The sequence below is a fragment of the Homo sapiens genome, chromosome 18 (assembly GCF_000001405.40).
Source record: "Homo sapiens chromosome 18, GRCh38.p14 Primary Assembly".
Taxonomy (NCBI): Eukaryota; Metazoa; Chordata; class Mammalia; order Primates; family Hominidae; genus Homo; species Homo sapiens.
The window spans coordinates 25,976,298-26,120,476 of NC_000018.10; the positions used below are offsets into that span (position 1 = coordinate 25,976,298).

The following is a 144,179-nucleotide window of genomic DNA, read 5'->3' on the forward strand; positions in this document are numbered from 1 at the left end:
ACAGATGCCACGGCAACATTAGGAAGTTACCCTATATGGTCTAAAAAGGGCAGGCATGAATAATCTACCAGTTGTTTAGCATATCATCAAGAAATAACCATACAAATGGGCAACCAGCAGCCCTCGGGGCTGCTCTATGGAGTAGTCATTCTTTTATCCCTTTACTTTCTTAATAAACTTGCTTTCACTTTGCACTGCAGACTTGCCCTGAATTCTTTCTTGTGCGAGATTCAAGAACCCTCTCTTGGGGTCTGGACTGGGACCCCTTTCTTGTAACATTATGACTGCCATTGTCACACTGTCTACAGTTCTTATGGCACTATGTTTAATAATATCTGCTGGATAATTGCTCTAATCTCCTATTCCATGGAAAAACAGATGCACACTTCAACTTTCTCCTTTAACATTTTCCAACTGTTTATGTGTCTTGCCACAGTGGATGGAATTACTGTGGTTGTACTGAAGCCAGCTCCTTCCTTTTGTATATTCAGTTCGTGGTTGGTCATGGCTGGCTGCCCTGGCTTTCTCCAAGACTGGCCTTACTGGGATGGGATACAGGGTCCCCTAGTGGCTGAACCTGAAGAGGACTGGCTATGGTAACAAGAGGTTTTGTTGTTGTTGTTGTTGTTGATACAGAGTCTCACTCTGTCGCCCAGGCTGGAGTGCAGTGGTGCAATCTCGGCACACTGCAACCTCTGTCTTCCAGGTTCAAGCGCTTCTCGTGCCTCAGCCTCCTGAGTAGCTGAAATTGTAGGCACCTGCCACCACACCCAGCTGATTTTTGTATTTTTTAGTAGAGATGGGGTTTCGCCATGTTGGCCAGGCTGGTCTCGGACTCCTGACCTCAAGTGATGAGCCCACCTCAGCCTCTCAAAGTGCTGGGATTACAGGCATGAACCATCACACCTGGCCAGTTTGTGCATTTCTAACGAGCTCTCAGGTGTTGTGATGCTGCTGGGCTGAGGACCACACTTCCAGTGGTCTATCTGAAATTAGCAAGCAAGTCTCCAGAAAAGACCTAGAGGGAATAGAACACAGGGGATAAATCTGGTGACAATGATGCATGAGCTCTGGTCTCAGGAAGGCCAGCACTTGGGAGATTTCTATGGTGGGAGGCTCTGCAAATCCTCCAGGAAAGGCTTGAATATGGTTGCAAGCCACAGAAAAGGCAGGAAACCAAAACTTCCGTTTTGCTGGAAGCTGCCTGGGTTTACAAAAAATACACAACTGGGCTCAGAAAAGCAAACGGGTGAGTCTTCTAATGAACCATCTACATGCCTAGCACCCACACGGGGATCAACGAGAGCCTAGAGTCCTGGATTGTTTAATAAGACCCACTTACTAGTCTCCCTTGACTTTCAAGTTAACACCTCACCGAGGTGACTTCGCATGCACTGGAGTGGCACCTAGCTCCATGGTGGCAGGAACATTATCTGATTGGAGATGATCATCATAAAGGCTTTGGGACAGGAGCATTTGCTAAGTTGGTTTCAGTGAGACTTTCACAAAGCTCCTTAAGCAGTTTGCCTCATAGCAGGCAATATTCAGTCTTCCTCCCTCTGTGGCGTTATGCGGGGGCTTGGAGCTTCATTAGCCTCAGTTTAATTTTTACCAGATCCCTGCTGAGCATACACAAAAGCAATTTTTTTAATTGCCTATTTTTTTATATTTTGTGCTTTTCTTTCTTCTTCTTTTCTTTCATTCAAAAAAATTTATACAAATATTTTTGCATAAAAGAGATGAGTCATTGGTGAAGTTTGAAGTTTTGTTTGTAGGGTGTTTTTAAGGCATTAGGGTAAAGAATATTCTTCTCTTTTTAACACTATACAATTGACCAGCACTTTGGGAGGCCAAGGTGGGTGGATCACTTGAGGTCGGGAGTTTGAGATCAGCCTGGCCAACATGGTGAAACCCCATCTTCTCTACTGAAAATACAAAACTTAACCGGGCATGGTGGCGTGTGCCTGTAATCCCAGCTACTCGGGAGGCTGAGGCAGGAGAATTGCTTGATCCGGGGACATGGAGGTTGCAGTGAGCCGAGATTGCACCACTGTACTCCAGCCTGGGCAACAGAGGGAGACTCTGTCTCAAAACAAAACAAAACACTATACAATTCAGAAATATATACATATTTTTGTCAATAATGGGGCATATCTTTTGGTAACAAAATATAGAAAAAACAGCCCCAAAAATATTTTTTTCAAACACTGTCTTCTTGCATGTAAAATTATATTATTCATTACTTTGCTACATAAAGTATAAATTTAATTTCTGGAAATGATAGTTATATTTAATGCTCATCTTGCAAATATCTTTTATTAAAGATAAACATTAGGCCAGGCTCAGTGGCTCATGCCTGTAATCCCAGCACTTTGGGAGGCTGAGGTGGGTGGATCACGAGGTCAGGAGTTTGAGACCAGCCTGGCCAACATGGTGAAACCCTGTCTCTACAAAAACACAAAAATTAGTTCAGCGTGATGGTGCAGGCCTGTAATCCCAGCTACTGGGGAGGCTGAGGAAGGAGAATCTCTGGAACCCGGGAGGTGGAGTTTGCAGTGAGCCGAGATCGCGCCACTGCACTCCACCCTGGGTAACAGAGCAAGACTCTGTCTCAAAAATAAACAAAAAACCAAAAAACCACATACTATTTTCATTTCTATTTGTCAGTTACAAGCTTGAGACAAACCACAGATAACTTCATTTTTAATTTTCTGAGTTTGTTGACAGCACTTTTCCTTTCTAATCCTTTCTTGAAGATCCAGGATTGGGTAAAAGAGGGGTTTCAATTAGTCAGGAGTTGGCCTTCCTCTTCACAGAAAAAAAACAAATGTTTTGCTGGCATTTGGTACATTGCAGAGGGTTTTCTCTGGCTCTGATCTACAGTTGCTATGTTGAGGAGTCTTCCTGTTTCTATTATATCACTGAGAAGTTCATGTTATTTTAAAATGTCCCCTGCCACAGCCTCGATTCTCCCGAGGAGCATATTCCTTTCCATAGAATGGGCATTTTTCGAACTTAATATCTTACATTTGATTACCATTGGTGCATATTTAAATGTTGTCTTGCTCATCTTGTTTATTACATATATGTATTAAAAACTAATAAAAGCAAAATAATACAAAAAATGAGCATTTCATTTTGGCATCCTCCCTATTACAAAACCCTGCAGATGTTTGGCTGCCTGTGATATATTTTGGGGGGTGGAATTTGCAACTGCTATAATTAAGCAATACCATTAAGTCACCCGAGAGTAAATTAGAAGCTAAACTGGTGCTGTGTGCTCAGGAACCCAAGATTATGGGCTGAGATCTCTATTCAGTGTATGAAGTCAGCTCCCTTCAAATTGATTCTGAAATAAAAGGTGTTATTTCTATTCCCCACCCCCAAAATACATAAGTGTATTAAACATGTCCCTAATATTGATTTGGCATGCCAGTTGTAATCTTAAATTGTAGGGGGAAAATGTTTTTGTAAATAGAGCTATTTCTGTTTTGCTACTACTGTTTCAGCCGTAATGGGCAAGAGAAGTGTGTAGGTCTGGATTATTTCCAAGGATTTGGCTGGGTTTCACTGATTCAGTAGTGGTTAAAAAAAAAAAAAGAAAGAAAGAAAGAAAAGAAAAAGAAATCAGGAGAAAGAAATAGGGAAAAAATAGTCCCAGTATATATTGTTGCAATTAGAATTGGATAGTTAATGTTACTTTTCAGAGTCTTCCTTACATAATACTATCTGAAGCAAGACCATCAAATCCCAACAACCCAAAATACAAATTGTCAGCCATCTGAGTAGAACATTGCTACAATGATTGTCACCAATGGCAGTTTAAGCAACCTATAATCAAATATACCCAGAATATTAACAATTAAAAACATGTTGAATTGTCTAATATAATTAAAAGATATAACCTTGAACACACCATCATGCTAAGCTCCTCTCTTCAAAGACAATTTAAGTTGACCAGACTAAGACAAAATGATTATCTAGCCCCTTGATACTCAAAGTGTGGTCTTTGGAACAGTATCAGGAGTACAGTGTGAGAATTTGTTGGAAATCCAGAATCTTAGGCCCCACCCATGGCCTACCAAATCAGAATCTACATTTTAACAAGATCGCGCAGTGATTCGTGAGCATATTTACATTTGAAAAGTACATAGACCCTATACTGCCTATCTGCTTTTGGATACCTCATTTGGCCTAAATTCACAAAGCCTTTTGGTCACCAACTGCAGTGTCTCCATTGAATCTTTTCCCCACCTTTCCACTTGTCAATCCTTCTTTGACTTTGATGACATGGCTGATCTTCTAAAAGCCACACTTTATTCTGGCAGCTTTCCAGAATTCCTTACAAATACCCACCGTACAGAGGATTGAACATCCTCTCTCGTCTTTCCAGAACAGCTTTCACTGAGGTTCTTAGAGAAATGTTGACAAGATATTAATGCTGTAAACATTTTCAATTTAGTCCTTAGACTGATCTTTTATGCACTTGAATTGTTATGACAAATTGCTTTTATCTTCATAGCTGTCATATGTCTCTCCAATCTCACAATCTGTGGCAAATTGGCAACCCAAGTTTAGGAAGTTTTTTGTTTGTTTGTTTGTTTTGAGACAGACTCTCGCTCTGTCACTCAGGCTGGAGTGCAGTGGCATGATCTTGGCTCACTGCAATCTCTCCTTCCTGGGTTCAAGAGATTCTCCTGCCTCAGCCTCCTGAGTAGCTGGGACTACAGGTGCCTGCTACCACACCCAGCTAATTTTTGTATTTTTAGTAGAGACAGGGTTTCGCCATGTTGGCCAGGCTGGTCTCGAACTCCCTACCTCAAGTGATCCACCCTCCTTGGTCCACCCTTCTTTGGGAGCAAAGAGCATGTTGACCAGGCTGGTGTCGAACGCCCTATCTCAAGTGATCCACCCTCCTTTAGGAGCAAAGTGCTGAGATTACAGACATGAGCCACCGTGCCTGGCAGTTTATGAAGTTTTCCATTCTTGTTTCAGTTTTTCTTCTACAGATACTACTCTGCTTTGCTTCTTCATTAGTCTGGACTTAATCCATTTTTATCTGGCAGTCTTTATGCAGAGGGAACTTCTTTTTAAAGTAACATTTGTGACCATTCAGGAGTGTGTCTTCCCCAGAACAACTCCGAAGGCTTTCTTCCACGCCCTTCTCAAGCTTCCACTTTTTCGCTCTTCCTTATCAACAGAGATGGATTAATGTTTCCCATTCTCCATGATTTTGTTGGAAGGTTGCAAAGGGTATCAACATATGAGGGCATATACCCTCTAATGTTTTGCTTTAAGAAAAAGGGAGACAAGGCCGGGCACGGTGGCTCACACCTGTAATCCCATCACTTTGGGAGGCCAAGGTGAGTGGATCACGAGGTCAAGAGATTGAGACCATTCTGGCCAACATGGTGAAACCCCGTCTCTACTAAACATACAAAAAAAAATTAGCTGGGCATGGTGGCGTGAGGCTGAGGCAGGAGAATCACGTGAACCTGGGAGGTGGAAGTTGCAGTGAGCCGAGATCACGTCAGTGCACTCCAGCCTGGTGACAGAGCGGGACTCCGTCTCAAAAAAAAAAAAAAGGAAAAAGAAAAAGAAAAAGGGAGGCAAATACACACCTATCTGCATGAAGTTCATTGCCTTATGTTCCTAAAGGTAAAAAAAGATTTAATTATGGCAAAGTCCAATCAACCACTAATGGTAACTAGTATATCAACCAAAAGGTCAAAGTCAGCTTTGTAGCTGAGCCAGCCTCTATAGATTCTTCTCCTTCTCTCCCAAAATATGCTTGCTTTTCAGTTGCCATCATGATTATATTCAATATAATATTTTGCTACATAGTGTTTGCTTTTATTTCTAGCTGGCATTTCAGTATAGCCATGACTTTCACAGTCTCAAGATCATGTATCACCTGAGAAAATAATGAGCCAAAATGCTTGAGTCCAGGAGAAATTTCTACAGAGCTGTCTTTTGACTGTGTTCACACAGAGTGTGGTGTTTCTTGTCATGGGATAATAATCTGAGAAACAACATCTGGCCAGATCCACTACTTGGTTTCAAACTGCACACTACTTTAATATGTTAGAATAAACATTCCTTGAGTGCCTATTACACACAAGGAACAAAAGAACAGAGGAACAACTCTTACAGCTAAGTTATTTTGTCTTATTTCTTCAAGACTTTTCTTCTCAAATCCATCACGAGGGCCTCCCATCCAATTTGAAAGGTCTCTGTGGCTGTCCCCACTCCTGGAAGTGTTCACATCAGCCCTGGGAACACTATCAATTCAGGAGAGGCCTTGAATATGGCTTTTCAACTCCCCATGGAAGCACTCTCCCAACCATCTCAAAGAGCAGAGCTCTTGATAGCAAATCAAACATAATTTTAGTTAATATGTTTCTTAGTCATCTCAGTTTAATTTTTTGCCCTCCTCCCTCCATGGGCCGTTTTTCATACGACTTCCAATGGTATGAACAATTTCCCAGCCTCTTGAAACTCTATGTGCTTAGCACTGTGGGACCTAATCAGGTTTTCTGAGCAGCTCCATGCTGTGTTCTTAGCACTCTGGGGCAGTGGAAGACAGCTCTAAACTAAACTGGGGGAAAATATGTTTTCCCTCCCCTATTCCCAAGTCTGTAGTTGGCTCTCAACAAGTTTGCTTCTGATATAGTAGCCAGTTATAAAACCTTATCCTCATATTGAGAATCACTGCCCTCAAGACACATCCAAAGATGCTGAGAGACTTCTGATATCCGACAGTGATTTGTGAGAGACAAAGGAGGGAGCACTCAAGACAGCAAGTCTCTGTGCTGGATGCTGGATTTGTGTATCATTGGCTGGGCAGAGACATGCGCATGGGCAAGTAAAATCTCATTTTGGCAAAAGCCCTATCAGTTTAAGCTATCTGCTGCAATGTGGACTATTTGTCCAACTGAGACGTTCTTTAACTTGGAGGGACTCTTCATTCTATTCTCCTCAATGCTCCCTGGTAAATTTTTTCTTTTCCACATGGTAAGTTTTTGGTTTCTAAGCCTTTTTTTCTAAGCTTGCCTGGAGCTTCATACAACCACTTTTATAAAGGAGGATTACCAAGAGAGAATATGCAAACAGAATTATAAAGTTTCGACAAACGCTGACTGATTTGAAAACTAGAAACAAGTTCGAGTCAGCCATTACGATTTAGAAAAACAAACCTCACTTAGAATAATAGGATGCTCTGATTCATTCCCTACTTTATACTTTGTAAATTAGGCTGCCGTGCTCATTATTCACCCCTCAGGGTTGGCAAGAAGAGCACTGGCACCCTAGGTAATATTTTTTGGCAACCCCTCCCCAAAACAACAAAGCCAGTCCCCCACCGCTCTCTCCTCTCCATTCCTCAGGTCGCCCCATCTCTCTAATTGGTATTCATCCAACGCTGAACAGTAGCTATCAGTACTTGATGATTAACAGCCTTGTGAGACCTTATGATAGCAGCAAGAGTTGGCTCTTGTATCCACCATTTAAAAGGGATGCATGAATGTGAGATTCTTGTTTCAAAGAGGTACAGATGGATGGCATTGTGTTGCCACCATCTGAATGGGTAGCAGGAACAAGGGATGTGTAGTTCAACAAAGTGAAGAGGAACACCACAATCCCTCTGCAGTGTTCCCCGCAGCATCGCCATATCCTGGGTAACTTTTAAAGCTTGATCTGAGTCTGCATCACTCAAACATGAATCAACCACTTGATTGTTTAGTGTTGAAATGCCCCTTTGCATTTCAAAGGGCCTTACAATCCTCACTTTTCCCACATTCTGACTTCTGTGCCATCACACCCCTTTTACTCCCACCAACCCCAAATTCAGAATTCCCAACTCCCTATCTTATAACACCTTCACTGAGTCATAGGACATTGGATGTTCATCTCTACTGATAGACTAACTAGAGAGCAGCCCAGAGGTACATGCAGAAATCTACTTCTCTTCTGAATGGCCCTGAAAGTCTAGTTATGAAGAATTTTGCATGTAAGGATTATGCTTCCACCATATGGGGCTCTTTGCTTTGCAGTGAGTTGGGCACAGGATTTCAGAAACATGTTTTGGGTCTCATGGAACTACCAAGTATTGTTTGGATTGCACCAGATTTTACAAGCCATCGAGTAAATTGTAAATACTTCTGGATACTGGTGCACATTTTATAAATAATTCTGGCAGGGTTTTAATTCTCTAGGACTTGAGGGGTTTGTTATATTCAATTTTGTATTATTTGTTCATTTCCATGTGGCCTTATTTCTGCAAACACAATTTCTTGAAAAATGGAATTAAGTCCAGATTTGGCAAATACAAAGGGATGATATGTAACATTTCTCTCATAAAGTGGTTCTGAGCAAAGGCAAAATGAACTCATTTATACTTAGTAAAACATCATTGTAAATTTATATATAAACATCAAAAGACAAACTGATATTTTAAATTTCATCAGTCTTTACAGTTGCTATTCTAGCATGTCTTTAGAGTGACAAGAACTCTCTCTTTTGGTCAGTTTTAGACCCAGAACCTCACAGGGCCAATACATTTGACTAGAGGAGGCAATGATTAAGGGGCACCAGTGACAAATTCCCTTCAGAAGAACTATTTCTTTTCAGAATACTTCACACTTAACTATCTGCACTGATTCTGCAGAGTGACCCAAGGAGAGAGAAAATGGCTCTACTGCCTTTTTTTTCTTTAAGAGATGGAGTCTCACTCTGGAGTGCAGTGACAGGATCATAGCTCACTGCAGCCTCGACCTCCTTGGCTCAAGTGATCCTCCCACCTCAGGATCCCAAAGTGTTGGGATTATAGCCGTGAGCCACTGTGCCTGGCCACTACTACCTAATGTTTAAAAAAATTCTGAGCTGGCTGGGCTCGTTGGCTCACGCCCGTAATCCCAGCACTTTGGGAGGCCGAGGCAGGTGGATCACAAGGTCAAGAGATCGAGACCATCCTGGCCAGCATGATGAAACCCTGTCTCTACTAAAAATACAAAAATTAGCCGGGTGTGGTTGTGGGCACCTGTAATCCCAGATACTCAGGAGGCTGAGGCAGGAGAATCGCTTGAACCCGGGAGGCGGAGGTTGCCGTGAGCCAAGATCGTGCCGCTGCACTCCTGCTTCACGACAGAGCAAGACTCTGTCTCAAAAAAAAAAAAAATTCTGAGCTGTTCATATGATTATGTTCTCTCTGCCTAAAATACTCTTGAAGCAGATGTCGTGATGGGAGCCCTTCCTGGCCTCCTACTTAAAATTGTAACCCCTCTAGCCTGAATCCCAATCCTCCTTTTCTGCTTTATTCTTCCCCAGGCCACTGCACACACACACATCCACACACGTGCGCGCACACACACACAAACACGCACTCCTTACTAGAAATCTCCTTGAGGAAACAGATTTTTGTCTTTTTTAAAGTTCACTCTACAAAAATAAAAAGTAAAATAAAGTTCAGTCTAAAGTTTTAAAGTTCACTCTGAAGTTTTAAAGATCACTCTGACGTTCCCCAGTTCCTGGAATAGTGCCTAGCACAGGAGACACACTCAATAAGTATTTGTTGAATAATCAAATGAATGCAAACCCATAAACAACATATGTACAAAAACACACTCTTAAAACCACACCTTTAGTGTAGAGCCTACACTTCAATATTCACTTTTCCCCAGACTTTGTTTCATTAGGACTAAGCCTGTATTTGATATTTCTTTTAGCCTGCTTTCATCTCTATAGAAAAGTCTGAGGTGGGAAAAAATGGATTTCCTGAATTCTGCACTTGACTGGAAGTAATTAGCCAAGCTTTTTATATGACTACTGAATGGCTTTATTTCCTCAACAGCCTCCCTCTTCAAGTCCTTCAGTATGCACTGACTGTCTCCACCAGGCCACACAACACCACTGCAATTCTTGCTCAATCACTAAATCCACATGGACAATTCTCTTTCTCTCTTTTTTCTTAATTTTTCTTTCTTTCCTTCCTTCCTTCCTTCCTTCCTTCCTCCCTCCCTCCCTCCCTTCCTTCCTTTTCCTTTTTTGTAGCCAACATACCACATTTGCTGGGTTGGCAGCTCACTTCATTGCATACATCTTGCCCTCCTGGCTTCTAAATGCTGTCTCCCTGATTTCTGGCTAATCTTCAGCCGGCTGTGCACATCCATTAAATGCTAGATTATTCAGGGCTCGACCTATCACCTATAATCAATGACTCCCAAATGTCTGCCTCCAGCTCAGCTCTTGCCTCTCAGTTTCACGCTTGTATTTCTACCTGCTCATGTGTCACCTCCCCTTGCTGTCCCACAGCCACCACCCCCGGGGCCCACATACCCAGAACCGTCCTGCTCGTCTCCAGGTGCTCTCACGGGAGGGCATCACCATCTGCCCGCTTGACCAGTTAAAAACCTTGGACCTTCCTCTCACCCTCAAACTACCTCCATGTGAGAGTAGTCAGCAAACCAAGGGCAAAAGCAGAGGCTTTACGGGGGCAGAGCAAAGCCAGGCTTGAACCTAAACTCTGTGAGATCTTGGGCAAATCACTTACACTCTCTGAGCCTTAACCTTCTCACATGTAAAGTGGAGATATTTATTATCTAATACAATATCTGGCTTTAAATTTGTCATAAGGCCTCATTTAATCATTTTACAAAAAGGTACGCATCAGGTGCTATGCTAGGCAGTAGGGTTTAACAGTGAATAAAGTAAGCTGCTGCTCTCTGGAACAAGTGAGATAATGAGGTACAGCTTTTTATCCTTAATCTAACAGAGCTCAGAACACAGAGAATAGTTTCCATTCTCAGCAAATGGAAGCTATTTTTATTATTATCCCAGTCACTATGATCTATTAAATCTACCCTATCAATACATATTAAATCCATACCAACCCCCTTCTTCCTGCCCCACCCCCCACCTCAGTTCAGGCTCTTAATATTTTTTGCCTGAATTATTTGCTGGAATTTCTCACCTTCTAAAATGTTTTCCAGGCCAGGCACAGAGGCTCAGGCCTGTAATCGTAACACTTTGGGAGGCCAAGACGGGCAGATCACCTGAGGTCAGGAGTTCAAGACCAGTCTGGCCAACATGGTGAAACCCTGTCTCTACTAAAAATACAAAAATTAGCCAGGTGTAGTGGCATGTGCTTGTAGTTCCAGCTACTCAGGAGGCTGAGGCAGGAGAATCGCTTGAACCCAGGACAGGGAGGTCGCAGTGAGCCGAGATCACGCCATTGCACTCCAGCCTGCGTGACAGAGTGAGACTCCTTCTCAAAAAAAAGCTTTTCCTACTACCATTTGTACCACGGTGTTCATGCAAATATTTAAGCACCTACCTTGTGTTAAGCACTATTTAAAAATCTGAGGCCATGACAGTGAACAAAACAGACCCCAAAAATTCTTGCTGTCATGGAAGTGACATCCAAGTGGGTCATACTTACCTCACTTTAATTCATTCTCCACAATGAGGTCAGAATGAATGATGTTCCAAACTTTACGCTCAACCTTCAGGCCTCAGCTGAAAAGCCATGTGTTTTTCCTCATCCCTTAAACAGGGTTGGGTGCCCAGGACAGCTGTCCTCCTAGTGTCCTGTCTTTCTTCATTATGGTCTTCATCACTCTTGAAACTTTTTAAGGACAAAGTTCAAACTGTTTACCAAGGTATAATCTGTAGTCTTTGCGACTGCTCATGGGCCCAGCTCATGTCCTGCCACTTCCTCGTGAGCACAATCTGTCCCCACCACAGCAACTTACCAGCAATTCCCCAAATGCATGGCATGCTCTCAGCTCTCTAGGCCTTTGCTCATGCAGGAGCTAGCATTTCTTGAGATCTCTTATACGTCAAATGTGGTACCAGGAACGTTTAATATATTATCTCATTTAGTCCTCAAAACAACCTATCTCAGTCAGAAGTTTTGTTTTTATGTCAAGGGACAGAAACCGGTTTATGCATAAAGGAGACCTACTGATTAATAGCAGCAGAGTCCAGGGGTAAAATCCGTGTCAGGCTTGGCCTCACTGCGGAAAGAGCAAGAATCTTGGGGCCTGGTTTTCCTTTTCCCGCTTCTGAGCTCTGGTTTCTTTATATTGGCTCCAAACTTCCTATGCCCAGTGTAATTTTAGGTTCAAGATTATCCAGAAGAGAGAGCTCAAAAAATGAGAATTCAAACAAAAATCTAAAAATTGAGTCTGGCTGGCCCTCCTCATGTGTCCATTCCTGAACCAATAGATGCAAGGCGCCAATTGCCCTGTGTCCAAGACACACACCTCCCCTCAAAGCTGAGAGTGAACTCCGAGGTTCACCCACAGATAAGACATGGTTTCCCCAAAGCAAAATTAGCCTACAGTATAACCAAAAAGGGAGGGGAAATAATAACAAAATTAACAAACACCTATTAACTAAAACCATGATCACAAATAATGCCCTCCCTTCCCCAACACTGCCCTCCCCTTTTTTTTTTTTTTTTTTTTTACAGTTTTGGCAACTAAAGTGCATAAAGATTAAGCCACTTGCCTAGAATGACAGAGGCCAGTTCTCTTTTGTGTGGCCACTGCTTTTTAATGCCTCTCTGTTCCCTTTACTTAGAATGGTCTTATCCTGTCTCCTCACCTGTCAAACTCCTAAAGGTGCTTTGAAACTCAGCTCAAGTGTGATTTTTGAAAGCCTTCATATACACATCTTCTCTACTATCCCAGCTGATAAACTCACACTTCACTGAGCACCCCCTTACTCCCATAACTTCCCGTATATTCCTCCATAAGCCTTGACTTTTGTTTGTCTCTGCAGAAAACTATGACTTAGGCTAGGCGTGGTGGTTCACTCCTATAATCCTAGAACTTTGGGAAGCCAATGTGGGCAGATCACTTGAGGTCAGGAGTTTGAGACCAGCCTGGCCAACATAGTGAAACCCTGCCTCTACTAACATACAAAGAAATTAGCTGGGTGTGGTGGCACATGCCTGTAATCCCAGCTACTTGGGAGGCTGAGGCAGGAGAATTGCTTGAACCCGGGGGGGCAGAGGTTGCAGTGAGCAGAGATGGCGCCAGTGCACTCCAGGCTGGGCAACAGAGTGAGACTCTGTCAAGAAAGCAAGAAAGAAAGAAAGAAAGGAAGAAAAGGAAGGAAGGAAGGAAGGAAGGAAGGAAGGAAGGAAGGAAGGAAGGGAAACTGTGATTTATTCATCTGTAGACCCCCTGTGAGACTCGAAAGGAAGGAAGGAAGGAAGGAAGGAAGGAAGGAAGGAAGAAAGAAAGAAAGAAAGAAAGAAAGAAAGAAAGAAAGAAAGCTGTGACTTATTCATCTGTAGACCCCCAGTGAGACTCTGTCAGAAATAAGAAAGAAAGAAAGAAAGAGAAAGAAAGAGAGAGAGGGAGAGAGAGAGAGAGAAAGAAAGAAAGAAAGAAAGAAAGAAAGAAAGAAAGAGAGGGGAAAAAAAAGAAAGCAAGGAAGAAAGAGAAAGAAAGAAAGAAAGAAAACTGTGACTTATTCATCTGTAGACCCCTGGTGCCCAGTACAGTGGTTAATAAGTTTATGAATAAAATTGAACTAACGTGGTGCTTTAATTTCACAAAATAAAAGGTAGCTCATTGGCTACATTATCCGCATGAGGAAAACTGAGGCTCTGAGAAGTTATGTGTAACTCTCATGTTACAGGCTCTTGGGTGCTGGGTCACCAGGGGTTGGTGCTGGGCTGGATAACTGAGCTAAAAGAGGGTCAGAGGGAAGTAAGTCTGAATTGCAGTGAAGTGAGTGTGAATCTATATTCTAAACAATGTTGGGAGTTAAGAGAGGGACAAGACAGAAAAATACAATGCTTGGCAGCAAGTGGGCGTTCACTAAGCAAGGAAGGTTCTGGATAATAGCCATGAAACAATAGAACTGTTCACGCGTCCAAGATTTATATTTACTGGCAACTGGGTGGGATTATTCAGGAAATGTTGAAGCCGGGGCTCAAGCGGAGGTTCTCTCCTTCAAAGTCAAATGCTGTTTACATCGTTTTTTAAGGTATAAAGCTCTTGGCTTACCTTAATCCACTTTTATGGGTTATAGGTGTCATTCTCATCTAAAAATTTAATCGATAACTTTCCTATGTGACTCAAGGTTCAGAATCAATGTAGAAATAGAATATTTAATAAAATATTCATTTCCATCTTTATGTTAGCAGCAAAATGGCAAGCGAGGCAGAAAGAGAATTAGGGGGCACGTCGCTTCAAATACCATGGCAAACAGGGTGCACCCTGCCTTCTCCGGACTCCAACAGGGCTAGCCCCTGCTGCCCAGTCTTGCCGGGTACAGAGGATCCCAGTACCAGGAAGAGCAGCCTAATACCCGGCTGCTCAGATTAGACTTACTGTTCTGACCAAAGGCACTGATAACAGTGGGCAAGAAAACTGCCTTCCAGGAAGGGCGAGGTATTCAGAGAAAACGATCCTTTGTTTCCCGGAAGAAGGTAAAAATGATTCACAAGAGGGGGAAACATGAATAGACATGACACAATGACAATATTTTGGCCTACTAATAATGTGATTTGGAGGACTTTTTTATGATTCCTGTTTTGAGAGAACTATTTTAAAGTCTTTCACCCATCAGGCAGACCTAGTACTGTTAGCTAGACCGATTAATTTTACATCTGTTCTAACATAAATAGCCAACAGGCATATTATTTTCAGATTCCTAAAGGTTAGTGAATAACAGTGGAATTAATTCTTGGTACATATGATAACAAACATGCTCTCCCCCTATTTATGTCCCATTTTTTTTTTAATAGATGACACTTAGCAGAGCTTCCATTTACAGTCGTCCCTGGTTTCCTACCAAGGTAACATGATCCTTTGGAAATTTGGAACTACAAGGTTTTGGAATCTGTATTACAAGGATGCTACAAAATTATGAAATTCACCAAAACTGTCATCCTGGATTTGGTTTGGATATGCTCCTAGTAACAGTTAACATTCGGTCTTCCTCATGGATTTACCCTGAGACTAGATTCTCTATCCAAGTCTAACCCAACTGGGGAAAGAGGACATATATATTTTAAAATATCACATTTCATTACTTTAGCACTGAATTGAACACTATTCAAATAGAAAGAATAGAAGAATACCTCTGGAAGCCTAGGCCTTCAGAGAATATCAAGATGAATTAATTATTGTCGTTGCCCCCAAGAAGTATATAATCTAGCAGGAGGCTAAGACAGTAGGCTGTGATCACTTATATTAGAGAGCTTCATTCAAAATACAATGTGGATTCAAAAGAAAAAGATGGGTTGAGAGATAGAGGTTGTTGCAATTGAGAAGAGCCTTGAAGGATTTTAATAGTAATCTATGGGGGTCGGGAGGAGAAGAATAGAAAGTTGAGGATGTCCCAGAGGGCAGGAATGCATGGGACACTCTTACTGTTGATTTAGAAGAACTTCATGACTCAGCTGGATGCAGTGGCTCACACCTGCAATCCCAACACTCTGGGAGGCCGAGGCGGGAGGCCAGGAGTTTGAGACCAGCTTTGCCAACATGGTGAAACCCCGTCTCTACTAAAAATACAAAACTTAAGCGGGCGTGATGGTGTGTGCCTGTAATCCCAGCTACTCAGGAGGCTGAGGCAAGAGAATTGCCTGAACCTGAGAGGCAGAGGTTGCAGTGACTTGAGATGGCGCCACTGCACTCCAGCCTAGGCAACAGGACAAGACTCTATATCAAAAAAAAAAAAAAAAAAAAAAAAGAACTGCATGACTTATCTTTCTCTGCAGAAACAAATTGAGTATTAAAACTGCTCCATAGATTTGTTTACATTTTGTTTTAATCATCACTGCTGTTGATCACAAATCAGTAAGCAAATCCTTAAATCTGTGAACATATCAATAGAATCTGAATAAATCGAGCTAGTTTAATGGCTAATATGAATACACTGGATTTTCTTTTAATGATTCAATTTGTTATCTGCCAATTGACCCCAAAGTTCTGGTCCAGGTATAGACAACATGTAGACAAGGAGAGCTCAAAGTTGGAACTCACCCCTTGGTTCATGCACACATGGTATTACGTAGAGCCACTGCCTCCACTTTCGCAACAGGTTTTTCAGAAACCACTACCCTGAGAAATAGTAGTAGTAACTATTTATTAGTGAAGTTTCATCATACATTGTGCATCTTTCCTTTCCCTTTTCTTCAGCAATATTGCAGAGGAAGAGTAAGCTTAACATAATATACATGATCATAACCCAGCAGAATGAACTGTAACCAAGGAGAACGGCTTCATCTAGTACAAGAGATGCAAGGGCTCTTTACTTGGACTCAGATGTCCTCAAATGACCACCTTCTCTATCTCTTTAGGTTGCCCTACCTGGAAAATAGGGCTAATTCAACTAACCTAGATAACTCAGACATGATGGGAAAATTAGCTATTTAGGGTTCATTGAGTGCATTCAATATGAAAAGCACGACGTATGTCACAAACACAGGGCTGTGACTTCAGGGGAGACAAGAAACAGCAGGCACAAATGAACTTTTAAAAAACAAAGGCCCTATTCTCATGTAAATACTCCACAATAAAGGCTATGGAAAGAAAGCAGCAGGAAATATAAAATATAAACAGAATATTTTCCATGAGGAGTCAGCAGATTTTATCAAGTTAATAAATTATTACAATACAGCATATAAAATCAAACTCATGCAGAATCAGACCAGAGAATATAATGTGTGGCTGCTGGGATTATCTGGTGGGAAGGATCTCATTGATTTTTATAGAGCACTGGATCTGGGAGATTTTAAAATTAGGCAAGGATGATGACCCAGTTTGGGTGGGAAAAGCTTAGAGAATCCATTCAAGGAAGAATATAGCCCAAGAAGTCTCTGGAGGTAGAGTTATTTTTAACCTTTCAGACCTACATGACATAAGGAGAATTCTGAAAACTGAATGCAAAGAGGAAACATTTTATGAACTTCAGTATCCATTTCTCATCGTCATCACCCTGGCACAGAATTTTAAAAGAGTGGCAAAGTTTATTTACACTTAAATAGAGATTTGAGGAAAATAAAATCAAACTTGCTTTCTTGTTTTTACCAGCATATGTGAGAACAAAGTTGGATGAATTTTCTTTTGGGCTCTGATGAGACCAAGAAATCCTTATACAAAATAAAAACCATAGCATTAAATACAAAACATATTAGAAGTGGGTATGTCAAATTTAAAAATCAGTGGTGGCCAGGTACAGTGGCTCATGCCTGTAATCCCAATGCTTTGGGAGGCTGAGGAGGGCAGATCACTTAAGGTCAGGAGTTCAAGGCTAGCCTGGCCAACATTGCGAAACCCTGTCGCAACTTAAAATACAAAAATTAGCCCGGCCACCACACATGCCTGTAATCCCAGCTACTCAAGGGGCTGAGGCAGGAGAATTGCTTGAACCTGGGAGGCGGAGGTCGCAGTGAGCCGAGATTGCACCACTGCACTCCAGCCTGGGTGACACAGTGAGACTGTCTCAAAAAAATAAAATAAGAAAAATCAGTGGAAAATTTGTAGGAACACTGAGAACTACAAAAAAAATTGTGTATTAGTTAGCTATTGCCAAAAACAATGCTGCATAACAAGCAAAACACTGGTTTTGTGCCACCAAAACCAGTGGCACACAAGAAGCACTTGTTTTCATGGTTCTATGAATCAGACAGGTGATTTTGCTTCACAAAGACTGTGTCTGCTCTATGTGTCTTTCATCCTCCTTGGACTAGTGGGCTAGCCAGGCATGCTCACATCATGGGTCTAGGCTCAAAACTAGAATTTTCACCCAATTCTGTTAGCCAAAGAAAGGACTATGGACAAGCCCAAAGTCATGAGCATGGAAGTATACTCCATCCATGTCGTGAGGATCCAACAAGGGTAAAGAACTGAGAATTCAATCAACCACATTTTGTTTCAAAGTTACATATCAGTACAGCTCTGAAAAAATGGTCCAGTCAGAGATCGAAATGGACCTGAATACAGAGACACACACTTTTAACAAACTATTCGTTGTAATGATGATGTTTCCAATTTCCTTTTCATCTAAGTGTGTATTTTCCCTTGTGCATATAATAATTCTAATGGCTGACACTAACTTATTTTGTTATAACTGCTTAAAAAATCTACAGCAGCCAGGCACAGTGGCTCATGCCTGTAATTCCAGCACTTTGGGTGGCCAAGGTGGACAGATCAACTTGAGGTAGGGAGTTCGAGACCAGTCTGGTCAACACGATGAAACCCCATCTCTACTAAAACTACAAAATGTTAGCCGGGCATGGTGGCATGCATCTGTAGTTCCAGCTACTAGAGAGGCTGAGGCAGGAGAATCGTTTGAACCCAGGAGGCAAAGGTTGCAGTGAGCCAAGATCACACCACTGCACTTCTGCCTGGGTAACAGAGCAAGGTTCCATCAAAAAAACCAAACCAAACCAAAACAAAAAAACAACTAAGGCATTTTTCTTTTTAAACTTAAAGAACTTTATAATGGTTCTATAATAGGGAGAGATTAGATCCCGTGAGATGCATTCCCCATACACTGAAAGGTTTTGAAAGTGTTATTTCTGCAAATTACAAGTACATTCTTAAGAAGGGTTCTACCATGTTACTGCTTCCATCCTTAGAGACTAATTCCACTACATGAATTTTGGGAGCATTTCAAACTAAATGAAGAGTGGAGGCAGCAGCCCCTAGATTTATATTCCATCTTCATTAACCCAATGAAACTCACAACAGGCTCTCAGAAGAGTTAAAGGCTCTCAGAAGAGGTAACTCTCAAAAGAGTTAAAGACACACTTTTAAGCTCAATTACCCAGAGAATCTTTTCCATCTGCAATATCAACTGTCCCCATGCAAGTATTCCTCTTTATCACCAGAAATATTAAAAATGGCTTCTTAAGATATAACTTTAACCAATCAGATAAAAATATCAGTACTGTTCCATTTTGGTAAAGAAACATACTTTAACACTGTTGGCTAAGAAGTAAGTTTATACAAGTTTTTTGAAAGCAATCTGGTGATGTATATAAAAGTTAGCTAGCTGATATGTGAAAATATCACATCCTGTGATACAGTAATTCTACTTCTGAGAGTTTATCTGAAATAATTAGCTAAGTGTAAAAAGAAGTATATATGCAATGTTCATTGTTGCATTATTCACAATAATAAAAAAGCAGAATCTACCTAAATCCTCATCAATGGGAAATTTGGTAAATAAGTAATGGTACTTCCTTCCATACCATGGAATATTCGGCAGCTATGAAAAAAGGCAAAACTATTTATCTAATCATGTTAAAAACCCAAGATGTATTATTGACTGAAGAGTAGCAGATTAAAAACTGTAATAGTATATATAATTTGTTTGTTTGAGACAAGATCTCACCCTGTCACCCAGGCTGGAATACAGTGGGCATGATCCCAGCTCACTGCTGCCTCGAACTCCAGAGTTCAAGTGATCCTCCCTCCTCAGCCTCCTGGGTAACTGGGACTAGAGGCATGCACCACCACACCCAGCTAATTTGTGTATTTTTTGTAGAGATCGTTTTTGCCATGTTGCCCAGATTGGTCTCAAACTCCTGGGCCCAAGAGATCCTCCTGCTTTAGCTTCCCAAAGTGCTGGGATTACAGGCATGAGCTACTCCATCCTGCCATACATACATAAATTTGTGTGTATATTTTCATATATTATATGTACGTTCTATATGTGCATATGTATGTATGAAAAGCTATATACCAACCTATTCACAATAATAATCTCTTGGGGGAAAGGGTTGCTTTAGTAGTGTGGAGGTAATCGTTACTTCTGTTTTTTTTTTTTATGCACTTCTGTATTATTTGGATTATTTGTAAAGCATGTGTATTACTTTTATAATACTTTTTCAACTAAAAAAATCCTTTCAACTGTTTTCACTTCCTCTGTCCTTCATACCATCTAAACACAATAAAACCGTGCCAAAATGGGTGCCTGTAGTCCCAGCTACTCCAGAGGCTGAGGCGGGAAAATGGTGTGAACCCAGCAGGCAGAGCTTGCAGTGAGCCAAGATCACGCCACTGCATTCCAGCCTGGGAGACAGAGCGAGACTCCATCTCAAAAAAAAAAAAAAAAAAAAAAAAGTTCTGCCAAAATCCCACATATGCAGAAACCAAAATATTTGGGTAAAATGTGTCATTGTAAAGTAAACAAAATGTTGGGGAGCCTACAACAGCTATCCACTGGTAGTTCTGGGTCAGGTGCCAGATCAAATGTAGTTTAGCTGTGGTTTGGTTTGTCTACTAGTGGTTGTGTCTATTCTGGTTTAAATATCAATAGAGACAATTCTGGGCTCTGTGCCTGGCTGGGACGTCAAAGAAAGTACCAACAATTCCAGTTATATCCTTATATCCTGGTTAATCAGTATCCATTTCATAGCATGAAACAGATGCTAAGTCTAGAAGACTTAGTATCTAGAAAACCAGTATCTAGAAGTCTTCTAAGTCTAGAAGGCTACTGGGATGTGGCAACACACCCTTTGCCTTCCCACTTCCAAAGAGGGGGGTTACCTGCCCCTTCCCAGGCCAGGCTCCACCCCAAACCATTCTCACCCCTCTACCCCCAGTATAAGAAACTCAGCCTGCCCCTGTTTAAGAATGGAGGCTGAATGAGGACAACAGCCAATACCAATCCCTCTATCTAACTTCACTTATTGTGGGTGTCTTGTTACAGGGTTTACCATATTTCTAAACCACAGATCCCTAACCAGACTGCTTTCATGCACTTTTTTCATTCCCTTCCATATTCCCCCAGTGAGAATTTTTTTTCCACTGTCCCTTCAAGAGCCAATTCAAATGTTGCCTCCTTTATGTGAAGCCATAGAAATTCTCCTCCTTGACTCTGATAAAATGCTTCACTGTCCTCTGATCTTCCCCACTACTTTGTGCTTCTGTCAACATTTTCTTGATCATTTTCTGAAGTCTAGACAATCAACAGAAATAATAAATGAAGCTCCAATTTGTAGCATTTCCCAATTTCCATGGTGTAAATATTCCCACTGTGGCAGTTTTCAAGTGACCAACGTAACATCACTAAATGCAAAGCTGGAAATGATGTGTGGTAGTATACCATTAAATATTCTTTCTATCATACAGATGCAATAGACATACATAATCTCAACAGCATTGATAATACAGAAATGTAGCAAACTAGAAAATAATGAGTTTTAAGTATTTATTACTTTTGTCTTTAATATACTTTATTTCATTGTAAATTTACACAATTTTAATAATGTCTGGGTTTAGCAACTGGCTTATAAAATTCTTGAAATTTTAACGATTGGCTCTCATGAGATGGTGCAACACACACTATTGGTTTAAGGTGAAGTGGAGAGGTGTAGGCTGGGACATTAAGCGTACAGGTAGCAGTCTAACCAGGGATATAGATGAAATTCCTCCTGGGAGAATATATTTAGTAAGAAGGTAAGAGAAAGCAGCTAAGGATGAAACCTGGAGAATACCTATATATATATATATTTTTTTTTTTTTTTGGAGACAGAGTTTCGCTCTGTCGTCCAGGCTGGAATGCAGTGGCGTGATCTCGGCTAACTGCAATCTCCGCCTTCCAGTTTCAAGTGATTCTCCTGCCTCAGCCTCCCGAGTAGCTGGGATTACAGGCGCCCGCCACCACGCCCGGCTAAGTTTTTATTTTTAGTAGAGACGGGGTTTCACCATGTTGCCCAGGCTGGTCTCGAACTCCGGATCTCGTGATCCACCCGCCTCGGCCTCCCAAAGTGCTGGGATTACAGGCGCGAGGGATACCAACATTTAAAGGGCAGGCAGTAGGAAGTGAGCAAGAGATGAGAAATAGCAGATGGAGAGGTAGAAGTGCAGCCAGGAGACAAGGTGGTCCAGAAGCCAGTGGAGAAGAGTGATTGAGAAAGAGGGAGTGGTCAGAGGGTAAAAGAAAACCAAGAGATGATGACCAGGAATGGAAATTATGCAGTCATTTATGGGATCACTTGTTATTCATTCAACGTTTTCTGAGAATTCACTTTTAATGAGTGTTCTGGAATGCTTGGAAATCAAAAAGTGGGACCTTTCAATCTTACTGTAGGCTGAGACCCAAAACACACTCCACATGAGGTGCCAGCCCACCTAGACAGGGTTTGCCAAGACTTTCCTCCTAACCCCCATCTGAAGGGCATAAAAAGAGTAAAATTAAAGTCATATCAAAATGGGAATTTCTCTGAAGAGTTTTCAGGGGCTGTGTATGATAACTCCATGTGCATTTCACTTACTTCAAGTCCAGGATGCCATTCAGAACCACCTTGGAATCATCTGAAGTTTCTGGGGCTTGGGAGACACAGTAGACTGATGTCTGACTCATGCCAGAAAAAAAAAAAAAGTGTACAGATGAGAGACAGGCTGAAGTGGCACAGAGTACACTCCATAGACACAGAGTCCAGGGCTACATTTGAGGACTTACTGTACTACCTCTAATAGGAACCTCAGCCTGGAAATTTTGTAAGGTATCATGCTTAAGAGAGTTTTGCCAGAGGGCTAGGTGACCTCTGCATAAATGTTGGGGGTATCATCATATGTCTGGATGTGGAGATCAAGGGCAGAAAATAGCCAGCAGTAAAATTCTCAGGACCAGAATTGGACACAGCCGCACATTTACCACATTGAATTTTCTTTCCTTAGTTTCTGTGACACAATTTCTCCTGGTTTTCTATCTCTTGATTTCTCACATTGTCTGACTAGTTCTTCTTTATCTACCCACTCCCTCCAAGTGTTTACATCTTCAAGGTTTCAGTCCTCCTTATATTTCAGGAACTCCCCTGGTGATATCATCCTCTCCCATGGCGTCAAATGTTACCCCTGTGTTTTATGAGATCCTATAGCTCCAGCCCATCCTATCTCTTTGATTCTGTACTTAGATTCCCAATTGACTATAAGCAATTCTAAATTAGCTGTCTCATGGGGTCATCAAACTTGAACCCTACACCTTCCCTCTAAAATATTTGCAAATGGCCGGAAGTTTATTAAAAACTTTTACCAAAAAATCCAAAATTCTACTCCTAGATATTTACTCCTATTCACTCCTAGAAATGAAAACGTATGGACACACAAAAGAATTTGTAAACAAATGTTCATAGCAGCATTATTCATAATAGCCTAAAACTGGAAACAATACAAATGTTTATCAGCTGATAAATGGAGAAGAAAAATGGGGTATGTCCATACAATGAAATATTACTCAGCACTAAAAAGGGGAAAACCATTACACACGACATAGATCAATCTCAAAATCATCATGCCAAGTGAAAAATTCAGAAACAAATGTTTACATACTGTATGACTTCAGTTAAATGAAATTTCTAGAAAAGGCAAAACTATATAGCAACAAAAAACAGATTTGTGGTTGCTGGAGCCAGGGATGGGGACAGGTTTTGCATACAAATGGGCATGAGGAAATGTCTTGGACTGGTGGAAGTGTTCTAAGATTGGATTGGTGATGACAGCTACCCAATTCTATGAATTTAGTAAAATTCATTGAGCAGTACACTTAAAATGTGTGAATTTTATGATATGTAAAGTATACACCAATAAAGTTGTTTAAAAGGAAGTTTTAGAGTAGTATGTAACGCACATAGCAGCACTAAATCATTTAAAAAATAAACACAATGTAATATTTACATCTGTGTGAGCCCAGAAACAACTCTGGAAGGATACACACCATTCCATTACTGCTGATTAGCTCAGGGGTAAAAGGTGAAATGAATTATATTCTTTACACATATTTAAATATATTTAACAGTATAAATAACAGATATACTCTGCTTTGAAATTTATTTTTTAAAATAACAGAGGAAACTAAAGATTTAAACAAAACAGAAGGGCAGCAAGAGACTCAGGTCTAGCAAGTAGCAGTGGACACTTATATATAGTAGAAAGAGTAATATGGGCCAGGCATTGTGGCTCACAACTGTAATCCCAGCACTTAGGGAGGCTGAGGCAGGAGGATTGCTTGAGGCCGGAAGTTCAAGACCAGCCTGGGCAACATAGCAAGATCCTATCTCGACTTTTTAAAAGAGTAATAGAATCAATTGAAAAGGTGGACTGAATTGAAAATAACTCACTTGACCACTCCCTTGAAAGTCAGAGAGAAATCCAAATGAACATGAGTAGAAGTAAAAAAGAAAAGAAGAAAAGTGCTATTCTCACTACTGCAAGAAAAGCAGAAGAAAGGAATATTTCTGTGTTAAGTAGCAAAGCTTTCTCGAGTACTTGAAAAACCAAAAGCTGATAGAATTATGTGGCCAACCAAAAATAAATATATACAGTCAAAATAAGAATAATAGGAAGGGGGATTTGCCCTGCTAGATATGCATTCATTCATGTTTTCAGTAAACATTTATTGAATACTCATATATACCAGGCTCTGTTCTGGGCACAGACACTGTAACTGAATACAAAGGAAAACAAAATCTCAGTTCTTGTGAAGCATATACTCTAGTAGAGAGGAATAAGCAATAAATGAAACTCAAGATGTGTGTGTGTGTGTGTGTGTATTACAAGTTTATAATATAGTATGTGAGTTGATGATAATAAATTGGAAAAAAATTAAAGAGGAATATGGAGTACCCAGGGGGAAGAGGTTTCTATTTTAAATGGGTGGTCAGGGAAAACCATACAATTGAGGTGACACTGTGCGAGACTGGAAGAGAGGAGAGTGGAGTGAGCCATGTGGATACCTATGGAAAAAGCAAAGGCCCTGAGACAGAAGTGTGATTGGCAAGTTCAAGAACAAACAAGGAGACATGTGTGACCTCCTTACATTAAAACATACTTTAAACCTAAAACATTTAAAGGGGTGGGCTTTAGGGCAAGGATAAAACAACAAAACAAGATAAATAGCCCAGAGAAAGACTTTAATATATGATAAAAGAAGCAACAATAAAACCAGAATGATGTCACGTAAAGGGGGCAAAGGGGAAGAAAAGGGAGAAAACAACTTTAAAATGTTAATGATGTTTATCAATAGATAGTGGAATTATAGACAACTTTAGTTTTCTTCTTCATGTTTTCTGTATTTTTGAATTTTTCTAAAATTAGCATGTATTACTTTAAAAATGTTTTTAAGAGCAATGAATTAGTCTAAATGTATTGGTTAATATATTTAAGGAAAAATTTTATTTAAAAATTACAGATTAAAGTTATATGTTTTAAAAATCTAAACATTATAAAACAAAGAAAACATAGGTAAAAGTTAAAGGGCTTTTCAAGCTTTCAAGCAATAAAATAGACATATTTGCCTGTATTAGATAATCAATGTTATATACATATAAAATACCAAAATGAAAAAACTACTTTTTAAGTATAAATTACTGCTTAATTAACTTATCCAAATAACTATATTACAAAAGCATGACTTATTATCTATTGAGCGTATCCAAATACATAAGGAACCATTTAAAACCAGTAAGCAACAGATAAATAGGCAGACATGAACAAATAAGGAAATACAAATGGCTAACACATAGAAAATATTCAATTCAACTCATACTAATAACCAAAGAAATAAATATTAGAATAAACTACCATTTTTATCTGTGAGATTAACGAAGACTTACTTTTAAAAAATGCTAAGCCAGGCCCAATGGCTCACACCTGGAATCCCAATATTTTGGGGGGCAAAGTCCAGAGGATCACTTACGGCCAGGATCTCAAGATCAGCCTAGGCAACATAGGGAGACCCCCAACTCTACACACATTTTTAAAAATTAGCCAGGTGTGGTGGTGCACTCCTGTAGTCCTAGCTATTCCGGAGGCTGAGGCAGGAGGATCGTTTGCCCCCAGGAGTTGAAGGCTGCATGAACTATGATCATGCCACTGCACTGCAGCCTAGTGACAGAGCAAGGCCTGTCTCCAAAAAAATGTTACTAGTTAAAAATTAAAAAATAAAAATGCTAAAAATTGACAAAGGAGGATTAATATATACTCAGTCTATTCTAGGAGTATAAATTAGTATAATCTCATTGGAAAGAAATATGGCAGTATTTATCCAGAGTGTCAGAAAATGTTTATATACTTTGAGAAGATAATCCCATTTTAGGAATCTATCCTAAAGAAATAACCCCAAATAACAGTAATTTACTTATTTAGCACTTACCACATGCCAGGAACTACTATATCTAATGTATTAACATGCAATAACATTGAGAAATTTGAGTAATATATTAACTCATTTAATCCTTACAACCCTGAGGTAGTTAAGTATACTATTCTCTCTAGTTAGAGATACAGCAACTGCAGCACAGTTTCAATTGTTGCCCAAGGTTTCAAAACTAGTTAGTGATGAAACTAAAAAGGCAAGACTCAAACCCAGGCAGTCTGACTCCAGGTTCTATGTGCTTAATCACTCTGCTGCACTGCCTCTCAGGATAAACAGAAATACAAAGATGTTCGCCTCAGCAATACTGATGATAGGAATTTCCAGAAGAAAAGCCAAATATTCTATGATAGGGGAAATGACTAAGCAAAAGACAGAGTAGATAACATATTATACTTATTTTTTTAATATAGTTTTTAAATTATAGGTTATTATTTAGGTTATTATAGACTCTAAGAAACTTTATTAAGAAAATTAAAATGATTGTACTGAAAATGCAAATAATATGGTTTGGTTTTAAAAACACTTACATTGTTCTTCCTCTAGTCTAAAGCACTATCAATTATAAGAGTAAGACATATCATTATTTTATGTTATAAAGAAAGAGAACAAATCTCAATTTCAGAGATACTAAAATGTGAACTCAATGGATCTCAGATTTAGTTCCAACTAGGAGGTATTCTTTCTCTGAAGATAATTTTTGATCTGAGTTCCCAAATATGAAACTCAATGCAGTGTGGCTATTCTTTTAGGCCTGAATGTTTATACAAAGTCCCTTCTCCATTGTGGCAACCTTATTGATCCATTAGCCCAAATATGAGTCAACAGATCCTTCACATCAAGGAGCCCTTGCTATCTCTTTTGGAAAGAAGAGGAGAAATTATTACTAACAATTACACATGCCAGACCAGAAGCCCATCACTCCCACTGTAAGGAAACTTTATAGCAGAGGAACTTGAGAATTCTTCAAAGCCATAAAATATGAAAAAGAAAACAGGTTTAACAAGTGGCTTGAAAGAACACGGTTGAGTGAATACTATGCAGTAAGGAAAGCCATTTGGAATATCACAGATTATTTAGGGAGGATTATACAGAGGGATAGAGAAACACTGGGAAATAGAAGGAGCATTGTTAAGGTGGAACTGGCATGGAGCCAAGGCTATGAGAACATTGTGAAGCACAGAGGCAGAAGGAAGCTCATGATGGTAAGATTGTTACAGGTATCATATAGTTGTCTATACTGGTAAAAGAGCAAAATAGTGCATGCTTTCCTAGCAAGTCGGATTCTAATGGTTTAGCTCTGGGCACAGACTAGCAGAAAACAGACAGTAAAGAGAGAAAATGTTGTCATATATGTCATCGTTCCATCTGCATTCCCACAAAATATCTTCCACCAAGGAGACTTTTTTTTTTAATTGAGGGGCAATGGGACAGTTAGCTATGTTTATCATTTTAATTATTGCAATGCTATGATTCATTAATAAATCACTGGTATGACCAAGCATCTACTCCAGACCTACTCAAAACGAAACGTACCCTTCTAGTATACAGCTTAAGTATAGACATCTATACAGGTGCACAATCTCCTCTCCAGCCTCGTGGGGCCAGATGTGTGCATAGGCAGTATATTACATGGCACCTCCAGGGGACGCTGAATCAGATAAAGAGACTATAACCTCACCATGGGTCAGACCAGGTTTTATAGCCAAATGACCTCAGGGCTGGTCAGGATTTTGGAATTTTGGCTAAGGCACTGTGGACTCAGGTTAAAGCCCTAACTTTTACCTCTAATCCATCTATTTTACTACTTCATTTTCAATGTATGAATCCTAAATGTCTCTATATATCCTAATTAATAACATTTCTAATAATCAATATTTATGGAACTCCCATTACATAACTGGGCATTATTCTAGGCATCATTCTAGACATCAAGTGACTAGTAGTAGACAAAACAAAACCCCTGCCTTCGGGGAGCTTTCAATGACTCCCCTGGGACAATGAGAGAATTCATAAATGAGCTATAAATAATTAAAGAGTTCAGTGTTTCATTCCTAAATCTATTCATGGCTGCCAAAAAGACCAGAGACCACATCATATAACACAGCTATTTATATTTTATCATGTCAATGTCAAACACAAGAAATTCATAATCAAGCTTTCCATACAGCTTTTTTTGTACTATTATTTTAGTAAACATTTAGAATATATAGCATATATGTAGTCATATCCCCCTGTCCCTCCCTAAAACTGCTTATTAAAACTGCCAGCCCAGCTGGGCACAGTGGCTCACACCTGTAATCCCAGCACTTTGGGAGGCCGAGACCAATGGGTTGCTTGAGCCCAGGAGTTCAAGACCAGCCTGAGCAACATGGTGAAACCCCATCTCTACTAAAAATACAAAAATTAGCCAGGCATGGTGGCGCTTCCCTGTTATCCCAGCTACTTGAGAGGCCGAGGTGGGAGGATCGCTTGAGCTTAGGAAGCGATCGTCAAATTGCAGTGAGCCAGATCGCTACTGCACTTTAGCCTGGGCAACAGAGCGAGACGTCGTCTTGGAAACTGCCATGCCTGCAACCCCAGATGGGTTGACACCAGCCCGTGATCCCAGCAGGAGAGCCACAGGCACTCAACTACAACCCTACTATAACCTGACAGCTGCAGTGTGGGCTGTGCCCAGCAAAGCCACGAGGGAAAGGGCGCCAGGAACTCCTGCCCCAGTGTGTCCAGAGGCAGTACTTTGAGTCAAAGATTATCCTGGGAATTTAGAACGTAATATTGTTTGCCCTGTTAGGGTTGGAACTTGCTTGAGACCTGTTACCCCTTTTTTCTTCCCTATTTCTCCCTTTTGTTATGGCGATGTTTATCCTATGCCTGTCCCACCACTGTATTTTGGAAATACACAACTTATTTGATTTCACAGGTTCACATATGAAGAGCAATTTGTCTCAAGATGAATTGTAACTTGGGTCTCACCCATATCTGCTTTAGATATTTAGATGAGTCTTTGGACTTAGACTTTAATGTTGATGTTGAACAAGTTACATTTGGGGCTACTTGGATGAAATGAATGTATTTTACATATGAGAAGGATATAAATTTTGTGGGGCCAGGGATGGACTGCTATGGTCTGAATGTTCTGTCAACATTAATGTGTTGAATTCTAATCACTAAGGTCATAGTATTAGAAGGTGGCATCTTTGGGAGGTGATTAGGTCATGAGGTTTCCCTCATGGGTGGGGTTCTGCCCATATAAAAGAGACCCCAGAGAGCTCCATCACTCTTTCCACCATGGGAGGACACAGACAGAAGGCCCCATCTGTGAACCAGCAATGGTGCCCTAACCAGACAGTAAATCTCCCTACATCTTGAACTTGGACTTCCCAGTCTCCCAAACCGTGAGAAATAAATTCATTGTTTATAAGCCACCCAGTTTATGGTATTTTGCTATAGCAGCCTAAACAGACAAAGATTCTTGTGCCTTAATATCTTTTTTCTTGATCAATTTATTTTTATCTTTTAAAAAAAACAGCTTTTGATGATCCTCTAATTTTTAAATTGTATTACTTTCTGCTTTTTAATAACTTCTTCAAAATTCTAATGTTTTATCTGCATTCAATTTTGGAATCCTCATCTATATTCCTGAGTTAAATTTCAGTCTTTTTTGTTTTTAAATAAAACCATTGAAAGCTATCAATTTACTTCTAAGAATTGCTATATCAGCATCTCATGTTTTTTCCTTCCTCTTTTTTACGTGTACAATATATTTTTGTTAACTATAGGCTACAGATACCAGTTTTGATAGAGAACTTTTATTGTAGCTCATTTCTAAATTTCTGCTGAGACCTTCTTTAACCAAAAGCTGTTTAATCAATTTTGAAAGTTCTTAACACATGTACTACTGTTGTCAAAGAAAATGACTTATAGAATACTGACTGAACTTTGATCAGACTTCTTTTGTAAATTAGCACAAGTACATTTTTTAAAATTACTACATATACTTAAAAAGAATGTATATTCTGTCAGGTACAGGATTCGATATTCATTTTTAGATTTTCTGCATCAAAGCTATCCTGTATTCCACATCCACTGGCCATATGTGGCTATCGAGCACTTGAAATGTGATTAGTGATAGGCTGTAAGTATAAAATACAAACCAGATTTCTAAGGCTTACTATGAAAACAAGGATGTAAAGTGTCTCATGAATTTACATGTTGAAATAGCATTTCTGATATATTGGGTTAAATATATTATTAAAATGAAGTTTCCCTTTTTATACATTTTTAAAACATAGTTACTAGAAAATTTTAGCCTGGCACGGTATCTCACACCTGTAATCCCAGCACTTTGAGAGGCCAAGCAGGCAGATCACCTGGGGTCAGGAGTTTGAGACCAGACTGGTCAAGATGGTGAGACCCCTGTCTCTACTAAAAATACAAAAATTAGTTGGGCATGGTGGCACTGCCTGTAATCCCAGCTACTCGGGAGGCTGAGGCAGGAGAATCGCTTGAACCCAGGAGGTAGAGGTTGCAGTGAGCCGAGATTGCACCACTGCACTCCCGCCTGGGCAACAGAGGGAGACTCTGTCTCAAAAAAAGAAAAAAAGTGTTCTGCATCCTTATTAATGTTTTGTCTGTTTTAAACAGAGTTTCTGCTACAAATGGACTAAAATCTTTTCATTATGATTTTGGAGTTTTAAATTTTGCTTATACTTCTCAGTTTTTGCTTATATAATCCAACGTTATATCTTAAATACTTAGGATCCTTTCTTATCCCTATTAATGTTTTTGCCTTACAGTTTGATATTAATATACCTGTATCTAACTTCTAGATTTTTGTTGTATTTTTAGTAACATCTCTTAATAAGCAGAAGTTGGGGTCCACCCAACCTGATGTCCTTAAATGAGTTTAATCTATTTACATTTATTGTGATTACTGATGTATTTACACCATTTTATCTTCTTTTGTATTTCTTAACCACCTTCCCCACTTTTTTCTCCATTCATTCCTCCCATTGGATGAGTACATTTTCTCTATTCTCATGCTTTTTTCCTTTCTTCTCTTTACTGGCTCTAAATTTCTGAATTGTATGTCTTCTTTTAAAAATGACTTTTACATTTTATTATTATTTGAGAGAGTCTGGCTCTGTTGCTCAGGCTGGAGCGTAGTGGTGCGATCTCGGCTCACTGCAACCTCCCACCTCCCAGATTCAAGCGATTCTCATGCCTCATTCAGCCTCCTGTGTAGCTGGGATTACAGGCGTATGCCACCATGCCCAGGTAATATTTTGTATTTTTATTAGAGACAGGGTTTTGCTACGTAGGCCAGGATGGTCTCAAACTACTGGCCTCAAGTGATCTGCCTGCCTCAGCCTCCCAAAGTGTTGGAATCACAGGTGTGAGCCACCATGCCTGGCCTACGTTTTGTTGTTTTACCTGAAAATTTTCCAACTAAGTTTTTCAGTTTTCCTATTCTCCTGACCATGAAAACCCTTTAGCATGTTAACCCTTTAGTTGCATGCATGCAACCCTTTATCATGACCTATAATCTATTCATTGGTCATGCTTCCTATCTTGTCATTGTATCTTAGTATTGTATCAGCTATTTATTGCCACAGTAATGCTGCATTAACAAAGAACCACACACACAAACAAATCAGCAGCTTGTATAACAATAAACATTTATTTAGCTTAAGAGTTTGCATAGTCCAGCTGATCTGTGCTAGACTTGCTTATGCTTCTACAGTCAGCAGGCTGGTTGGCTAGGTGGCTCTACTGATTTTGGTTAGGGGTTAGCTGGTGTTGGTTGTGCCAGTTCGGCTTTGCCCCATGTGTCTCTCACATTCCTCCAGCAGGTTAGCCTGGGCAGGTTTCCATGGCAAGGGCAGAGGTACAAGAGTGGAAGCAGAACTCCACAAGCACTTTTACAAACTTCCTTATGAGTCAACAACATACCCTTGGTCAAAGCAAGTTACATGGCCAAGCAGAATCAAGTGGCAGGAAAGTAAGTCCCACTCCTGAGAGAAACATATTTTAAAATCTGTCTGACTTTTATATAAAAAGGGGGCATGGACTTGGAGGGCTAAAAAATGAGGCCATTAATGGAACCAACCTATCACACTTAACTGTACCTTTTCTCACACCCAAAAAAGTAATGTTTCCTACCCATAATTATGTTTTGACAAATTTTATATAGTCTCTATTCTTGTTTACATCCTACACCTTTCTACTGTATTATTTTCTTTTGCTCCAGTACATCTTCCATGGATGATGAATTCTCTTGATCTTTGCAAGCCTGAAAATGTTCATTTTGCCCTCACTTCAGAATTATATAGGTTGGTGCAAAAGTTATTGTGCTTTTTACCATTACTTTCAGTGGCAAAAACTGCGATTACTTTTGCACCAACCTAATAGTTTAGCTGGGTGTAACATTTAGACTTATTTTCCCTCAGTATTTAACTCTCCTATCTTTTGATTATTGCAGAGAATTCTGTCTAAATTTTCTTTATAGGTAATGTGCCTTTTCTTTCAGGTAGTTTTGAGATTTTTTCTTAACAGCAATATAATGTGTCTAAATATGGACAGGATTCATTTTTATTCAACCTCGTTGGAACTTGGTTAAGTTACAATCCGTGTATTCACAGACTCAGTTGTGGAAAACTGTGAGCTTTGTTTTATATATATATATATATATATATATATATATATATATATATATATATATATATATATATATATTTTTAACCAATGCTTCAATTTCCTTTTGCTGAAGCTCCCATATTAAAACTCTGCACTCATGTCTTAATTTTTCCTTCATATATATATACATTTTTTAAAATCTTATTTCTTGGTGCTCTGGTATGGGGCAATTTCTCATACCTTCATCTGTTTCACAGATTTTCTTAACTGTGTCCAGCCTATAGTTTATGCCAATTGAGCTGGTCCAATTACTACATTTTTCACTCAAAAGCTTTTTTTTTAAGAGACAAGGTCTTGCTTTATCACCCAGGCTATTCTGCAGTGGTGTGATCATAGATCACTGCAGCTTCACCTGCTGTGTTCAAGTGATCCTCTGGCCCCAGTCTCTGGAGTAGCTGGGACTCCAGGTGCAACACCCAGCTCATTAAAAACAATTTTTTTTTTTGTAAGTAGAGACAAGGTCTCACTATGTTGCACTTATACGATTTCCAAATGGTTTTTACACGTACCTGTTATTTCACTTGTTTTTGTTTTATAATATCTGAAAATCTATGTGGATGGATGGGTTATCTCTTTAAACATTCCAAAATACATTATTTTAAAATCTGTCAGACTTTTAAATAAAATGAATGTTACGTGGTTTGAATGCAGGTTCCAAGTTAGTTTGTTAACATATTTTGAAAGTTTGGTTCATGGGCTTAAAGCAGGAGGTTCATTTTTTTCTCTCTTCCCCACCATTCCTGCTTCCTTCTGTGCATCCCTTTGTCTCCCAGATCCCAAACCAAGTCTAGAATCAAAACTTTGAGAAAATTTCTTCCTATTCTCCTAATGATTTTAGAAATTATTTAAAATCCAATACTAAGCTTCAAAATAGCTTGGTTTCGTTCTAGATCGAGAGGCTAAATACGTATCTTCTAGCATCATTATGTCCAGCTTCTTCAAAACAAGGCCCTAGGTGGTGGCTAGCAAGAAGGGAGCTTTTGTTAGTTTTCTTTTATAAATAGGAGGGAAAGTGGGAGAAAGTCACATTCTAGCCTCTGCCTTAAAGCAGCAAACCTGGCTCCATTATCTTATTATATTATTATGTATATTATTTTTTGGCTCAATTACTCCACAGGAACCAATTTCTCGAGTTTCACTGTCAACTTCTACACTCAGAACCCAGGAGGCTCATGGTTTCTGCCTTCCCTATTTACATTTTTATTCCGCTTTTGATCCATAGAGATGCTTACCTTCTTTGAACCTGACTCTCTGTACTTTAATTCTTCTTTGGTTGGTTTCTGTTAGTAGTAGCAGTATTATGTGTATGGTGGGTTACATCAAAGTATGATATAATGCCTTCTTGATCAGAAGTCTTTATATAGAATATTCAAATAAACACATACACCAAAACACACACACTTTCTGACCTTGAATGACTATTTGAAATAAAGAATTTATTAAGTAAAAATGTAAGATACACATTTTTAGTGATACTGACTAAACATGAACTGTTATTATCTTCCAATAGATTGTTGAAAATTATGGTTCAAAGCCACTTAATCACCCGAACATTCAGGTAGAATTTTATTTCACAGAACCAAAAAGAGTTAAGTGACACTGATTTCCAGCTTGGAATTCAATTTCTTCTTATAAAAATCCCAGTTATAACTTATTAAAAATCAAAATGCTTTTTGGGGGGGTGTGGAGGATGAATAACTTTCAGACTAGCCCCAGAGTTGTGAATAAAAAAAAAAAATGCTGTGTTTATTTAGAGAGTATTACCCTTTGGAGCCACCGTTTGCACTAATGCATTTTACATTAGCGTGCCGCATCAGGAAATCCTGACTTTTTGGTGCCAAGGGGGTAATTAATATCAGTTCATGTTTTCAAAATGGTTGTGTTTATGTGGGAATGAGGACTGAACACTAACTTGTAGAGCTTGAAGTATGAAAGCTTGCTGTGAAGCAAGATCTTGGGAAAGAATGGAATACTGAAATTAATGAACAGGAAATAGGATTTCTTTGGATAGAATATTAGTGCTGAAGAGAAAGCCAAACTACACTTCCTTGCTCTTAATTTTCAAGGCAATAACAGACAGAATTCCCTAGTATAGCCATATTGATAGAAAAGAAGGTAAAATCCTTGATAGCTATATGCAGTATTTTGGTCCACTGATACCAGAAGTCCTGATAAATATCATTTCTAAATATCATTCCATAGCTAATATAGTTACAGCTTCTGTAGACATAAAACTCTTTACATTTGACCTAAGCTGAATAAGAGCTACTATTAAAGTAAAATCAAAATACTTTTGGTGCATGTTTTTTTATCCTCAAAGAAAAGATGGCAGAGAAACTAGAATCAAAGTACACATGCCATAGAGTCAAAGTCAGAAAACTAAGGAAGCAGCAAGAAAGCATTAGAGAAAAAAATTCAAAGAATCGATTAAAGTGATAAGTCAAAACGAAGTTGAAATCTTGAGAGAGGTTTTATGAGGTCCTACCTACAAAATGCTCAAAATAAGTACATGGAAAACATGATATTTATAAAATTTATAATTATACATATGCTAAAAAAGATCAATATTAACTATATTACCAATACTTTCAAATTAACCAAATTTATTGTTATTAAATGTGGCATTCCCATTCATTCAACTGATGGAAAGCAGAGAGTGATCGTAGAGAAAATGCTACATAATTTTAGCCTATTTCACTAGTCACAAACATGAAAGGAATTACTATAATGTATGCTAAACACACAGTACACTCACTTGTCATTCCTAAAAATTGATTCCATACAGAGCATATCATAGAGTAATATGAATTGGCCACTACTGCATCACCCTACATCAGAGTACAGGATTTGCTCCTATCACAAAGGGCTTAATAACATAGAAGTGTTACTTCTCTCATGTCGAAGTCCAAGCTGATTAGCGGGAGAGGAGAGGGCTTCATGACAACCATTTTCAGGGGACTTTTGCTTCTGTCTACCTACACTGTCATTCTCTGGAGTATCTTTCTATCTATAAAGCCAAAGCTCCCTAACAATAGGTCATGTTCCAGCCCATGGAAAAAAGAAAAGAAAAACGAAAGCACCGTTTTAAGAATGTGGTCTAGAAGCTGTACACATTACAACTCATAGCCTCCTGGGTTGAACTTAAAGTCATATGACCACACCAAGCTGCAAAGGAGGATGTTAAATGTCTCTAGGTAGGCAACCATGCACCCACCCAAAACAATAATGGAGGGGCCGGGCACGGTGGCTCATGCCTGTAATCCCAGCACTTTGGGAGGCTGAGGTGGGCAGATCACGAGGTCAGGAGATCGAGACCATCCTGGCTAACACCGTCAAACCCCTTCTCTACTAAAAATACAAAAAAAAATTAGCTGGGTGTGGTGGCAGGTGCCTGTAGTCCCAGCTACTCGGGAGGCTGAAGCAGGAGAATGCTGTGAATCCAGGAGGCGGTGCTTGCAGTGAGCTGAGATAGCACCACTGCACTCCAGCCTGGGCAACACAGCGAGACTCTGTCTCAAAAAATAAATAAATAAATAAAAATAATAATAATGGAGGAAAATCATTATTCCTAGGAGAGAACAAAAATGATAACCTTTCAGAACATTCAGGATTTCTTTTTCATCTATTTTAATATTAAATAATATTTTAATATACTATATCATGAGAAACCCTCTCAGGATGATATCACAGTTCAAAATTATAACATAAATGCATCAACTCACATATCTAAGTTCTTTTTTTTTTTTTTGAGACGGAGTTTCGCTCTTGTTGCCCAGGCTAGAGTGCAGATGGCACAATCTCAGCTCACTGCAACCTCCACCCTCCCGGGTTCAAGCGATTCTCCTGCCTCAGCCTCCTGAGTATCTGGGATTACAGGCATGTGCCAACACCCCAGCTAATTTTGGATTTTCAGTAGAGACGGGGTTTCTCCATGTTGGTCAGGCTGGTCTTGAACTCCCGACCTCAGGTGATCTGCCTGCCTTGGCCTCCCAAAGTGCTGAGATTACAGGCATGAGCCACCATGCCCGGCTCTAAGTTTTTAAACTATGGATCTCTATCAGGAAAAGACAAAATAAAAAATATATACCCATATATCTAACATATACGCATATATAATACACATATACACACATATATGCACCTGTATTTGTGTTTATATATGTAATGAACACACGTTTGTACATATATACATATGTGTGTGTATATATATGTAAAACAATCTCCCATTCTCAAGGTTATCAAATTGGGCAATAAATTACATTGTCACTCTAATTATAGGTCTTTATTAATGAAAATTATATTGCATTGTCTATTTCTGAGACTTCAATTTGTAAACAATAAAAGTTTTCTACTGATTTCTTTAGTAATCAAACAGAGATACTTTGGGGCAGCTAAAAAGACAGTCCATTAGCAGGGCACAAAAAAATTAAAGAGCTTTTAAACATCAACAAGCAAAAATCTCTAAAAGTTGTAGTCATTCTTTATAAAAACACACTTCAATAATTTTCTTACTATTAAGAAGCTAAGGGCCAGGCATGGTGGCTCATGCCTGTAATCAATCCCAGGACTTTGGAAGGCTGAGGTGGGCGGATAACTTGAAGTCAGAGTTCGAGACCAGCCAATATGGCAAAACCCCATCGCTACTAAAAATACAAAAAAAATTAGCCAGGCATGGTGGCATACTCCTGTAATCCCAGCTACTTAAGAGGCTGAGGCACCACAATCGCTTGAACCTGAGCGGCGGAGGCTGCAGTGAGCCAAGATGGGACCACTGCACTGCAGCCTGGGAAATAAAGCAAGACTCTGTCTTTACCAAAAACAAACAACAAAAAAGCTAGTGATTATGTATAATTTTGCAGATAACTTTTATCAAATAAAAAAACACTGTGTTAGAGAAAAACAACTCACAAGTTTATGCCAATTAAATTAGACAGTTAAATGCATTTAACTAGTCCTTGAAATGGAATACATAAAACATAAATAAATAGCTTTAACTATAATTAATTTTTTAAATTAAAGGAATAGAGTGGCTTCTCAAATCACTGGAAGAAAAATGATACAATAAATGATGCTTAAGCAACGTTATCCATAAGAAAAAAATTAATGTCCTAAATTATATCATGAACAATAAGTTTCAGAAAAATGGAAGCAAATATGAGGAATATTTTTACAAATTTGTTAGTTGGGGGGAGTCATAAGCCAAACTTTTGACTACATAAAATCTTAAAGCTTTAATACAGTGAAAGACATCATGTTACAAAATAATGGACAGAAGAGACCTGCAACAATAGAAGAGACAAAGGATTAACTGTGCAGGGACATATGTAATTTTACATGTATGTGCACACATCTCTGTGTGTCTGTGTGTAATTTCCTCTCTCTTACACAACAAACATCCCAACAGAAAAACAGACAAAGAACATTAAAAGGCATTTCATAGCCAAAAAAAAAGTGTAATAGGTACTTAAATTGATGCTCAACTTACAAATAAATGCAATTCAAATAAAATTCAGAGATAACATTTTAAAAAATTGATGAGAATTGCAAAAATTAGTAAGACTAATGAAACTGGTGTTGCCAGTGATATACCTTTTATGGTGATACTTTTTTCAACATCCATAGCCTTACACCTAAGATATTAAAAATTTACTGTAAAGAAATACCCCAACAGCACACAAAAAACCCCAAAAAAACAACTCTGCAATATAGCTTATAAAAGCTTTGTTTCTACAACAGTAAAAAATTAAGAGGCAACAAGGGAACAAGGAGCATTCAAGATATTTCTAAGTTAAAAAGAAAAGAAAGTTGCAGAATAGTATGTAGTATAATTCCGTTTTTGTTTTAAAAAACAACATAGGTTGGCTTATTGTGTAAAGTTAAACTGGAAGAAAAGTACCAAATTTTTAATAATTGTGACTTTTAATGGATGAAATTATGAAAAATGTTAACTCTTTGTATAATGTATGTCTATTAATCTTTTATTTAACATGAATGACTTTTTAAAATGAAAGAAAAGGCAATGACTTATACGTACAAATTCTCAGATGGTTTCTAATTCAATGTTAACATTGAAAACACAGAATTTAGGAGCAAGAAGAATCTTCAAGTACTTTTAGATATGTTTACTGGAATATTTAAGTGATTAAATAATATAGCGTTTGTTTCTATTTGGGGGTTAGTGTATGAACAATCAGAAGTTTCGCCATGAGTTGCTAAGTATATAAATTGGGTTAACATTACATGGGGGCCCATCGCACCATACTCTGCTCTACACTTGGGTGTATGTTTAAAAATTCCATTAAAAAATTTTAAGAGAAAACCAAAAACAATGTGCCACCTGAATAATGCTACAGAATAATAACATATTCCCAAATAACAGAACTAACACACTTAGCATATTTTGAAATGTTTAATAGTGACCCCACTCTTTTCTTGGTAATACTTTGTTTCTGGAATTTTATGGGATAGTATGATATTATTACTTCGATAAAATGCAAATTTCAGTTGTAGAATATATAGTCTGTACAGAAATGTCAAATCTAGTAGACAGCTACTGGTAAAGTTATTCCTCTTACTAGGTATCAGAGGAGTAAGGTAATTTTTGTCACCACCAATTAAAAACTTTTACAAAATAGGACTGTTATAAAACAATTAAACCTTGCAAATGCACTAGTCTCCAGGAAGAAAGTCCTGGAGGAAATTCTGCTTATTAAAATTGCAATTTTAGTTTCCATTAAAAGGAGAATAAGACAACAGAAGATGGGTTGGCAAGACAAATTATTTCTTAATGTCAGTTGAGCTTATTTCAAATGAGATAACGTACTACACCAGGTTGGGTTCAGTACAATTTTGTCTCCTCAACTCATTTATCTAATTCAGTCATCTTGATTATAGCCTTATGGACTTCATTTTCGGAGAAAGAATTCTGTAACAAACAGCCTACACAACATGCTGATTACTGAACGGTTAATTCTAATTAACTTGGGCATGGCAAGAGAATTTTGATAAAGTCCTAGAATACAAATATAGTCTGCTTATACTGGACTAACTTATATAAAAACCCACAGCATAGTCTCCAGACAAGACAAGAGAGTCAAAGAGATCTAATTTAAAGAAACAAATGAGAAAATTAAAATCACAAATAATTTATTCTTCCGTTAGAGTTGATACAGTTTTAAATAGCAACAAAGTACACAGTGGTGGAAAATTGGCACAGAACCTACAAGCATTTCAATCACAATAAGGCTGTCCATGATTTATCTGTTCAAACTTGATGTCCATTTTCTACTGATCAAGTTGAAAGAAAAAACCTATTCTGGCCAGGCACGGTGGCTCACGCCTGTAATCCCAGCACTTTGGAAGGCCGAGGCGGGTGGATCACCTGAGGTCAGGAGTTCGAGACCAGCCTGGCCAACATGGCGAAACCTCGTCTCTACTAAAAGTACAAAAATTAGCTGGGTGTGGTGGCGGGTGCCTGTCATCCCAGCTACTCAGGAGGCTGAGGCAGGAGAACTGCTTGAACCTGGGAGGCGGAGGTTGCAGTGAGCTGAGATTGCGCCACTGCACTCCAGCCTGGGCGACAAGAGCAAGACTCCATCTCAAAAAAAAAAACAAAGAACAAAAAACAAAAACAAAAAAACCTGTTCTGACCTTGAAACACACAAACACACACTCTCTCTCTCATACACACACAGAGACCCACTGAAATTCCTCCTTTTGATTACAGTATGTTGAGAACAGTATGTTCTGCTTATTCAAATTTATGACGCCCCTTCTGTTTTGTTTCCAGTTAGACGTGGGAAAAACCAATTCAATTATAAAGAATACATCTTATTCCCTGGGCATAGGCAACTGTGATGAAAATAGCAACTTACCTTTGGGCTAGATGTTTTCAGATTATGCTTAAATAACCGTGGTTAGAAATTTTTCAATGCATGCTTTCCTGCCCCACGCAATCTCCCTGAATTTAGCTAAAATAATCAGGCACAGGACAGTCTCAAATAATGATTAAAATATGCCATGCTAATAAACAAGGTTATCTAGAATGCAACCTCGGTGCTTTAAAAACAGATAGAATAAACCTCATCAATAAGCATTTTCCTAAATATCTCTTTGTGTTATATCAACCAACATAAAAAAGGGAAAAACATAAAAGTGTCCCTTTATAAATGATATTATTTCCAGATAAGAAAGTTGAAACAAAGGTTTGTAAAGTCTCCTGAACTATTCAGTTTAATAACCAATTATCCCTCAATATTACAAAATAAAATGACTGGATCAATGTTGACTCTTCTTTGATATCATTTATAAAATGCTTTGATATTACTTACTAAGTTCCCTGATAACTCAAACAAGGTAAAATTAACACTTTCATTTTCAGTTATTGCTATTTTAGAAGAGGATTACCACTTTCATTTAGATGAAACTGTTTTACCAAAGCCTCCTCAGATCCAACACAAAGTAATTCTTATTGCCTCACATTTTAAAACAGTATTATAAATGATCTTTATAAAAAGGTTTAATCCACAAAACTGGAAGGCTTTTAAAAAATGTCTTTTTACTCAAAACTGTATCACAGTGCCCTTGATTATCTAATAGATAAAAGGGATTTGAATTTCCTCTATGAGAACAGAACAGTGGACATATGGTGTGCTTTGTCTTCCCCTCACCTTTATCTTTATAGCACACCATTTTGAGACCAAAACAATCAAGCATCTACCATGTTCCAGTCCACATTAACAGAGGATTTCTGATGCTGTCCAGTGCGTAGTGTACCGCCTTGCATATTCACCACATGAAATAAACATAATATACAAAATATTGCTGCTGTAAAAAGTGTACATTTCCCTCTTCCCCTTACAAAAAAATCTGTGGAAAAGTATTAAATTCCCTTACCCTTCATAAACATACAAAGCTGTTCACACCTTTCAGTCTGTAACAGTCCATTTGAAACACAGTTCCAAAATCATTACAAATTGGTTATGTCATTGCATTTTCTGTCCAATGTTGCCATCTAGAGTAGAAATGTGAAATCAAGAGTATTTTTGAGCTACTAAAGCCTTTTATAACTAAACCACAAAGGCTGCTTACTGATGAAACAGCCACTTATCCACAAGGTTTTTCCAAAAACTAGATGGAATGGAAGGATCTCTTCACAGGGAGGTGTCCACAGTGCTGAGGTGACAATATGGCTGCTAATAGATACTGGCTACTGGAATGTAAGTACTTTTTCACTGCTGGTAATTTCCATACTGTCCCTAAAAGATAAATTTAAAAATATAATTAGATAATAGTTTGACCATAACAGGCAAAGAAGATTACAAACGAATCATTTCTAACACTGTCATACCACAAAAAAGCAGCCGTACCTACAATAAACAAAATTTTTTTATATCGTTAGGTATACAGTATCACCCTGTAATTTCTTCTGATATTATATTCAATTGCAAATGAATTTCATAGTCCAAAATATGCTAGGGATTAGCAAATGAGCCTAGAATAATACTTGTCAGAGTGGGAACTTAAATGTTTAGTGAATTTTGTTGAATGAATTGAGCAGGCATTGAGTGAGAAGTTCTAGTTCTAAACTCTGATGTAATATATATATTAGGGTGTAAATCATATGCTAGTGTGACAACTTTGTGAGTGTTTAGCTTGTTATAATTATTACAAATGAACATCAAGGGTATTTGCAATAAGTGGCAAGTGAAAATGGAAAGGTATGTGGGACATAAAAGGTAAAGAACCTTCTATCCATACCAAAATAATTGAGCCTTTCCCTGAGGTCAACAAAGTTCAGCAGAGGTATTTAGACAGGCCACAGGGACATAAAATCAAGGAAAGCTGTTTTGTGTTGTCTGTTTTGTTTTCTTAATAAGGTAGACTTGAAGACCCTCAGGATGACAGGATGAGACAGAAAGGGAATATAGACAAAAGGGACATGATGAAGCAGCACGAAGGGACATGATGAAGCAGCACAATTCTGTGAGTGGGGGTAAACAATGTCCAGTATACATCTGTTCAGGTTAACTTTTGGAGAAGATAAGCAACATCTTTTCCTCTAAAACAGAAGGTAGAAAAAAAGAAAGACATACTATGAAATATGTATTTTATTACAAATTTCTTAAATGTGTTTAAAACAGATGTTCATAAAAGCACTAATTTTCAAAAAGCATGACTCACTGGAAGCATATAATTAGTTAACTGTTTCCTTTGGCTAAACAACTCTCTCTCCACGTCACAACAATATAACTCAAAAACATTCTAGACTTGAAATACTTCTCTACCATAAGAAATGGTACCCTAAAAATCTACATTTCCACAGAAGTAAATACACATGATAATGTGTTGAATGTCACCATATATATGATGGAATAATGAATTAAACAGAATTAGGGATTTTATGGGCCAGGCATGGTGACTCACACCTGTAATCCCAGCACTTTGGGAGGCCAAGGCGGGTGATTCACTTGAGGTCAGGAGTTCGAGACCAGCCTGACTAACATGGTGAAACCCCGTCTTTACTAAAAATACAAAAATTAGCTGGGCGTGGTGGCGCACATCTGTAATCCCAGCTACTTGGGAGGCTGAGGCAAGAGAATTGCATGAACCCAGAAGGCGGAGGTTGCACTGCACTCTAGCTTGAGCAACAGAGCAACTCTGTCTCAAAAAAAAAAAAAAAAAAAAAAAAAAAGAGATTAGGGATTTTACACTAGTGTGTTTTACATAGTTATATTCAGCTAAATTTAAATCAATGATCATCTTGAAGGATTTATGAGTAAAATGATATCACATCTAAGATTTGCTCTAAAATACTCTGAAAAAAATAGTGTAGAGGGGTAGATAAAACAACATTGGCAAAATGTTGATAAACTGATGAAGTTGGGTGATGGGTACACAGGGGTTCACTATATTACTCTCTTTTCTATATGTGTTTAAAATAAACATAATAAAAGGTTTAAAATAAGAAAGTTATTGGTTAGCATACTGGAGCTTATTATTCCATTGTTAGATTGTCTAAATACTAAATCTGAGTTTAAGTTCCAACTCTATTGCTAACTTCTTATTTGAGTCTAAAAAAACCTCTGTGAGACTCGGTTTCTTCAATCATCAGTGGGAGAGTAACATATATATCTCTGGATCACAATTTCCCTTCTGTTAATGGCTACATTAATTCCTGTACCTCATCTGTTTGTTATGATGCTTAAATAGGAGAGGACATGAGAAAGCGCTTTTTAGAATTATAAATCAGTGACTCTCAATGATGGAGGGAAATGCTCCCCTAGTCAATGTATAAAATGAGATGCTAATGATGAAAGTGAGTTGCAAATATAAATGATGTGAAAGCAGAAGAGAGGTTAAGAACCACTGTACCATAGTATATAAGCTATAATTTATCTACTGTATTATGAACTACTTGAAAGAGACCAGGTCAATAATGTATACCAAATAAATTATATCCAAGCAACTGTGAACACTTATGGAACAAATACTCATCATCATCAAAAATGTGGAAAACAGAGAAGACTCAGAAATTAAGGTATAATTACAAAACAGATAAGTTCTCTAAGTCTTAGCAAACTTAAGAGAGTTCAGAAAGGAAAAGGTTAACACAGCCTAAATTAATTAGAAAAATATTCCCAAGAATGTGGGAGCCTTGAGAAAACAGTAAGATCTGAATAGCAGAAAAGAAGAAAAGAAAAGGGGGCAATTCAAATAGAAGAAATAGCTGAAACAAAGGCATGGAGGATAAAACACAGAATGCTTAGGGAAGTGGGAAGAAAGAATACGCAATAATGAGGAGTAGAAGCTAATAATATACCCTGATAATAATACCTCAGTTTGTGTCACATATTGTATTAAATGCTTTGTGTCCATCTATATATAGTAAATATTACCTCCATTTTATAGAAGAAGAAATGGAGGCACTGAGAGTCTAAGTAACTTGGCCCATACTTGATCACAATGCTAGGACCAAACAAAACCACAATCATGCCTAAAAAGGTAGGCTGTGTATCTGCAACCATTAACAAATTCCAAGGTGGCATTAAGGATTAAAAGTACGGCTTTTGGAGCCAGAAACCAATTTCTAGTGCTAACGTCACCACTTAACAGCTTCTTATCCTTGGGCAAGTTGCTTAACCTCCCTGAGTTTCAATTTTATCATCTGACAAGGGTAATTATAATCTCTATTTTAAAAAGTTATTCAAGAAGAAAAACATGAAAATGCTCTGTGAACTACTCAAGTACTCATTAACAGTATGGGTGGCAGCATGGTACAGTGAACAGAGCATGGGCTTTCAGCACTCAGCAGTAGTCATGCAGCTTCACCACTCCTGAATTCTGTCATCTTGAGTAAATCACTTGAACACTCTAAGCCTCACCTTCTCTCTCTTTGCTCTTCAATTTTTAAAAAAAATTCCTCTGACTACAGTATAAAGAATTTTAATGGGAAAGAAGACAGTATGGAAGATCCTACTGCGATGAAGACAGGAGATGAACATGGTCTAAACTAAGATAAGGGTGTAGGTTAGAAAGAAATGAATGGGTTCAAAAGCTTTTCAAAAAGGAAGATCAATAACATTTGTCATTTATTAGACAAGGGAGGAAAAGCAGGGACACTTAAATACCAAACAGGCACTTGGCAATCTAGCTTGGTGATAGTACCCCTCTCTTTGATAAAGAACACAGAAAAGTTTTGGTAGAAAAAATTATAAATTTATTTTGTTTCTGCTGAATTAATACCTATGATACATCTAAGCAGAGCTGTCGAGTAGGCATCTAATTTCCAGAAGAGAGATTGAGACTATAAATAGAGATTTGGGAGTCAACAGCATGGTGAACTGAGACCTTGTGAATAAATGAGAATGCCTAGGGAGAGTATATTGAATGAGAAGAGTTCCTAAGGTAGAAATCTGAGCAATACCAAAATCTTTACATTTCTTTCCTTCATTCTATTTACCTAATCAGTTTAAAATCTTAACATTATTCCTTCACAACATTTTAGGGGTTTCCTCTTAACTCTGGTCTTGTGATCACGCATTCAAATCTAGAAAGTAGTGGCCTTATTTACTCAGTTGTTTATACTTTATTCACCAATATTTACTGATTATGTGCTGTGCTCTACTAGGTGACAGAGACTCAACAGTAATAAAAACAGACAAAGCGATGCTTTTAAAGAGGTTACATTCTTGGGGAAGAAGAATATGACAATAAACAGTAACAAAATAATCTGTCAAATGAAGAGAAATGTTATGTTGAAAAATTAATGCATGTTTCTATTCAAGATGGATTTATCTGGCAGCCTGAAACAATAAAAAAAAAAAAAACTACACAAAGCATATGATAATCATATTCAGGACACACAGGACAGAGCCAACAAAGGACAATGATCCCTGAGACATGGTAAACAAATGAGGCCAGCCCTCTGACTACCACAGCTAACTACCTTGAGAGTTTCCAGTCTGCAGTGCACGAAGGGGAACTGAGGCTGAGTCTGCCAGATGTTCTGACTTAAGGAGATAAGGCTTAGAGTCTGGAGAGAAAAAGGTAGCTAGAGTTAACAGGACAGAGTACCCTACAAGAAAGATCTGCCTAAAGAGACAACTGTGGAGATGTGCAGAGGAACCCTCCTCCTATTCAGCATAGTACAGATATGCAAATGTGTGAGGAAAATACCCAGGGCTGAGGCAAGAAACACCCAAAAGGATTAGGGGAAACAATACTTGTTTGTCACATAGGAACAGAATCAGTGCTTATTCCCACCAGTCAGAGTAAAAAGCCTTACAATTCAAAGGGCATTGGGCAAAACACCCAAAAGGCTCTTACCTTATCAGTGATGAGTATTTAGCCCAGGACTAAACACTGCTCTTTGTCCTGCCTAGAATATCTTAAAAGCAATTTCAGAAAGTTCAAACTGTTTGTAACTTATTAAACTGAATCCCAAAGCAAAGCTTAAGAATATCTCTAGGTATACATATATCTTCATCACCCAACATAAAATTCACAATGTCTGGAATCCAATCAAAGATTATCACGCACACAAAGGACAGAGAAAAAAAACTGATTAAAACTGACCCTAAAATGACATAGATTATTAGAGTTGGCAGAAGAGGATATTAAAAGAATTATATTTGTATTCCATATGTTCAAAACAATTAAGGACAGACACGGAAGATATTAAAAAGACCTAAACCAAACTTGTAGAGATGAAAATGACAAAGTCTGAGATAACACTCAACAAACTCCAAGCATAAGAAACATGAAGAAATCAACACCAATGCATGCTCTCATCAAATTGCTCAAAACAATTTGGGCAAGAGAGAAATTTCTTCAATCAAACAATTTGATAAAGGGAAAATCTTAAAAACAGAGAAAAAAGACATATTAACTACAAAAGAACAAAGATAAATGACAGCAAATGTCTCCTTGGAAACAATGTAAGGAAGAAAAGAGTGGAGCATCTTTAAAGTATGGAAAGAAAACAAAAACAAACTGTCCACCTAGAATTCTATACCCAGAGAAAATATCTTTCAAAAATAAAGGCAAAATAAACATTTTTTTCAGACATACAAAAGCTGATTATTACCAGTACACCTGCATTTCAAGAAATGTTAACATCCTTCAGGCAAACAAAAATGATACCACATAGTAATATGAATCCATACATAAATAATGAAGAGTACCAAAAACGGTAACTACATGGGTCAATTTAAAAATTTTTTTTTCCTTATTATTTAAGTATCTTTAACTGATTTTTTTAGACAAAAATAAATTCAATACACTGTGGGGTTTATAACGTATACAGAAGTAAAATTTGTAACAATAACACAAAGAGAAGAAAAGCAGACTACCTTAAGGTTCTTACACTATGTATAGGCATACTATCACTTGAAGACACTGATACACGCTACACAGACGAACCTTGAAAATATTATTTTAAGTAAAAAAAACAAAACACCAGTCACAAAACTCCACATATTGTATGATTCCATTTATCTTAAATGTACTGAATAGGCAAATCTATAGAGATAGAAAGTAAACTACTGTTGCTGGAAAATCTCCAAATATTTGAAAACGAAATTACAGAATGAGTATTTAAGTATTTAAGGCTGAGTAGTTAAAGGGGAATGAGGAGTGACTGCTAATAGGTATACAGTTTATCAGGCTGGTGAAAATGTTTTAAAATTAGAGGGTGGTGATGGCTGCACTTTTTTGGGGGGACAGGATATTAGCTCTGTCACTCAGCCTGGAGTATAGTGACACAATCACAACTTACTGCAGCCTCGACCTCCTGGGTTCATGCAATCTTCTGCCTCAGCCTCCTGAAGAGCTGGGACTACAGGCACATGCCATCATGCCTGGCTAGTTTTTTGTAGAGGTGGGGGTCTCGCTTTGTTGCCCAGGTTGGTCTTCAACTCCTGGGCTCAAGCAATCCTCCTGCCTTAGCTTCCCAAAGTGCTGTAATTATAGGCGTGAGCCACCACCCCCAGTCTACCTTTTTGAATATGCTTAAAAACCACTGAATGGTATACTTTAGAATGGTGACTTGTATGATATGTGATTTATATCTCAATAAAGCTGTTTTTGTTAAAAAGAGGAGAAAAATCAAAGGAAGGCAGAAAAAGAGGAAAAGGAGAACAAAAACCAGATGTGACAAATAGAAAAAATAAAGATGATATACTTAATCATATCCATAATCACACTAAACATGTCAAAAACCCCAATTTAAAGGCAGCAATTGGCAGGCTGGATTTAAAAAAAGCAAGATCCGACTGACTACATATGCTGTCTACTTGAAATATAATTTAAATATAAAAACAAATATGTTAAAGGATGAAAAATTATTATTCTAATACTAATCAAAAGAAAAGTGGTATTGCAGTATTGATACTAGACAAACTAGATTTCAGAGCAAAAAATATTGGCAGGGATAAAGACAGTTATTTGATAATGGTAAAGGAGTAAATTCATCAGAAAGATTTGAAAATCTCCAAATATTTGAAAATGAAATTGCACACTTCTGATGTGTTGTGGGTCAAAAAAGAAATAAAAAGTGAAACCAGGATGTATTTTGAACTGATTAAAAATAACAGCATCAGATGCAGTTTAAGAATACTTAGAAAGAAACATCTATATTAGAAAGAAAGACAGTTCTTAAATCAATGGGACTACAACTTCAATCTTAAGAAACTGGAAAAATAAGAACAAATAAAACCCAAGTAAGCAGAAAAAAAGAAATAATAAAGTTCTGGGCAGAAATCAAAGAAACAGAAAAGCAAATGGGCAAAAGGCAATAAATAAAATCGAGCTGCTTTTTGAGAAAAATGAATAGGTAGATTAAAACTAGCCAGATAAATGAGGACAAAGAGAGAAGACACAAATTATTAATATCAGAAATGAGAGAGGTAATATCACTACAGATTATGGAGATATTGAGCGATGATAAAGAAATTATTCAACAACACAGATAAAATGGACAACTCCAATGAAAAACACACAAAACATTTACTCAAGAAAAAAATAGATAACCTGAATACCCCCTATATTTCATAAATTAAATTTATAATTTAAAAATTTCTCACAAAAAAAACTACAAACCCAGATGGCTTCACTGGTAACTTTGCACCAAACATTTTAGAAAGAATAATGCCAATTTTCTGAAGGGAGGAAATTCTTCCCAACTCACTCTATGAAACCAGTGCTACCTCAGTAACAAAACCAGACAAACATGTTACAAGAAAAAAAAAAAACAGATTCCAAAATTTGTCATGAAAACACAGATGTTCCTTGACTTGCCATGGGGTTATGTCCCAATTAACCCACTGTAAGCTGAAAATATCCTAAGTTTTGCATACCTCATGTAATTTATTAAACACTGCACTGAAAATATAAAACAGAATGATTGTACAGTTACTGGAAGTAGAATTTCTACTAAATACACATCACTTTTCACAGCATTGTGAAGTCAAAAAACCTAAGTTGAACCACTGTTATGTCAGGACACAACTGACTGGGACTACAGGCATATGCCACCATGACTGGCTAGATTTTTATAGAGGTGGGGGGTCTTGCTTTGTTGCCCAGACTGGTCTTGAACTCCTGGACTCAAGCGATGCAGATGCAGAAATTCTTAACAAAATTTTAGCTAATCAACCCAATATATAAAAAGGATATATATCATGACCAAATAGATTTTATCCCAGGTATGAAGTTGGTTCACATTTGAAACTCAAACAATGTAATTCAAAAATTAGCAAACTAAAGAAGGAAAACCATAATTCCCTCAATAGATAAGGAAAAATCATGTGACAAAATTCAACATTCATTCCCAATAAAAATTCTCAGCAAACTAGAAATATAACACCTGATAAAGGACATCTACAAAAAACCCTACATGAACATCTTATATAAGGATGAAAAATGACAACTTTCTCTCTAAGATCAGGAACAAGACAAAAGATGTCTACTCTCACCATTTTTATTTAACATGGTATTGGAGTTTCTAGTTGAGGCAAGCAGGAGGGTGGGGAAGGAACATGGGGGAGCATTCAGATTGAAAAGGAAGGAGACTGTCTTTATTCACAGACAACATGATTTCTATGTTTGAATATTCAATGAAATCTACAAAAACACTACTAGATGTGATTTTAGTAAAGTTATAGTTTTGATAAAATATCAATACACAAAAATAAGCTGTATTTGTATATACTAGCAACTAATAACTGGAAACTAAAATTTTAAAAAATTTACAATAGCATCAAAACACATAAAATACTTAGAAAAATAAATGTAAGACCTATATAGTGAAAATTATATGACACTGTTAAAAAAAATTTTAAGGGACATATGCCATGTTCATAGGTTGGAAGACTAAATAATACTGTCAGTTCTCCCCAAATTAATCTATAAATTCATGGCAATTACAATGAAACTCCTAGTAAGCTTTTACGTACAAACTGACAAGCTGATTCTAAAATTTATATGGAATCCAAAGAACTTACAGTGCCAAACAACTTTGTATAAAAAGAACAAAGTTCAAAAACTAATACTACCTGATTATAAAACTTATTTTAAAACTATAAAACTTATAAAACTATACTAATGAAGACAGTGTGGTACTGGCATAAAGATACATAAACAGATCAATGGAACAGAATAGAGTTCAGAAACAGACACATGTTTATGGACAACTGATTTTTTGCAAAGGTAAAACGACAATCCAGTAGGTAAAAGAGAGTTTTTGGCTGGGCACGGTGGCTCACGCCTGTAATCCCAGCACTCTAGGAGGCCGAAGCAGGCGGATCACGAGGTCAGGAGATCAAGACCATCCTAGCCAACAAGGTGAAACCCTGTCTCAACTAAAAATACAAATAAAAATAAATAAATAAATAATTAAAATTAGCTGGGCATGGTAGCGCACACCTGTAGTCCTCGTTACTCATGAGGCTAAGGCAGGAGAATCGCTTGAACCCGGAAGGCGGTGGTTGCAGTGAGCTGAGATCGCGCCACTGCACACCAGCCTGGTGGTGACAGAGCGAGACTCATCTAAAAAAAAAAAAAAAAAAAAAAAAAAAAAAAAAGTCTTTTCAACAAATGACTCTGAGAAAATTAGCTATGCATCAGAAAGAAAAAAAGCCATGCAAACTTTATTTCATACTTCACACCATACATAAAAATCAACTCAAAATGAATCATAGACTTAAATGTAAACTCTAAAATTATATAACTTCTAGAAGAAAGTACAGGAGAAAATCTTTGTGACCTTCAGTTAGGTAAAGATTTCTTACACATGATCCCAAAAGCATAATCCATAAAGAAAAAACTGATAAACTAAGCTTCATCAAAATTTAGACTCTCCTGTCTTTGAAAGACACTATTTATAGAATGAAAAAACAGACAGGATGAAAATATGTGCAAATGATACCTGATTAAGGACTTGTATCTAGGATATACAAAGGCCTCTTAATACTCAATAATAAAAAAAATAAAGAGCCTCCAATTTAAAAATGAGCAAAAGATTTAAACAGACACTCCTGAAAAGAAGAAATATAGGTAGCAAATAAGTGAGAGAAGATGGTCAACATCATTTGTCCTTAGGGATACTCAAATTAAAGTCATGAAGTGTTATAGCACACCTATTAGAATAAATAAAATTTAAAAGACTGATTCATACCAAATATTGGCAATGAGTTAGCAAGGATATGGGTGAAATCATACACTGCTGGTAAGAATGTAAAATGATAGGAATATACAATGGTACAACTACTTCGGAAAACATTCTGGCAGTTTGTTGAATTAAATATATACCTATCATATGATCCAACCATTCCACTCCTAGGTATTTACCCAAGAAAAATGTCCCCAGGGACTTGTCCATGAATGTTCATAGTACTGTGTCTGTAAACCCAAATGTCCCATCTCAATGGACAAACAAATAGCCATATAATGGAACACTACTTAGCAATAAACAATTACTGGCACAAACAACATAAGTATCAAAACAATTATGCTGAGTAAAAGAAGCCAGATAAAAACCAGAACATACTATATTATTCAATTTCTATACAATTTTGGAAAATGTAAACTAATCCACAGTTTAGTTAAAAGATCAGTAACAATGTCTGGAGAAGGGATGCAAGTGGAGGGATTTCAAAGGGGCACAGGGAAAACTTCTGGGCATGATAGATACCCCATTACTTCGATTCTGCTGATGGTTTCACAGGTGTGTATATACGTGTCAAAAAAGATCAAACTGTACACTTTTATTACATGCAGTTTAATGGTATATAAATTATACTTCAATTAAGCTGTTCAAAAAACTATGAAAAGGGTAGGGAAAAAGAGTGATGCAATGGAGGGTGTTATGTCTTACTTAGGTGGTCAGTGAAGGACTCTCTGATACGACGTGATGACATTTAAGCAGAGATTTTAATAAAGTGAGGTTGGAGGCACTGCAGGCATTCAGGCAGAAAAAGGGGCAGCAAATACAAAGATTCTCAGGTAGAAACTCACTTGATGCATGTAAGGAACAGCAAATAGGCCAGTGTGACTGAAGCAGAGTGAATGAGGGCAGCGAGTGGTTGGGATATAAATATGCAGGCACAAGGAGGGTAGCATAGGAGGTGGGAGCACAAGTCCTATATGGCCTTGTAGGCCAGTATATCATATGGCTTTTACTTAAAACACCACAGGGTTGTAAGCAGAGAGGTGACTAATGTCTTTAAAACATTACTCTGGGTCCCATGTGCAGAGTATCTTGTAGAGGAGGCACGATAAAATCAAGAAAAGCAAAAAGGAGGATATATTGCAACAGTCCAGATGAGTGCTAGTTGTGACTTTTGACTTGGGTGAAAGGAGACTGTGAAAAATGGCTAGATATTAGATATATTTTGAAGGAAGAGGTGAAGGGGTTTGCTAATTGGATGTCTGCTTTGCAAAGAGGGGAGTCAAAGATGACTCTAGATTTTTAACCTGAGGAACAGGAAGAATGGAACCACTGTTTACTGGATAGCAAGGACCGATGGGGAAGTATCCTAACAATTTCCACCCTTTTAATTTCTCCCCTTTTATCTTGCATATTGCTGTAAGATTCATCTGCCTAAACTACAACTATAATTATGTTAGTATTGGGTTTCAGAATCTTCGTTAGTTTTCCATTGCCTCAACCATCAAGACGTGAACGAACTATTTTTCCTAAAATAAAGAGATCAATAGGTCTTTGGGTGGGGGCTAAAGATAAGGTTAAACATTAGGTTAATGTAGAAACACTACTGGCACTAAAATAGCTAAAATGGTCCCCCCCTCATATTCTTTTCTAGTGGGGAAGGAGAAGTGGTTGGCAACTACTCAAACACCATGAGTCTTTATCCACACAGTATAGTCCCAAATTCCTGAGAACTTTAGAGAGTGGAATAATTATGATGATAAAAGAAGTAAATCATGTATCTATCATAGCTACCAAGTGCTAGCCACTGCTACACACTTTATATACACTGCTTTTCAAGCTCCACACTGATGTCAGGATAAAGTTCAAGTCCCCTAATACGGCTTGTAAGAGCCTTCCTAAGCTAACTCCAACACCTCTCTCCAGTCTTGTCTCTTCTTCCCCATGCTTCTGCTTTACTGAACTACACACGGTTTAACACTAGTCCCTTTGTGAATGCTCTTCTTTCATCATCCACATCTACCTGGCTAATATTGGCTCATCCTTGGTACTTCACACTTATATATAATATTTCCGAAGGAATATTTCTCAAGATCTGAGTTAGAAGCTCCTTCCACATAAATCTTAGCTTTCCTTATCTAAGTACTTATCACACTGTATCATATCATATGTTTACCCACCTGTATGCCATCTACACTTAAGTTCATAAAGACTGAGTCCACGTCTATCTTATTTCCCAATATGTTCCCAATCTTAGCATGGCACTTGGCATATAATGGTTGCTCAATAAACATTTGCTTAATGAATGGCTTGAAGTTTAGGAGATTTGGAAATATATTGACTTAGAAAGGAAAATGATCAGTTTAGTCTACAACATGCTAAAGCTGAGGGAATCCAAAGACAAGAGATGTTCTGTACATTTGGATAAAAAGGAGCTGAAACTGGGTTGAGAAGTAAGAGCTAAGAATACTGAAAATAGAGGGCAGTATGATTCAGAGGCTAGAAAAAAAAATACAGAGTCAAGAATTGATATTAGGGTAAAATAAAAAGGAAAACCAATAAAAACAATAAAGAATGAATCAATGTAAACGCGAGAGGAACAAAATGTTTCAGAAATATAGAAACTAAAGAAGACCATCTAAAAATGAAAAAGGAAAATGTGCCAATAGCTAAAGTGAGGTCAAGGAAGATCAAGACAGCTGGTTGACTATTTTACCTCCGTAGGACCTACTGCAGTATCAAACACATGGAGAATAAATATTTGTTGAGTGATGGAATACATGGACAGAATCTCACTTTTTAAAAAGTTTACCTGCAGATTACAATGAGCCTAAATTTTATCTGCTCAGGAATCCTGCCTTTAAATACTCACTAGCCACGACTTATTTCACTTCTAAAACTTAATAAAACCTCCAACTGATCCTTTTGTTTTGTTTGAGGATATTTTTGAAAAATATTACTTATCTGTTCTTATGCTTTTTGTATCTCCTTTGCCTTAAATAAGAAGTGTCAATACAAGAGGGTTGTAGGCATGAGAGAGGGCTGATCAAAGAACTGCTCATGCCTCAAATTCTAGTTACCACTGCATCTGAGTTTTTCCTCAAACCAGATACTGATGTTGGCCCTGAAAGCCTAAACTGCATATTAAAGACAGTTCCTTGTTAAAAAATAACTTATTTTAGATAGCTTAAGTGGTGAACAAACCAGACCACCTTCACTGAAAAGTGCAGACAAACCTGAAACCAGCCTAAAGGAACTGCCATAATAATAAATCATTTCCATAATAATTCAGAGTATATATGAGTACATTCATAAAACGATGACTGTGGTACAAGTCTGAGGAGTTTAATGACAAAAATAAGGCAGTTAAATGAACACTGGGTTCAAGGGAATACAGTCATCCTAGGATGAGATACACTTCTACATATCTGAAAGAAGAATGACAGGGGAGAAATAACAGTTGAAATAATAGTTACGTGTGTGGAAGGAGGCAACAGAGGGCGGAAAGTTTTAATTTAAAGAGATGGGATATTATGGGTGTGAAGGAAGTGTAGTGGATATGCTGGAGTGAAGTGGAGTGCTCATGAAAGCATCAACACAGATGGACTCCACATCTCAGTAGGTTAAGGCAAAGTCTCAGCAATAAACATCAGGGAGGATCACAGAAATCACTAAGGTTACCAGAGGTTGGGAAGAAAAGGGATGAGAAGGGATCACGGAGGGGGAACCAAATGAATTTATTAACGTTGAACTGTATGTACACTCAAAAATGGTAAATATGATAAACTCTCTATCTATACTTTACCTCAGTAAACAAAGTATGCCTGAGGGTAAAGACCACAGAGCAAGAGGGGGAGAGAGAGAGACAGAATATATATGTTGTTGTCTTATGATAAGGCCATGTTTTATATGATAGAGTAACTATGATCAACTGTGTTATTAAACAGCATGAATCTCAAAAGTGATACACTTTTTGTTAACAAATGTACCATAAACATTCCCTCATGAGGGAAACATGAGGCTTCAAGTTAAATAAATTTTAAAAAAAAGTTCACCTAATCGAGAGTGAAGAAACAATGTGGCAATTCTGCAGCCGGTCAAACTACTTACCTGGTCATATCCATAAGGCCTCTGCTGGGGTGGCTGTGGTGGTCCAGGCTGTGTTGGTCTATATCCTCCATACTGCTGACCTTGTCCCTGTGGGTAGTTAGGATACTGAGGACCTGGACCACCCTGTGAAGGACCTGAAAATAATGTACACAACAAAAACCCACATAAAAAGGTAAGTCCCTAGAACTCAGGGAAGGATGTGAACTACAGAGATGTTACTGTATTTTTCTATCTAAGCTAAAAAAAGATAGTTTGGTACCTTGATTTCCTCAAATGCTTTCTGAAATAAATCTGGATGGTAATAATAAGAGTAAAAATACTGTAATGTTACTTCACTATAATTATCGTACTATGCCCTAGCCATTACAAAATATATTTCAAAATGGGTAAAAAAGACTCAGGGAGTTGTAAAGCAGGTTAACTCCATGATGATAAGAAAATTAATCAATACGTCTGATAGCGTTAACCAGCACAAGCAAGAGGAAAAAGAGAAAGCAAGAGGCAGATTCAAAGAAAAATACTGAAATAACTTCTGAATAAAGTGGAGGAATAAACGATATTTACAACTGTATGACTCTAGATTTATATTTGCAATCACCAAAAGTATATGTCTATACTATGCATTGACAAATTTGTTACCAAAATATTTTAAAACAGAAACTAAAAACATGAAAACCCACAGGTTACATGTGAAAAAACTTGATTCAAAAGTCACACTGAGAATTAATCACCTTTAATACTTTACCCATAAAAATGATTACAAATTCCAGAGATGGCAAGGGACTGACTTGGCTTGCTAAACAATATGTCTGTTTTATAAACTCTACTAGTTGGGCTTGGCGCAGTGGCTTACGCCTGTAATCCCAGCACTCTGGGAGGCTGAGGTGGGAGGATCACCTGAGGTCAGGAGTTTGAGACCAGCCTGACCAATATGATGAAACCCCATCTCTACTAAAAGTACAAAAATTAGCCGGGTATGGTAGCATGCGACTGTAATCCCAGCTACTCGGGAGGTTGACAGGAGAATCGCTTGAACCCGGGAAGCAGAGGTTGCAGTGAGCAGAGATCGCACCACTGCACTCCAGGTTAGGCAACAAGAGTGAAACTCCGTCCAAAAAAAAAAAAAAAGCATAAGCTGAAAAGCTTTGACACTTAAATGTTTTCTATCGTAGCCATTCAAAACCTGCCATAAAAACACTGATTTCAGAGAAAAGTGTCAAAAGAGAACAAGTTTTCAAGCTTAAATAAATTATATCAGCCTATTATTTATTATATATTCAATTATTAAAACTTTATTTCTAGTGGAAATAAAGTTTTTTTTGGACAACACAAGCCTATGGATAAACAAAATAGAAATTTCTCTTAGGATTCCTGATGTCTAACAAAACAGCATTTAACTATAATACTTCAACAAAAATTAAGCTTTCTTTCACCCTCTCTTACCATTGAAGGTATTTATCTTAAGTCAATGAATTTACCTGATTTAGCTGCATTACATCTGTTTTCATCCAAAGGCAATAAAACCAGAATATTGTATTTATTCAAAGTATAAATACTAAGTAGTCACAAAATGAAAAGGCCATTTGGGAAGGGCAAGAAAGTTCCTTTATGAAAGAAAAAAAATCCATGGAATATTTCTAAAGTCACATCTAGAATCTGGAAATCAGAACTTGACATTTTTAGAAAAATACCTGACTCCCAATATCTGACTGAGTTTCAACACGTATGCTGAGGGGGCAAGAGAATTTCAGTCTGACCTGAGTTCTAAGATTTGCTATCACAGGTAGACAAAGATGTCCACAGCAATGGCAGAGCTTAAGTCAATGAATAAAAATAATAAGATATTACCGACGTGAAAGAGACCCTGTTAGGAAGAGAAGGAGTCAGTATTCATAAGCAGCTACTTTTCTTTCAACAGAGTTGTATCTAAAGTGGTTATAGTAGCCTGAGAGTTAAGACTGAAATATCAGGTCCTCGTCATTCCCCACTCCCTATCTAAGAAGTTAAAGTCAGATATCCAGGTAGCAGGTATTATAAGTGAGTATATAATAGGAAAATATTGCTACACTTCCCCCAAATTCTGTATGATACACAGCTGCAATAATTCATCCCGATGGATACGTATATTGCTATTTAGGGAATGACAAAAACATTTTCTTTATGCATTCTGAATAGATCTCATTTGTACTCAAAAAAAAAAAAAATCAGTATGTCTTAAAAAAAACTGTATTGGCCACTAGTTTTTCAAAATAAATTTGCTAAGCAGATTATATACATATGGTCAATAATTACCCAATCATCAGTTTTCCCAGCACACACAGGGCTAGGCATGACAAATACATCTGATAATTCATTTTTCTTGTCTTTTAAATGACTCCACACATTACCTTTGGTCATGAACCATCTCCAGTTTGTTGTTCTTTTTAAATGGATTACTAGTTTATCTAAGAGCAACATTTTAAACCAACATTTTAACAGTAGACTAGTCTAAAACTGAATTTTCAAGTGATAATTCTTGTAAAAATAAGTATTAAATATCCACTTCCATATTTTAAAACAATCAGCACATTTTTTTGGTGATAAAAATACACTGTACAAAGCTTTACCGTAGCCCTGCTGCTGTCCTGGGTAACCTTGCTGCCCTGGGTACTGCTGCTGCTGGGGTGGATATCCCTGTTGTGGAGGTGGTCCCTGGTATGCATCTTGCTGTTGGCCATACTGTGAATTTCCTACAGGATAATTGGAGAAGAGGAAAAAAAACTGAGAAGTCTGCTTAAGTAACTTTTTTCCCTCTAAGATGCATAGCCAACAACACAAGAACAAAATGAAATGCCATATTGATTTTTAGAAGTTAACAAAACAAAGAAAAAACTCAAACCAAACAGAAGGATTTCGGCCAAACAAACTGCAGTTAAAGCCAATTTTGCAAGGTTGAACTGCAGCATTTTCAGCGTCTCTGCCATACGAGCATTACATTTACTGGAACATCACAGTCATAAGATCATGACTATGCTAAATAAAATAAAAAAGACAAAATTAAAGACAGCTACAAGAGCACACACTAGCTACACGAGATCAGCAAGCTGTTTCCTAAAGGCACTATACTTATATGTAAAATTATACATATGTAAACACACACGAGAAAAAAAAGTTTGATGGATTTATGTTCAAATAGAAAATTTCCACTGAGGAAAAAATTATCTTTAATGTTTTAGTCTTTTTATTATTGTTAGAAATGGCAAGTCATGGTTATACATTTTAAATATTTGTAAGGAAATTATTTTGATTGTTTTGGGCTCCCTGCAACTTTCAAGAAAGCCAGCAACTAGTATTCTACAAGAGCTTTGCATGGGTAGAAGTTGTCTTATGCAAGAATTTTCATTCCTGTAGAAGGGGATATATATGTGTATGTGTGTGAAGGTATATAGATACCTCCTTCGTAGTAATGTTGTGAGGAATCCTCATAAGGCCTATCGTAGCCTTGTTCAGGATACGACGGTTGCTGATAACCGTAATCATTATGACCTACATCAATTCGACAAGAGACAGGAAGAAACGTTAATGGCCACTGAGTGAAAACCCTAAAAATATTTAAACTTTCAGATAAAATTGAAAAAAAAGAAAAAGAAATGGAACATAAAAAATAATTTCAATTGCATTAGCCAAAGATTTACCAATGTGATTGTTTTCATATTGAGATAACGTGCAAATTTTTTTAAAAGCAAAAAGCAGTAGTTTTAGAAACATTACACTTATTGTCTTAAATCTGATAATCCTCATTGAGGGAAAAAAAACTATCTCCCATTTAAAAAAACAAAGAGAATAAAAGTCTTTCACATGTAAATAACCTAAATTAAATTAGAATGAACAAAGGAAGCAATTATCATATTTTGTCAAACACCTGTTCTGCTGGTCTCCAATTCCACAGCATATGCTAAAAACAATGCAAAATATAAAAGAGTTCCATAAGTTTTTCCCCTGAAAGAAACTGAAAAATTTTCAAGTTCTAACATTTACTTGCATAAAGTTAAGTATCTCAAAGTATCTTCAGATGCAAAATTATATATCTTAATGCTGCCATTTTGGAAATCTTTAGAAAATATTTCAAGTATCATAAACATACATCTTCATAAAATTAATATTGTGTTGACAGAGTATATCTTTAGTTTTAAAGCACAATAAATTTTACCTGCGAGATAATTGGACTCTAGTGAAAAATACTCTCACTCTTTTTTTTAAAGTTTCACTAAGAAAATGTAGGAAATAACCTTTTAGTTACCTAAAATCTAAACTCAATTTTACAAAAATGCCTAATTAAGGACACAGGAATAAAATTACAAATGAACATTATACTCAGTGCTCTAGTATTCTAATGTTCCCAAGCCACCTCATAAATACCTACATGAAGGGTTGGCAAACTATGGCCTGCAGTCTTAATATGGCCAGTGGCAAGTTTTTGTAAATAAAATTTTATTGGAATACAGTCATGCCTATTCATTTCAGTATTGTCCATAGCTGCTTTCATGCTACAATAAGAGTTCAGTAGCTGAGACCAAAACCATATGGCCCACAAAGACTAAAGTATTTATTATCTGGCCCTTTACAGAAAAAGTTTGCCAATTCCTAATCTATATATTTACTAACATAAATATCCGGACATGAGAGAAAAGAGCCAATGTTGTTTACAAATATTAATTGTCGACATAAATAGAATACTCTATGTAAATGTCAGATATAAAGTAATATACACCTATGCAAAAATGATACCCTTCAAATTAAAATCCACTAATAAAATGAATTAAAGTAACCTTAATGTTTTGATATTTACAAAATAACAAACCAATATATTTTGAACAGAAAGGTTATAACAATACACATGTCACATTTCAAGAGATACCCAGGATCAAAACAACAATGTCAAATTTAATTCTTTAAAATGTAATTAAAAATTAAAAAATAGAAACAATCATTTATTTTCAGCAGACTTCTTAATACATATAATTTAACAAAGTAGATTTCACGTCTTTAAAATACGTAGAGTCTACAACAATCTTACTAAAGTTTTTAATTTAAAAAAATCTTAATACCATGTTTACATATGAAAAGAAAAAACAAAACAAAAACCAATGTCCTTAAGTACAAATGTACCTTTATGTTTTATGTATTAACAAAAAATGACAGGTGAGATGTTTTTTCAAATATCCTAAATTGTATCTTCTTGCTAGCTTACATGGGCTGCTAGTCAATGGCTGCTAATACTTTAGCTTTAAGTTTCTTAGTTTCTCTGTTCAGTAATTTATATTTACATCAAAGGATCATATACATGAATAAGGCTTTTGGCAAACCCTAACAACCCACATCATTTTGTAATGTATTTCTGAATTATTTTTTCTTCTACACTGTATTATAAAATTTTCAAGCATACAGAAAAATTGATGAAACTGTACTGTGAAAACCTACTTGTATGCTTGGATTATTGCTATTCAAATTTTCCTGAAGTACAGTGCATCTTACTAACCAATTTTTCACAAGCCACTTTCTACAAAAAAACAAAAAACAAAAAACCCTAACTAAAAATCTTATTTCCAAATTGCCTTTCCCATTCTACTCAATCTCTATATGGCTATATTATGGATATAATTTAGTCTCCCAAATTTTTCTCAAAGGCAAGCACTAATGTAAACCTTAGTTTGTTGAGAAGTATGAAACATTAATTAAAATGATGAGACTTGGAAAAATAACTTGAGAACTATATACTCTATGTATTTGTACAATTAATACAAGTCAACTAATGGGTGAACTTTATGGCAGGTGAATTATATCTTAATGAAGCTCTTATTAAAAAAAAGTAAATCAATAAACATAAGCTTTGGCTGAAATCAAACAACCCTAAACATATTACAAAAAGATCCTTTTACATAAGGATTCCAATGACAGACTGTGATTCCTGATGGTACTAATGGAACACCTAAAATATACTTTGAATTAGATTATAAACTAATGCTATCATTGGTACTTTAGAGTACTGAAGTGTTTCAAAATTTAGAGGAAACAAATTGTTAGTTTCTTCGTCCTCACTGAAATGTTTTAAATAACTCTCTACATTAATATTAGGCAGGGATAGAAAATGGGAAAGTTAACATCAGGAGAGATTACCATCAGGGTAATATTGCTGGTTCATGCCTTCTGGAGGACCTTGTCCACCATGACTGTATTGGTCCCCGTAATAGTCTTCCTGGCCTGAGTACTGCTGTGGTGGGCCTGAAAAACCACAACCAGTCAAGATATAAATAATGTGTTCTCTATGTCATCAAAGGCTTTCTTTCTAATTTGATATTATGAAAGATTATTTCTCAACTATAGATTCCCATCTCATAATTTGGCATTTCAGATACTTTTAGCTATTCATATACATATGCATACATACACAGCAGCTCCACATACCACATTTACTAAAATCAATGTTAAGACCATACATGCAGTATCAAAAAATACCAACTCAGAAAAACAAATGCTAACTTCTTAAAAATAGGTTCAAACTAGTAGCAAATTTATTTCCTTTTAATTTTGATACTACAGTGCTGTGAAGTAAAATTGGGTTTATTCCTGACCCTTTATAACTTTTCAAAAACAAAACAGTATTTTCTGCTGTGAATTAGTGAGCTTTCGATATAAAATTGTATGGTATAACTTATTCCAGAAAATAACAGATAAGAAGTTCCTATCTTCTTCGTGACCCCTTTGTACTTACTAGAACCCTACCTTTTGTCAAAAAAAAAAAAAAAAAAAAAAAAAAAGAAAACGCCCTGACTTTGTCTAGATTAAAAGGTCATTAAAATTTAAAGCCTTTCAATTACATTAAGTAGCAAATTTTCCAAATGGAATCTTACCCTGTTGAGGAGGTCTATAGGGAGGAATCTGTCTCTGACCCATCATATGATTGCCTTGGTTAACTTGACCCATCATTCCCATAGGTGGCTGCTGTCCTTGGTAATGCTGTCCGCCTCCCTGTGGCATATTGTATTGCTGAGAAGGAGGCTGCTGATGCATCATTGGACCTGAAACAAGACACAACATTATACACATAATTTTTTGTATATAACTTTAACATCTCAAGAGAAATAAGATAATCTTTTATCATATAGTCCCAAAAATATATAATTAAATGCAGTAAAAACTGATTTCAAATAATAAAAATAAGTCTTTGAATTAAAATTCACATGCCTAAAATAATGTGCAAACAAAAGAAAATAACCAATCCATGGTGGTTAACTTGAAATCCACTGGAAGATGATTCTTAGTCATTTTTTAAAATAAAATGCATATAATATATGAACATCCTGAATGTGTGTATTTTCCATTACACACTATCTAATATTTATCTATACCATCTTTCTTGAGAAGATATCATCCTTATGCTACACTGGAAAATATACCAAAAGTAAACTTTACAAAATCACACAGCAAAACAGTGGTCAAACTAAGGAAAAGAAACCAAATCTCTAGATTTTTACTTTGTTCTCTTTTTCAATACTCACTCATTATATAATGGTAGACAGGAAAACTATACAAACACCGAATATAATTTCATAAGCTTTAATTTAGGACAAAATCTTAAAAAGTCTTCTTTCCCTTTCCCAACTACAAGATTTATAACCTAAAAAGGCCTCCTTCAAATCAAATGGCTATACTGCTTAATATGTTAAAAGACACATACATTACATAAAGACTCTCACACCTCTAAAAACAGGCAGAGACATGCAACAAGCTGTAGGCTAAGAAATCTGAACTACAGAGTTTCCAAAGTGAGCAATACTGGGGTAGCCAAACTACCACTGCTATAGTATCACACTGGCAACAGTAAAAATGTATCACAGGAAACAATAAACAATGGCCATAAAGTCCCACATTGCCATCTAACAATGTTAAGCAGCTCCTGAGAGGTTTACTGGGCCAAGTTACGGTATGGGGAACTCATCATTTTGCCATTATAACATTACTGTCTCAGAAGTATGGATGAGTCTTTTCCCAACTTGCTGCTTATATAGCTACATACTCCTCCTCCCCCTTGAGTGACATGGAGAAAATTTAAGTACAAAAGGCAAAGTACTAGACAGCCTGGAAAGGTTTCACAGATGAAACTGCCCAAATGAGCCAAAAGTTCACTATTAAATTACTTAACAAACAATTAAAAACAAAACAAGCCCACCTCTTCAAATATATTACTGACTTACAACAGCAGCAATGATGTAAGCAGAAAGACTTCACATTTCCAATCAGAAGAACTGTTTTATCTGAAGGAGTACTTTATCAGAGATAACTGTTTTTCTCCTATTTGCCTTCCGTGCTTCTGTTTCTTTTTTCCTCCTTTTCAATTTTATTCTCATAAATGTGAATGTAAGCCTCTCAAAAACTCTGGGACCTTTCTTTCAACAAGGAAATACAGTCTTAGTAGAGACAAACTGGCTGGGTGAGAGTAGAGGCGAAGAGAACTTAATACTGAAGGTACCCTACAACACTGCCAGTTACATGGTTTCACAGTCATTTCCTACAAACTCCTAACAATTACCAGAGGTAAGGACCCTAATTCTCAATTTTTTTAGCCAAGGAATCTAAAAATCAAGATTACACAGCTAATAGATAAAAACTGAGAATAAGACAAACCTCAAATTTTATTTTGAAGCACATGTTTGTTCTATTTTTCATTGCCTCTATTAAAACATAAGCTATAACAAATTCGTAAGCCAGGAGTGGTGGCTCACACCTGTAATCCCAGCACTTTGGGAGGCTAAGGTGGGTGGATCACCTGAGGTCAGGAGTTCGAGACCAGCCTGGCCAACATGGTGAAACCCCAACTCTACTAAAATGTACAAAAATTAGCCAGGCATGGTGGTGCACACCTGTAATCCCAGCTATTGGGGAGGCTGAGGCAGGAGAATCACTTGAACCCGGGAGGCAGAGGTTGCAGTAAGCTGAGATCATGTAACTGCACCCCAGCCTGGGCGACAAGTGTGAAACTCTGCCTCAAAAACCAAAACAAAACAAAACACGAAACAAATTCAGTAGTTCCGAAGCAAATAATTTGCAACAAAAAAGTTCCAAAACACTAGTTTAATAGCAGTTATAATTTTCAAATATATGTTGCATATACTAAACTATTAAACACTAACATTCATAATTTAATAGGTAACCTGATCGGACATTTATGTAATTCATTTTCAGTAAATGAAGGTTTTGCCTTTTCTTCTCCAACACTGTCTAAAGACCTCTTGTCTTAACAGAAGGTAACTATATAACTAAAACCTATAATATTAGAAACAAAAAGAAAGCAAAACCACAATAGCCAAAAGAAAAAAAAATCCAAAAAGATACATAACAAAACACTAAACCTTGCTCTAAAGGAAAGCAAAGTAATTGTAGCTTAAGCCCTAGATAGAAAAGACCATGCCACTTGTGCTTTATCTTTTGGGACTGTGAGCAGTTCCAATCCCAAAGAGCTCAATTACTACCCTTCTTTTACTGTCACTTCTCTCCCTCAGAGGATCCCAACATCATTCATGATCAAGCCTAAACCACAGAGAGAATGCAGTCAGCTAACACTACTAAAGCACAATACATTTCATAATTTTCCTCGAAGCCTTATCCATTAAAGAAAAAAAAAATTATGACTATGACTTCAATTCTGATTGTTTAGGAAGTATATTATTTTCCTTCTTAGGATAATGAAATTATGCTACACTGGCAATGTATATTATCTCTTGAGATACTAATGAAACTAAGAGAAGCAAACTCAAAAGGTTACCCCAAAATATGTTCTAAAAATTTGTACTGCAGAGTGAAATAGCATTATAAAATGCATCTTCTACAACCATTTTCTGCAAACAATGGTATCATACATTACTACAGACTTTAAGGTTATTCTTCATCTTTTACATAAACAATTTTGATGTTAAGACGCACTACAAAGCGTGATAATACATATGCAAAGACCCTACTGATGTCTTAATTACCTAGAATATATTTTTGCAAGTGTTTTGCAAGGGCATATAACAAACACTTATCATTAGCACATTATTTCTTCCCATTTTGAGTTTTATATTCTAATAGATATTCTATGAAAATAACATCCTTTATTTTAAACACATGTAAAAACCTCCCAAATTACCATATTTTATATTATTGGCATTCTTTTCTCCAATGAGATGGTTAATACTTAATTTTATCTTAAGTCAGTGGTCAAAAAAAAAAAAAAAGAATTTTCTTTTGAAGAGTAAGTCAAGGATCAAATTTATTGAGTACTTATTAGGTACAACACCCCAGGCTAGGAGCCATGGTAATATAGAGATGTGATGAGCACTGTCACTGTCTATAGTGACACACAATTAGGTAGACTGAAAAAAATAATTTTTAAATACTTAACTATAAGGAAAACATTGTTTTAATCTGTCAATTCTGAATAATGTAATTTTACAAATATTCTATATATATAGAACATTCATACATATACACATGTATTTCACATCCTCAGATACAAACCAATACACTAAAATTTTATAAAAATTGTATCATTAATCTACAAATTATTTTAAATAATATTGTTTAAAATGACAGCTAACATTTAATGAACACTTATTATTAGCCAGGCACTAAGCTAATAGCTTTACCTGTATTATTTCTCTTCCCCAAAGCCCTATGAAACGGGTAGTATTATTATCGACTTCTTCACAGACAACAACATTTTAAGGCTCACAAACATCAAGGACCTTACCCAAAGCTGTACTGCTACGAAAGGCTCTAAAGTAGCATAGCTACTAAATGGTCCAAAGCCCGTGCTCTTAATCACTATGTGTACTTCCTCTCCAAATTCAAATTGTACTTTTCCCATGCCACTATCTCCCATGAAAAGAGTTCTGTATAATATATCTCTATCACTGTAATATAAAAACCTTAAAATATAAGAAATTTCTTCACCCCACCTATCTTAAGACCATGAAACTCCATAGATAATACCCTCCTCAGGCCTATTTTCACATTCATATTTCATCATTTACTGCTTACATTTTACTATTTGTTCCTTAACCATTTAATCTCTAACCCAATTATAGCTCTTATTTGGAGTTATTTCTAATAATTTATTTGCAAGAATCCCTGTATTCCAAAAAACTCAATTAGCTAACTTACTATCTGCTTAAATAGCTGCTTAAAAAGAATAGGATTCTTTACTTACCTAAATTATACACCTGTCCACATCAAGAATTTTTAGTAGTTAATAAGATGTTTAGATACAATATCAAGGATAAAAGAACAAGAGCAAGTAAGAAAATGTAGGATGACTAGCCCAGTTCAGTAAGGTCACTGCAGCCAAGCACAAATTTAGCTGAGTTTCCAGCAACCAATGAAAAAATGGAAACATGATTCTAGCAAGTAAAGAGAACAACAGCTCATTAAAAGATACAAAATCTTTCATAACATTAGAACTTTAGAAAAAATCTCATAAAAGTTTTAAAAGGTATTAAAAATAATATCAATAACAATTTTGTTATTGTCATTTGTTTCTTTAGTGACACAGACCATCTTTACACACAGTTATTCATACTAACCATTTCTTCAAGCTGGTTATTCTCAACTGTGGGCAGTTTTGTCCCTCAGGGGACACTTACAGCAAGAGGATACCTATCTAGCTAATCAGTCAACAAATAGGATAAAGCAGTGAACAGAATAAGACACAGTTCTTCACTTCATAGAACTCAGAGTCTAAAGAAAAATAATTAAACACATATTTTTTAAAATTATGTAATTATAAGTAGTACTGCTTAAAGGATTCTAAGTATAGGCTACTATACTTAAGTGAATTTGCCTAATAATTTAAAATATAGTGAAGTAAGACGTGTTTTTTATTTTATGTTGTATGCTTTTCATATTTTTTTAGATTTTTTTTTTTTTTGAGACGGAGTCTTGCTCTGTCACCCAGGCTGGAGTGCATGGTACAATCTCGGCTGACTGCAACCTCCGCCTCCCAGGTTCAAGCGATTCTCCTGCCTCAGCCACCCGAGAAGCTGAGACTGCAGTTGCACACCACCACGTCCGGCTAATTTTTGTATTTTTAGTAGAGACAGGGTTTCATTATGTTGGCCAGGTTGGTCTCAAACTCCTGACCTCAGGTGATCCACCCACCTCGGCATCCCAAAGTGCTGGGATTACAAGCATGAGCCACCACACCTGGCCAAGATTTTTCAAATTTAACATCAGTTATTTTAATAATCAGAAATATTTACTGATTACTAAAATCAGAAAAAAATCAGAAAAATTTAGTAAATTTACTTAATTGGGATTTCCTGTAGCTCCTTTCATCCTGGATGGGGGTTTTGGGCCAAGCAGGGGGGTAAAGGATCGAGATTGGAGACTGAGATCAACCACATGGACAAGCGATTAATCAAATCTACATAATACAGTCCCAATAAAAACTCTGAACACTAAGGCTAAGGGAAACTCCCCTGGTCAGCAATATACCCTGTGTGTATTATCACACATCTGTGAGAGGAACACAACACATAGTGACTGTTCAAGGAGAGGACAACACAAACTTTGCATTTGTCCTCCACATTTGATCAGTCAGCAAATCCGCTCTACCTTCAAAATACATGGTAAATATCCCACAATTGACTACTTCTGATTACCTCCATAGCTATCATACTATTTAAAGCCACGATCATCTCTTAAATACAACAAGAGCCTCTTAACAGGTCTCCCTATTTCACCCTTGCCCAATTACAGCCCATTTTCTATATAGCTGCCCAAAGGCATTTTTTGAAAACCATATATTCAGATCATGTTATTCCAGTGCTCAAAACTTTCCAGCAGTATATCTCCTTCCACAGAATAAAATCTAAAATCCTTATGGACTGAAAGACTTTCAAGGCCTAGCCTTCAACTATCTCTTGGACCTTATTTCTTATGACTTCCCACTTTCACTCACTCCGCTCCAGTTCGACGGGTCTCCTTGCTATACTTCAAACACACCAAGTATGCTCCAGTGCATACTTGCTGTTCCATCTGCCTGTGCCACATTCTTTTTCTAGGTATCTGCTCACCACCCTAAAATGGCATACATGCTTATTTTTCTTTTTCCTTTTACTTTGCATATTTCTCTTCATAACACATATCATCTGACATATTTGTATCTGAATCCTTAAGATAAATGAGTAGCTTTTAACCTTATAACATTCATATTGTTAGGAACTTACTAGCATTTCCCAAAGTGTCTATAAAACCTTATAGTGTTCACTTTGCATAGTAGGATCAGACCATATCAATGACCATGCAAGCAGAAATCATGCAAAACGATCTTAATAATCAGTAGGGAAAAAAATCATAATTATTCCATGGCCTTTAAAATTTTGGTCAAAACACTGAAAACTCTATTACTGTCAGTTAAAAATACATAGGGAAATGAGAAAATATTTAATTCACTGTAATTTTAAACATTAGAAACATTGAGAATTGGCCAGATGCAGTGGCTCACGCCTGTATGTACTCCCAGTACTTTGGGAGGCCTAGGTGGGTGGATCACTTGAGGTCAGGAGTTCAAGACCAGCCTGGCCAATATAGTGAAACCCCATCTCTACTAAAAATATAAAAATGTGCTGGACATGGTAGCATGTGCCTGTAATCCCAGCTACTCGGGAAGCTGAGGCAGGAGAATCGAAACACTTGAACCTGGGAAGTGGAGGTTGCAATGAGCCAAGATTGCACCACTGCACTCCAGCCTGGGTGACAGAGGAAGACTCCGTCTCAAAAAAAAAAAAAAAAAAAAGAAGTAGAAAAAAAAAGGAAAAAAAAAGAAACACTGAGAATTAAAGTGTTTCACTTCTTTGTAAAAATCCTGTCAAGAATAATTTAAAAAGTAGTTCCCTTCTCCTAATGGTATATATGACGATTTAGAGTAAGTCTCTTTTCCACGGCTTAGCAAATTGTCACACTCCTTTCTAAGTTTGGATTGGCATCCAACATTTTATCCTTTACACTTTCAAAGTTGTGAAATATTTCCAAGAATTTCTTTAATGTGAAATATTTTGCCAGTCTTGCTTCCTCTGGGACATTTTCATCCTTTTCATCACAACTACTTCTCTCATTTGTATCAATGAGTTCTCCTTCTTTAAGCACCTGCAGTGCATATCCAGATTCTCTGAAATGGCAGCAATGTCAGCATTTCCACAGTCAGCAATTTCTTCAGTACTCCATTTACACTGAATTTGGGTTTCATTTCTAGCATTATCATTTTTCATTTCTTTGTTGCACTTTTATCTATGTTGGCCAAGTCCCTCTTTCAATTATCCAGGTTTGTAAAATCTCATATAGGTTTACTGCTGGGAGCCAAGGAAGCAACACAACAACAAGCTTTGCTGTATGTGCATGAACTGACAGATGCACAGTGACCAATCACTGACAAAATCTAAAAGTAACATCCATCACTTATCATGACAGGCATCTGTTATTTATGTAGTGATTTGTAGACTGAAGAAAGAGCAGCTAAGAGTTCATACTTTATACAATTACTCTTAATGTGCTATGGTAACTGAAATTCAAATGGTGGTGCTGGGGGAACAGGTGTTATTTAGCTTAACTGCAGTAACTGATATTCATGTATATCAGAATTGCATACAGCAAGGCCTGCCTGTATTTCCATAGGATGTCTGTTTCCTCATGCACAGAATGATAGTAATAGTACCTTACCTACTACCTCAAGGATGTGAGAATTAAAGAAGACATGCAAAGGATTTTGATAGTTTTGTTTCTGTTAGCGCCTGGCACTAACAGGTACTTACTGAATATTAGCTGTTACCTTTGGAAAGTAATATGCCAAAAAAAAAAAAAAAAAAAAAAAGAAGAAGAAGAAAAGCTCCATGGTAATATACTCATGTTAACTGAAATCAAATCAGTTTCTTTAATAAAAATCTTCTCAGGCCTTTTAATAGTCTAATAAGCATGCTGAACCTTCCAAAGTATTTTACTAGTAATTAGTAAATCTATTAATACCATAACTTAGCAAATGCTGGGTCAAAGTTCTGATATAATTGGGAAAAATCACATTTTTTCATGAATATTACCATTTCAGAATCCTATCACTAAAACAAACTATTTTAAAAAGTTAAATTCCAGCCGGGCGTGGTGGCTCATGCCTGTCTGTAATCCCAGCACTTTGGGAGGCCAAGGCGGGCAGATCACAAGGTCAGGAGATTGAGACCATCCTGGCTAACACGGTGAAACCCCGTCTCTACCAAAAATACAAAAAAAATTAGCCGGGCATGGTGGCGGGCACCTGTAGTCCCAGCTACCTGGGACACTGAGGCAGGAGAATGGCATGAACCCAGGAGGCAGAGCTTGCAGTGAACCGAGATCATGCCACTGCACTCCAGCCTCAGAGTGAGGCGACAGAGTGAGACTCCGTCTCAAAAAACAACAACAAATAAAGGTTAAATTCCTACCTCTTAAAACTAACAAAATGTTTTTACATGTGAAATTCACATAAGGCAAACAGACTTAACCTATAAACAACTCCTTCAATAACAGACAAACCACAGAATATATGACATGAACAGGCAATTCATAGAAAACATGCAAACAGCAAATAAACATACAAAGTTATGCAACCTGACTAATAATTGAAGAAATTAAGTTTACAGTTTTCCGCTATATATTTAGCAAATAGGAAGACTGTCACTGGGTATGTAGTAAAGTAAGCATTTTATATGCTGTAGGAATGTGAATGTGGCCTCATGCAACCTTTATTGAAAACAATTTGGCAATGTCTCTCAAGTAGTTCAAGTATTCATATATTTTAATAATTCTATTTCTAGAATTTATCCTACAAAAATCTTGTACAAGTAATCAAAGACATAGCTACAAAGACATTTTTTCCAGAAGTATTTGTAAAAGACTAGACACATCTATCAAAAGTGAAAATGGCTTTGTTGTATTATAATACATCCATACAAAGAATGTTGCCATTTAAAAAATGAGAAAGATCTATATATACGAATAGCGGAGGTAAAGGAAATAAACTACCATGTAAAAATACATATGTAAAAGTAAATGCTAGGCCTATCTCAAGCACCTCCTTTTCGTCTATCTCTTAATAATCCATTGTGTAATAGTAAGAGATAATAAGATAATAATAAGAGAAAACAATCTCAGCTGTGGCAATACATGCTCTTTGCCCTTCATACTTATATAACGAATGTGAACAGTTTAGGTACTGAAAGAAAAATCTCCTTCTACTTTCATGTCAAGCCTCTGGGTCAGTCTAACCAAAGAGTACACTGACAGAAAGCACAGTGTTTTGAAGATATTGTCATTTGCAACTTAGCCACGTGAATCAACACTTTCTTAATACTATTAAAACACCCAGAAATAAATTAGATGCTGTGGCTAAAATAAGACAGTAGCTGATAAACCAATCTCAAATGTTTTTGTGTTCACCTTTTTAAAAAAGCTTGATGATTAGCCAACTGATTTTATAAAAATTATGCAAATGATTACCAAGTCAGGATTTTTACATGCATCATTTCACTTAATCTTACTTAGAGAAATTAAGTAATTTAGTCAAAGGTCCCACATACAGTAAGCTACAGGGGGCCAAGACATATCCAAATCTGAAGAATTACACACATGGAACTTACAAAACATATTCTTTAACACAAGCACTGCAATTTGTAAAATTCTTTATATTTGAATATATAATTAGTAAAATTCTGTTAAATGTGGAAAGCTATAATTACTAATGCCTGATAATGAAAAATACACAGGTATCTGTCCAATATAACATCTTCAGAAATCCCTTCTACACAATTTGCCTTTTCATACACTGAATGTACTTGTTGATTAAATAAACATTTTTCAGACAGGTGATCATATAACACTTGCTTTTTACTGAAGAAATGAAAGAAATAAATAAGATTTTGTGTGTCCATCCTCAGGCATTTTTCTAGGCACCTGGGATACAGCAGAGAACACACTTCCTGCTTTTATAGAGCTTGTTGAATTCTAGTGAAGTTTATGCTCTATATGCAAATAAGTTTATGTAGGAAGATGGTGGTTTACTCTGAAAACTGGAGTTACTCTTTTTGTTTTTTTAGAGACGGTCTTGCTCTGTCACCCAAGCTGGAGTGCAGTGACACCAGCAAACTCACTACAGCCTCGAAGTCCTGTGCTCAAGTGAACCTCCTGCCTCCACCTCCAAGTAGCTGGGACTGCAGGCACAAGCTACCACGCCCAGCTAATTTTCACATTTCTTTTTGTAAAAAATGCAAGTCTTGCCATCTTGCCCAGGCTGGTCTTCAACTCCTGGGGTCAAGTGATCCTCCCATTTCAGCCTCCCAAAGTGTTGAGGTTACAAGCAAGGGCACCAACGCCCAGCCAGATCTTTCTCTTAAGGTTCAAAATGACAAAAAAATAAACTTTATCTGGGTAACAGTGACAATAACATGGGAAAATATATGTTGGATTGACTATTATACTTAAGCAACATTTTGCCAGCAGTTTAAGAAACAAATTAACATAAAAATTGGGCCCAGCGCAGTGGCTTGCGCCTGTAATCCCAACACTTCGGGAGGCTGAGGTGGATGGATGGCTTGAGGTCAGGAGTTCAAGACCAACCTGGCCAACATGTCTCTACTAAAATACAAAAATTAGCTGGGCGTGATGGCAGGCACCTGTCATCCCAGCCCCTAGGAAGGCTGAGGCAGAAGAATTGCTTGAACCCAGGAGGCGGAAGCAGCAGTGAGCCGAGACTGCACTTCTGCACTCCAGCCTGGGCGACAAAAAGTGAGACTCCACCTCAAAAAAAAAAAAAAATTTGTGCTAAAGTGCTCACCTGGAAGCAATAGACCCTCTAAGAGAACACAGAGAAAAACATTTTGCAATACTAGCTTAGTTGCTGAATTAAAACAAATAAAAATAAATAATAATAAACAGAAAAACTTTCAATGTAAAATATGCAGCTTATTTTTATAAAAACTAAGAAAATGTTTTATAATGAAATGAATATTAAAACTTCATTAATAAAACTCTTCAATCATCCTCTAGCATCTAGTAAAAAAATTCATTAATAAAACTCACCATGAACTTCTTTATTAAAAGGTAACATATAATTAAAATGCTTTTATAAGAAACTCATATGATTAAAAAACTAGGTGCTGCCAGAACACTGTATAACTTTCTTTTTTGGTAACTGTAATTTTGTGTTCTTTTGATTCTGAAATATCAAAATTTAAATGAAGTTTTTTATTTGTCCTAAAGAGATTTTTAAAACAATAAAGATTTCCGGTGAAACCCTGTCTCTACTAAAAATACAAAAAAAAAATTAGCCGGGCGTAGTGGTGGGTGCCTGTACTCCCAGCTACTTGGGAGGCTGAGGCAGGAGAATGGTGTGAACCCGGGAGGCGGAGCTTGCAGAGAGCAGAGATTGTGCCACTGCACTCCAGCCTGGGCAACAGAGCCAGACGCCGTCTCAAAATAAATAAATAAATAAATAAACAAATAAAAATTTCCTCAATGATTTTAACCATATTTTCTTTTTGAAAATTGTCTTTAATCTCTTCAGATCTCTACCTGGTCATTTCTGTACAGCCTATTTTCTATTAAGAAGTTCATAAACTGACCAGGTGCAGTGGCTCATGCCTGTAATCCCAGGACTTTGGGAGGCCAAGGCAGGTGATCACTTAAGCCCAGGTGTTCAAGACCAGCCTGGGCAACATACCAAGACATTGTTTCTATTCTTTTAACAAAATACAAAAAATAAAAATAAAAAAGAAGAAATTTATAACTATGAGAACAAGGCAAAAAGTGATATAACTACTGTACTATAGTAAAAGGAAGACCTACACATACTTACAAAATACGACATTTTTAAAAATAAAAGTTGGTCCCTAAGAACAAAAAATTTCTAAAAACACCTCAATACTTTTCTCCAAAAAGTCAATATGCACATTGCTATATGCATTATTTTTTTCTTCGAATCTTATTATGTCATATCAAACCATGCTGCAGCAACATCCATTTTTTGTGCACACCATACCTTTTCTTAACTATAGGTTTCTAAGAAGTTAAGAAGTGTGCCATCATTAATGGAGTTGCTGTCAGAATCATCAATTTTCCTGTTCTCTCTCCTGGTAACCAAACTGTATAGAGAAACACATGAACTCCCTTCTGATCTAGCACTGACTGGATCTTGCTGTTGTTTGGACTTTTAATTGACCTAATAAAAACAAAAAAATAATTCTACCATAAGCATTAAGTAACTTTGGGGGAAAAAAATGTAGCAAGTGCCAGTTTTGTGAAGCTACAATGATTGGCAATTTTTTCTATTATCTCCTTTTGCTTTCAGTATATCTCATGAAAATTATTAAAAATCTGTATTATTTTAAAATTATATTATTTCATCATAAGGAATTATCAACAGATTAACACTAACTTCTTTTATCTGGGTACATTTTAGTGCTCTGTTTATTTTATAAATCAAAATCTAGAAAATTTTATTCCAAATACATTTAATTCTATCTTACAGTCTTAACTTCATTACATTTTGTAACTGAAATAGCATTAACCTGGAAATAAGCCAAATGTTTTAACAGTCAATTAGCAGAACAGAGCGCCACTTACTGGCTTTTAGTTATTATTCACAGAATACTTAAAAGAGAAACATGGTACAATTTCATTCTGAGATTGGTAATAAACTTTAATGGACTTACACCACTCTAAGACAAGTACAGCAGCACCTCCACTGAACATTCTAATGGCAAATTATTTTAGAATTACCTTTTAATGCTGAAACACAGCATCAGAAAACATCCATATAAATCAAGGGGAATTCATATAAATTAATACATCCTTAATAAGTAAAATGAAGGAGCAGGTGTTTATTTTCTCAACTTTCTAGCTAAACCAAATGTTTGGTTCTTCATTGACTGGCTTTAAAAAACAATTCTCAACAATACAGAACCTCAAACAAACTGTCCAAAAGACATAAAAATAAATAAGCTTAAAAAGCTACATTGAGCAAAGAGATTTAAACTAGCTTCAAACTCAACATCTCCTTTTTATGGGCATGACTGTCACTCACTTTAAACTTTTATTTTTATGAACCAGCTAAGAACCTGACAACAATCATTTTACTTTTCAAAGGCTAATAGAGCACTCTAGTCAAGAAGGACATAAAGCTTAGTTACCTTGGTTTGGCTGCATACTCATATTTGGTCTGGGACCATAGTTTCCCATTGGTTGTCCCTGACTCATTGTCATCTGATTCTGTACTGGCATGCTCTGTGATGATGGCACAGAATGGTTGTAACCTCCCATGGATCCATGGCTACTTGAAGGCATATTCATGGAACTGTTTGTCATATTGAGTTGATTGGGTCCAGGTCCCTGCATAGGCATATGGTTAGGCCCTTTGAAGAAAAATGATCAGAAGCAAAATATGAAAGTTAAACAGATGGTCCATACAAAAGTACCTGGAAATAATTTTTTTTTTGCATTATTATAGTAATACCAAACAATAATTAATCGATAGCAAAGTAAATGGTTTATAGGAAAAGACAGCAAATACTGTGAAGTAGTTATTCCCATTTTTGGATTAAGAAATTGATGCTTTTGAAGTCAGGAGCACTCTGAAAAAGAAGGAAGGACTAGCTTCTTCATAAAAGAGCAAAACATATCATAAGGTTGGAGTAATTAACTATGAACATAAATGAATAGACTAACAGATCGATTGAACAGAACAGAGTCTAAAAGTAGACCCAAATACATAGCTGAGTAAATAATCACAGTAATATTAAGTATTAGTGAGCAATAGAAAACTAATTCAGTAAATGGTATTGTGACAACTGGGGAGCCATCTGGAAAAAACAAGTTGGATCACTATCTCATTTGTTCCACTAACTAATTCTAGATGAATAGAAAACTTAAACATTTAAAAAGAAGAAACCATAAAAGAATTTCAAAAAGGAGAATTTTAAAAATAATAATGGAAGGACCTTCTTAAGTATGCCAGAAAACCCTGAGCCATAAAACATTGATAAATTAGACTATACAAAATTTAAAAATTTGCACGACATAAAAAACTCAAAATTAAATAATAAAAAGGTAAATAAGAAAATATTATTTATAAGATAGATCGCAGACCCAGACCAAATTAATTACTTAACATATGAAGTAAGTAAAAGACCACCACCAGTAAAAGAATGGGCAAAGGACATAATGAGGGAATGACTAGTTCACACAAAAACTACAAAAAGGTTCATCAACATTAAAAGATTGATTGCTTCACTTAAAATAGGAAGGCAAATTAAAACTATGAGACCGAACTTTCACCTCTCAGATTCTCAAAAATCAAAAGTTCGATCTAACTATATTGTGAAGAAAGAAGCACTTTCATCCATTGTTGAAGGAACAGAAATCTTACTTATATTTCATGGGGAATCAAGCTTGTGGAATCAAGGGTGGGATCAAGCTTGAGGAAATTTGTGATGACAAACAACAATTCAAATAAAGTAGTTGTCCCTCAGTATCTGTGGGAGATTGGTTCCAGAACCACCCACAGATTTCAAAATCCGTAAATGCTCATGTCCCTGACATAAAATGACACAGTATTTCCACATAACCTATGTACATCCTCTCATATACTTTAAATCATCTCTACATTACATGTACTGCCTAACACAATGTAAATGCTATGTACATAGTCACTATACTGTGTTGTTTAGGGAATAATGACAAGAAAAAAAAAGTATGTACATGTTCAATACAGTCACAATTTGTTTTTCCAAGTATTTTCAATCCACTGTTGGTTAAATCCATGGATGTGAAATTCATAAATGCAGAACTGATGGATATTACTATTTTTACACAAAGCAATTTGGCACTAACTGTCAAATTTTAAAATATATATACCTTTAACCCAGCAATTTCAGTTCCAGGAATTTATGCTAGAGATATACAAATTTTTGTGTGCATGCGTATTGACACACAGAACACATATATATGTGTATATATATTTTTACAGCAAATTCATGACAGTATAATTCATAATAACAAAAGACTAGAAGCCTATGTTTCCATCCTAAATGTTCGAATAAATTAAACTTGTAAAAAAGAACATGATAGAGACCAAAAAGAATAAGGCATCTATTTACATATGGAATAAAATAATGGTCTCCAAGATATATCTTTGAGAAAGAAAAGATACATAATAGTATTTAATGAGTGCTATCATTTGTACTTTAAAAAAAAAGAGTAAAAATAAAGGAAATACACATGCATTATTTTATATAGAGAAAATCTCTCTCTCTTTTTTTTTTTTTTGAGACGGAGTCTCATTCTTGTTGCCCAGGCTAGAGTGCAATGGTGCAATCTTGGTTTACTGCAACCTCCACTTCCCGGGTTCAAGCGATTCTCCTGTCTCAGCTTCCCAAGTAGCTGGGATTACAAGTGTGTGCCACCACGCCAGCTAATTTTGTATTTTTAGTAGAGATGAGGTTTAACCTCACTGGTCAGGCTGGTCTTGAACTCCTGACCTCAACTGATCCACCCACCTCAGCCTCCCAAAGTGCTGGGATTACAGGCTTGAGCCACCATGCCCAGCGAGAGAATATCTCTTGAAGGACAACTAGAAACCAATGCCTCTCTAGAACTGTCTGGAGAGGTGGCGGCTAGGCATCCTTTGGTATCCTTTGATTTTGGTCCCATAGGCATGTATTACCTAGCTTTTAAAAAATCAATTAATTTTTTAGGCTGGACTCGGTGGCTCATGCCTGCAATCCCAGCACTTTGGGAGGCTGAAGCGGGTGGATCACCTGATGTCAGGAATTTGAGACCAGCCTGGCCAACATGGTGAAACCCCATCTCTATTAAAAATACGAAAATTAGCCAGGTGTGGTGGTGTGCGCCTGTAATCCCAGCTACTCGGGAGGATGAGGCAGGAGAATCGCTTGAACCCGGGAGGCAGAGGTTGCAGTGAGCCGAGATTGTGCCACTGCACCCCAACCTAGGCGACAAGAGCAAAACTCTGTCTCAAAAAGAAAAAAATAGTAATTTTTAAAAAAGGGAACCTGAGACTGAGTAGTGATTTGACCCAGATCAATGAGAACATAAGTAGCTCTAAAACTGAGTCTACATAATGAAATATACATTAAAAACCAAACTGAAATAGGAAACAGCCAAGATGCAAATTTGTGTGCATAAACAGGTTGGCTAAATGCTATAAGGAACAAATAAAGAAAATATAAGTTACTGGCCTTCCAATTTCTCCTACACTTAACTGTAACTCCGTAACTATTGTTAGGAGAAATTCTTTCTGTTTTTTTTTTTTTTGTTTTTTTTTTTTGATGGAGTCTCACTCTGTCGCCAGGCTGGGGTGCAGTGGCGTGATTTCGGCTCACTGCAACCTCCGCCTCCTGGGTTCAAGTGATTCTCCTGCCTCAGCCTCCTGAGTAGCTGGGATTACAGACGTGCAATACCACGTCCAGCTAATTTTTTGTATTTTTAGTAGAGACGGGATTTCATCATGTTGGCCAGGATGGTCTCAATCTCTTGACCTCGTGATCCACCCGCCTTGGCCTCCCAAAGTGCTGGGATTACAGGCGTGAGCCACCGCGCCTGGCCTGGAGAAATTCTTAACTATTGTTTCGGAAGCTCTATAGTATTCTGAACAACCCAGGTCATAAGTGGTTGATAATAACTAGCTTATAAAAGAATATACTTCAGAAGGCCTTACACAAAACCAAAATGTCATGTTAACCATAACTGTACTGCTGCTCAAATGCTTCTTTGGCCTTAGGCTTCAATGTTACACAGAGAATTTAAGTCAAAATCCTAATTCAAAGTACCATCATAAAAAGTCACAAAACTCCTAACTAGCTAACCTGCACTATCACTACCTTTCCAGTTCTAAAAACAGTGTGTCCTGGTGAACTAAATGTGGACTTGGCAAGAAGCTTTCTCTTGACTACAATATGACTACAAACTGAAAAGCAGTGATGTCTTTATTCCTACCTCCATACTGGATGTGTGCCATATATGTTGCAAGCCTTAGCAGGAAATAGGAGACAGCCACTGAAACACCACTGCCCTCCTATATGATCAGTCACACCTCAATCTTCTATAAGCCAGGCTACCTTACCTCTTTTGCTCTGTGCTCTCTTGTTTCCTTACTGCACCCATCATCCTTGGACACCAATGCTATCAATCAACACAATCGGCTACAGAAAACAGTATCCTAAAGATGCCAATTACTAATTTTAATAATTGTTCTGTTATTTTATTTCCATTACTGCTAGTTGTATAATGTCTTCTTTATCAATGAAAATAACTTTTGTCTTAGAAGGTAAAAATATTCTGATACCTAATGTAGATAATATTCTACCAAAAATTACGGCCATGGGTTGATGCTACTGTTACAAAAACAAAATAGTGTAAAGATACTTGTATGATTAAAATTTCAAACCAGCCAAAGGTAACTAAATCAGCATCCAATGTCTTAAAACATATCAACCTAGTGACCCTACACTTAAAATTGACAAATAGAAAAGAGAATGGCTCAGTGTATAAATAATGTAAGGAAGTTTACATTATTTTTCAGCCTTTAATTTTTGCTTTAAAATCAATTCCAATATTTATGTTATGCTATAAACCTATGTATTAAAAAAATTTAGATTCAGCTTCAATATCAATAAGGAAATACTAAATACACCAGCACTTCAGAGACTGTTTTCTTTCCCCATGTGTTTTTCCCAGTGATACTGTTTCTGAGATCAATCAATATTTAAGTAAATAAAAACTCAGGGAAATGTTATAATATCTTTTTTAAACAGACTTTAATTCTTAAGCCATGGTGCAACGCCTTTTTTTCCAAAAAGCTTCTAAAGCCAACTGTATTGCAGTTTCAGACAGACTAAATTTAGCCAGTTCTGTTCATCAGAGGAATGGTGTGTGTCAGCTACATCAAAGCCCAAGGGCAGCCTGATAAACACTGAATACAGGTCACGTAGCTCTGTAGCTAACAAACTCTAAGAGAGCTTGTACTCGGGGGCATTCAAAGCAGTTTTGTCATCAACAATCTAGTATCCCTTGAGCCCCCATGTCGTTTCAGTTGCTAAGCAACTCTGGTGTTAATGTCTTAGAGGAGAAAAACTTACCAGGCATCTGGCCGTTCATCTGGTTCTGCATGTGCGGTGCAGGAGGACCCCCACCTACCATTCCATCTGAAGGCATGTTGTGAGAGCGTGGAGGTGGGGGAGGGCCGCTCTGATTCATCCCTCCAGGACCCATAGGCATATTCTGTGTGGGTGGCTGAAAGAAGACAGTTTAGTAAAACAAGAGAAACAGACTAATATACGAAAGATGCATAGGGTAAAAGAGTTGCTTATGTTACTAAATTGCAGTAAGAACAAAAACACAAATGCATTTCGAATTCTTCTAATGCATTTTCATCATGAACATAGTTAATAACCCCCAAAACTTTAAAGCATATTTACTTTATAAAATCTCAGTAGTGAAAATTAAAATGTTAACATTCTATACAAAAAATTCTCATTTATTTATATATTAAGCATTTCTAATGTGTCTATTATTATCTAAATTATGTGAAAAAAATTAAATGTCCTTTCATTATTGATGTATTGGATACACTTATTAATGATGGATTTTACCTAAAAATGTACAGTAACAAAAAATGATGAAAGGACTCTAAGTCCCAAAATGTGCCATATTTTACACTATTTCGGGGTGGAGGATAGTGGCAGCAGAGGAATGTTTTAAAACATGAAGACAACAGTTCAACATTTTTGTGCCGACTACTGCTATAGATTGGAAACATTACTGATGGCCTCCAAGGGTACAGAGACAGCTGCCTCAAAAGGATGCCCTTGGCAAATTTCCTAATGCAATTTTGAAGAAAACCACTGACTAACCTTCAGAGTTCACAAAAGGGCAAAAGGAAAAACAGATATGAGGTGGTCTGCCACACCTGGGTCCCTTCTTAGGGATATTTTGGTGGAGAAAGCAAACGGTTAGTTTCGCTCCAATCCCCCATTTTTAATCTTGTAGGAGGAGAGGGAGGCATTATTCTTTACTTCGATGTTCTAAATGTAATGTCCATTCCTGTATTATCAGTTGTTCTCTTCCTCCTACATTTAAAAATGGCCAGTTACTGTATGCCTTTCCATTTTGTGAACACAATTCTCTTTGGCACACTTAATAGATACACATTGTTATTTGGCCATCACATTTAAATACTCAAACCTCCAAACAGTTAATAATCACTAACATTTACAGAAATAAACAAGTCTACTCTAATAGCACACATTTTAAAATCAGAATTTTAATTTCTTCACAACTAAATCCAGATGAATGCTCTTATTTTCTCTTAAATTCTCATATTATTTCTCCAACTTGTATTCTTTAAACACTTAAAAACCTTGTTCAGTTTTCACCAAAACAAACAAAAAAACAAACAAAAAACACTAATTTGAGTCATATTATCTAACTTTTAATCATCCTTATTTATCATCCTTCAAACCTGGCTACCTTAACCCTCTTCTGTCTGAAAACAGAAATCCTCCTTCCTCTATTCTTGTCCAAATTTTCTGTTAAAAATTCATGTTCTCACTCTTAATAGTGAGGTCATTTTCTTGTAATTCAACTAATAAAACATCATTACTGTTACCACCATGCTAGAATAACTTGTATCAAACTAACCCTCAGCTAAATAAAACTCATAAAATCTAGACAAAAAGTAAAAACTGTTTGAAGCCACTAAAGAGTGACTTACACAAAGAGGAACAGAAGGGGCTACAACTCCTGAAAGAACGGAAGCATATAAGACCAGCTCCACAATTATCTTGGCTTTTTCCTTGAGTTTGCTGAGTAACAGGGAAATACAGCTCAAGTAGAAAGTGCAGTCCAATTGGACTAAGGAAAAAAAAGAGTCAGAATTTTTGACTATCAAAGAGCTGGAAACTAAAGAATAAATTTCCAGAGAGAAAGGACCACAAGAGGGGAAACATTCAAGAAAACTAGTCGAAATAGCAGGTAGGAGGCTAAAGAGCTCAGCAGAGATTCCAGCTGCTGCTCACTGATATGGAGACAAAGACTGGAGTGTAGGCCCCACCAAGTTAGAGGAGCCTTCATAAATAACTCCAACTCTCTGTTGAGACTACAGAAGGGCCAGCTACTCCTTAAGAGTAAGGTCGAAATTGAAATAGATCAGCCCTAAAAAGTCTTATAACCAACCTTTAATAGATTCAAGGTAACCTCCTAGTACTTCACATACCAAAGGAAAACTTAATTCTCTTTGGAGCAAAGTAACACAAACTAGAGCTTCTATAATTGTTCAACCACAAGGTCTAACACTCTTAAAAATTGCAAGGCTTTCTAAAAAACAAAAATAAATGACCAACACCCACTTTGATAGCTGCAATAACATAAAAATTAAAAGTCCAGAAAAATAACAAGTGTTGTGAACAATGTATAGAAATTGCAACTCTCATATATGCTGGTGGAAATGTAAAAGGGTACAGCCACTGTGGAAAACAGTTTGACAGTTCCTCAAGAACTTAAACAGTTACCATATGATCTAGCAACTCCATTCCTGGTACATACTAAAAAGAATTGAAAACACACATTCACGCAAAATTTCTACACAAATGTTCACAGTGGCATTATTCATAATAGTTAAAAACTGGAAAAAACTCAAATGTCCACCTACTGATGAATGGATAAACAAAACGTGGCATATGAATACAACGGAATATTATTCAGCCACAAAGAAGAAATACTTATACATGCTACAACATGGATGAACCTTGAAAACATTATGCCAAGTGAAAGAAGATGGACACAAAAGGCCACATAAATTGTATGATTCTATTCATAAGAAATGTCCAGACTAGGCAAATTCAGAGAGACAGAAAGTAGATTTGCTGTTGCCAGGGGATGGGGAGAGGGGGAGAATTGAGATTGACTGCCAACAGTTTTCACTTTATTAGGGTAGTGAAAACATTCTGAAATTAGATAGTTATGATGCTTACATAATTGTGAATATACTAAAAACCACTGAATTCTGTACTTTAAAATGGTTAAAATGGTAAATCTTATATAAACTGTATCTCAATTAAAAAAAGAATGGACAACCAAGAGAAATAACAGAAAATTTAAAAAGACACCTAAGTCATTCAGATTTTGGAGTTCCAGGCCAGATGTGGTGGCTCATGCCTGTAATCCTAGCACTTTGGGAGGCCAAGGCAGGCAGATCACTCGAAGCCAGAAGCTCAAGACCTGCCTGGCCAACATGGTGAAACTCTGTCTCTACTAAAAATACCAAAAAAAAAAAAAAAAAAAAAAAAAAAAAAAAAAATCAGCCAGGCGCAGTGGCACGTGCCTGTAGTCCCTGATACTTGGGAGGCTGAGAAACGAGAATCGCTTGCACCTGGGAGGTGGAGGCTGCAGTGAGCTGAGATCGCATCACTGCACTCCAGCCTGGGAGACAGAGCAAAACTTTGTCTCAAAAAAAAAAAAAACAGATTATGGAGTTACTAAAGACTTAAAATAACTGTGATTGGTATGTTCAAGAAATAAATAAGGCTGGACACGGTGGCCCACGCCTGTAATCCCAGCACTTTGGGAGGCTGAGGCAGGTGGATCACGAGGTCAGGAGATCGAGACCATCCTGGCTAACACGGTGAAACCCTGTCTCTACTAAAAATACAAAAAATTAGCCAGACATGGTGGCGTGCACCTGTAGGCCCAGCTATTAGAGAGGCTGAGACAGGAGAATTGCTAGAACTCAGGAGGCGAAGGCTGCAGTGAGCCGAGATCGTGCCACTGCACTCCAGCCTGGGCCACAGAGCGAGACTCCGTCTCAAAAAATAAATAAATAAATAAACAAACACAGGACAGACGGAGAATTTCAGCAAAGCCCTGTAATTCTGTAAGAAAGTCAAATGACAATTCCAGAAAAGGAAAATATAATCACTGAAATTAAGAAATCATTAGTTTAGAAACAGCAAAACAGAGATTTAATGAAGTAATGAATTGAACCCAGATATATCAAAGTATTAAAAACTAAAGTCAGAAAAAATCTTAAAAGCAGTCAGTGAAAATAAGACATATCACCTGGAAGGGAACAGCAATAAAACTAACAACTAATTTTTCATCAGAAATAATAGAAAATGAAGATGACAAAATGACATCTGTAAAGTGCTAAGACAAAAAAAAAAGAAAATCAACCAACCAGCCCAGAATTCCACACTAAGAAAAAAATACCTTCTAACATGAAGATGAAATAAAAATAAGTTTAGATGAACAAAAGTTAAGAAAACACTTGTTATAAGAGAACAAAATATATCAAGCTAAAAGAAAATGGCCCCACATGGAAGCATAGAACTAGAGGAGTTAGTTAAGAGGAATGGAAAAGTATATGTGGATAAATACATATTAACATTTAAAATAACAGTAATAATGACTCTACTGGTTTAAACAAATGTAGAAAAAGAAAGTATAGGACAAGACACACAAAAGACTAGGTTAGGCCGGGTGAGGTGGGTCATGCCTGTAATCCTAGCACTTTGGAAGGCCGAGGTGGGGGAATCCCTTGAGGCCAGGAGATCGAGGCTAGCCTGGCCAACATGATGAAACCCAATCTGTACTAAAAATACAAAAATTAGCAGGCATGGTGGCGGGCACCTGTAATCCCAGCTAACTCGAGAGGCTGAGACAGGAGAGTTGCTTGAGCACAGGAAACGGAGGTTGCAGTGAGCTAAGATCACACCACTACACTCCACCCTGGGCAACAGAGCAAGACTGTCTAAAAAAAGAAAAAGACAGCGAGATAAATGAAATTAAACCGTTATAAGGTTCTTGTATTTTTCAACAAGTGTTAAAAGTATAAATTTAGACAACCTGATAAACTAATATTTTAATATTTTAATGAAGAATATTTTAATCTCTAGGGCAACTACTTAAAAATACATGCACACATATTAAAGATGTACACTGTAAAATTATATGTAAAATCAAATAGAAAAAATTATGCTTGATTAAAGAAAGGAACAAATAGAAAAAAAATACCTGCCTTGTAAGACACAAATCCTACTATATCATGTTCTACATTAAATGTAAATGGACCCATCATTCCAATTAAATAACAAATACATTAGATTGGATTTCAAAACACACAACTATATTCTGTGTACAACACAACTACTTTAAAGTCAAGGGAACAGATATATTAAAAGAAAAAAATGGAAAAAGATATCATGCAAATACTAATTAAAAGTATGATGATGTTGCTACGTTAATACTGAATAGCTGGCTTAAATTATTAGGGATAAACAGAGATGCTTTATTACGATAAAAGTTCAACAGGAATGTTTAACAATCATAAATGTGTATACATCTCACAACACTGCTTCAAAAATTTATAAAGTAAAAGTTGACAGAACTAAAAGGAAAAACAGAATAATCCAAAATAACAGTTGGAGATTTTAAGATACTTCTCTCAGTAATGTATAGAAGAAAAAAAACCCTATGAATATAAAAAAATTTTGACATTACTAGTAACCAATTTGTTTGACCTAATTTGTATTTACAGAATCCAATAACTGTTCAATACACATTGTTCTCAAGTACTCAAGGAATGTTGACTGAACTGAATCACATACTGGGCCATAAAGCAAGTCAATAAATATCAAAAGATTGAAATCATATAAAATATATTTTCTGAGCACAGTGGAATTAAATTAGAAATCAGTAGGCCGGGCACAGTGGAATTAAATTAGAAATCAGTAGGCCGGGTGCGGTGGTTCATGCCTGTAATCCCAGCACTTTGGGAGGCCAAGGCGGGTGGATCACGAGGTCAGGAGATCGAGACCATCCTGGCTAACAAGGTGAAACCCTGCCTCTACTAAAAATACAAAAAATTAGCCAGGCGTGGTGGCGGGCGCCTGTAGTCCCAGCTACTCAGGAGGCTGAGGCAGGACAATGGTGTGAACCCGGGAGGTGGAGCTGGCAGTGAGCCGACCATGCCACTGCACTTCAGCCTGGGCGACAGAGCGAGACTCCATCTCCAAAAAGAAAAAAATAATAATAATAAGAAATCAGTAACAAAATTATTCATAAAAGAAGAAATCACAATGGAAATTTTAAAATATTTTTAATTGGTAATGAAAATGTAATATCAAAATTTGTGAGATGCAGTTTAAGCTATGCTTACAGGACCATTTATAGCTTTAAAATGCATATTTACAAGAAGGAAAGTTGAAAAATAACACTATCATCCTTTATTTTCAGTAGCTAAAGATGGCAAATCAAACCCAAAGTAGTACAAAGGAGGAAATAATGTAAACAAGAACAAAACTCAATGAAATAAAAAGCATTAAGAGAAAATTAAGCCAAAAGCTGGCTGTTTGAGAATATTAATAATTAATAACCCTTAGCAGAAATAATCAAGAAAAGACAGAAATTCCAATTTTAGAAAAATTAAAAGGGGGGGCATCAGTACATATGCTATGGACAGTAAAAGGAAAATAAGGGGATATTAATATGGGCAGTAAAAGGAAAATGAGATATTAAGAACAACTTTATGATAATGTATTTAATAATTTAGGTAAAATGGACAACTTCTTTGAAAAACATAGCTTATAGAAACTGACACAGGAAATAGAAAACTGAAACAATCCTCTATTTATTAGAGAAACTGAATCCATCATTTAAAATTTTCCCTGAAGTAATCTCCTGACTCAGATACCTTCAATAGAGAATTCTTCTAAACCATTAAGAATAAATAATACCTCACACCAATTTTTTGTTCCAGAAAACAAAAAGAAGGGCATCAGTTCCCAATTCTTTATGAAACTACCAAAACCTGACAAGGACATAAGGAAAATGACAGGTCAAAACATCTCTCATGAACACAGACACAAAAATGTTAAACAAAATTTTAGCAAATCAAATCCAGACTTATTAAAAAGATAATACATTATAACCAATGAAATTTATTACAGGAATGTAAGTTGATTTAACTTTTGAAAATTAATCAGTGTAATTCACCAAATCATCAAAGTAAAATCCATATAATCATCTCAACAGATAAAGAAAAGAATTTAATGAAATTCAATACCTACTCACAATAAAATCTTTCAGAAACTAAGAATAAAAGGAGCACTCTTAAAACAAAAATTTTACAGCCAATGTCATCTTACTAATGAAATACTGGATTCTTTCCCCTTGAATTCAGGAATAAGACAAGAATATACATCACCATTTCTATTCAACAAAATAAATAAACCAACACAAATCAATGGTATAAAGACTAAAAGAAAATAGAAAACAAAGTAAAAAGAAATAATGATTTAAAAAGAAGACTTACAATTGTCATTATTTGCTGATGACATAATTAAGTGCATAGAAAACCCAAGAGAACCTATAATAAACCATTAGAATAAGTGAATATAATAACTAAGGTCAATATATAAAGATCAACTATATTTCTATATATTTCCAAAAAACAATTAGAAAGTGAAATTTAAAAACTGATGGCATAATAGCATCCAAAAAAACTCAAAACACTAGGAATAAATCTAACAAATGTGCAATACCTCTACACTGAAATACTGTTGAGAGAAAGAGTTCACAAAATGGAAGGATATGCCATCTTTGTTGACTGGAAGATTTATTAATAATATTGTAGAGGATAATCAAATTCCCTGATGTTGACCTCAAGATTCCATGCAATCCCAATAAAAATTCCACAGACTTTTTGCAGACTCACAAGCCAATTCTAAACTTTGCATGAAAATGCAAAGGACCCAGAATGGCCAGGAAAATCTTGGGGAAGAACACTAGAATATACAAAGATTTATCACAAGCTACAATAAATAAGACATAATTAATACAACGACAGACAAACAGACCAACAGAACAGAGAATTAAGAAACAACCCACATATACTGTCACAACGAAACAACTTACATCTAATCGTTAAAGAATGATCTTTCCAATAAATGGTGCTGGATCAACTAACTATCACATGGCGAAAAGAAGAAACTTGAGTCCTATCTCAGATTATATACAAATTTAATTTGCAATGGATCATGAATAAACTAACTTATACAAGAAAATATACATGTATCTTCATATTATCATGACTATGACACAGGAAAATATTTCTTTAACAGGATACAGAATTATCCCTTCAAAATATTGGCAAGTTGGACTTCATTTAAATTAGAAACTGTTCATCAGACACCACAGAGAATAAAAAGACAATTTTCAAACTGGGAGAAGATATCTGCAATATATATAGCCAACAAAAGACTTGTTCCAGAATATATAAAGAATGCCTACAAATCCATATATATATATATATATATATATGATCATTTTAAAATTTTAAGCCCTTTTTTTCAGTCTACATACACAGAACTTAATTTAAAAATGGGCAGAAAAGGGATATTTGGAAAACCTCTTGGGGATAAACATTGTTATCTTGATTATAGTGGTGATTACGTGGATTTGTCAAAACTAATCTATCTATATACTTAAAATGAATGAATTCTATTGCATGTGAATTACACCTCATGTCACTTTTTCCCTGAGCACCAGAATTATAAGGTCCCCACTGTCTGCTCCAACATTTTCAGATATTCTTCCTTCATAACACTTACTACGGCTGTAATTTCAAATGTGTTTGTGTAATGATTTAAGGTATGTCTTCCCCATTACAGGTTTAAGTTCTTTAAGGACTGCGCCCATGATTATATTTGCTTATTACTGGAGCCCCCAATCATCTAGTAGCAAATAGAGGTACTCGATAAATATTTGTTGAATGAAAAATGATTGTGCAGTATGAACACTTTGAGAATTAAATCAGGAGGCAGTATCATTCTGCCAACTTTCATGTTTTTTAATTATCAAAATTGCCTACTCCACCTTCACATCTCCATTTGAAGTCTATCAGACATGAAATCTCTGATATTTCCCTTCACCCTCAAGCCGCCTTATCCGTAGTTTCAGTGACGGTAATTCCATCTTTCCAGTTGCCCTTCTGAAAACCATGGAGTCATCCCTAATGTCAAAGGGACAGTCTTTCAGTTCCCTAGCATTTTTGCAAGTTACTTTCGCTGATTTTAATATAGTTCTGGAAATTTGTGCACACACACACACACACACACACACACACATTTCTGTTCTTCACAGTAAGATATATCCAATCTCTTTACCTATCTGGACTCAATTAGTCTTCTGAATTTTATATATACTGTCCAGCAAACAGTAAACATGATTTTTTTTCCTAAGATATTTGAAAAAGAAGGTAGGCAATGATGTTGGTAAAATGCTCCGTATAGTATCAATTCAGAAAAATGTGCCCCCATAGACAAATTATCTATGAAATACAGGAATACTGCCTTTGTGGAACTTTCCATAATCCTTAACGGCAGAAGTAATCACATCTTCTGCTGTTTCAAATGTACTCTGAATACAAAGTATTTCTAAAACAGCAGGTTATACTGTAAAATAACTATTGAGTTGTCTTTCAATTATAGAATTTTTTGGTATATAAAAAGTTTTGTTATACATTCTTAAAGGAATCAATTATTTTTCTTTATAGTTTTCTCTTTTGCTTTTTATTCTCAACACAGCCTTCCTCACCTCAATATCAGAAAGATACTGATGTCTTAATTTGTACTAAAACTCACAAAAATAAACACTTCAGAGACATTTCACCCACAGTCTTGCTTCCTGTTTTTAAATATCAAAATGTTTTAACTAGACACCTTTAATTGTGCAGCACCATGCTAGGTACCAGTGAAAGAAAAACACTTGGACACCAAGCTATGGCAGGTGAAAGAAAGGGAAGAACTCTGAGATGACCACCAAGCTTCTGACTAAGAGAACTAAGTGTTTTTAATACTACTTGCTTGAGACAGAAAATATGAAAATACTGGCTGTGAACTTTTTCCCCCTTTTTACAGCAGGGAACAACAGAGGGGGAACTGAGGAGAAATGAGTTTTGTCCATATTGTTTTGAGAGGCCTGTGGAATGTCCAAATGGGTATGTCTATTGGAAGCTGGATTCATGGCTCATACTCATAAAAAAGATCTGTATTTGGCAACCATCAATGTTTAGATGGAACACCTGAAGTCAAGAATATAGGAATCCATGAGTATGGATAAAATCTCCCAGGAAGAGTGCATATAACGAGAAAATGTTCAAGAATGGAGTAGCAGCATTTAATGGGCGTGGTAAAGACGACGAGCTGCGCAGCCAGAGAGAGAAAAAGATAACTATCATGGAAGCTAAAGAATAAGTTTCAAAGGAGAAAATAGTATTATCATGCTTACCAAAAAGACCAGTGGTCCCCAACCTTTTTGGCACCAGGGACTGATTTTGTAGAAGGCAATTTTTCCACTGATGGTGGCCGGATGGTGGGAGGGGCAGGCGAGGGATGATTTCGGGATAAAACTGTTCCACCTCAGATCATCAGGCATTAGATTATCATAAGGAGCATGCAACTTAGATCCCTTGCATGCACAGTTCACAATAGGGTTCACCTTCCTGAGAATCTAATGCTGCCACTGATCTGAAAGAAGGCAGAGCTCAGGCGGTAATGCTCTCTCACCTGCTGCTAACCTCCTGCTTTGCAGCCCGGTTCCTAACAGGCCACAGACCCGTATCAGTCCATGGCCTAGGGTTTGGGGACCCCTGAAATAAGACAACATTATCCTGTTTATCAAACACTGAAAACATTATTAAAATACGAAATTTTAAGAAAAGTTATTTCTATAACTTTAAATGAGAATATAGATGCTTTCTTTTTTTTACTGTAATTAAAAAACAAGGTACAGAACAGGGTACACGGCAAGTTCTACTTGTGTAGAAAACAGCAAGGTATATATTTATATTGGCTTTTATTGCATAAAAAGCAGGTAGAAGACAGAAGTGACAGTAGGTTTTTGTATGGCTTTTTGTAGTCCTTGGTGTTCTAACCATAACAAAGTTACCTATGCTAAAAATTTAGTAAATGTTACAAATGTAATACAACCTGCTAATCTTCAAAATGTTCCACAGCTCTAAGCATGTGTTCCTTCACCTTACTTGAATCACACCTGTAAAAAGGAAACTCTGTAAGACCAAATGTTAGTCAGAGAAGTACCTTAACAGATGCTTTGCCAGGACAGTTGCTGAACCTGAAGACTAATATTATCATCTTTACTAAAGCGTGTGGAAGAAACAGCTAATCACATGCTACCCAAGGGCTCTGCTCAGAATGTCAAATATGATGTTACCAAAAAAAATGCAACTTAATTTCAAACAATATATAAAATGTAAGACTACATAGCCTCAATCAATTTTTATTTAACAGGTCAGACTTTTATTTTTTGTACAGATATCTTTGTAAAGATACTTACAAAAATTTTAAGTATATATTTAAATAAATTTAAAATTCACGAAGTATATTTGGCTAAACTGGGGATATTTCAAACGCAGTACTCACAATGAATTAAGTAAAAACAAGATAAGGAATTCCAATCAGCTTTCAGCCTTTTAAAATGAAGACATGCTTTTATGTACTCAACTTAGTGGATGGCATCACCATCAGTTGAGTCTCCAAACACTCTCTTCTACACTTTATATCTACTCAGTAACTGAATCCTGTTAGTTCTACTTCAAATACTCCAGAATCTAATGCCCCTTTCCATTGATATCCTCCAATGTGTACCTATATCTTTATTATCGTCATCATCGCCAATATTCACTGAGTACCTTTACATGTTGGACACCATGAACTGTTTTACAGCATTCTAATAAAATATATAATAAGTATTATCTTTCTCATATTATAAAAATCATTCATGTTAAACAGTATCAAATGAAGCTGACACCACAGGAACAGGAATTTTTTTCAGAATATTTTTCTGAAATTCTCAAAATGTCATTGGATAATCCATTTGAAAGGCAGATAAATTTAAGGTTCTTTATACTTAACTGTACATTAGAATTACCTAAGAAGCTTTTGAAATACTGTGACAGGTCTGCCACAAAGACCTACCAAAGTAAAAAAAAAAAAAAAAAAAGAAAAAGAAAGAAATACTGTGACAGGGCCCTCAGCCCAGATCGATTTAAGTTACTGGAAGTTTTTTAAAGTTTTCCACATAATTCTAATGTGTAGCCAAGGCTAAGAAACACTAGACTATATGATTATCTAGGTTCTTTCTAGCTTAAAAATGTTTGATTATACAGAAATATTTTCAGACTGTGAGCCTTAAAATGAACTACCACAATAGAAAGAACTATTTTCTCCCCAAGTTTTTCTCAAAGAAACATTAATGAATAAAAACTTTTCTTGAATGAAATTGTTCTCTCATAATTCTTTTCTAAACAAATGGTGCCTACCACTTTGTATATGCTAATACTAGCAGATGATAAAAAATAAATTAACAGTAACTAATATGAAATTAAAACATAGAAATGCCATTTCTTCAAAGTATGTTTGAGAAGGAAAAATCTGCATACACAAAAAAATAGTCACACTTTCTACTGGTAAAATTGTTCCTAGGTGCGGGGAGGGGATGAGGATTGAAAAATGACCTATTGGGTACAGTGTTCCTTACTGGGGGTAATGGGTACACTAAAAGCTCAGCCTTCACCACCACACAAGAAATCCACGTAACAAAACTGCACTTGTACCCACAAACCTATAAAAATAAATTAAAAATGGTTCCTAATTATGAAAATAAGTATGTCAATAGTTTGTTGTTTCAGAAAGTAAACACCAACTGAGAACCAACATTTAAATGATGCCTGCAAGGTTTACCAAGATAGGGCCCTATCTATCTACACTAAATGGAGCCAGAGTAGTGCACATTTTGAATTGTCAGCTTTTTATAAATTTTATGTCTATTTCTATGCCATCTTGGCTGTCAGGTAACACTGCATGTATATATGTCTGCTTATAGAACAACTTCTCCCATTTTTGCTATTTGCTGTCTCCTGGCTTAAAATTAAGAAAACAAGTCTGTTAAAATATGTGTAAGGTGAAGAGTAGTTCCCTTATAAAGTTATAATGCTTTGGCATTAAGAAAAAAGACACAAGGCTGAAACTAAGAAGTAAAATGCCTAAGTGTTAGTGCACTGGCATTAGAAGTTATTTTTCTCCTTTTATTCTCAGTGTTTAGATTCTTGACTTTTAGATTCTAGCTAGTGCTCGATCTTGGCCAGTTCCAAACACACGAAATAGAACTATAAATAAATAATTCTTCTCTTGAGATGACATGGGAAAAAACTGAAAGTTAAACTTATATATAATTATGAACACATTTCTAATTCCCACCCCATTCAACTGAAATGAAGTGAAAAACCCCATTCTAGAAAACTTAAGTAAAATCATCCTAAAACATAATAGTTTTTTCAGACTCAAGTATCTCAAACTATAGTTAGTAACATCCTCTCAGCAAAGAGCAGAAAATATTTTTAAAATGCCAGAGCAGATCTAAAAAAGAACTTATAGAAATTCTAGAAATAGAAAAATATATATTAGGAACTCAAGGGATAGGTATAACAGATTAGGCCCAGTGAAAAATGAACTGGAAAACTGGTCAGAAAAAAATATACTTAGAATGATAAATGGTTGGAAAAGTCTGAAGGGATTAAGAAACATAAAGATACAGTTACAAGGTCTAGTCTAAGTTTAACTGGAGTCTTATGGAAGAATTATTTGCTTGAAGAGATAATGACTGAAAACTCCCAAAACTGATGAAAGACATGAACCTACAGATGTCAGAAATCCCAACAGGCACCAAGCAAGATAATTAGAAAGAAATCTTCCAATATCTAACTACAGTGTGAGAAAAAATAAATTTAAGAAAACAGAAATCCACACCTAAACATACTAAAACCACTAAAAATCCTAGACAAAGCAAAACTCTTAAATGCAGTCAAATAAGCAGATTATGTTCAAAATATCAACAATTACATTGATATCTGAATTTTCAATAGATACAAGACAGAAAACAACGCAAGGATAAATGTAATGTGCTAAGTAAACAACAACTAACCTAGTATCTGTCCTTGGAAAATATCTTCTAAGAATCATGGTGAGCCAGGTGTGGTGGCTCATGCCTACAATCCCAGAACTTTGGGAGGCCAAGGCAGGAGAATCACTCGAGGCCAGGAGTTTAAGACTAGCCCGGGCGATATAAGACCCCATTTCTCCAAAAAATACAAAAATCAGCCAGGCATGATGGTGTATGCCTGTGGTCCTAGCTTCTCAGGAGGCTATGGCAGGAAGATTTCTTGAGCCCAAAAGTTCGAAGCTGCAGTGAGCTATGATCATGCCCCTATGCTCTGGCCTGGGTGACGGAGTGAAACACTGTCTCCAGAGGAAAAAAAAAAGAATGATGGTGAAATAAAGGCATTTTCAGACCCAGACCAAAACAAAACAAAAATACTGAAGGTATGTCTCACCAGCAAAGCAGTGCTAAAGGAAATACTAAGGAATGTTCTTTAGGAGGTGAAAAAAAAAGTGATCTAAGCTAGAAGGTCATAAATGAAAGGAGGAACAGAAAGCATCAGAAATGGTAAGTAACTATGTGGATGATCTAATGAACACTGACTTCAAAAAAAAGACAGTAATAACAACCACTTGTGGAAACATATAGAGACTTAAAATACATTACAACAACAACGAAAAGGTCATTGAGGGAAGGAACAGAAATGAAGTATTTTATGGTCCTTTGATTGGGATGTATATTATAATCTATACAGTAACCACTAAAAGAATAGTAAATATGTAAGATTTCCCAACTAGAAAGAAAAAAAAGGAATAATAAAAAACAAATTAATTATTGGCCGGGCACAGTGGCTCACACCTGTAATCCCAGCACTTTGATTGCTAGACTGAGTTAAAAAAAAAAAAAAAAATCTACATCCTACTCATAATATCGTTATCTCTAACACAAGAAAACAGAAAGGAGGATAATACCATGCAAACACCAAAGAAAGCTTATTTAGCTATGCTAATATCAGATAAAGTAGACTTTAAAAGCATTACTAAAGATAAGAAGGGATAATTCACAATGATGTTGCAGGCGGCGCGCAGCACTTTGGGAGGCCAAGGCAGACGGATCACGAGGTCAGGAGATCGAGACCATCCTGGCTGACAAGGTGAAACCCCTTCTCTGTTAAAAATACAAAAAATTAGCCAGGCGTAGTGGCGGGCGCCTGTAGTCCCAGCTACTAGGGAGGCTGAAGTAGAAGAATGGTGTGAACCCAAGAGGAGGAGCTTGCAGTGAGCCGAGATCACACCACTGCACTCCAGCCTGGGCAACAGAGCGAGACTCCGTCTCAAAAAAAAAAAAAAAAAAAAAAAAAACCTTAAAAGAGCTAAAAGGAAAATCAGTCAGTCCACAATTTGACTTGTACATTTTAAACATACATCTCTCAGTAATCGATAGAACAAACAAACAAAACATTGGAAAGACTAAAAAAACAACAATCATTAAGGCTACAGAGGATTCAAACAAGATTAACACACTTGACCTAACCTAATAGACATATATAGAACTCTGCTCTCAGTGGCTAAACAATACATATTTTTTTTAAATACACATGAAACATCTGTAAAAACTGACCATATGCTGGACCTTGAAACAAATCTCAAGGAATTCCAAAGAACTCAAATCGTAAAATGTTATTTAACCACAATGCAATAAAGCCAGAAATCAAGAAAATAAAATATCCATGTTTGGAAATTAAGAAATGTATTTTTATCAACCAATGCATTAAAAAATAATTATGAAAATTAGAAAATATTTGGAATTAAATAAATATGAATATACTACATATCAGAACTATGATTAGAGGAAAACTTATGTCCATTTTAAATGCATCCTTAGAAAGGTGAAAATTGATGAAAGAGGCATTCATCTAAAACTCAGAAGAACAGAAAAAAATATACCAAAAGAAAGTAAAAGGGAGAAAATCATAAAGATCAGAAATTAATCATAAACAAAAACATACATGAGGTGCCCAAGGGCAAAACTATTTCCATAAGATGATGTTTGCCTTTTATGCTAAGTGCACATTTATAATGATGGTACAAAAGCAATAGTGGATATAATTGCTGGAACCTCATTATGAATCAAGGCAATGACATCAAACTATTATTAGTCAATGTATTACTGGCTGCCACACACTTGCAGTTGAAGAAAGAAAAAGATAGTTTCAGTTAAAAATGTGCTTGATGAAGCAGTAAAAATTATTTTGTAAATTCTCCATGTCTTGTAAATAAATATTCAGTGACAAAATGGGAAAATAATAAACATTATCTGTCACAAAGTAAAATAATCAAGAAAAAGCAGTTTGTGATTGAGTTGCCAGCTGAACTAGGCACCGTTTTCACTGAATACCATTTTTACTTGAAAGAACAATTGTTAACTGTATTTATCTAGGCATGGGTATTTGGCAGACATTTTCTCAAAAACAAACATAGTGAGCAAGAAAATCAACTAATAACATTTGTTGCCAAGATCACATTTGAATTTCCAAGCAAGAACTTGGAATGTGCAAACTTATCTACGACCTTGAGCTTGACAGCATCCCCATACTTAGGCACTTTTCTGATGAGATTAGAGGTGATTTTAACCAATGTAGTCTTTGGTATCACACAGAAAAATGTTAATGTTTGGAAGAACTGTTTAACTCAGTAAACTTATACTTTCCAAATCACCAAAGCATGATGTTATAAAATTATACATGAGTAAAAATCTATTCAAAGTGTAATAAAGACCAATGGGCTTAAATGTACCAGAGTAAGAAAAATGTAATGATACAATTTAAGATTCCACACCACAACTAACCTTAAAAAAAAAAAAAAACTTACTGAGTTCTGCTGTAATATCAAACAAGGTTATCCCCAAAAATCTGAAAAGGCTATTAAAATATTCTTCCCCTTTCTAACTACATGTCTGTGTGAGACTGCATTTTCTGCTACAACCGAAACAAGATACTACAATAGACTGAATGCAGAAGTAGATGTGAAAATATAGTGTCTTCTATTAAGCCAGACATTTAACAGAAACTTGCAAAAACGTAACATGATGCCATTCATCTCACAAAGATAGTTATTTTTCCTTTAAAGAATGTTATTTATATTAACATGCAATAAGTTTATTATTTTTAACAAATTTTTTAGATTTGTTTTAATTTCACAACTGAGAAAAATTTATAATTTATATTAACAATATAACCTACATCAAGTTCTTTTAAGTCCTCAGTAATTTTTAAGAATGTAACAGGGTTCTGAGACCAAAAGGTTTGAAAAATGCTGCAACAGAGCACAATCAAAACCAAAAGTTGATTCTTTGAAAAGACTTAAAAAACCCATAATAAACATCTGGCAAGAATGATCAAAAAATATTTCAAAGCAGAAGTCACAAATAATGACATTAAAAAGAAAATTATCACTACAGACAGTGTTGACATTAGGAAAATAAGATTATTTCAAGAGCTTTTACTTTATTTTCATGCTAATTAATGTTCAAATTTATTAAAATGCTAAAAACCACAACTTACCAAAATAGGCAATTTATAAAATATAGAAATTGTCCTATAACAATTAAAGAAGTAAGTAAATAAAAACTTCCTTGCAAAGAAAACTTCAGATTCAGATGGCTTTTCTAAAGAATTGTACCAATCATTTAACAAAGAAATAGAAATATTATGTAAATTCTTCTGGATAAGAAAAAGTAGAAAATTCTCCAGCTCCTTTTATAAAGCTAGCATAGCCTCAAAATAAAAACCAGACGAAGGCATTATAAGAAAGAAAAATTACAGGTCAATCACACTCACAAACAAAGATGCAAAAATCCTAACCAAAATTTTAACAAACTGAATATCGCAATTTCTTTAAAAACATCATGACCAAGTGGGTCATCAACAAGTAGGTTAATTACAAGAATGCAAGACTGACTGAGCATTAAAAGTATATCAGTATATTTTACCACATTAACAGATTAAAGAAGAAAAAGTCTTATAATCATCTCATTCGATGCAATAAAAGTACTTGATAAAATTTAACATCCATTCAACATATAAATTTTTACTTAGCACATCAGAAACAGAAAGGAGCTTCCTTAATCTGACAAGTTATCTATGAAACACTACAGCAAACATCATACTTAATGGTCAAACAGTGAAAGCTTTCCCTTTGAGATCAGGAACAAGACAAGGATGTCCTCTATCACCACTTCTATTCAGGAATGTAATGGAGGTCATAGCCAGAGAAGTAAGGCAAGAAAAAGAAATAAAAGGTGTAAGGATTGACAAGAAAGAAACAAAACTGATTATTCACAAATGATATGATCATGAATACAGAAAACTGAAAGCATCTACAGAAAAACTCAGAAGCAAGAGCTGAACAAGAATGTGAGATTCAAATTAATTGCATTTCCATGTAAACAGCAAATGCAGCTAGAAAATAAAACTTAAAAGACAAAGATTCGATTTAAAATGGCCTCAAAAAATATAAAGTATTAAATATCTAGCAATAAGCCCAATGAGAGATGTGCAAACCATCTACAGGGAAAAATCATAAAACTTCATTGACAGACATTAAAGAACTAAATAAATGAAAATATATGCAATGCTCACGATTTGGAAAACTCAATTTTGTAAAGATATCAAGTCTTCCCAAATTGATTTACAGTCAAGGTAATCTGAATGAAAATCCCTACAGGATTACGTATATGTGTATATAACCTGACATACTGATGTTTAAGTGTATATGGAAATGCAAAGAACCAACAGCCAAGATATTCTTGGAAAAAAAAAAAAGGAATAAGATTAAGTATAACAAGAGAGTGGAATTCATAAAAACAGACCAAGGAAACGATATAAACAGATCAGACACAGACCCACATATAAACGGACACCTGATACAACATAGATTGCATGACAAAATATCTTGTTTTTCCAAGAAATAATAATGGGACAAAAAACCATCCACATGGAAACAAATGAAACTGAACCTATTCCTCACATTATTCACGAAAATAAATTCTACCTAGCTGGTAGTCAAGTTGATGACAACTGCCACATGAAGAACTATTTCAACTTCAAAACTAAATATACTGATTAAAATATCCCCAGTGGGATGTATCTTAGGGACAAGCATCTTATTGTTAGTGTTAGTTTTGGTACCATTACATTGTTATATGTTTTATATAAAGTAGCATACAGCAAATCACAAAAACAAAGAAGCTATGAAATACTTGAGTCATGTCAGAGGAACACAGGAGCCAAATGAAGAGGCTTCCATTGATCAGAGAAACAAAATTTCAACATAACAAAGAATGACTGCAAGGGATTTAAACATTAAAAATCCAAAAATGTATTAAATTCAGATAATAAAAACAAAAATATTAAAATGGTAACCTACACAGGTTGCTAGAGACCAACTCATTCTGAAAATTGATAAAGGGACAGAATCAAGCATTTATCATGACTTTCCTATGGGGACTCTCTAGTTTCAGGATAACCAAATATTTAATGAAAGGAAGTTTATCTTTTTAAAATAATTACAGCTAATAAATGCAAGAGGGATTATAGAATTAGAAATTCACCATTCTGTGATCCCAAAGTGAAATACAGGATCTGGTCCACAAGCATCAATGACCATTAAAACCATTAAGTGATAGGTAGACAGGGAACTTTATAATGGATTGATCAGGCTGGTATCAAGTATACCCATTGATCAATCTTAACATTACTAAAAATGGAACAACCAAACATGTTCTTCCTGATCTGATATTATGGGAAATACAAAGCACCGCCAACAAAATACTCTTACCAAAAATCTAAACCTCACTAATTAAGCCTCTCTAATTACCAGTTTACATGAAATAAGAGAAACAAAGGAACACGTTAAAGGACCATGAGAATACAATTAGCCAAATGCAGAATGTTAAAAATTCTACACAATATATGACCCAGTTCCTTTAACAAATAAATGAAGATTTAAAAAGATAAAATGATACAGATTAAAAGAGACTAAGACACATATCAACCAATGCACTACGTGTACCTTGTTTGGATTCTGAGGCAAACAACTGTTTAAAAATTTAGAGTTTTTAATCGCTGCTCGGCCTTTTGGCTAAGATCACGTGTAAAACATTTAGGTTTGTTTTAGATAACGGATAAAAATTGAAAATAAATTGAATATTGTAAGACAGAAAGAAATTATGGTTAACTTAGTTGGGTATGAGAATAGTCCTGTCTGACAGAGATGCATATGGAAATACAGTATTTACTGGTCAAACTGTAAGATGTCTGGGACTTGCTGTGAAACATTTCAGATTAACAAATTACTTGTGCAATTAAAAATTAAAATAGGTAGGTAGGTAAACAGGTAAACGAATATAACCTTCTCAGGGACAGAATCAATTTTAGGTGAATTCAAATTAAATATAAAAGCAAAACAAAGCTTTTAGATAACATAGAATACTTTCATGTTCTCAGAGTAAAGCAGGATTTACTAAACAAAACTTAAAAATCATTCAACAAAAATGTGCCATACCATATGTAACTATAAAGATTGTCTACTTCACATGATTTTAAAGATACTTACTGCTGGTAAAAGAGACTGCATATTTTGATTAGAATCTGCTATTGTAGCAAGGTATACCAAGTTTGTGTGCAACATCTGCTGATACCTATTAAAACAAAACAAGTATCAGTATTAAAAAATAATTTTCTTCCTACCTGCCTAAGTACAAACAGCACTATAATCATTTCTAAAGTTTCATTAAAAATTTGTTACCCGAACATCAATAGCACTTCAATTTTTCCTACACTGCAAAAGTTCCAAATAATAAATATTTAAATATAATGAGCTCAGAGATCTTGCCATGTATGCTAAATAGTGTTATAATTTTTTATATGCATATATGTTTCAATCCACAAACCAATACTACGAGGCAGGAGCTCTTTTCTCCATTTTACAGATGAGAAACTAATGTTTAGAGAGGTTGATAACTTGTACATGATTGCATAGCTAGTAGATGGAATAACTGACATATGTAATAGGCCCATACTAGTACACTGAGTTTTTTTAAAAAGAACTAAATAAAGGAATCCAGTGAAATGTGCTTATCTCAGCTGGGCACAGTGGCTCACACCTGTAATCCCAGCCCTTTAGGAGCCCAAGGTGGGCAGATCACTTGAGGTCAGGAGTTCAAGACCAGCCTGGCCAACACGGTGAAACCCCCGTCTCTCCTAAAAATACAAAAATTAGCTGGGCATGGTGGCACACGCCTGTAATTCCAGCTACTCAGGAGGCTGAGGCAGGACAACTGCCTGAACCCAGGAGGCAAAGGTTGCAGTGAGCCGAGATCATGCCACTGCACTCCAGCCTGGGCAACAGAGTGAGACTCCATCTCAAAAAGAAAAAAAAGAAATATGCTTATCCCTTTCCTTCTGCCATTTTCATTTTGCTAAAAACCTCAAACCCAAGTACAGTCAATATGTTCTGCTAAAATTTAGGAAAGGAGGTGGGAACCACACCTTTTTTTCCTTTTCACTACTGTAGCAATGACCAACAACTTAGGCCCACTGTGTTTATACTACCCATCTATCAGGACACAGCATATAGAGAAGGCAATGAATAGGCAATCTCCAACTACAGAAAAAAAGAGATATGCTAAAACAAAAGATGGAAGAAATGTTATAACACCAACAACACTCAAGATTAACTTTAAGAAAATAAAGCAAATTCATTATCAGCATTACGTGGTTAAACATGCTTATTGTAATCTTACCTATGAATTAGTTTAGCTAAGCTTCTCTTCACAATTTTAACAAATTAACTGACAAAGCCATATTAAAATTAGCAGTGATCCAATCACTAGTGTTTTGTCTCAGTGCAGCCATACAAGCCCCATGAGTACAAACTTAAAACCTGCATCAAATTGTTAGGCTTTCTTAAATATTTCATTTACTAAAAATGCTAAATACAAATTAAAATAATAAAAATAAGTTTTTTCAGCTAAAGTTCTCTAATTCAGATTCCAAATTAATTCATTTTCTAAAATAGACACCATAAAAGGAATCCGAGTTTTTCTTTTGTTCGTTTTTGGTTTTGTTTGTTTTTTTGAGACAAGGTCTCACTCTGTCACCCAGGCTGGAGCGTGCAGTGGCGTAATCATGGCTCACTGCAGCCTTGATCTCCTGGGCTCAAGCAATCCTCCCACCTCAGCCTCCCAAGTAGCTGGGCCCACAGGCACATACCACCACACGGTGCTAAATTTTGCATTTTTAATAGACAGGGTTTCACCATGTTGCCCAGGCTGCTCTCAAACTCCTGAGCTCAAGCAATCAGCCAGCCTCAGACTCTCAAAGTGCTGGGATTACAGGCGTGAGCCACTGTACCCAGCCGAATCCTAGCATATTCTTTGCTACTTATTTTTCTCCTGTTACAAACAACAGGTTTCACAGCTTTTTTTTTTTTAATAAGAAAGGAAAAAACACTATTTCTTGCTGACCTTAAAATAACGCTTTCACAAACAAGGCCATGCTTTTAATGCTTTGCGTCACATGGACACTATGTTGCCCAATGAGACATGATACATCTTTGATAGTGAACTTTACACTAAATGGACAAAGTAATAATTATATTGTACTAAATTATACATAATGGTTAATTGTGTTGTTGAAATTCTTCAAGCAGCACTAACAGGGACCACTAGCTGGAACTATTTCATTATTCTGTAGAGATCTAGGAAGGAACTTAAAATATAGTGTTCCATATCTTGCCATTTTTTAAAAAACCAACCAGCCATTTTTAATTAGAACACATAACCTGTTTCAGTCTAGGCCTTCAAGTTTTCCTTTGCTTGAGTATTAGTATGGTTGCACGACATGAGATTTTCTGAGGACCACTGACCAAACCATACTAACAGATGTGGTTTATTCATGACCCTTTAAGAAAAAATTTTAGTATCATGTTGATTAGTACTTGACAAAGCCAGTGTGAAACTACTATTACATCTAATCTGCCACACTCTTAAGGTCTCATATGTAAAATAATGGAGTTAAAGCAGGACACTGAAGTTGCCTGCAGTTTTAAAATCTATAAACCCAGGATCTTTTATGAAGTAGTTTCATTTTAAGACATTTGCCCAACCTTCTCTCAACTGTCAAATCTTTTCAATTTTTAATTGTGAAATAATTTTAAACTTACAGAAAAGTTTCAATAGCAAAGTCTTGTATATTTTTTCTCCCAGATTCTCTAATGATTAGTATTTTACCACATTTTTCCTATCATCTCTAAATACACACACCAACACACACAGACATACATATGCACTCACTTTTTTCCAAAACCATTTGTGAGTCAGTAATACATTACTCCTAATACTTCAGTACTGGCTTTCCAAAACAAGGCTATTCCCTCATATAACAGGACAACCATCATGGGGAAATTAACATTGATATATCATTACTATTTAATCCACAGAACTCATTCAAATTTCTCCAATTGCCCTAATACCTCCAAATCATTTTCCCTCGTATAAGGAGGTAGGTAAAAATGAAAAATTTTCAGTCCGCAGTCCGGCCTGGGCGACAGAGCGAGACTCCGTCTCAAAAAAAAAAAAAAAAAAAAAAAAAATTTTAATTGGCCTTTTCTAACTTCAGTATGTTTATTTTCTGTAAAATTGCATTATTTTATAGCATTCATCAAATAAGTATATTCTTTTTTCTTTTGAGACAGAATCTCACTGTCAGCTAGGCTGGAGTGCAGTGGTGCGATCTTGGCTCACTTGTAATCTCCGCCTCCCAGGTTCAAGTGATTCTCCTGCCTCAGCCTCCCAAGCAGTTGGGATTACAGGTATCCACCACCACGTCCAGCCAATTTTTGTACTTTTAGTAGAGATGGGGTTTCACCATGTTGGCCAGGCTGGTCTTGAACTCCTGATCTCAGGTGATCTGCCCGCCTCGGCCTCTCAAAGTGCTGGGATTACAGGCGTGAGTCACCACACTCAGCCCAATTAAACATATTCTAAGATGACTCAAGGTTCAAAGATGAACATTAACAAAAAAGTAGTAAATACTCATATTATTTTATAACTTTGTATATAGGTCACCTAAAAAGCAATCAGCAAATACTCTAGGAGAATCTGGACTCAGGTGACAATATTGAAATGATAATAAAAATGATATTAAATATATTTTCCTCAGAAACTTTGAATATTTTTATTCTATATATAGTTACGTTTCTCACTGAAACAGTTTACTTTCTTAATGTTTTATTCCTAAAACAGTATATGTTGTGCTGGGCACAGTGGCTCACACCTGTAATCCCAGCACTTTGGGAGGCTGAGGCAGGAGGATCGCTTAAGCCTAGGAGTTCAAGACAAGCCTGGGCAACAAAGTGAGACCCTATCCCTACGAAAAAGTGAAAAATTAGCTGAGCATGGTGGCACGCACCTGTAGTCCCTGCTACTTAGGAGGCTAAGGTGGGAGGATCACTTGAGAACAGGAGGTTGAGGCTGCAGTGAGCCATTATCATACCACTTGCACTCCAGCCTGGGCAAAAGAGTGAGATTATGTCTTGAAAAACAAAACAAAAAAAAAGAGTATATGTTGATATGAGGAAAAAAAGGAGTATATAAGCTAAGGGCTGTTATAAAATATATTTAGTATTTTATTTTTGATGATGGTACTGTCCTGGTAAATATGACAAATATTCTCAAATACTCATGATTATTAACCTATTAAAAGAGCCAGTTCACCTCCCACAGAGGCCACTAAGAGTAACTCATCAATTACTTTGAATAAAGTAAAATGGACACTCTATTTGTTGACATAATTACAAAATTAAGCTGGAAGTAATTTCATTTTATAAAATAAACCTTACCTAGAAGCTATGAATATTTATTAGACAACGGGAATGCACTTTATAGAATAAAAGTTATCTTCCAAACTACAGATTTAAACAACTCTTTTAAATTACGATGAATGATCGACACTAATTTTTTTTGTTGTTTGAAATTTATGCAACTCTGGAATAGTTTGGACTCACCCTAAAATGCAAAAAATAAGAAATGATTTAAGCAAACATAGGTTGATTTAGAAAATGCTCAAATTAAACATCACAGTGAATCAGTAACACATTCTCACGTGTGTTACCAGAATTTAAAGGAAGATGGTCCAGGCACATGCGCTCCACAAGTGATTCAGACCACTGACTCATGAGTGTAATATTTGAATTTGTGTGTGTCTGCAGAGAGCGTTGATAAAGCAACATACACAAAGGTACTACCACTGAAAAGTCTTTGGGTAGTAAGAATATGGTATTCATTCTCTTATTTTTACACATTTTTGTTTTCTAATTTGCACATACTGCTTTCATAAAATACATAGTTATTTTTAATTTAAAAAAAAACACAGTTTCAGGCAAAGTTATCACATCTTAAGGAGTTGTTAATTTAAAATTGGAGTATCAATTCCCAGATGGCTGTCATGTATTAACGTTTCTCTTTATTTTCCTTTTGCTTCTCCTACAATGAGAAACAAGAACACCTGTTAAGGTCGAGAGGAGGAGTTGTTTTTCTCTTTATTCACAAACCAATACTGACAACTTGAGAAAGAAAGAATATCTGAAGAACAAAAGAATAAAATTAAATCCACCAAAAACGGCAGAATTTAAGATTCTCCCTAAGTCAGTTTAAGCCCTATTTGCTTAAATTGTTCACCAAGTATATGTGAGAAAATGAGATCTAATCCAATATGTAGAGAATGAGGGAAATGATCATATATATATATCTGAAAAAGTTGAAAATTTTGCTGACTCAGTTGGTTCTAGACCTAAACATACACTATCCGTGACATATACTACCCTTGGCTCTGTGTGGAGTTCTTAAAAACCAAAGGCAAAAATAATTTCAGTTATTCATCACTTAACAATGGGGATACATTCTGATAAATGTGTTGTTAGGTGATTTCATCGTTGTTGTGCAAACATCATCAAGAGTACTCACACAAACCTAGATGGTATAGCTTACTACACACCTAGGCTATACAGTATAGCTTATTGCTCCTAGGCTACAAACCTGAAAAGCCTTTTACTATACTGAATACTGTTGGCTGTACTGAACTGAATGGTAAGTATTTGTTTATCTACAATTATCCAAATAGAAAAGGTGCAGTAGGAAGATGGTATTATAATCTTATGGGTATTATAGTACAAATATGGTATTATAATCTTTCGGTCTATTGTTGACCAAAAGAGCATTAGGTAGCGCATGATTGTATTCTAATAAGTGCCTCTAAGCTTTAACATTCCATGGCTGACTTGAGGAATTGATCTCCTTACTATCCACAGTTAAACCAAAGAAGTAGATCAGCTAGTTAATTTTTTAAAGAACATTCTCAAATATATGCACAAGATTCATCTAAGCAATAATATATGTAATGGAAACAATCATATAAAATGCAAAACATACAAGAGATTGAACAGTAAGATAACCTAGCACTCAGATCTTAGTTTCTAAACATCATTCTCCAAAAAAAGAACCAGGGCTTGGAGAAACGGGTGACTACCCACCTGCACAGGAAAAAAAAACCAGGATGAGCCTAGAACATTTTGTGGTATAAGAAAATAAGTAAATGTTCAAAAAATAATGAAGACATATCAAGAAGCCAGCTTGAGGGGCTCCCACTGGCCAGATCTGGAAGAATTAAAGAAAATAAATAATAAAGTAAGAGATTATAACCTAGAGAATACAGTAATAATGTTTAAGTCCATTTAGAGATAAATAAGTGAAGAATGAAGGAATAGGAAAAGAACAAATTTCTTCCTCACAGTAGGACTTAAGTAAAAGTAAAAGGAATGATAGATTTAGTCATCATTTGGTAACCACTTAAAGTGATAACTATTTTAGGCAAATCATTGGATTTTTAGTGGATGCTAAAATTAGTGTGTTGAAGTATGATGAGAAACAATGTAAATGTGCCTCAAGGTATTAGATACATATGAATTACAAGAAATAGCAACTTTATGGTGAACAAACCATAAAGTTATGATACCACCTTAGTTAAGATACCACCTTAACTAAGTCATCAAAGTTATCACCAATATTGGGACAAACTACTAACATATGGCTACTGAGGATGCACTGTGAAGGACACAATATCACGTCAGTGGTACTTCTGCTAAAAGTGTATAGTGTGAATTTAATCATGGGAAACACCAGTCATATCCTAAATGAGGGACATTCCACAAAACTACTGGTCTATACTATTCAATAATGTCAAAATCATGGAATATTTTTAAAAGACCCCCAGATTAAAGTATACTTAGGAGACAAGACAAATACAACACCAGATCCTGTACTGGACCCTGGACCAGAAAATATGCACTAATAGGACAACTGGCAAAATTCAAAAAAGCCCTAAATATTAGATAATAGTATTGCATTCTTGATTTTAACAATTATACTCTGGTAATTTAAGAATATGTGCTTGTTTTTAGGAAATACACACTGAGGTTATTAAAAGTAAGAGGGATTCATATCTGCAATTACTCTCAAATGTTTCTAAAAAACAATATGGGGGAGAAATGAATAAAAAACCAAGTGGGCTATGTAATCGTTTGAAAAATTCAATGCAGCACATACAGGAATTCTTTGTACTATCTTTGAAACATTTTTGTAAGTGTGAAATTATTTCAAAACAAAAAGGCTTTTTGTTTTTTCTTGTTGGCGGCGTTAAGTAGAAACAGTTATCACTGTTGCCCAGGCTGTTCTCAAACTCATGTCGTCAAAGCAATCCTCCCACCTCAGCCTCCCAAAGTGCTGGGATTTCAGGCATGAACCATCGTGCCTGGCCAAAACAAAAAGTTCTTTAAGACACCACTTTTCAGCAACTGGATATGCAAAAATATTTTAAAGATGTCTAATATCTACTGCTCACAGGGGTAGCTGAAAGCTAGGACTCTAAAAACCTGGCTGGGAGAAAGCAAACCAATACAATCTTTTTGCTGGCTAATTTGGCAACTTAGTATGGTCTTTAACCCAGTAATTCCATTTCTAAAACTGAACCTACATAAATATTAAAAACAACAATATCTATAAACGTGTATGCATAAATATGAATGCATATATGTAAATACACAGAAAAATGTTTGGAAGGATACATACTAAAGCACTAGAAGCAGTTACCCCTATGGAGGGGAAGGAGATAAGACAGTGGCATGTAAAAGGTGACTTATCTCCACAAACTTATACTTTATAATTTTTTTTATGATAACCATATATGACTTTTTACATTTAAAAATACTTTTAAACAAAGGGGAAAAAGTAATGGAAACTTGGAATTAAATAGAGGGTAAATCAAATGACAGCAAGAGACCAATACAATGTGAAAACCAAACAAAGCAAGGGCCAAGGTTGGTGGGAATTATCTGCCTGAGGATACACCAGTGAAGTCTCTAGGAAAGACAGATGCATCCCAAAACAAGGGTGAGAATAAAATAGTCAGCCCTCAGTATCCACAGATTCCACATCCTTTAACCAACCATGCATTGAAAATATTCTGAAAAAAAAAAATGGATGGTTGTTACTGAACATGTAGGCTTTTTTCTTATTATTCCCTAAACAATATAGTATAACAAGTATTTACATTGTATTAGGTATTATGAGCAATCTAGAGAATATTTAAAGTTTACAGGAGGACGTGAGTAGGTGATATGCAAATCCTACACCATTTTATATCAGGGACACGGGCATCTGGGACTTTGGTATCCATGGGGAGTCCTGGAATCGATTCACCATGGCTACCAAGGGTCAACTGTATTCTACAGCTGTGTTGACCAATATAGCAGCCACTACACACAGTAAAATATGGCTAATCCAAAATGAGATGTGTTATTAAAGCAAGATACACAATAGGTTTCCAAGATTTAGAACAACAAAGAAAAGAATGCAATATATCTCAATATCTTTATGCTAATTGTATATTGAAATGATACTATTTTGGAAATAATAGGTTAAATAAAATGTATTACTAATACTAATGTCATCTGCTTTTTACTCATTTACTGTGTCTACTAGAAAATTTAAAATCACACATGTGGCTCCCATTTATATTTCTAATGGACAGTGCTGTTCTATTCTAATTACTTTTGATAATATATTCAACTTATTCTACCACATCAGATTCTATTAGGGCATATTATTTACTTCAGATACATCACTTCAAAGTAAGAAAGTTTGGCCCTTATGAATGACAATCAGTTCTCTATTTATTAGATATAAGCTTTGTTTTCACCACATACATGGATGCAACTCAATACCCTATATAAATGAAGATCTAACTTTCCCACAGATAAGACTATACATATATTTGAAGTCATTATTGTATAATGCAGGGTAAGAAGTATAAGAAACGAAGTGATACCCAATCTCCTCCCAAAGAAAGTTTTCTTTTATAAATTAACAAGTCATACAAAAGCTTGTACACAAATGTTCATAGCAGTATTATTCAAAATTAGTCAAAAGTACAAACAACACAAATGGCCATCACCGATGGATAAATAAAATGTGGTACAGCTGCATAACGGAAAAAAATACTTGCCTATAAAAAGGAATGAGGTACTGAAACATGGTTCAACATGGATGAACCTCGGAAGTATTACACTAAGTGAAAAATGTGAGTCAAAACCGACCACATAGTATATCAATCCATTTATATGAAATGTCACAACAGGCAAATTCACACAGAGAGTAGATTAGTGGTTGTCACGGGTTGAGGGGTGGGGGATAGTGACTGCCAAAGGATACCCAGTGTCTTTTGGGGATGTTAAAGATGCTGTAAAACTGACTCACGTAATACCAGCACAACTCTATGAATATACTAAAAAACATTGAATTGTACACATTAAAATAGGTGAATTGTATGGTATGTGAATTATATCTCAATAAAGCTGTTAGTAAAAAGTAAAAAATTAACCAATACAAAAAACTGAATAAAAAAAAAGTTTCTTATCAATCTTACTGAGAACACTCTGAGGTCTTTCCTTTATTCTGAGAGTCCATTATACACTGAATAAGATGGTTATTGTCATCCAACATCTGAAACAGAATTAGAAAAGGTTTAGCATAAAACTAGTGCATCAAGTAAAATAAAAAACTAGAAAATTCAGAAAGGGAGGGCATTAGTAAATACTGCTTGTACAAGAACTCTAAAGCGTATCCCTTAACAAAATACTGTCCCCTGCAAACAATCATTACTATCATAAATCATTAAGCAAACATGGAAACACAAAAAAAACAAAATTTCCTTAAAATGACTTTGTTAATGTTGCTACCCGCTGTTACAAATTATTTTAAAATTCATTTTAATAACAAATATAATTTAAAGCAACATTAGTGTATCAGCAGCTCTCTTGCATAAAATTTCATTACGTACTGTTTAAATCTCTTGTAAAAATATGCCATGCACAGTTCATACGGACAATCTTTTCAATAACTGAGTTTTTTCCCTTCAGATTTCTAGAAATGTTTCATCTATACAGAAATTGAATCCCCTTGGGTCCTTTTAATATATATGACAGCTCACCGCAAAAAAATCTTACTTTTACACCTTTGGAATGATATCGTGTTTAATCAATAATGTTTTAATATTCCAATTATTCTCCCTCTGAATAAACAAGCCCAGAAGGGAAAATCTGAATTCTTTTATATCAAACATTTAATTACCTCTGCTATCTGTAATAGAAGCTTTAGCCAATTAAGACTAAAAGTTAAGAGTCCGAGTTGGTTTTTCATCATTCTAATGCTTTGGAACAGTAAAGAAAAATTCTGTCCTTCTCCAGAATGAAATAAATACATGAAAACTTCAGCCCAGGAGTCTTGATGAGGTAGCTGGTTAGTTTCCAAGTTTTATAACAGCATGGTTTTGTGACTCTCCAATTATGAGATAATAATTAAACATAATAATTTCTATGCATGTATATTTGTTACAGACTTTATGAGTTTACTTCATAATTATGCTGTCTCAAAAGTTTAAGAGGAAAAACATACCGATTTATCATTCTATCATCTTTTAACATTCCAAGCAATCTTGGCTTTGAGGGTTAAATAATTCATCTAAGTAAAGTGGAGCTGAAGAAAGAGTACTGATTGTAGCAATTAAAAGGCCAGTTAGTTTCAGTGCCAGTTTTGCCATTTTGAGCAAGTCACTTAAGTTTTCAGGGGCTGATTCAGCTGTAAGATCAAGGGACTCAGGATATGCTCCTCCAGAACCTGCCCCACCCTACCAGTATTCAAAAGTATTAGCACAATACCATAATCACGCAATCTAAATAAAAGGAACATCCATTTAACATTAACTGTCACTTTTTTATGCACGTGAATCATAATCTTCACTTACTGGGGGAAAAAAAAAACCACTAACATGATCTGCTAATAAATGCAGTTATTTCTTAAATAGAACCATTGGATGACCAAAAAAAGTCCTTAAAAAGCACGAATCCAGTCCTCAACCTAATGATTTCACAACTTATTATCTCCAGTATATTCCTCAAACTATTGAACTTCACCATTAAAATATCTGTCTCACATCTAATATCAATCTCTCCCATTGTAGAATAAGGCAATTAATTTAGAGCCCATTTTTCTGTTCAGCTGAGAATGGAAAATAATTGATCAGCATCCTCCGAATTAATCATTATCCATGATAAATATCTTCAGACTTATGTAACAGAAACTATAAAAAAAAAAGAAAAACTCTGGACTTTTCCTGTGTACAAAAATAAAAAAGGTGAGCCCTCCAGAAACGCAGTTTTGCGTGAGTGCGTACTTGGAGCTGTTTGCCAGGCTGCAGACTTAACTCAGAGCACTATATGAAAGCACTGCATTTCCAGGCACTGCCAAGCCCGTTTGTTCATAAAATAAAGCAACAGTTGGGCAAATGTCAAAAGCCACACTACGAAGAACCTGACAGTAAACAGAAACCGATTAGCATAATCTACGTGGTCTGAGTGGTACTAAAACTTGACCTTTTTTTCTATTTTGATCTTTGCTACACAGCATAAAACAAAACAAAAATATTTAAAGTAAACTGCTAAATACAGCAGCAACTTCTGAAAGTCTAGGTCAGTAAAATTTAGAATGCTGCCTTGCTTGCAGGCAACAAGGGGTAGAGGACAATAAAGAACCTTTGTGTTCCGACTGGCAGTAACACAGCAGCGACTGCAGCAGCTCTATCCTTTAAAAAGGAGGCAGCTCCCTGTGTATTTATCACGACTTACATTAACTGGTCACGACAGTCTCCACCATTAGACTGTAAGCTCCAGGAAGGCAAGGACCATGACTCACCACAGTAGCCTCAGCGCCTAAAATAGGCGCTCAATAAATATTTGCTGCAGAATAAATGAATAGGCGGCGATGCAGAAGGGAAGAAGAGGCTCTGGGGACAACCCCAGAGTCCATGGGGACCTTCCTTGCCCGCTCCTCAAACTCTATACTAAGGTTCCCTCCAGCGTTCCCCAAGTCCTCCTGCGAGCTCCCAAACTCGGCTGAGTTTGCAGGGCGGCGACCAGCGCACCGACTTCCCCTCTGCCTGCCGCGACCCGCGGTGGGGTCCGCACGAAGCAGCCGCGGCACGCGGGGCGGGGCGACGCCAAAGTAACTCCGGAGCAACGCGCGGGGCCGCCGGTCCGACACACGCCCTTCCCTGAGCGGCCGCCGCCGGGCGCACGCGCCCCGCAGCCCGAACGCCGCCCCATCCCTAGAGAAATCAGGCGGCGGCTGTTTGGGCTTTTGTGTCTGTAGAAAAACGCGTAAATGCGTGAAAGACTCCGAGAAAAACCGGTTCACCCTCTTCCGCCACCCACTCAGGCACAGCCAGCAGTCCGTGTTCCCAAACACTGCTGATTCCCAGCAGGCCCGCCTCCGCCTCGGCCCGGTCGACTCCGGGCCCGGCCCTTCCCCCCGCGTCTGTCTCTCCCAGAGGCGGTAAGGGCCTGGCATCCGCAACCCCGCGCGGTTTCACCTTCTGAATCGCAGCGGGAGTGATCTCCCCCTTGCCTCGCTGCCTCGGGGCCGCGAAAGCCACAGACATGTTGCCGCCGTCACCACTATCGGCAAGTCCCGAGCGCTCCGGGTGAACGGCAAACTGGGGGAGAGACGCCGGCCTCTCGGGCTGAACCACCTCGGGAATGCGGGGAGGGGGGATGCTCCGGGGCCAAGCGGACGGGCGGCGGGGCAGGCCTGAAGGAGGCACTCTGGCCAGGGATGTCTCGCTTCTGCGCACTCTGGGGGACCCCTAGCCCTGGCCGAACTTTCTTGACCGTCCCTGCATCCCCCGAGCTCTCCTTATGGGCACCCCCTGGCCCTTTGCGCTAATGGTAGAGTCGCGCCCTAGTCCTCCCTCCGCTTCAGCGATTCAGGAAATGGTCCCGCCGCCGCGGGAGAAGGAGAGGCTGGGGCAGCCCCTGTCACAGGAAATGCGAGCGGCCCAAGCCGGCCCGCCCCCTTCGCGCCGTGGCAACTTGCCTCCCTCTCCGGCCCTCTGAAGCGTCTCCCCGACTGTGTTGCAGAGCGTGCCCTAGACCTAGTTCAGTTTTTCCAACTTCATCCTTACTTACGCCTCCTGGCAAGAGTGGCCGCCCCGAGTTGTCCCGGCAGCCCGGAGAGGGGAGGGAGGTCAAGACTCGGGAGTTCGTGCAAATCCGTGGAGCATCTGCCGAGATAGGGCAGAGGTGGAAGGACAAGGTGAACGCGGATTCGCTGGTTTAAATGGCTCGGCTACGCCCCAAATGCGCACCTCCGAGTCCACAGTCTCGCACGCACGCACAAAGTCGTGCCTAACAATTGGAAAGTAACCCTGACCCGAAACCGGGACACCAAGGTTGTGTCCAGTGCTCAGGGGCAATCGGCCAGCTTGGCTGGAGCGGACAGAGAAGAGCTCGCCTCTTGGGACAAACCCTTAGCAGGAAAGTGGGTCGATTTCGTCTGACTTGGCTTTTTGGAATTAAGTTGTGAAACAGGGCATCCTCACTCTCTGTTTTTTAAGAGAGTACTTACTTAGTGCCTTGTAAATTAGGCCCAAGCTGCCAGGCTTCAAGTCAGTGTAAGGGAAAAAGGCAAAGTTTTCAAATTATGGAAGGAACACGGACAAATGTGGGTTTTGTGTTGCCGTGGGGTTTTAAAGTATTCTGTAAATTTAGACTTCCATATAACACAAAGGGAAAGTTTATATAAAGTGTTACCCAACGTTAATGAATAATAAAAAATATTTCCATTTTTATATAAATTGGAAAAATAAAGAAAAAATACATTATTTTAAAAATTTAATCACTTGAGGCCAGGAGTTTGAGACCAGCCTGGGCAACAAAGTGAGACCTCTGTCTCTACAAGAATTTTAAAAATTGGCTGGGTATGGTGGTGTGCACCTGTAGTTCCAGCTACTAAGGAGGCTGAGGTGGAAGAATCACTTGAGCCAAGGGGGTGGAGACTGCAGTAAGCCATGACTGCCCCACCACACTCCACCCTGGGTGACACAGCAAGACCCTGTCTCAAAAAAAAAAAAAGAAAAATTAAGTATCAAATAAATGCTCTTCACAAAAATGTCAAGAATGTCATTGATTAAATGCATTGTTTGTTAGGCTTTATACTGGAAACCTAGGGTACGATTGTGAATAAGCTGGACATGGAACCTCCTCTCAAGGAGCTTATACACTAATGGGACTAACAGACCAGAAACAAACAAATATGTATATATGCAAAGTCCCAAGAAAAACTAGCCAAAAAAAAGGGGGAGGAACTAACAGAATGACAGGAACACTTACATGAGTTAGTGTGAAAAGTCTTCCCGATTATATTTAAACTGGGACCTAAAGGATGAAGACTCAAGCTGTCATAAGAATAAAGGGAAGAAAGTTTATGCTGCTACTGACAGTAATTACTCTTAAAAATTTAATTGTTATCTTTCACTATTGTAAGCCTTGAAGAAAACACTCTGGTATAGCTGGACTTAAGGTAATCACACCAAATTGGAAAACTGTCAAATTTGGAAACCAATACTTGTCTACCACTATCACTGTGCACTCAACACCTAGCATGCAGAGTCATGTCTCAATGCTTTACACAAAAGTACCTTAGTACTTAGTAGCTAAGAACAGTATTTCAATAGGAAACATGAATCGTAAATAGTCCTACTGCTCCAGTTCTGTGCATTTGGCAGATAGCACTGAAACTTCAAAGGGCAACATGAACCAGTAGGAACACTTGTCTAATTTCCATATCCCAGCAAAAAAATAAGTAGTCCAAGGGGGCTTCTATTCCAGGGAGGCACCTGGAGCTAGTTACCTTCTTTATTTAAATTACAGCTCCCCAAAGGTGAGAAAGGGAAATCCACTGAAAACAGGTTACAGTTGGCCTGAGATGTTTATTTCTTCAGAGTAGCAGGGTAGGGCCCAGAGAACCCATAGCCTGCAGGCATGGATAGCCACAGTCTTTTCTGTGACACCATGTATGCCATAAAGATACCATTATTTTCTGTGTCTGATCACATGAAATCAGTTGAAAAGCATTGTTCTATAAGTCCAGCCAGAAATACAAATGATCTCCTTGAGAGAGGATACTTAAAAAGAACTACTTCACCCTCAAGCTTCCTTGCTAAAACCCAATCAATCCAATCAGTTAGCCTGACCTGGAAAAATAGAAAATTCGGAAAGAGGAAAGATTGAGACTGAAGCCTGGAAGATCTTTCTTAAAATTTTGGGGCCTTTGTAATGTAAGAGTCCTGAGCTAGGGGATACTTAGGGGAACATAATAAGTCCCATCTCACCTGACCACTAGTTTTAAGAGGAATCCCAAGGTAGACTGAGTGGCAGCAGAGTTGGTAGAAGGAGAATAAACAGTCCCTAGCATTTAGTTACGAAGAAAAGGAGAACAAATATGGGAAGTTGGCCTAAGACTGGGAAAGGACTCTAAGGACTTAAAGGTAAGATACTCAGGCAACCATCTCCCCAACCAAAAAAATCAGTCCCACTATTTAAACTGCTCTTGAATGAGAGACATCTAAAGAAGGAATCCAACTCACATAACCAAGAGGTAGAAGGAGTTTGGAATAATCCTAAATTGAAGAACATATAGAGTGGGTCAGAATAAGAAAAATAATCTGTGTGAACAGTTAATTCTTGATTACTCACACTAATGAATATGAAGTAGGCAGATTTAACAAAGATTAAAAAAAATTGTTCATGTTTGATTTTTTGTTTCAATTTTTATATAAATTTGTACTCCTTAAAATACACCCCGCCCCCCATACACACGCACACATATATATTTGAGGCAGGGTGTCACTCTGTCACCCAGGCTGGAGTGTGGCACAATTTCAGCTCATTGCAGCCTCGACTTCCCAGGCTGAAACGATCCTCTCACCTCAGCCTCCCGAGTAGCTGGGACTACAGGCATGCACCGCCATGCCTGGGTAATTTTTGTATTTTTTGATAGAGACAGGGTTTCACCATTTTTTTCAGGCTGTTCTTGAACTGCTTTACTCCTGGTCTCGATCCACCCACCTTGGCCTCCCAAAGTGCTAGGAGAACAGACATGAGCTACCACACCTGACCGTGTATTCCTTAAATATATTTTTATGAATTGACAAAGTGAAGTGCTCCTGTAATATGTTCAATATTTGGTGAAACTATATAATCATGGCATTAAAAATTATCTTAATCCACAAAAAATATGTACGAATAGGTAACTAAAATAATCTTGCTTTCATACAAGCATTTCTTTAATATGTATTGTTTTAGAATTAATAGAGTATCTGCACTACCAAATGTGCTGATATTTTAAGCCCCTGAGCTGTCATAAATTCTTAGAATACATTGAGAAGGCATAGACCAAGCCTGTCTGCTCATAACTGGGCTCAGAGCAAAACCCTTCAGGTAATATCTTTCAAAATATTTCTGTTCACAGTCCCTGTGGCATTTGATGAGTCAATTTGAGTTGTGGCTCCCACAGATTTCAAGACTGTAAAGAAAGAAGCATACATCTATATATTTATATAATCATTATTCAGGCAAGAACAAATCACCTTTCCCAATTCTCCGTAAAGGACTTTTATTTTTGATACTATGGAAGATTTCATTCAAAGTAGACTATAACAAAGCCTATTGGAGGCATTTTCATCTCCTCTTATAGTGCCAAATATAGAATTAATTATGAACTGAATCAATTATATTTTTGGGTTTAATGATATAGAAAAGTATTGCTTTTTAAAAAAATTAGTTCCTATGGAAAGCTTTCACTCTTTGTGAAAGATGCATAGGTTTGGAGTTCCCAATTCTTCTACCCATGGCATAATACTGGACAGGTCATTTCTGTATCTCACTGGACTTCCTGAAAAACAGCTGCCATATCTAAAAAGCTATTACAAATAATGTTTTTTTATTTAGCATTTATTATGCACTAGCCTCTGTGCCTTACATTAGATCCCTTAATTAAACGATTACCTTCCATTAGATCCTTTAAGACTGTCTCAATTTTAACATATAAAGTGTGTAAAAATTAATGGGATATTGTAAATTACTAAACAAGGACAAGATTTGCAATGTAATAATATAATTAGGAAAAATGGACATTTTAGGACTATAATCCAAAGTACTTGATAGGGCAGTCTACCCTTGGGAAATCTGCTGACCTTAAATATCAAATGTTCTTTTTTCACATTTAGCATGTTCTGTGCCCTTGGGCATGATATGCGGTTATTCTGCACTTAGTAAAAGAATATTACTGTTCTTGAACTAGTTCACAATTTATAGAGAGGATTATAATATACTATCTGTTAACTAATTTCGCTACGAATGCGTGTAGTAGGCAGAATAATTTCATCACCTTAAAAATGACGACCTCCTAATCCAGAACCTGTGATTATGTTAGGTTCCATGGCAAAGTGGAATTAAGGTTTTAGATGGAATTAAGATGGTTAATCAACTGACTTTGAGATACTGCGATTATCCAGGTGAGCCCAGTGAAATCATAAGTGTCCTTAAATGGGAATCTGTGAGGCTGAAGAGTCAGAATTAGAGAGAGGGTTTCTTGAGAGAAAGATTAAATCGGCCATTCCTGGCTTTGCTGACACCGTGACTTTCGCCCAGTGAGGCCTATTTCAGACATGTGACCTCCAAAACTATGATATTAATAAATATGTGTTGTTTTAAACCACTAAATTTGTCATAATTTGTTAGATGAGCAATAGGAAGCCAATACAATGTTGTTTTCCAATATAACATTTATGTTTGAATTAGACATTATGCAGTAAAAATTGATAAATTATTAAATATATTACAAAATATGGTGTCTTAAACTAACCTAACAGTTATATTTATTATATGTTTTCCTTAAAAGAAAAATAATATAATATTGTGGAGATTATACCCTATAGAGATAAAACTCATGCTAAAGCCAGTACAAAACATAGAGGAAAATAAAATTGCACTGTTGGGTACAATTTTATTTATAAGTACACTATAATAAGTTCAATATGCACATTGCAAACCCAGGAACAGTGGTTCTCAAACTCTATGGTCTCAGAAATACTTTGCATCTTTAAAAATTATCATGTGCCTCAAAGCCCTTTTGTTTAGCTGGGTAATATCTCTTAATATTTACCTAATTAAAAATTAAAACTTGGAAACTTTTAAACATAAGCAGAGACTCCATTAGCTGTCAGGGGAATGAGATCATCACACATCATGTATACTCTGGAAAAACTATTGTACACTCATAAGAGAAAATGAATTTTAAAAGACAAAAAACCTCTATTGTCATTACAAAAATATTTTTAACCCCTTGGACCTCTAAAAGGATACAGAGGACCTCCAGGGACCCCAACATGATACTTCCTAGCATCAATAAACTTTAAAATAATCATATTTACAAACAAAACTGGTATAACTATTAAGTCAATAAGGAAGACAAAACAATACTAAGAAGTATTCAAATAACTCAAGAAAGGATAGGAAAAAAACTTTTATGAAACAAATACAAAAAAAGTAAGATAATAGATTTCAAGCCAAGCTATTGATATACTAAAAATAAATAGTCAAAAGACTCCAGTTAAAAGGCAGACATGGCTGGGCACAGTGGCGCATGCCTGTAATCCCAGCACTTTGGGAGGCTGAGGTGGGTGGATCACGAAGTCCAGGGATGAGACCATTCTGGCCAACACAGTGAAACCCCATCTCTACTAAAAATACAAAAAATTAGCCACGTATGGTGGCATGCGCCTATAGTCCCAGCTACTCAGGAGGCTGAGGCAGGAGACTCGCTTGAACCTGGGAGGCAGAGGTTGCAGTGAGCAGAGATCACACCACTGCAGTCCAACCTGGGTGACAGAGCGAGGCTCCATCTCAAAAAAAAAAAAAAAAAAGGCAGACATTGGGAGAAGCACTTCTGATACTGGTGGAGGGTCTTGACTAGGAGTTGTCCAGGTTCTTGTCATGTTGAACAAAGAATTGAACAAAATGCACAAACAAAGCAATGAAAGACTGAAACAACAAAAGCACAGATTTATTGAAGTGAAAGTACACTCTACAGAGTGGGAGCAGGCTTGAGCAAGCAGCTTAAGAGCCCTGGTTGCAAATCTTCTGGGGTTTAAATACCCTTTAGAGGTTTCCTATAGGTTACACCCTATGTAAATGAAGACTTGGCTCATGATCAATCAGAGGCTGAAGTGAAGGTTCAGCTTCTGACCAATCAGAGGCTGAAGTGAAGTTACACCCTATTGCAAATGAAGACTTGGCCTGTGACCAATCAGAGGCTGAAGGCTCCCTGTTTCCAAACCCTATTCTCCTGCCTCACTTCCTAAATGTTGAAGTTAGAACTTTGCCTCAGTAAATCCAATCCTCCATAAAACAACAGGAAAACGGGGAAAAAAAGGTCTTTATAAACTTTTGCGGAAATCCTAAATTAACCAAAGTCTTGCAAAGCCTAGTGTATATTTAAGAAAATGGCTGAATCTCAGTAAGAATGGTGAGCTTTGTAACTTTTTAACTTGCCTTATACTCATCCATCTCTGCCAAGCTCCATGGCATACTTGAAAACCAGCAGACTCACAACCATGGTACTTGTAAAAATCAGCGGTATACCAGTCACTGGAGGGGACAGAACAGTGTTGGAATTAATAACAAGAAAGCTGCATCCCCAGAGATCTGTCACTAGTTGACCTGTCAGGCAGGTCTCTGACAAAACTAGATTCGTAGGACATGTCTTTACTTGACCTAAGAATATACAGTGGCAATTGCTTAACATTGAAGCTGCCTGAGACAGAGATCCCATTTGGAGTAAACAAGAGACTGGTCCAAAAACTGAAAAAGAGGCCAGGTGTGGTGACTCACGCCTATAATCCTAGCACTTTGGGAGGACAAGGTGGGATGACTGCTTGAGCGCGGGAGTTCAAGACCAGCCTGGGCAACAGAGTGAGACCTTATCTCTACTAAAAATAAAAAATAAAATTAGCTGGGCATGGGGGCATGTGCCTGTAGTCCCAGCTACTCAGGAGCCTAAGGCTTCTTGAGCCCAGGTGATCAAAGCTGCAGTGAGCTGGGATTGCACCACTGCACTCCAGCCTGAGCAACAGAGCAAGACCTTGTCTCAAAAAAATAATAATAAGTTAAAAAAAAAACTGAAAAGGAAAATTAGGGAAATGAGATGTACACAGGAGACTTGCTTTGAAAAGTTCTGTCATATTCTTGGAGCTGTAAAAGGCCACATGCATATGCAGAATTGTGCACATGCCCAGGTACAACCTGCAAAGGCCCTAATCTCTCACTTTTGTTTGACCCTGAGGATCTGAGAAAGCAGGAAGTTAAAATGAAAGCAGAGTTTTTAACTGATGGAGAATTGAAATTATGCCCCAACATATACATAAAGCCCTGGCAAAGGGAAAGAGATATATTGGTTCAAGGCATTTAAAAAGAAGTCTTAACCCACACATCACCTGATAACTAGCTAATGAAGTAGAAATTTCATATAGACTTTAGATAATTATCACAGCAAAGTCCTAATCGAAGAGCAACAACAAACGATGGAAAGGGAAGACTATGAGTTGCCATATTAATGGTACCATGAAAATGTACGCTTGTCAACAAAAAAATTGTCAGGCAAAAAAAATCAGGAAAGTGTGGCTTGTAAACAAGGGGAAAAAGCAATCAATAGAAACTGCCCTTGAGGAAGCCCAGATATTAGACTTGCTATACAAAGGCTTTAAATCACCCATAGTAAATATATTCAAAGAACTAAAAGAAATGATGTTTCAAGAATTAAAGAAACTTTTCCCCTACTTCCTGGCTGCCTAAGGATCGACTGCCATCACAAACAAAACAGTAACTATTTCAACGAGGAAGTTCATGACCTACCAACTACTTCAGAGGAAACAAATGGGCATCAGTGTCCTTCACCCTGGGAAGGCAACAGTACCTAAGACAGAAATTTGGGGGAAACTAGCCAAAATGTACAATACCACACTGGATGTCATCTTTGAATTTGGATTCAGAACCTATTTTAGTGGTGGCAAGACAACTGGCTTTGGCATGATTTTATAATTCTTTGGATTATGCAAAGAAAAATGAACGCAAATATAGACTTACAAGACATGGCCTGTATGAGAAGAAAAAGACCTTAAGAAAACAGCAAAAGAAATGCAAGAACAGAATGAAGAAAGTCAGGTGGACTGCAAAGGCCAATGGTGCCAGCAAAAAGTGAGCTAGAGATTGGGTAACAGTAGGAGTATGGATTCTGCAATGACTAATGACTTCATCTGTGCTGACTGCATAGATTTTTCACAAAAGGATTAATAAACTGAAAAAAACTTAAGAATTAAAGAAAAACATGAAAACAATGTTTCTCACCCCCAAAAATATTAAGATAAATATTATTAAAAACCACAAAAAACAAAAAAATCATTGAAATGCACAAAATCTAAAATAAAAAATTCATGAGAAAGGTTCAAAAGCAGATTAGAACTAGAAGAAAAAACATCAGTAAACTGCAGATATGTCAAATGAGATTATATAGTGTGAGAAACAGAAAAAATAATTAGGAAAAAGTTAACTTCATTTAGCCAGGGATGCAGGTATGGTTCAACATACATGAGTCAATAAATGTGATATATCACATTAACAGAACAAAGACAAAAACCATATTATCATTTCAATAGATACTAAAAAAGCATGTGATAAAATTCAACATCCCTTCCTTCATGAAAAAAAAAAAACCCAACAAACTGGGTATAGAAGAAACATACCTCAAAACAATAAAGGCCATATATGACCAACCTGCAGCTAACATCATACTAAACAGGGAAAAATTGAAAGCCTTTCCTCTACAATCTGGAAAAAGACAAGGATGTCCACTTCCACTACTCCTATTCAAGATAGTACTGGAAACCCTAGCCAGAGCAGTTACACAAGAGAAAGAAAGACAGGGCATCCAAATTGGAAAGGAAAAAGTCAAATTATACTTGTTTGCAGAACCATGATTTTATATTTAGAAACATATAAGATCGAATACAGTAAAGTTGCAGGATACAAAATCAACATACAAAAAAGTAGCATTTATATATGCAGTGAACAATCTGAAAAAGAAATCAAGAAAACAATCCCATTCACAATAGTTACCAAACAAAACAAAATATAAGAATAAATTTAAGCAAAGAAGTAAAAAAATCTACAAAGAAAACTGTAAAACACTGATGAAAGAAATTGAAGAGAACACCAAAAAATGAAAAGATATTCCATGCTAATGAATTAGAAGAATTAATACTGTCAAAATGTCCATACTATCCAAAGTGATCTATAGATTCAATGCAATCCCCATTAAAATACCAGTGACATTCTTTACAGAAATAGAAAAAAAACTGTATGAAACCACAAAAAGATCCTTAATACTCAAAGCAATCTTAAGCTTTGAAAGAAAAGAAAAGAAAGAAAACCAAAGAAAGAAACCAAAAGAAAGAAACGAAAGAAAGAAAACCAAAGCTGGAGGCATCCCACTATCTGACTTCAAAATATACTATTAATACAAAATGTATTATTAATACTATTAATACAAAATATACTATTAATACAAAGCTATAGTAGCCAAAACAACATGGTACTAACATAAAAAGAGACATGGTACTAACATAAAAACAGATGCATAGACCGATGGAACAGAATAGAGAAGCCAGAAATAAATCCACATATCTACAGTGAACTCATTTTCAACAAAGGTGCCAAAAACATACATTGGGAAAAGGACATTATCTTGAATAAAATGTGCTAGGAAAACGGGATAACCACATGCAAAATGAAACTAGACCCCAATCTCTCACCATATACAAAGTCAAATCAAAATGGATTAAAGAGTTAAATGTAAGACATGAAACTACTAGAAGAAAACATTGGGGAACGCTTCAGAACACTGATCTGGGCAAGATTTTTTTTTTAATTTTTTTTTTTTGAGACAGAATCTTGCTCTGTTACCCAGGCTACATTGCAGTGGCATGATCTCGGCTCACTGCAACCTCCGCCTCCCAGGTTCAAGCAATTCTCCTGCCTCAGCCTCCCAAGTACCTGGGATTACTGGTACATGCACCACCACGCCCAGCTAATTTTTGTAGAGACAGGGTTTCACCATGTTTGCCAGGCTGGTCTCAAACTCCTGACCTCATGATCCGCCCACCTCAGCCTTCCAAAGTGCTGGGATTACAGGCATGAGCCACCACGCCCGGCCGGGCCAAGATTTTTTGGATAAGACCCCTGAAACACAGGCAACAAAAGCAAAAATAGACAAATTGGATTATATCAAGCTAAAAAACTTCTGCACAGCAAAGAAAACAATCAAGAGTGAAGAGTCAACCTAAGGAATGGGAGAAAATATTTGCAAACTATTCATCTGATAAGGGATTAATAACCAGAATATATAAGGAACTCAATAGCAAAAAAGCAAATACAATCCAATTTTTAAATGAACAAATGATCTGATAGGCATTTCTCAAAAGAATACACGCAATTGATCAACTCCACTAATCACTGAAGAAATGTAAATCAGAATCACAGTGAGATATTATCTCACCCCAGTTAGAATGGCTATTTTCAAAAAGACAAAAGATAATTGTGGTAAAGATGTGGAGAAAGGAAACTTACACACTGCTGAGGGAAATGTAAATTAGTACAGCCATTATGAAAAAACGTATGGCGGCTCCTCGAAAAAAACCTAAAAACAGTACTACCATCTGATCCACCAATCCTATTGCTGGGTATATTTCCAAAAGAAAGAAAATCAGTATGTTGAGGAGATATCTGCACTCCCACATTTATTGCAGCACTATTCACAATAGTTGAGATATGAAATCAATGTAAGTGTCCATCAATGGATGAATGGATAAAAAAAAAGTGTGGTGTGTATAAACAATCAAGCAGTATTCAGCCATAAAAAAATGAAATCCTATCCTTTGACACAACATGAATAGAATTGGAGGACATTATAATAAATAAAATAAGCCAGGCACAGAAAGACAAGTATCACTTGTTCTCATTCACATGTAAGAGCTAAACAAACAAACAAAAATTAATATCATAGAGGTACAGAGTAGAATGCCAGTTACAAGGGTCCGGGAAGCATAGAAAAGAGAGGAAAATGGCCGGGCGTGGTGGCTCACGCCTGTAATCCCAGCACTTTGGGAGGCCCAGGCGGGTGGATCACGAGGTCAGGAGATCGAGACCATCCTTGCTAACATGATGAAATTCCGTCTCCACTAAAAATACAAAAAATTAGCAGGGCATGGTGGCGGGCACCTGTAGTCCCAGCTACTCAGGAGGCTGAGGCAGGAGAATGGCGTGAACCCGGGAGGCAGAGCTTGCCGTGAGCCAAGATCGCGCCACTGCACTCCAGTCTGGGGGGAGAGAGTGAGACTCCAACTCAAAAAAAAAATTAAAAAAAGAAAATAGAGGAAAATGAAGAGAAGTTGGCTAATGAGTACAAAATTACAGTGGAAAGGAAGACGTTCTAGTGTTCTATAACACAGTAGGGTTAATACATTTAACAATAGCTTATTGTATATTTCAAAGTAGCTAGAAGAGATTTGGAATGTTCCCAACACAAGAAATGATAAATGCTTGAGGTGATAGATATCCCACTTACCCAGATTTGATCATTATACATTGTATGCATGTGTCAAAATACCATATGTAAACCAGAAATATGGGCAATCATTATGTATCAATTTTTAAAAATTAACCGTATTTAGAACCTTAGAGACCTGCAGGACACCATCAAGCCCACCAGCATACACATTATGGGAGTTCCAGAAGAAAAAAGAAGAGAAAAAGAAAGATTATTTGAACAAATAATTCCCATAATTTCTAAATTTGATTTTTAAAAATTAAACTGTGTATTCAAGAAGCGCAACAAATTCCAAGTAAAATAAACCCAAAAGAGATCCATGCCTAAACATGGTCAAACTGTTGAAAGACAAAGAAATAGCCTTGAAAGCAAGAAAAGAGCTCATTACATACACAAATATATATATATATTTTTTGAGATGGAGTCTCACTCTGTCATCCAGGCTGGAGTGCAGTGGTGCAATCTCGGCTCACTGCAAGCTCTGCTTCCTGGGTTCACGCCATTCTCCTGCCTCAGCCTCAAGTAGCTGGGACTACAGGCGCCCACCAGCATGCTCGGCTAATTTCCTTTTGTATTTTTAGTAAAGACGGGGTTTCACCGTGTTAGCCAGGATGGTCTTGATCTCCTGACCTCGTGATCCACCCGCTTGGGCCTCCCAAAGTGCTGGGATTACAGGCATGAGCCACCGTGCCCGGCCAGGATTCTTAATAAGATTAACAACTGACTTCTCATCAGAAATCTCAGGGGACAGAACAAAACTGCCAACAGCTCTCCAATATTTGGGTTAATGCTGAAAGATCACCCAGGACAGTTATTCCAAAACTTTAGGTTTCAAAATGTCTGCTATTCCATGTTTATAGGAGCATGCAGTTGTAGGCAGACATGTAGCTAAGGGACATTTTAAGGACCTAGGATGCTTCTTCTAGCACTAGCATAAGAGGGAATCATATATATATATATATAGTGTATATATATAATATATATTATGTATATACATGACATTATGTGTGTGTGCCACACACACACACACACACACACACACACAAATGTTCTTGTGAGGCAGGAGAATAGGGTCTAGAGACAGGAAGCCTTTACTTCAGCCTCCAATTGGTCGCAGGCCAAGTCTTCACCTGCAGAGGGCGTAACTTCACTTCAGTCTCTGACTGGTCCAGGGCCAAGCCTTCACATCAGCCTCAGATTGGTTGAGGGCCAAGTTTTCATTTGCGTAAGGTATAACTTCACTTCAGAGTCCGACTGGTCATGGGCCAAGTCTTCATTACTTAGTAAAAAATAGCAAATCTCTAACGGGTACTTAAACCCCAGAAGATTTGCAACTGGGGCTCTTGGCTTGTTCAAGCCTGCTCCCACCCTATGGAGTGTACTTTCACTTCAATAAATCTATGCTTTCGTCTCCCATTGCTCTGTTTGGTATTTTGTCCAATTCTTTGTCCAACACACCAAGAACCTGGATGACTCATAGTCAAGACCCTCCACTGGTAACACTTACATTTACTAAACACATTTCTCTTGCCTCAATTAAGGGCTAGAGTCTGCTGCCAGGGTCCTTTTAGAGTATTTTCCACAATGATGATGATATTAGTAGGGATGATGTCATCATTATAGTCAGGGCTAATATTACTAACACTTAAGGACAGGACCACACTTCACTAAATCCCTCCCAGTGATTGCAGTAGAGTCCTCAGGGAAGATCAGGAAATGATGTTATAAACTCTCATACATTATATAGACAAGTACAGGTTCTCAATATCTTCCCCCATCTCCCCATGTGAGGGGAGTAAAGAAAATTTAAGCAAGGCCCCTCCTCCAAATGATACAACCCACCCCCTATGACTCCCTACCCAGCCAGATGTCCCCAGACAGATTAGGAGCAAAAAAAATCCCTTTTATAAACTGAGAAACAGTGACAGTAGGAGCAGAAGCAAATTCCTCATTCTTTACCGTCAACTAAAAGATGGCAGAAGAAAAATTGCCATAAAATGTGAAGCCTCTTTCTAGAGCTTTTAAATTCCTTTTTTATTTAAAACAACTTATGTTTTTAAGGTAAACATCAAACAAACTGCATGTTTTAAATGCTGTTGTAATGGTTTTTAATATCCTTTATTGTCCTTACTGGTTGCTATTTTGTAAAATAAGGAACAACTTTGACAAGTTTTGTAGGAGTTTTAAAACACATTTTAAAATCTTGAACTTCTTTTTTTTTTTTTAATAAAATAGAGATGAGGCCTCACTATGTTGTCCAAACTGCTCTTGAACTCCTGGCCTCAAGTGATTCTACCACCTCAGACTTGCAAAGTGCTGGAATTACAGGTATGAGCCACTGCACCCAGCCTTGGACTTCTATTTTCATCTTTAAGATTTCCATAAACCTTTTTTTAAAAAAGCTAGAGGCAGGTAACAAGTATGGGGAAAAAACTGTGCCTTATATCAACAATTTTGCTAATGTTAGGCTGAAAGATGGTGGATGCCTAGAGTTTAAATTATGTTTCATCAAAATCAATATTTCTCAAAAAAAAGAGAAAATGTTAACAAAGAATTTGATACGCAGCAAAACTATCCTTCAAAAAAAGGGAGAAATTAAGATATTTCCATATAAACAAAAACTGTGAGGATTTATCACTAGCAGACCTGTCATGAAAGAAATACTAAAGGGAACCCTTCATGCTAAACTAAAATGATACTAGAAAGTAACTTGAATCTATACAAAGAAATAAAGAGTACTGGCAAAGATAACTACATAGATAAATATAAGAGGCAGTATAAATATATTTTTGTTTGTAACTCTCTCCTCTTCTCATATTAAAAGACAACTACATGAAGCAACAATTATAAAGCTATGCTGATGGGCTGATAAAGTATAATGATGTAATGTGTATGATAAAAAGAGTACAAAGAAGTGGAGAAAGACAAGCTACACTGGAGCACACATAGGTGTGCTTTGAAACTTAGTTGGTAGTAAGCCAAACTAGATTCTTATAAATTAAGAGGTTATTTGTTATTCCCAAGGAAACCATAAAGAAAATGACTTTTTAAAATATATTAAAGAAACAACAGAGGGTTAAATGGCACAGTAGAAAATTTCTCTCTCAGTTCAGGTTACTATAACAGAATACCATAGACTATATAGTTTAAACACTAGAAATTTATTTCTCACAATCTGAAGGCTGGAAGTTTTGAGATCCAGCATGATGGAATTCTGGAGAGAGCCCTCTTCCTGGTTCACAGATGGCCATCTTTTTGCTGTGTTCTCACGTGTCAGATAGTAGAGATAGAGTGCAAGCTTTATTTTGTAAAAATCAACAAACTTATTATGAGTTATTTGGCAGCTGTTAAGGGACCTAAAATCACCTGAACAACTTCAGAAAATAAAAACAAAGATGAATACCACTCTATTTCAAGTACAAAACAGACCAATGAACTTTAATGTAACAGAATACACACACAAAAAAATCACTGATAAGGTTTCAGATTACATACCAGAATACACCTTTTAAAAAGCCACCACTTGTACATAATTCCATTGAGAAAGAACAGTCTTGTCAAGAAATGGTCCTGGGCAACTGAATACCCATGTACACAAGAATGAAGGTGACTTTTACCTAATACCATATGTAAATATAAACAAAGACCTATATTTAAGAGCTAAAATTGGCCAGGTATGGTGGCTCACACCTGTAATTCCATCAGGCTCCCACATTGGGAGGCCGATGTGGGCAGATGGCTTGAGCCCAGGAGTTCAAGACTAGACTTCAACAATCCAAACTTCAGCTTTCTTATCATTCTCTATTGTACACTTTTTATTTCATTTTATCTACCCTTATCTTTATTTGTTTGTTTTTCTGAGACAGAGTCTCAAAAAATGTGTGACGTGTATAAACAGTTAAGTAGTAGTCAGCCATAAAATTGTCACCCAGGCTGGAGTGCAACGGCGTGATCTTGGCTCACTGCAACATCTGCCTCCCAGGTTCAAGCGATTCTCCTGCCTCAGCCTCCCGAGTAGCTGGGATTACACATGCAGCCACACCCACACTGAGCTAATTTTTGTATTTTTAGTAGAGACAGAGTTTCACAATGCTGGCCAAGCTGGTCTTGAACTCCTGACCTCAGGTGATCCACCCGCCTCAGCCTCCCAAAGTGCTGGGATTACAGGCATGAGCCACCACGCCCAGCCGATCCTTATGTTTATTATTTCATTTCTTCCACTTTTCTTGGGTTTAGTATCCTGGGTTTGGGGAGGTTTTTGTTTTTTAGTTTGTTTTTTGTCCTTTCAAATGTATCTTCCTTTTTTTTTTTTAACTTTTGTTTAGGTACATGTGCAGGTTTGATATGTAGGTAAACTGTGTATCATGGTGGTTTGGTGTGCAAATAATTTCATCACCTGGGTAATAAACATAGTATCCAATAGGTATTTTTTCTTTCTATTCCGTCTCCCTCCTCCCACTTTTCATACTCTGGTAGGCCCCAGTGTCTGTTGTTCCCATCCTAGTATCCATGTGTTCTCATTGTATAGCTCCCACTAATAAGTGAGAACATGTGGTATTTGGTTTTCTGTTCCTGTGTTACATTGCTCAAGATAATGGCCTCCAGCTCCATCCACATTACTGCAAAGGACATAATCTCATTCTTTTTTATGACTACAGAGTATTCCATGGTCTACATGTACCACATTTTCTTTATCCAGTTTATCACTAATGAGCATTTATCATTAATTAGCATTTCCATGTCTTTGCTATTGTAAAAGATGTGCTACAGTGAATATACATCTGCATGTGTCCTTCTGATAGAATAATTTAGATTCCATTGGGTATACAATCAATAATGGGATTGCTGGGTTGAATGACAGTTCTGTTTGAAGTTCTTTGAGGAATCACCATACTGCTTTCCACAATGGCTGAACCAATTTACACTCCCACAACAGTGTATAAGCATTCCCTTTTCTCCACCAACTTGCCAGTACCTCTTATTTTTTACTTTGTCACAACAGCCATTCTGGTTGTTGTGAAATGGTATCTCATTGCGGTTTTGATTTGCATTTATCTAATGATTAGTGATTTTGGGCATTTTTCATACACTTATTGGTCACATGTATCTCTTCCTTTGAAAAGTGTCTGTTCATGTCCTTTGCCTACTTGTTAATCGGGTTGTTTGTTGTTTTCTTGTAAATTAGTTTAAGTTCCTTACAGATGTTGGATCTTAGTCCTTCATTGGATGCATAGTTTGCAAACATTTTCTCCCATTCTGTAGGTTGTCTGTTTACACTGTTGATAGTTTCTTTCCATGTGAAGAAGCTCTTTAGTTTAATTAGATCCTAATTGTGAATCTTTGTTTTTGTTGCAATTGCTTTTGGCATCTTCATCATGAAATCTTTGCCCCATTCCTATGTCCAGAATGGTATTTTCTAGGTTATCTGCCAGAATTTTTAAAGTTTTAGGTTTTACATTTAAGTCTTTAATCCATTTTGAGTTGATTTTTGTATGTGATGTAAGATAGAGGGCCAGTTTCAATTTTCTCCATATGGCTAGTCAGTTATCCCAGCAACATTTATTGACTAGGGACTCTTTTTTCCCCATTGTTTGTTTTTGTCAGCTTTGTCAAAGACCAAATTGTTGTATGTGTGTGACCTTATTTCTGAGCTCTCTATTCTGTTCCATTGGTTTATGTGTCTGTTTTTGTACCACTACCATGCTGTTTTGGTTACCGTGGCCCTTTAGTATAGTTTGAAGTTGGATAATGTGATAACTCAGCTTTGCTCTTGTTGCTTACAATTGGCTTAGCTATTTGAGTTCTTTTTTGGTTCCATCTGAATTTTTAAATAGTGGGTTTTTTTTTTTTTTTAGAAACAGGGTTTCACCATGTTGCCCAGGTAGGCTCTCAAACTCCTGAGCTCAAGTAACCCACTGGCTTTGGCCTCCCAAAGTGCTGGAATTACAGGTGTGAGCCACCATCTGTTTTCTAATTCTGTGAAGAATGTCACTGGTAGTTTGAAAGAAATAGCACTGAATCCTCTAAATTGCTTTGGCAATATGGCCATTTTCACAATATTGATTCTTCTAATCCATAAGCACAAAATGTTTTTCCATTTGTTTGTGTCATTTCTGATTTCAGTAGTGTTTTTTAATTCTCATTGTAGAGATCTTTTACCTCCCTGGTTAGCTGTATTCCTAGGTATTTTATTCTGTTTGTGGCAATTGTAACTGGGATTACACTTCTGATCTGGCTGTCAGCTGGGATGTTGTTGGGAGAAATGCTACTGATTTTTCTATGTTGATTTTGTATCCTGAAAGTTTGCTGAAGTTGTTTATCAGATCAAGTAGGTTTTGGGCAGAGAATATGGGGTTTTCCAGATATAGAATCATGTGGCCAGGTGTGGTAGCTCACGCCTGTAATCCCAGCACTTAGGGAGGCCGAAGTGGGCAGATCACGAGGTCAGGAGTTCAGGACCAGTCTGGCCAACATAGTGAAACCCCAAATATACTAAAAACAGAAAAATTAGCTGGGCATGGTGGTGTACACCTGTAGTCCCAGCTACTCGGGAAGCTGAGGCAGAAGAATCGCTTGAAACCAGGAGGCAGAGGTTGCAGTGAGCCGAGATCGCGCCACTGCATTCCGCCCTGTGCAAGAGAGTGAGACTCCATCACAAAAAGAAAAAAAAAAAATTATGTCATCTACAAACAAGAGTATTCTGACTTCCTCTCTTCCTATTTGGATGCCTATTATTTCTTTCTCTTATCTGATTGCACTGGCCAGGACTTCCAATACTATGTTGAACAGGAGTGGTAAAAGAGGGCATCCTTGTCTTTTGCTGGTTTTCAGGGGGAAATATTTCCAGCTTTTGCCCATTCAGTTCACTGTGGAGTTCTCAAGATGGCTATTGTTTTTAAGTATGTTCCTTTACTACCTACCTTATTGAGGATTTTTGACATAAAGTAATAATGAATTTTATAGAAAGCCTTTCCTGCATCGATTAATCATGATTTGTTTTTAATTCTTTTTTTATTTTTATTTTATTTTATTTTTTGAGACAGAGTTTCACTCTTGTTGCCCAGGCTGGAGTGCAATGGCACAATCTCAGCTCACTGCAAACTCCACCTCCCAGGTTCAAGCAATTCTCCTGCCTCAGCCTCTGAGAGCTGGGATTACAGGTGTCTGCTACCATACCCAGCTAATTTTTTGTATTTTTAGAAGAGATGGGATTTCACCATGTTGGCCAGGCTGGTCTTGAACTCCTGACCTTAGGTAATCCATCCGCCTCAGCCTCCCAAAGTGCTGGGATTACAGGCATGAGCCACCATGCCTTGACTGTTTTTAATTCTTTTTCTGTGGTTCATCAAATTTATCAATTTGCATATGTTGAACCAACCTTGCATCCCAGGGATTAAGCCTAATTCATTGTGATGGATTAGTTTTTTGATGTGTTGTTGGATTTGGTTTGCTAGTATTCTGTTAAGGATATTTGCATGAATTTTCATCAAGGATATTGGCCTGAAGTTTGTTTTGTTTTGTTTTGCCATGTCTCTGCCAGGTTTTAGTATTTAGGATAATGCTGGCTTCATACGGTGAGTTGGGGAGGAGTCCTTCCTCCTCAATTTTTTGGAATAGTTTCAGTAGTAAAGGCACCAGCTCTTCATTAAACATTAGGTAGAATTTGGCTGTGAATCCTTCTGATCTTGGGCTTTTTTTTTTTATTGTTGATAGGCTTTTTATTACTGATTCAATTTTGGAACTTATTATTGACCTGTTCAGGGATTCAATTTTTTACTGGTCCATTCTTGGAAGATTGTATGTGTCCAGGAATTTATCCATTTCTTCTAAGTTTTCTAGTTTGTGTGTTTAGAGGTGTTCATAGTAGTGTCTGATGCTTTTTGTATTTCTGTAGGATGAATGGTAATGTCCCCTTTATCATTTCTAATTGTGTTTATTTGTATCTTCCCTCTTGTTTTCTTCATCAGTCTACCCAGCAGTCTATTGATCTTACTAATTTTTTCAAACACCCAATTCCTGGATTCATTGATCTTTTCTGTGGTTTTTCATATATCAATTTGCTTCAGTTCAGCTCTGACTTTAGTGATTTCTTATATTCTGCTAGCTTTGGCATTGGTTTGCTCTTGCTTCTCTAGTTCTTCTAGTTGTGATGTTAGGTTGCCAATTTGAGATCTTTCTAACCGATTGATGTGGGCATTTAGTGCTATAAACTTCTCTCTTAACACTGACTTAGCTGTGTCCAAGAGATTCTGATATACTTTATCTTTGTTCTCATTAGTTTCAAAGAATGTCTTGATTTATGCCTTAATTGTTCAGTCAAAACTCACTCAGGAGGAGGTTGTTTAATTTCCATATAATTGTATGGTTTTGAGTCATTTTCTTAGTATTAATTTCTGTTTTTATTGTGCTGTCGTCCAAGAGTGTGGTTGGGATGATTTCAGTTTTTTTGAATTTGCTGAGTATTATTTTACGTACAATTGTGTGGCCAATTTTAGAATATGTCCTATGTGGCAATGAGAAGAATGTATATTCTGTTGTTTTGGGGTGGAGAGTTCTATAGCTGTCTATTAGGTCAATTTCATCAAGTGTTCACTTCAGGTCCTCAATATCTTTCTTAATTTTCTGACTCAATGATCTAATACTGTCAGTTGGGTGTTGACGTCTCCCAACATTTTTGTGTGGGAATCAAAGTCTCTTTGTAGGTCTCCAAGAACTTGCTTTATGAATCTGGTCACTCCTGTGTTGGGTGCATATATATTTAGGATAGTTAGGTCTTCTTGTTGAATTGAATGCTTTACCATTATGTAATGTCTTTCTTAGTCTTCTTTGATATGTTTGGTTTAAAGTCTATTTTGTCTGAAACTACGGTTGCAACTCCTGCTTTTTTTATGATTTCCATTTTCTTGGTAGTTTTTCTCCATCCCTTTATTTTGAGCCAATGGGATATCATTGTGTGTGAGACAGGTCTCTTGCAGAGAGTATACCATTGGGTCTTCCTTTTTTGTTGTTTGTTTGTCTGTTTTTGAGAGAGGGTCTTGCTCTGCCACCCAGGCTGGAATGCAGTGGTAAGATCACAGCTCACTGCAGCCTCGACTTCCCAGGCTCCTCCCTCAGCCCCCCAAATAGCTGGGACCACAGGCACATGCCACAATGCCCAGCTTAATTTTTCTATTTTTTTTGTAGGGATGGTGTTTCACCATGTTGCCCAGACTGGTCTTGAACTCCTAAGCTCAAGCAATCTGCCCACAGGATCAAATCTGCAGGCTCAATCTATGCATATCAATACTAATCTTGAATATAAATGGGCTAAAAGCCCCAATTAAAAGGCACTTGTGTTGTTAACTGGTAATATTATATAGACTTGTTTGTGCATTATAGTGTCACTGGTCTGTGTACTTCAGTGTATTTTTGTAGTGGCTGGTAATGGTCATTCGTTTCAATATTTGGTGCTCCTTTCAGGACTTCTTGTAAGGCAGGTCTGGTGGTAACAAGTTCCCTCAGCATCTACTTGAATGAAAAGGATCTTATTTCTCCTTCACTTATGAAGCATAGTTTGGCTGGATACAAAATTATTGTTGTTGTTTTTTTTTTTTTAAGAATTTTGAATATAGGCTACTAATCTCTTCTGGCTTGTGGTGTGGTGTTTCTGGTGAAAGGTCCACTGTTAGCCTGATGGGGTTCCCTTTGTAAGTAACTCGCTCCTTCTCTTTAGCTGCCTTTAACATTTTTTTCTTGTATTTCAGTCTTGGAGAATCTGATGATCATGTGTCTTGGGAATGGTCTTCTTGTGTAATAACTCGGGTGTTCTCTTCACTTCCTGGATTTGAATGCTGGCCTCTCTAGAAAGGTTGGGGGAGTTTTCATAAATGAAATCCTAATATATGTTTTCCAAGCTGCAAGCAAGTTTGCTTTCTCCTCATCTCTTTCAGGGATGCCAATCAGTCATAGAATTGGTCTCATTACATAAACATGTATTTCTTGGAGGTTTTGTTCATTCTCTTTTACTCTTTTTCCTTTATTTTTAACTGAGTGAATTATTTCAGAGAGCCAGTCTTTGAGCTTGGAGATTCTTTTTTCAGCTTGGTCTATTCTGCTGTTAGTACTTACAATACATTATGCAATTTTTATAGTCTGTTTTTCAGCTCTATCAGATCAGTTTGGTTCTTTTTTATAATAACTATTTCATCTATGAGCACTTGCATCATTTTATTGTGATTCTTAGCTTCCTTGAAATGGGTTTTGACATTTTCCTGAATCTCAAGTATCTTATTGTTTAATATAACATCTTCAAATTGATACTGAGGTAATTGATTTTTAGTTTTTCTTCTTTTCTAATGTGTGCACTTAATGCAATCATCTTCTTCCTGATCATTGCTTTGGCTGCATCACACAAGTTTTAATACATTATATTTTTGTTATGATCCAGTTCAAAATATTTTCTAATTTCCATTGTGAATTCTTCTTTGACCCTTGGTTATTTCAAAATACATTACAAATTTTTCAAATACACTTTGAAAATGTTGTGGGCTGGGCATGGTGACTCATGCCTATAATCACTTTGGGAGGCCAAGACAGGAGGATTGCTTGGGCCCATGAGCATTTTTTTCAACTAAGTGGGCATGGTGGCATGTGCCTGTGGTCCCAGCTACTTGGGAGGCTGAGGTGGGAGGATCACTTATGCCCAAGAGTTCGAGGCTATGGTGAGATCTGACTGTACCACTGCACTCCAGCCTGGGTGGCAGAGTAAGGCCCTGTCTCAAAAATAAATGTTACGAAACAATTTCTAGTTATGGTGCTGGTAACTGATTCCTGGCTTAACTGCACTAGGGGAAGGGATGCAAAAATTCTATATGCATTTAATGCTTTACAATTTGCAAAACTTGCCTCATGGTCTACCATATATCCAATTTTTGTAAATGTTCCACATTTGTTCAAAATGTATTTTTAGTCCACAGTTGTTTGGGGTATGTGTGTGAGACAGAGAGATAGACAGAAGTGAAAGAGATGCCAAGTTTATTAGTTGGGTTGTTTAAATATTCTATATGGTTTTAATTTTTTGTCTGCTTATTTTATCAATTACCAAAAAAAACCACTTTGTTAAAATCTCCTACAACAAGGATTGGAACTAGGTACAAATTAGGAATTGTTAGGTATCCCAGTAAACTAAACCTTTTATCATTACAAAATGTCCTTCAGTTTCTCTTGCTATGCATCTTGATCCAACGTCTACTTTGTTATACTAGCTTTCTTTGTTTAGTGTTTGCATGATGTATCTTTTTCATCATTTTACTTTCAAAGTTTCTTTACTCTTTAATGTTGTTTTGTTTTGTTTGAGACGGAGTCTTGCTCTGTCACCTAGGCTTGTGGAGCTGCCCAAGGCCTTGGGAGCCCACCCCTTGTATCAGCATGCCTTGCATGTCAGACATGGAGTCAAAGGAGATTATTTCAGAGCTTTAAGATTTAATGACTGCCCTGCTGGGTTTCAGACTTCCATGGAGACTGTAGCCCCTTTATATTGGCCAATTCTCCCATTTGAAATGGGAGCATTTACCCAATGCCTGTACTCCCATTGTATCTTGGAAGTAACTAAATTGTTTTTGATTTTACAGGCTCATAAGTGGAAGGGACTTGCCTTGTCTCATATGAGACTTTGGACTTGGACTTTTGAATTCATGCTGGAATGAGTTAAGACATTGAGGAACTGTTGGGAAGGCATGATTGTGTTCTGAAACATGAGAAGGACATGAGGTTTAAGGGGGGCTGGGGTGGAATGATATGGTTTGGCTCTGTATCCCCAACTAAATCTCATATTGATTTGTAATTCCCACTTTTGGAGGAAGGACTTGGTCAGAGGTGACTGGATCATGGGGGCGGATTTCCCCCTTGCTGTTCTTGTGATAGTGAGTGAGTTCTCATGAGATCTCATGGTTTAAAAATGTGTGGCATCCCCCCCTTCTCTCTCTCTCTCTCCTGTCACATGAATACGTGTGTGCTTCCCCCTTTGCCTTCTGTCGTGACTGTAAGTTTCCCAAGGCCTCACCCAGTCTTGCCTCCTCTATAGCCTGAAAAACTGTGAGTCAATTAAACCTCTTTTCATTATAAACTACCCAGTCAAGGTAGCTCTTTATAGCAATGTGAAAATGGACTAATACACTTGGTTAGGGGTATTCCTAGGTATTTTATTCTTTTTATAGCAATTGTGAATGGGATTGCATTCCTGATTTGGCTCTCAGCTTGACTGTTGAAAGCTGGAGGCATCATGCTACCCAACTTCAACCTATACCACAGGGCTACAGTAACCAAAATAGCACAGTACTGGTACAAAAACAGACACATGGACCAATAAAACAGAATAGAGAGCCCAGAAATAAGCCTCATACCTAACATCCATCTGGTCTTCAACAGCTGACAAAAATAAACAATGGGGAAAGAAATATCTGTTCAATAAACACATCTGACAAAAGTCTAATATCCAGCATCTATGAGGAACTTAAATTTACAAGAAAAAAAACAACCCCATTAAAAAGTGGGCAAAGGACATGAACAGACAGTTTTCAAAAGGAGACATACACGCAGCCAACAAGTGTATAAAAAAGCTCACCGCTGGCCAGGTGCAGTGGCTCACACCTGTAATCCCAGCACTTTGGGAGGCCGAGGCAGGCAGATCATAAGGTCAGGAGATCGAGACCATCCTGGCTAACACGGTGAATCCTCCTCTCTACTAAAAAAATACAAAAAATTAGCCGGGCGTGGTGGTGGGCACCTGTAGTCCCAGCTACTTGGGAGGCTGAGGCAGGAGAAGGGCATGAACCTGGGAGGCAGAGCTTGCAGTGAGCCGAGATCCCGCCACTGCACTCCAGTCTGGGCAGCAGAGCGAGACTCCATCTCAAAAATAAATAGATAAATAAATTAATTAATTTAATTTAATTTAAAAAAGTTCAACATTGCTGATCATTAGAGAAATGGAAACCAAAACCACAATAAGATCCCATCTCACACCAGTGAGAATGACTATGGTGAAAATGTCAAAAATAACAGGTGCTGGCAAGGCTGTGGAGAAAAAGGAGAGCTTATACACTGTTGGTGGGAGTAGAAATTAGTTCAACCATTGTGGAAAGTAATGTGGCAATTCATCAAAGAGCTAAGAACAGAGCTACCATTAGACCCAGCAATCCCATGAATGGCTATATACCTAAAGGAATATAAATCATAAAGACATGTGCACATATATATTCATAGCAGCAGAAGTCACAGTAGAAATGACAGGGAATCAACCTAAATGCCCAACAATGACAGATAGAAGAAAGATAATGTGAAACACATACACCATGAAATACTATGGAGCCATAAAAAAGAATGAGATTATGCCCTTTGCAGCAACAAAGCCAAATACCACATGTATTTATAATACTTATAAGTGGAAGCTTATAAGTGGAAGCTAAATGATGAGAACACATACACACATAGAGGGGAATGACACTGGAGCCTACCAGAGGGTAAAGGGTGGGAGGAGGGAGAAGATCTGGAAAAATAACTAATGAGTACTAGGCTTAATACCTGGGTGATGAAATAACCTTACAACAAAACCCCCCATGACTTGAGTTTACCTATTTAACAAACCTGCACATGTATCCCTGAACTTATAAGTTTAAAAAAACTCATTCCATTATAGAGAATATAAATATTAATGTAGCATCTTTAAATCCACTATAATACTATTGGCTATTATCCAAGTCTCTTATTGTTCCTTTATCTTTCTTCTCATGTGTTCTTTAGATTATTTTATTATTTATGATTATACATTCCTATACGATTCTTTTTTTTTTTTTTTTTTGAGATGGAGTCTCGATCTGTCACCCAGGCTGGAATGCAGTGGCGCAATCTCAGTTCATGCAACCTCGCCTCTCGGGTTCAAGTGATTCTCCTGCCTCAGCCTAAGTAGCTGGGATTACAATTGTGCACCACCATGCCTGGCTAATTTTTTGTATTTTTAGTAGAGAAGGGGTTTCACCATGTTGGTCAGGCTGGTATTGAACTCCTGACCTTGTGATCTGCCCGCCTCAGCCTCCCTAAGTGCTGGGATTACAGGCGTGAGCTACTGGGCCCATTTTTTTTCTTTTCTTTTTTTTTTTTTTTTTTTTTGAGACAGAGTCTCGCTGAGATGCCCAGGCTGGAGTGCAATGGCATGATCTCAGCTCACTGCAACCTCCGCCTCCTGGGTTCAAGTGATTCTCCTGTCTCAGCCTCCTGAGTAGTCGGGACTATAGGCGCACACCACTGCGCCCTGCTAATTTTTGTATTTTTAGTAAGGACAGGGTTTGACCATATTGGCCAGGCTGGTCTTGAACTCCTCACCTCAAGTGACCCGCCTGCCTCGGCCTCCCAAAGTGCTGGGATTACAATCGTGAGCCACCACGCCCAGCCAACGTTCTTATATGATTCTCTTAGTGGTTTTCCCAGAGATTACAACATGCCTTCTGGACCACTTGAGTTGAATATAAATTAGAAGTTTTACTACTTACTGCAATAATGAAAGGAGGTTAGAATATTTTAACTCCATTTGCCCCCTTACCAAATTTACATATTATTTTGTCACAAATGTTAATACTCTTATAAACCCATGAGTTTATTTAATGTTTATTTGAATTTGTGCATGTACATTATCCTTAATGCTCTTCATTTCTTCTTGCATCTCCAAACTTCCATCTTTGATCATTTTTTTCTGTCTAAAGAAGATTCTTTTGTGTTTCCTTTACTGAGTGTCTGTCGGTGACTGGTTTCTGCTTTTGAAAAATACCTTAATTTTGCCTTGTAATTTGGAACATTATTAAATACAGAATATCATGTTTGCATTTATTTCATTTTAGCAAGTTGAAGATAGAATTCCATTGTAACCACCTGGATATCATCTGACAGCCCTATTGTGGCTCCTTTTTTGGAAATATGTCTATTTTTTTCCTTTGGATAGTGTTAAGATTTTCTCATTGTCTTTGGTTTACAGCAGATTTATTGTGGTTTTTCTAAGTGTGAATTTTATTCTGCTTGGTGGTAACAGTTTTTCCTGAATCTGTTGCTTTATTCTTTTGTCAGTTTTGAAAAAATTCTAAACCAAGTATCTTTTAATGTTGTTTCTACTCTATTTTAAAATCTCTATTCTTCTGGTACCCCAACTATACATACATTAGATTTTTCAACATATCCAATATGGTTTTTTTTTCAGTGTTATCATTTTATCTCTGGCCGCTTTGATAAAGTTTTTTTTTTAACTATCATCTAGCTCTTCACTTCTCTCTTCAACTAGGTTGACCCATTTTAAAATCCATTCATTGAGCTCTCAATTTCCATTAATGTAGTTTTCACTTCTACAATTTCCAATGGACTGTTTATTGACACTTTTAGTCCCTGCTGAAAATCTCTATCTTGTCTTTAATCCCTTGAATATAATTATCTTAATTGTTTTACAAATATATACCTGATAAATTCATTATCTGAACTTTATATTCATCTCTTTCTATCGTCTATTGTTTCTCTTGTTGTTTGGTGATAACACGTCTTTTGTGTGCATGGCTATTTTTGATGGAGCAGAACATATTGCATATGAAAAATTGCAACAATTATTTGAGACTCTGCATGATATTATTTTCCTGTACAGAGGATTTACTTTTGCTTCTGGAAGGCAGTTAGTCATCCAGGGACACTAGCAATGCTTTATCCTAGTGCTTTAAAGCTTTTGGTCTCAAGAACACTTTGCCTCTTTAAAATTATTGAAGACCTCAAGTAGCTTTTTTTTTCCCTCATGGGTTCTATCATATTACCAAAATAGAAATTAAAAGATACTTTATTTATTTTTTTATTTTGAGACAGAGTCTTGCTCTGTCACCCAGGCTGGGGTGCAGTGGCGTGATCTCAGCTCACTGCAACCTTTGCATGCCACTTTGAAGCGATTCTCCTGCCTCAGCTTTCTGAGTAGCTGGGATTACAGGCGTCTGTCACCACACCCAGCTAATTTTTGTATTTTTAGTAGAGACAGGGTTTCACCATCTTGCTCAGGTGGTCTTGAACTCCTGACCTCAAGTCAGACCTCAGTCTGAATGTCTGCCTCAGCCTCCCAAAGTGCTGAGATTACAGGCGTGAGCCACCACGCACAGCCTGATATCTTACTTATTAATTAATGAAAAAATAAACTCATTATATATTGGCATATTTAATATATTTCTATTAAAAAATCTATATTTTCCAAATCAAAAAAATAGTGAAAAGAGTGACATTGCAAATCTCTTCAATGTCTAGCTTAATAGAATACAGCTGAATTCTCATATCTGCTTCTATATTCAAATGGCTAAAATGTTACTTTAGTTGAAATATGGGGAAAAAATCTAGCCTCACAAAGATATATATTAGGAAAGAGAGGAGTATTATTTAAATAGCCTTTTTAGATAACTTCAGATCAATCATTCAATGATTTCAAATCACTGGATATTCCTTGATACTAGACCAACACTCAAAAAGTGGTAGTTTCTTTAAGTTAAAATGTATAACCTAGTTTCAGTGGGGTCAAGATAGTCAATTAGAAGCAGCTACCGTGCTTGGCACTCATGGAGAGTACCAGGGTCAGAGAAAGCAGAAAGAAACATGAAAATGGCTCAACAGACAAAGACAGATTTCTTTTGGAGAATAAACCTGAGAGGGGCTTCCGGCTGATTTAGGTCAGGAGCATCTCTCTTACAGACTAAGTGTATTTAAGGGTTTAAGGAGGAAGAGCTTATCGCAGGCTTGGAATGTTTCTGGGTGGAAGGGAATTTATCTCGGGGTTGGAATGTTTTTGGTCGGAGATGTCTCTGTGGTTTATGGTCATGCTGACATTAGCCATTAGGCTGATGTGTTTGGGGCCGGATTTAGGCAGTTTTTTAATCAAAGGGAACTTAAAATGGTGCTGTTTGTCCAAGATGGCAGTGCTCCTGCTGTGTCAGAGAAGAATGAAAGGGGTGAGTAAATACAGCACCTTCAACTGAAACATCCAGGTACTCACATTGGGACTGATCAGGGAAACAACTCGACCCACAGAGAACAGAGAAAAGCAGGGCAAGGTGACAGCCTACCCAGGAGCTACACAGAGCCAAGTGAACCCCTGGCCTCAGCCAAGGGAAGCGGTGAGTGAATGTGTGACCCAGGAAACCACACTTCTTTCATGGATCTTTGCAACCCTTGGATGAGGAGACCCCCTCATAAACCCACTCCACTAGGGCCTGGGGGTCCAACACACAAAGCTGTCTAGAGCCTCAGCAAAGCAACTGCTCAGGCACTCACAAAGACCCAGGAGCTTTACATATTCCAGCCCTGGGATCTCCAGCAAAAATGACTGCAACTCAGGCAAGGTAGGAGGTCGGTATATACCCCTAGGAAGAGGGCTGAATCCAGGGGCCCTCACTTCCACAGCACTTCATATGACTGACTGGCTTGGAATTCCAGCCAGCCACTGGCAACAGGGTAGCCCCTGCCTGAGACAGAACAGAGCCGGGACTGGGTGGGGGCGGAGGTAGGGGGTTGGGGACGGACTGCCATCTTTGCTGTTGGAGACTCAACCGTTCCAGCATGCCTATGGGCTTTGGAGAGTCCAAATGGTCCAGACAAGAAAGGGATCCCCCAACATAGCACAGCTGCTTTACCAAAACATGGCCAGACTGCTTATTTAAGCAGGACCCCGATCCAATTCCTCCTCATGGGGCAGGATCTCCTAGCCAGGGCCTTCAGCCACCCCCACCCATATTCTATAGACAGTGCTCTGATCTCTCGCTAGGATGGAGTGCCTGGGGGAAGAGGTGGGCCACCACCTTTGTTGATTGGACCA

At 36.9% G+C, this 144,179-nt stretch overlaps 1 protein-coding gene and 1 pseudogene across 14 annotated transcripts, besides 2 other annotated features; one reads left to right on the forward strand and one right to left on the reverse strand.

Moving 5' to 3' along the window:
- Positions 27,588-27,687: an enhancer, noted in NCBI's record as "active region_13177". NCBI's record gives its function as "activates an Ori minimal core promoter by ATAC-STARR-seq in GM12878 lymphoblastoid cells {active_cell/tissue: GM12878}" and the evidence as "EXISTENCE:reporter gene assay evidence [ECO:0000049][PMID:35858748]".
- SS18 (SS18 subunit of BAF chromatin remodeling complex) lies at positions 39,956-114,922 on the reverse strand. 14 transcript variants are annotated; one of them, XM_047437760.1, is made up of 15 exons: positions 114,799-114,922; positions 111,204-111,280; positions 107,755-107,878; positions 106,066-106,231; positions 104,008-104,126; positions 102,714-102,849; positions 101,779-101,863; positions 81,292-81,445; positions 76,327-76,548; positions 62,992-63,159; positions 62,258-62,362; positions 59,534-59,626; positions 58,708-58,830; positions 56,102-56,235; positions 39,956-42,083 (listed from the first exon to the last, which is right to left on the reverse strand). In XM_047437760.1, the coding sequence occupies exons 7-15, from the start codon at positions 101,851-101,853 to the stop codon at positions 42,057-42,059; spliced, it is 1,101 nt and encodes a 366-aa protein (XP_047293716.1). In that variant the 5' UTR covers positions 101,854-101,863; positions 102,714-102,849; positions 104,008-104,126; positions 106,066-106,231; positions 107,755-107,878; positions 111,204-111,280; positions 114,799-114,922; the 3' UTR covers positions 39,956-42,056. The 14 variants fall into 14 exon arrangements, with proteins under 14 accessions (XP_047293716.1, XP_047293721.1, XP_047293720.1 ...); XM_047437765.1 differs by lacking the exon at positions 104,008-104,126 and having other exon boundaries at positions 102,714-102,828; XM_047437764.1 differs by lacking the exon at positions 104,008-104,126.
- Positions 114,651-114,770: an enhancer, noted in NCBI's record as "active region_13178". NCBI's record gives its function as "activates an Ori minimal core promoter by ATAC-STARR-seq in GM12878 lymphoblastoid cells {active_cell/tissue: GM12878}" and the evidence as "EXISTENCE:reporter gene assay evidence [ECO:0000049][PMID:35858748]".
- On the forward strand, positions 122,497-123,038 carry RPS24P18 (ribosomal protein S24 pseudogene 18; annotated as a pseudogene).

Bases quoted from the DNA above. Each gene is read 5' to 3' on its own strand.
- SS18 (NM_001007559.3), bottom strand. From the start codon at position 114,272: ATGTCTGTGGCTTTCGCGGCCCCGAGGCAGCGAGGCAAGGGGGAGATC. The intron at 76,549-81,291 runs GTAAGTTTTTCT...TTTTCTTCAAAG, and splicing joins GATGAACGGCCAGATGCCTG to GGCCTAACCATATGCCTATG. The intron at 59,627-62,257 runs GTAATCTCTCCT...GAATTGATGTAG, and splicing joins CCAGCAATATTACCCTGATG to GTCATAATGATTACGGTTAT.